At 50.8% G+C, this 140,975-nt stretch overlaps 3 protein-coding genes, 1 long non-coding RNA gene, 2 other non-coding genes and 1 pseudogene across 8 annotated transcripts; 2 read left to right on the forward strand and 5 right to left on the reverse strand.

The window, feature by feature from the left end:
• Nucleotides 1-4,977: 4,977 nt before the first annotated feature.
• On the reverse strand, nucleotides 4,978-16,347 carry LOC132248461 (uncharacterized). The gene is made up of 2 exons (XR_009459656.1): nucleotides 16,119-16,347; nucleotides 4,978-10,565 (listed from the first exon to the last, which is right to left on the reverse strand). It is a non-coding gene; the product is annotated as an uncharacterized LOC132248461 (long non-coding RNA).
• Nucleotides 16,348-38,590: 22,243 nt separating this feature from the next.
• Nucleotides 38,591-38,776, reverse strand: LOC132247970 (U2 spliceosomal RNA). Its single transcript, XR_009459345.1, has one exon. It is a non-coding gene; the product is annotated as a U2 spliceosomal RNA (small nuclear RNA).
• A 20,089-nt stretch (nucleotides 38,777-58,865) lies between these two features.
• On the reverse strand, nucleotides 58,866-83,400 carry LOC132249435 (uncharacterized). Its single transcript, XM_059724546.1, has 8 exons — nucleotides 83,377-83,400; nucleotides 75,493-75,608; nucleotides 73,412-73,492; nucleotides 69,662-69,843; nucleotides 67,485-68,185; nucleotides 64,839-64,907; nucleotides 63,201-63,315; nucleotides 58,866-60,204 (listed from the first exon to the last, which is right to left on the reverse strand). Exons 1-8 carry the CDS (start codon nucleotides 83,398-83,400, stop codon nucleotides 60,029-60,031), a joined length of 1,464 nt encoding a protein of 487 aa, XP_059580529.1. The 3' UTR covers nucleotides 58,866-60,028.
• Nucleotides 78,402-87,365, reverse strand: LOC132248463 (uncharacterized). Of its 2 annotated transcripts, none has more exons than XM_059721417.1 (3): nucleotides 83,604-87,365; nucleotides 82,935-83,000; nucleotides 78,402-78,565 (listed from the first exon to the last, which is right to left on the reverse strand). In XM_059721417.1, exon 1 carries the CDS (start codon nucleotides 86,847-86,849, stop codon nucleotides 85,662-85,664), a length of 1,188 nt encoding a protein of 395 aa, XP_059577400.1. In that variant the 5' UTR covers nucleotides 86,850-87,365; the 3' UTR covers nucleotides 78,402-78,565; nucleotides 82,935-83,000; nucleotides 83,604-85,661. The 2 variants fall into 2 exon arrangements, with proteins under 2 accessions (XP_059577400.1, XP_059577402.1); XM_059721419.1 differs by lacking the exon at nucleotides 78,402-78,565 and adding an exon at nucleotides 82,335-82,547.
• A 5,369-nt stretch (nucleotides 87,366-92,734) lies between these two features.
• Nucleotides 92,735-102,828, reverse strand: LOC132249644 (zinc finger protein 436-like). Of its 2 annotated transcripts, XM_059725241.1 has the most exons (6): nucleotides 102,033-102,828; nucleotides 101,730-101,940; nucleotides 100,369-100,541; nucleotides 99,065-99,191; nucleotides 98,342-98,458; nucleotides 92,735-95,755 (listed from the first exon to the last, which is right to left on the reverse strand). In XM_059725241.1, the coding sequence occupies exons 1-6, from the start codon at nucleotides 102,132-102,134 to the stop codon at nucleotides 94,467-94,469; spliced, it is 2,019 nt and encodes a 672-aa protein (XP_059581224.1). In that variant the 5' UTR covers nucleotides 102,135-102,828; the 3' UTR covers nucleotides 92,735-94,466. The 2 variants fall into 2 exon arrangements, with proteins under 2 accessions (XP_059581224.1, XP_059581226.1); XM_059725243.1 differs by lacking the exon at nucleotides 98,342-98,458 and having other exon boundaries at nucleotides 102,033-102,827.
• A 14,438-nt stretch (nucleotides 102,829-117,266) lies between these two features.
• On the forward strand, nucleotides 117,267-117,456 carry LOC132247883 (U2 spliceosomal RNA). Its single transcript, XR_009459289.1, has one exon. It is a non-coding gene; the product is annotated as a U2 spliceosomal RNA (small nuclear RNA).
• A 13,760-nt stretch (nucleotides 117,457-131,216) lies between these two features.
• Nucleotides 131,217-131,396, forward strand: LOC132247878 (U2 spliceosomal RNA; annotated as a pseudogene).
• Nucleotides 131,397-140,975: the final 9,579 nt, after the last annotated feature.

Raw genomic sequence — 140,975 nt, forward strand, 5'->3', positions numbered from 1 at the left:
TGGGCAGCTAATCTTGAAGGCTCATATCAGGGCAGCCGGGGTGAAACCCAGCTGTTTCCTGGCTTGCCCAAGAGGGACCCAGGAGGATGGCAGAACAGGAGAAGACAGCAGAGCAAGATCCGGGCCAGACATGAGGGTGATCAATGGAGCAGAGACCCACAGGACTGCAGTGCTTTGAAAAGGTCAGGTACCTGAGGGGAGCAGGCCATGGGAGCAAGAGGTGGTGGGAACCCCAGGGTAGGTCAAGACCAGCAAGCTCATCATGGGAACTCCCAGCAAAGATGGAGTCCAAACCCTGGTATTCAATAGTTATAGGATTTGGATGGGGTCATGGAAGGCATAGGTAATTTTTCATGCACAGGTGAGACATGGATGGGATTTATCACCTTCCTTCAGTAATTTCTTTTGGGTCACCCCAGGGTTATTTTGGACAGCCCAAACTACGTAGTAAGCGAGGGGGCACTTGATGTTTTTTTGTTCTAGGACTGTTTGCTTTGGGTGTGGGGAAAAAGGCTAATACTTGTCTAACAAAAATAACATGCATCATGTGCAAGGAGGAAGGATATATCCCTTGGGATTGCCAGACCTCATACACAAATACAGCAAAAATGGGGAAAGCAGGGAAGGGGAGGGAGGAGGTGGAATCTGAGAATGAGTGTGAAAGTGATATGAAAGAATCAATGGGAGACGCGCACATCTATGGAGCTGGGTAAGGGGGAAGGAAGGATAATTGAATTGGGGTCAGGGGTGGTTATTTGTGGAATGAAGCCAGTGGCTCAGTGCATTAGAAGGGATAGGGGAAGAAGGGGGTGGAAGAAGAAGTGAAGATTTGTTGTATATGGATGATGTCACTATAGTAGTTTGGGGTAGAAGGTCAGTGGAGAGAGTCTTGGGACATGTAGGGAGTGACAGGGAGGCATTGAGAGACATGGGTTACAGGTGCTGGGGAATCATTTAAAAAAGGGTTGGGGGTACATTTTGAGATGAAGGGGAAAAGGAAGAGAGTGTGGGAGGAGTTGGGGGCACGGATACAGAAGGTGGTGGGATTGTGGGGTACAAGGCGATTATTTTGGGGGTGGGGGAAGGTGGAATTGGGCAAGCAGGTGCTGCTGCCTATTATTTTGTTTACAGGGAGGATTCACCCTCCTTCATGGTTGCAAGTGCAATACATTTTAAAGAGAAGTTGGCATTTTTTTGTGTGGGGGGGAGGGGAGAGGATGGCAAGGGGGAGATTTGTAAAAAACTGGTGAATTGGGGGGCTGGGGTTACTCAAAATAGAGCTTTTTCTGTAAGTGCATGTGGTGGCTGTGACTAAGGGAAGTGAAAAGGGAGAAGGGTTATTGGGGAAATTGTTGAGACTGGGGAGAGCAGTTGTTTAGGGGTTACGGTTGTTGGCAATGAGATGGATGGATTTACAGGCTGAAAAAGAAAGACAAAGAAATGATACATTATGCTAGGATGGTTTTTTTTTTTTTTTTTTTTTTTAAATAAAGGGCAGAGGGACTAAAGAAGCTAGGCCCAGAAGGGTGGGACAATGCAAAACCAGTATTTAAAGTAATAAGCAGGGAGAAGTGACAAGGTGATGGATGTAGGGGATCGATCAAGGGCATAGGTGAGAGGTTTGGAAGGGGATAGTAGGTAAAAGGTGGCATTTATTAGCAAGTAAGGGGCTGTTTTTATGGTTAAGGAATGTTTGCAGCTGGGGTATTATTAGGCATGGGGATATATGGGAAAGGAAGGGCAACTGAAGCAGTGAGTATGGCAAAATGTGAATTGGGAAGAATAGTTTGCCCCTACAGGGGATTGGATAAGAAGATTGGGGGGGGGGGGGGGGCAGCAAGTGTGGTGTCGAGGGATGACAATTATGATAAGGGATGTGTAAGAGGTGAAGCAGTGGGGATGAAGATAAGCCAGTTGTAAATACACACACACACACACACTTTTGTTAATTGTGTTACAGATAACAGAAATCTTTAACATGTTGGGTATATGATTTACCAATGTGTAAGGTGACATGGAACCAGGTTGTGCAAGGTATCTGTGGCTGAATGATAAAGGGTTGTAGATGCTTCTAAATCTGGAGATGGTTCTGCTGGGTTTTGTGTTGCAAGGTGGAAAGTTTGGTTGAGGTTGGGCATTTTAAATTTGTTACCTTATTAATAAAAGAAAACCTGTAAGCATCTTGGTGGGACATGAAAATTATTGCATCTGGGACAGAATGTTTTAGGGAAAGGAAGGCATATAGTGTCTTTTGGGAGAGGCATGCAGGGGAATTAGCATGGAAGAGACAATTAACAGAACTGCGCTTTCAAGCCAGAGCAGACTCCCATGAAAGAGGGCTGTTTTAAGAACCTTCAATGATGTAATTGAACTGGAGGACATCCAACATTGTCTGGAGGCTAAAGGAAAAAGAGAGTCCTTTGGGTGGACAGAGCTTTCAATAAGAACAAAATATGGACCGGTTCACGGAGAGCTGGAGTGGCGAGAGATCATTGAGGAATCAAACATCTTCCTTCCAGCTTCTGTTTGGGTCCCCATAGGGAATATATCTATTATTTTGGTCAACCAAAGAGACGTAGTAAATATAATGGACCAGGGCCCATTGAAACATATTGTCAATGGACAACAAGTTGCTGATGCAGTGGGATGGGGTGTAGGGCAAGGGTATGCAAGGCTGAAGTAATGTGCAAAAACATGTTGGGAGGAGGGGCACAATTTTGAAGAGTGCCCCCACTCATAAGAAGGAAATGTCAGAACAGGAGGGAGAGAAGATGGAAGGGGACAGCGAGTCCCTGGTATCCCTTCAGAGGATGGAAACATTTAGTATGGGAAGGAAGATGGGTGGGAGAGTATTGGAGCTCAGGACAAAGATGAATTTATTTGAGGAAGTAGAGAAGCTGGCCACGTCAACTGTAGAAATTGTTGTAGAGCAATGGACAGCCACAGTAGAGGAGAGGGAGGCAGGAGAAAAAAAGTGACAGGAAGTGCAAGGGGCATGGGGTTAATTGGTGTAAGTAACTATTTGGAAATTCTGTTGGGCAGGGAAAGCCTTTGCTGGAAACATCATGCAACCAACCAAAGAGTGAAAGTGGGGATACCAAAGCAAAAACGGGAAGAACAAGAGAAGAGGAGTGAGAAGGGAAAAGATATAGGGGAAGAAGCAAGACTGACAAATGGTGTAAGTGAAATCAGGAGGAGAGTTGGGGTGGGGGCAGCTTTTCTAATAGCCTGTCAGCTATTGTAAGCTAGGCTTAAGCAACAGGGATGTGGAGGGTGGGGGTTGAGAAGAAATGGAGGTATGAGGGGGAAGGACACTTGGGGAAGTAAGACAGGGGAATGCATTTCATATTGTGGAACATGAGAAGTTTGCCGAGATGGAGGTAAATGGGAGGAGATTAAGAGCATAGTAAAAAGGTAAAGGACATGCTATTCTTCCAGAAGCATAGGATAGGATGAGGAAAAAAGGTGCTGGGAATATGGGGAGGGAGAGGTTTGTCTAAGACAGGGAAGGTAAAGCTAATCAAGTCTGTGATCTTACCGATCCTGCTGTTCATAGGGTGGGTATACCCTCCATCGTGGAGGCAAGCGAGGAGGATACAAAGGGAATTGTGTGTGTTTCTGGGGAAGTAAGGGAGAGAGGGTAGCACGTAGGGAGCTTTATAAAGCGGGGGAGCTAGGGGGATGGGGTTTTCCAGAGGTGGAAACGTTCATATATGGGCACAGGGTGGAAGCATTAAGACAGGGAGGCACAGAGAGGGGAAGGAATAGTGGGGAAATGGGTAAAGTACTGGGGAGGTAGAGTTTTGAGGGCGTGGGGGATATTTGGAGAAAGGTGGACAGGCATGTGGGCAGGGAAACCATCACAGCACACGGATAGGCTGGCGGCATTTGTCAGAGCAAAGGGTTTGGTAAAAACGGGATGGAAGGATTACAAAAGGCGAGGGTAATTTTCAATGCAATTAGGGAGGAAGATGGGTTAACGGATGTGGGGAATTTGGCATGGGAACAGGTGAGAGAGGTGTGGAGGGGAATAGAAGACACAAGGTGGAAAGGGTTTCACAGGGAAATAGCGTGATGTGTAGTTAGGCGGGTGCTATCAGTCCGAGAAGTACTACACCGATAGAGGCTGGTGAGATCGGCAGAAAGCCCGGGGGAGTTCTGTACAAAGGAAGAAAATGGTTTTTGGGAGTGCACGTCTGCAAGAAGGGTATGGGGAAGAGTAGGGAAGTTTCTAAAGGTGATAGGGTGGGCACAGGGGGTGTCCTATGAGACCGCAGTGTATGGACCAGTGAAACAAGGCAATGGGAAGTACGGGTGATTTTGATGGGGATGAGGGTGGCATTATGGAAAGTGAGGTGCTTGTTGGTAGGGAAGGGGGTATGCTTTACACAAAGGGAATGCGTACAGCTGGGATATTATGATATTAAAGACTAAATGAAGGGAAAGGGAGAAAAGGGCAAAGGGAGTAGGGCACGGCAAGGCGTTCGGTGGCAGGAATTATTCCAGCCCGCCGGGATAGGGTAATGGTAGGGGAAGAAAAGAAGGGAGAGAGAGGAGGGAAAGAAAAAGCATCGGGAAGTAGGGAAAGGAAATGCGTCGGGAATCAGGGAAGGTGAAAACCAAGTGAGGAAAACAGTAATACTGAAACAAAAACGAGTTGTGTATGCTATAAATAAAGACGTGTGGAAAATGTGGTAAAGGCAAATAAAAAGAAGGGAAATACGAGACCACAGGGAAAGACTGTGTAAAATATCAGGATGCATTATAAATGTTGAAAGTGTCCCAAGAACCTGTATGAGAGCGCAAAATTTATTGTCATGGATTGCATTGCTGATTATGTCAGAGGAGAATCTGGTGATCCAATTGTGAAGAAATTGTGATGGAGAAAGGAGACAGGAAGTTCCCATGGTTGTGTCATGCATTATTGATTCATGTATGATATGGTTTATTGTGAGATATTGACAAAAGGAGGTGGTGTGGAGAGATAAAGAAATATTTAATATTTCCTTAATAAAAAAATAGAAGGCAGAAAGCGTGCTGTACAGCCTACATGAAGATCAAAACATCCTCTAGCAAGAAACAAGTCACGGGGCATGTCATTAGAAAGAGCATTAAGGCAAAGAGCAGCGAATAGCGAGGCAGCAGGAATAACCTGAAGGCACAGTAGGGATCACCATTAAGATGGCTGCATTACCATGCCCACATCCCTCCTCTCAACATCCCATGGTGAAATCTTTGCATGGCTTCCAATGATCATCCCCTTCTCCACAGGGGCATTCTGATCAGGGTACCACTTCTTCCTCAAAAGACGGAAAGACAGAGCTGGCAGGGACCACAAGAGGTCCTCTAGTCCAGCCCCTGCCCAAGGCAGAGTCATCTCTACCCACAGTACCATATTACTACTAGAACTAAACCAATCGCATTGTCACACACCCACAAATCATACGACCCCAAGATGTCCTTTTGCTTCGCCTGTGGCAATAGTAACCCATGTCCTCCTTCTGCAAGGGTTGTTAAAAGATGCTGAATGGCACACAAGGAAGAGGTCCATGCCTCTGCTACAAGAAGGCACTCATCCCCACAATCTGTACCCATCTGACCAAGGGGTAAAACTTCTTCCTGACCTCAAACTGGGTGACCAGCTTGACCCTGAGCAAAGGGGCAAGTCCCTCTAGCCAGGAACCTACAGGTTTTACTTGAGGAAGGAGTATTGGCAGTCTCCAGCCTTGGTGACAGTCGCTCAGCGCTCCTGAGGAAGGAATATGCCTACCACAACACACAGCAAAGGACAAAGAAAAGAGTCTTTCCCAGCTTCATGCTTCTGGGCTTCACTGGTTGCCTCATGAGACACAAGCAGAGTAAAGCATAGGCACAGTTACTCCTAGATCATTCCTGATCAATGTTTACCCGACCTCTTTTTCAACACCCCCAGTGATGAAGGCTCCACAACTTCCCTCAGCAGTCTAGTGTACTGCTGCGCCCTTTTAACAGCCAAGTCCTTACGCCTATCCAACAGTAGCAAGACCAGCCCTCTGTTCACGGGACATGAATAAAACAAACCAAGCCTTTCCTGTGGCCCTCTTGATGACATCCAGGTCAGTCCCGAATGCCCTGCCCCACTCCACAGGCATTAAGAGGCACTGGAGCACAACTTCACCTCAAGCTCTCCCTCCTTGACCTCATCCTCTACCACCCGCTCTCATGACAAACTGCTCAGTTCCTTTCCTTCAGCACTATGCACATACTGCTGAGACATCAGCACTGTGCGCCACCATTCCCACATATTCTTAACACAGATTTACAGTGCCCGCCACCCCTTACAAGAGCTCTCTACAGCCCCTACACTCCTCCAACCACGTATTTGTATTTCTAGAAGACCCATCATTACACAACATTTCTCCATACCCACCACCCCTTTTAGCATGAAGTGGTCAGTAAAGCCCAAGGGTAAAACATCTTGGGCACCATCTAAAATATAAATAAAAGCATGACCACTCCTGTGCCACTTTCCACCCTTGTCTTCACTCCCTCCCTTTCAAATCAACCCTTTAAAAATGCACCTCTCTTTGCAGAAACACTTGTCCATTAAGTTGTCCATAGCACCCAAGCCCACAAGGACTGCCAGCTGTACTGCTAACCACATGGCATGGGCAAGGTCCTTGTGCTCCACAAGACTAGCAGAGGCCCAAAGCTCACAGCTGGTTCTTCTAGGTCTCCCACAGATACAGTTCCCTGGATTTCTAGAGCAGTAGATCTTCCTGGGGCACCAGGAGACCTGGGATTGTGGTGTGGGGTCCCCTCTCATGGCCATCTTTTCCACACACTCCTCTGGAAGGCAGTGGTAGATCCACAAAGAGCTCAGTCAAGGGCCCCAAGCAAGCAGGGGACTCAACAGGAACAAGTTCATCCTTCAGCTCCTCACTAAGCCTCTGGCAGAATTGCCACAACTTCAATCACCTCATTCCACTTGAGGCCAGGGGCCTACCACTGACCTGAGCAACTGTGGGCTTTAGCTGGCTGCCATGCTGAAGATTTTAGGGGGCTATTTTGGCAGAGATGAACTGCAAGGGGTGAGCAGGTGCCTATGGGACTTCTTCCTTGTAAGGCTTGGATGGACATTTGAAAGACTGAAGCCCTCAAGGAGCAAGGAAGCCCAGGTCAGGACTTCTCCCTTCAAGCAGGCCAACCATTAGTCCCATCTTGGCCTGGTCTGTGGAACAGATGATGGGGCACAGTGGAAAGAGCAGGCAACACTGATCCAGGAATCCCAAAACACTTCTTTGGATCTGGCTCAAGTGCACTGGGAGTGGGACTTGTGCTAGCAGCAGCAGTCTTCTGACAGCAGGGCCCCAGCCGAGGCTCAATTGTTGCTTCATCTCTTGGGGATGGTTTTGCTCAGCATTTGCCAGGCTCCAGCTTTAGCCTGTGCCCCTTCCAGGCAGTCCAACAGCTCTGGTTTTTCCCCTCTAGCTGTTCAAACAGTGCCTGGAGCTGCTGAACTGCCTGCTGGAGATGGGCCATCATTTCTTGGGATTCAGGGGGTTGGAGGGCTTGCAGGGATTCTCGGGCAGAACGGAGTTTGTATTTCTACTTTGGGTCCTGCCCCACAGCTCCAAAAAGACTGGTCCAGGTGAAAAGTTGGGACCGAGGCATTGGTGGTCTGGCCTAATGATTGGATACTTGAAGCATGGAGGGCAGTCCAAACTGGTTTCCTAGGGACTGGGGGTATCAGGGGGTCAGCACTGGAACTGGAAGCTGCTGTTGAGATGGAACAGGGCCAAAAGCTGCAGCCAGAGACAAGGTACTCCCTGCATCTTCTTCCAGGGTACCTACAGATTAGTCCAATTGGTAGGCATCCTAATTGGTCCCCAGCATGATTTTCTCCCACATCCATTTGCACAGTGATCCATGTCTGAGCCAAGGCTGAGGTAAGCCTCACTACCCTTCATGTATCTCATGGGCTCACCCGGGATCCTGTTACCGGGGGCCATAAGTTTCTCTTTCCAGAGGTGATGATGTATATGGGCACCTTGGACTGGAGGGGAACAAAAGCTCTGTTCTGAAGGTGCTGGACAACAGCTGTGAGGCAGCTGACTGGAGTTCATCAAGTCACCCTCAGAAGCCAGGAGGTTTAGCTTTTGGTCCTGAGCCCTTGGTAAGCCTCCAATGGTGGGACTTGGGAGGCAGCCTCATTTCAAGTTCGGAACAGCATTTCACCATTATGATCAGGAAGTGACAGTGTAGCTGTTGTAGGCCTTGGGGACCATGTGTGGACATCTGGCCTGATATCCCAGCTCCTGGAAGACGCATGGCTAAGGCACTGAGCCAGAGGCCTGCACTGATCTCCACGTGGACACCTTGCTGTCTGGGTGCTGTCGTGGGTCATCAGCAGCCAAGGTGCATTCAACAGCCCTCGCTGGACATGAAAGCTTTCTGGTTCAGGCTACAATCCACCCATTCACTGCCCAGTCCATGATCTGAGCTGTGTTGTGGCCCAGCATATTGTTTACATTTAAATATGGTGGAGCAAAGGGTGATGGGCCCTTCAGGGATGCACATGGTCAGGCTCACTGTTTTTGTGGATGAGCCAGGTCATTACCTTCTTCCAGGACTTGGCCATGCAGCCAGAACTTCCATCAGGTGGCCAGAGACATCAGCACAAGGCCGTCTGGGTCCCACTTCGTTAGCTGGACTCAGTGCGGTCTTGGTCTGGAGCTGTAGTCCATGTCCTGCTCTAACCTCCACCTCTTCCAGCAATAAGCTTAGCTTGGCAGACAGCTTGAGGGTAACTGGCAGCAAGGGTCCCTGAGGCAGGTCTGTAGATCACATTGACAGGCAGCAGCCTTCACCATTGAGGACACCACCATAGTAGGCAGTCTCTCCTGCAGGGACTGTGCAGGATAACCTGGGACCCACCAGATCTCATGGCCTTAGGGAAGACTGAACAGTCTAGTTTCTGGATCCCAGAGCTGGTTGCTGATGTGCAGGCCAGAGCTGTGGTCAGTAACTGGAGCCACACAATGACAGGTGCAGACAGTGGACCTTGCACAAGTTGGTATTGGGGATACTATGTGCTTATGCTAATCTAGAGCAGCATAATCTACACACTACCAAGCCATAGCCTGGAAAAAAAAGAAGGAAGTCTCTTGGTTGAGGCCAACAGTAACGCGCTAGACGAGGAACAAGGAGTTGTCTCTCGGAACGTGTTAATAGTAGCTGAAGGCAACAGCTGTAGTACCCCACCACCTATTTTATATAAATAGCCAGTTAGTCTCCAAGTGATAAGGTGTTCTTGCTAACTCCATATGGTAATCCTCCCTTCGGGCCCATCATGGCCATTTGCAATTCTTATGCCATACTACAATAGCATGGCTCAAGCAGGAGGCGTCCAAACTGTTTGTGAGACCAAGTGAGCCTTACAGATATTAGCGTTGTTTCATCAGTCAAGGAAAGGAATAAGTCAACTCATCCAACTAAGCCAAAGCAAATAGAGCAAATGGCCTAAATGATGGCATACTTAAGTAGACCATCCCAATACACAGCATCATGCCTTTGGCTTGAAAGCCTTAGTAACAGCAACTGATCTAACCAGATGCATCTGTTAGAGGAAAATGTATCTACCCACGTGTCCAGTTCCTTGCAACAAAGCTTTTTTCTTTTCCATAATTCTAGCAGCTTTGTCAGCATAGACCATAAGTCAGAGGCGAGAAGAACACACAATAGGTGCAGGCAACAGCAGCAGCAGCGTTCCACGATGGTGTGGGGAAAGATACAGTTCTGGAAGGGAGGGTTCTGCATCTTGCACAGAAAGGTGAAAACCCCACCTAACTGACACCTTCACAATCCATACAAAAACTGCTTTGCTTCAGTTCCAAGAGGTTCCAGGGAAACCAAGCAATGTCAATAAAAACAGGTCACAGCCTTTGCGATGGTACTGGAACAAGCTGTCTCTAAACACAGGGCACAGACTACAAGGGAAAGTTCGAGAACTTCCCAGATTCTAAGTCAGCTGCTGCCAGTGCGTGCTACCTCCCTCCTAAGTTTCCCCAGTTGGTGCAAGTGAGAATTTGTTGTGCTCTTGTGGTTTGCTGGACATGCACTGCAACAAGCATGAGTTCTCTTGCTTTGGCATGTAACAATAAGGCATCAGACTGAACAGGTCACCTGCTCCTTTTCTCAACTGAGGGGTGGCAATTATGGGAACCATGACTGTACCTTAAGTCTTTGTCCAAGCCTGCAAAAGAAGTCCTGATCCCTGAAGGGCTGCAGGCTCATCTCTTCACAGCCTGACAAGTCCCAAGGTTTGGGGAACAGGTGGCTGGCCCACTGCTGGAGAGAAGAGCAGTTGCATGCGACTCTGGTCTCTTGTTACAAAGGCACCTGGGATGGCTGTCCATCTTCCACTGCCTTAGTTAAGCAACAGCTGACAATTCTTTGGTCAGTCTGTTCCATGAAGTTTCCAGCCTCCAGCAGACTGCAGACTTCCCAGGTCTCTTCACCCAGCTTCAAAAGCCTATTCTGCAACTCCCACTTTAGCCTCGCAGCTTGAAGTCAGGCCTGAACTGCTGGAGATGGAAAGAGAGAAAAAGAGACAAGTGTGTCAGTAGTGTTAAGGTGGTTGTTACAGCCTTATGAATGCATGAAGCAAAGGAACCTTATGCCTATGAAGCCAAATATACTACAGGTTTTAGTGGCCACAAAGGACTCACTTCACTGGCCATGGCCAGAAGCAGTCAAGTCTGTTTTGTATCCAAGATCTGAATCGTCCCAACCAGCAGAGCAATGCCCAGGCTTTCAATACATGAACAATACAGATGCAAAGTTCAGATGCAGATGGACGTTGCCCAGACACAGGATTTCTGTTTTGGGCTCACTGTAGCACCACTATGGGCATGTGTGTACAGGTGTTTTACAATCAATACGTTATAGTACATATATTATTAATATGTTACAGAAAATTGTATCTTTCTTCAAGGAGTACGTGTATAGTCCTCCCCCGCCATAGAGAAAAAGCATTACATGTTTTCACAAGATTTTGCACATGTACCAAACTACCTACTCCTGGACAATAAATGCAGTGCTCTAGGGTGCTTGTACACATGCCAAAACTAGCCTTCAAAAGTGGCTTAATTGCCCTTTTGCACCACTTTAGTGGTGTTGCCGTTTACACACTTGGCAGCACGTCGCACTTTCATTTCATGACAATGTACATTTTAAAGCAAAATATGCTGTGAACAGTATAGAAGGAGAGGAATTCAAGGCAGGTATTTCATAAGGTGCCCTGAAATACACCTCTCCTTTGAAAAGAGCTGCTAGGTACTTGGTTTCACTGGGCCCCAGGGGCAGTTGTAAGATCTGGAAAGGTGGCAGGGGAGGGGGAGGAGGGGCTGCCACGTCGCTCCATAACACAATGACTGTTTCTACAAATGATAAAGAAACTAAAAGCCTTGCTAATATGCTATGGGTCCAACCCAGCCTGGCCACAGACGGAGCAGCTCTCTACACTCCCACATACGCATCCCCGAGACCCTCTGCAGGGCCCCAAAATGCCTCCCTCTGCCCTTTCTGCACTGCCCTGCCACCTGCAGTGCCCCTTGCCTCTTCCACCCACCATCCCCTCTCACTCCTCCAAGTCCTGCCCTGCCTTCTCTCCATCCCATAAATCCACTATATCCTGCACATATGCATCCCACCATATCCCAGCTCTCCCGACTCCTCACTGCCCACCCCCAGCTCACTGAGCCCTCCCAAGCATTCAAACCTCATTGTAGCTCCTCATATCCCCTGGCTGCCCCCCTGCCCACAACCCCTTTTCATCCACCCAAACACTTCTCCTGCCTCCCAACCTCACCCCCCAGCACCTGCACACCTCTCTATACCTGCAGTGCCCCAATCCTTCCTCCCTATGGGGCCTCCTGCCCCCCAAAGTCCCCTCGTGCTAGTGACCAACCCTCATCCTGCAGATGCTCATGGCCTTGCAAGTCCCTTCTCTAGGAAAAAAAACAAACAACTCTCCCAAACCCTTTCCTTCAGAGACCCTGACCATGAGGCATGTGGGGACAGGACTTCCCCCTCCCCCCACACATCCCCCCCCCTCCTCCTTACACTAGGCCAACTGGCTTCTGTGCTCCACAGACAGAGACTAAGCTATCCCTGGTATCCCAAAGGTATCCGACAAGCAGCATCCCTACTTGGAGAATCAAATCCACCCATCCACCTCTGCCAGGCAGCGTTTGCATTATAGCTCAAAATACCACCTTTCCCTTCTATACGGCATGTGGGGGCAAGCAGGTGTGTGGGGAGCTTGGTTGGGAAGTGGGCATGTGTGGTGGGGTGCAGGAAGTTGTATGGGGTGTGGGCATGGTGGGTGGGGAAAGACTATGGATGTGTGAGACCATACAGGGCGAGTCCCCAGACAACCCCAGACCCTAGATCTGCATTTAGGGGCAGACTGTGTGGACACATTGGCAAGATAGCATGCAGCTCCAGACATGGGCATGATAATTAGGGGCTCCTCCAAGGGAGGAGGCAATGGGCCCAGTTTGAGTTTCTTGGAAAAATACATTTCTCCCTCTCCACATATATAGCAACATAGCATCTATCCTAAGCTTCCCTTTACATACCTTACAAACAATTTGAACTCCTACATAGCCATTACTACCAATGCACCCATCTCCCTCATACCCACCCACAGACTTTATCCTAGTTCAAAAGCAGGAAGAGCTAAGAGACTATTTGGGTTTCACATTGGCCCACGACCTTTTTGCTTTCTGGTACTGTTGCTGCTGTGGTGCAAGACCTGGTTCTCAGTCACTCATTGGCAGGTTATGTGGAGCAATATAAAAGTGAGTAAGGAGGAAGTTGATTTTCATATTTTCTGGTCCACAATATGCAGATGGGTACAGAAATAAATCTTCTTCATGTTTACACTGCTCACAATACTTTGCAGAGAGTGAATGACAGCCATGTCAAAATTGAAGGGGGAGGATCTTTGTTGCATGCTGATGTTATAGGAGACTGCTCCCTAGCTTATTCCTGCAGGCAAACAAATGTGGATTTTGGGTTTCTTCTCTTAGTTTCAGAATTGCAAGGGAGGGCTTAAGAAAACCTGGATTCCTCATCTGCTGTAACCTTGTGAGCTAGTAACAGAGATTGGCATTGCAGATAGCAAGTGTTAACCAATACCAAGCTTTCCATTTTTAAGAGGCATTTAGAGATTCAAAAGTTTTTAGGGGAATATCAGCAGCCTTAACCCAAGTGTGGTAAAAGTGTCTCATGATCTCTTGTGCAGCTTGCATAAGGCCTTCCGGCCTTGTGTGGGGGCTGCTTTTTCTCCTCCTGCAGTAGATAAGCAGTGTCATAATAAGAACCAGTCCAGGCAACGCTCGCTTTGTGATAAGGTTCAAAGCTTCTTGTTAGAACACCTAAATTTTGTAATCATCATACTTGCTCATTATCCTAGAGTTACACCAAAACACAAGGTTACTAAGGGGCACGTAGGTTGGGACTGCGCATGCGGCAGGTCTTTTTGCCGCAGTTCCGTTTTAGGACTACGCACGTAGTCAACTTTGCAGAAAAATATAACCAATCACGTTGGAATCTTTTGTTCAGGTTAGCTATAAAAATGAAACCTCGGGCACAGCTCGGGGTCGACTTTGCTTTGAGCATTGAGCTCCACTGTCGATCTGTTTGCGCAAACAATAAAATGGAGTTGGACCCAGCCTGAGTGTATGACTCTCTCTTTGAGGTAAATTGGATTAGCCTCCAGGGGCACAAAACTAGCAACTTGTGCAACATGAGGGAACAGGAAGAGCCCAAAACAAATGAAACCAAAGCCACAGAGCAGAACACCAGCAAGCAGCACCTCCCCTCCCACCTCAAACATGCAGCTCTAGGTCATCTCAGCCTTTCAAGCAAGCTGCATACTTTCATGCTTCAGTTCTTCCACCCTTCCTTCACAAGTTTTGAAGCCCTGTAGCAGGGACTTCTGTGGTAGTACTGTCCTGCAGAGAAGCCCCAGGCCCTCTAGCCCTGACTTCCAAAAGAGTCTTAGTCCCCACTTGGCTTGCCCTAGACAGTAGGTTTCCAACCTGTGAAGTAGCAGCCATGCTTCACATCTGCATACCCTGCTTCGTATTTCCTAATGTGGTGCTTTCAAGGTCAGCAGGGGGGGGGCTGAAAAGTCACATTCCTGCAGCTTTTCAGGTTACATTGCTGTGCTTTGTTCCATTCTAGCTCACAGGTGACACTTCATAACCAGTCTCCCAATCATAATGATTAGGCATTTAATTGCTTTACTTTAGGAATCCGCTCAAGACTGTTCAGCATGACAGGGAGCAAGCTAGCTACAGCCCTTGCAGGGTTTTTAACTGCAGGGCAGTCATAAGGAGAGGATTCAGACTTGGTGCTGCTGGGACTGGAAGCTTTCAATTTACCCACTCCCTCAACTGCAGCCACTAGTGCCTGGTGGATACCTAGTGCAGGATCAAATCAACAATAAGAATTGGTATAGCTGGCCATGGGAACAGCAAATACCTAGACAAGTGTTTCCCAGCCAATGTGCTATCAGAAATAAACAGGCAGGTGTACTGCAGAATTTTGCCATGGCAATTGCTACAATCAGTACGAGGATGGGGAATGCCTCAACAGATGTGCCACGGAAAATGTTTATTAATTTAAGTGTGCCTTGGGTAGGAAAAGGCTGGGAAACACCAAGGTAAATCACAAGCATCCAGGTGCACACACCAGTCAGCTAATGGGCTGAACTTCCTGGAACAGTTCAGCAGTACAAGATAATGCAGTATCAGTTTGAGCCCCTTTAGCATTTGGGCTGACACCAAGCTTTCCTGATTGGTCCTCTAAACATCCCAGACTGTACAGCTCTTCAGCCCGTTTGCAGTTCTTCAGCTCTGAATAGCATCTAGCTGCTCAGGAGGTCATTGCTCAGGTGCATCTAATCCACCTTCCAGCCATGCGTCTCAACTCCCCTTCAGAAGCTCAGAGCCATCGCTATCCCAGGATTTTGCACCTGCACCTCCAGAAACATTATACATCTCATCCACTGCACCAAACGCCCTGATGGAAAATAGGTGGGAGACCAAACAACAACCGCACAGCAGAACGAATGCACACTGAAGATCTCAGACAAGAACACTCCGTTCCCTGTGGGAGCACGTGTCACACAATAAAACCTCTCTCCCCCCAGCCTCTCAGCTCTGATCTGCAGAAGGAATTGACAAAGCCCTTTTCACAGACAGGCCTATAAAGCTTCACTTCATCAACTTACTGAATCAAAAAGGCCTGGACTAATGTGTCAGATGTCTTGTGCCTGTATTTATAACTTCCCTAACATCCGACTCCCCAGGTACCTGCCCAGTACTTATCAGTTATATTCATTCCCTTTTCCCCACATACTACCTCTCTCATCCACTGCCTCCTCATTTTACATGGTCATTAACTGGCTTTCTTGCATGCATAGGAGCCTCTCTCCCCTGCCCCCCCCCCCCCCCAACTACTTAATAGGTCAAGTAAAAGATAGCACATCTATCCAAAGAACCTTGTCTTTAAAAGCTCAGGAATGAAGTTTTTTCAGGGCATATGGTTATGTATTAACATGAAGAGCAAGTGGAGGCACAGAAAATTCAAGTCTGACTAGATCAAACAGACACAGGGTATCTGCACAGAGCAAAGGATTTAGTTCAGCTTCCAGGGCTTTGAACATCATGTTACACAAGTGCTCTAACCAATTCTGACACCATCTCCATCACCAGATCAAGTTTCAAAACTTCCTTGATACTGTACAAACTATTTCAGATACCGACAGTTGTCCTGACCTATTTTAAGGAGACAGGTTTCAACACAAGTTCAAAACATATCATACCAGGATAAAGCAGACCATAATTATAGAACAGGTCTCCTTCTTTCAAGGAGGAGATAAGTAAGTAGTCACAGCATACTCAGGGGGGAGGGGGGGAAAAAAAAACTAGCAAGAGGGAATAGAAGAGCATCTAGATAGCATCACATTAACAGCTACTTAGGTAGTAAGAAACAAGGGGCTCTACTCATCCACAATTCACACAAGCAAAGTAAATGAGACAAATATTGGAAGAGCTACATACCAGTAAGCAGAGACACTGTCCACCTGGCTCTGAAGATCTGCAAACTAGTAAGGCCCTTGCAACCAGGCCTGGCCTGAAGCATAGTCAAAGGACTTTCCAGCTCCTTAACACATCACCCATTCCAAGCCTTCCTCAAACAAAGACAAAACAAACAAAAAACCAAAGCCCAATCCTTCAGCTTTAACAAGCAAAACCAGGGCTCTTCCAGTCATAACACAAGCCCAGCCCTTTCTCCTTCCTAGCTATTAAAGCCACCCCAACCACCACCCTTATGCTCTCTCAGCTAGCCCCTTCACTGTTTCCACCTGCAGGGCCACCCAGGGGCCTGATCCTCTCCACCTGCACCTCATCACCAATTCAGGCTGTCTGCACCTCTTAACTCACGTAGTCCCTTTGGAGAATTGCAGTAATACTTCTTGCTCATTGTTGAAAGTCCAATACTATGTGCTCAGTGTATTTTCACTGGGAAATTTGAGTCACACTCATTCATTAGGGGTTATTTGGCCTCTAATTTACTTCTGGCTAATGTCACACACATTACAGATTGACTAATGACCTGCTGTAGTCTCATGGCACACCTTAAATGAGCTGGTAATTCAAACACATTTCCTGACCACCTACTCCACAGCACAAGGGGCTAGGACTCTCCATCCAAAATGGCAGAAGGAGTAGGTATATTCCCAAGATTCCTCCTGTACAAATTAGAAATTGCAAAGGCACAGCTCATCTGGTCCTCTTCTGCTACTGCTGGAGTGTCTCCCTTAGGCTAGTGTCCCACTCACACCCAAGAACATTTGTTAGCAGTTCCTACAGCTGGCCAATACAAGGCTGTGGTTATCTACCACAACTGAACACAATTAAAGTCAGGGCAGTCACTGTAAACCTTCTGGATCAAAGCAATTAGCTCCCAACTCTTTTCAACAAGAGGCTTCCACTCAGTGGGGATCTTTCAGTTATGGCAACAAAGGCAAAGCAAAGGACCTTTTTATGTGCCAGATGTTTGTGCTGTACGAAAGGAAGTGTTTTTAGATTTTCCAGCAAGAGCATGGAGATGACAAATTGCTATTTCCATACAGAAAAAGGAAAAAGGCCTTCAGTTTTCTGAGACAATAGATGTGTAGTGCACATGCACTGCCACCAAGTCTTCTGGTGCACATGCACTGCCATAAAGAACTATCTTTTTAACAACTTTAATCTCGTGACATGGTGTAGCTGAGGTCATCCTTGAACAACAGCAGTCACTGAAGCACAGTTTAACCAGGTACAGCACAGCACAAATTCTGCAGCCTGGACCGTTTGCTTGCTCATTATGATGGTTTTCTATAGCTGGTTTATGAACACTTCATTTATCAGCATGTCACAGGCAGAAGCAGCATCTTATCTATGAATTTATAAGCACATTAGATAAAATTGTTTTTAAATCGTTACCAGTACAGTAACCCATTAGCCTTTTTGGAGCTCATGTCATTTCTAATAGATTCTTTATTAAAAGTTCTCCCAATAATGTACTAATCCTCTGTAACATGTTAATAGTTGAAACTGTAATACAAGTGGTATGGCCCAAAGTGAAAAAAAATGAGTACATCTAGCGTATCCATTGAAGAATCCTTTTTTTGTTCTCTGAAAATAGGGGGCAGAAGTGAACAGCAAGAGACTTCCCTCAGGTTATTCTTACAACACACTTTCAGTATTGTCCACAGAAACTAATTATACAAATGACCTCTTCTGGAGGGGTTGGAGATCCGCAATAAGCAGCTGATTTATGTGAGCTTTTTGGATCATCATGTCTTGTGGATGAAGGTGGGCATTGGGGAGGTGGTCAAACAAGGGAGAGGGGTATGGAAATTGAATGTTTCTTTACTAGACAATGTCCAACAGTGCAATGCCTTCCAAAGGGCATACCAGCAGTGGCAAACTTTGCAGCCATTTTTTCCAACACGGTAGGACCGGTGGGTGGAAATTAAGGGGCACATGAGGGAGTGGTTTGGTGGAGTGGGGAGGAGGCGGGCATGGGGATAAAAGAACGAGCTAGTGCATTTGCAAGGGGAAATCCAAGAACTGTGGGAAAGGTTGAAAAAGGGGGAAGTGGTGTAGAGAGAATGGGAAAGGGCAAAAGAGGGGGTGAAAAATTGTTTCCGGAGCAGGATGAAAGAGTGGATGTTCCTGGCAAAGGCAGAGTGGGTGGATGAGGGGTTAGGAATGTGGGAGGTATTTTGCTTTTCAGATGAAAAGGAAGAAGCAGGTGATTGTGGGGCAGGGGTTGTACAGCGGATGGATGGAAGATGCATAAGGGGTTTTGCAGGAGGTGACCAAGTATTACAATGAGTTGCTCTGCAGGAAAGAGGAGCGGTTGTTCTGCTCGGCAGGAACAACTGGAGAGTTTGGTGGGGGTGTGGAAGGGAGAGAGGGGTTCAGTGGCAATGTGCAGGGGGTGCATGTGCACTCCCTGACTAGCAATGCTCTCCACTTGGGCAGGGGGAGCAGGTGGGAATGCCGGTGCCCGCCCTGGAAGAGCTGGCCGATTGCTGCAGCTGCTCCCAGAAGCTGTTGCAGGATCAGCTGTGGGGGGCCCCTCGGGCAGCAAGGTCTGCCATCGGGGGGATCCCCCCCAGTCGGTGGGAACTGGTCACAGAGGGGGCATGTGCCTCCCCCTGACTAAAGCAGCACCAGTTGCCCACGGAAGGCTTGATAAGGGAATTGATGGAAAGTGAGATGCTGGGGGTGCTGAGAATGACGCCGTTAAAGAAGACACCAGGAGTCGACGGGATCCTGGTGGAATTTTACTTGAAATTCTGGGATTTACTAAAGGGGGGTCTGTTGGTACTGTTTATGGAAATTATGGACCAGGGCTCGGTAGGGGAGGAGTTTACACAGGCTGTTGTGGGTCTGAGCTATAAGAATGTGGAGTGGGACCACATTAAGTACTGGAGGCCATTTACTTTATTAAATTTGGATTATAAGTTGTTTTCAAATATCTTAGCGACAAGGTTGGGGGATGTGCTACCACAGGTGCTGGGTGGGGAACAAGTGTATCTGGTGGCAGGGTGGCGGATGACACAAGCGCTTTGGGTACTTCAGGATACGTTGTCATACATTGCTGACTGGAAGTGGAACACCATAATTGTGAGCCTCAATTTGCAAAAGGCATATGACAGCATTGGGCATGGGTTTTTGTTTCGGGTTTTGGCAGGGATGGGGATGCCAGGGAAATTTGTGGGCTGAGTCCAGGCACTTTATAGGAGGGCGATGAGGGGTTTCTTGGGGGAGGCATTTGGAGTGGACTCCGGGTAAGACAAGGGTGTCCGCTGTTGCCAGGTTGTCTTTGTTTGTGCCATTGAGCCTCTGGCGCAGCAGATCAGGGGAGACATTTTGTTATACATGGATGACACAATGTCCAGGGTGAGGGATGAGGTGTCCCTGGAGAGGGTGATGAAGCAAATGGATGAGTTTGGGGAGGTATCGGGGGTGAGGGTGAATGCGAGGAAGAGTAGTGTCTTGGCTGTAGGGAATTGGGGGGATTTGGGGAAATTCAGATTGCAGGTGGAGAGGGAGGAAATGACCGTACCGGGTGTATGGATGGGTACCCAGGGGAAAGGGAAGTGGACATGGGAGGTACTGGAGGGTAGGGTGAAACACGGTGGAGATGTGGGGAACACGAGGCTTATCATCTAGAGGGAAGGTGAAGGTTATCAAACAGTGCCTGTTGCCAATGATTTTGTACACGGGTATGGTGTACCCCCGATCCCGACTACAAGCCCGGCAGGTCCAGTGGGCTTTGTGCCTCGTCTTTGCAGGGGCGGGGAGGAGACAGAGAAAGTGGCTAGGACACAATTGTGTAAGGAGGAAGGGCTGGGAGGATGGGGTTTCCCTAACATGGAAGTTTTTGTTTATGTTCATTTCCTGAAAACGGTGGTGAGGGAAGCAAGGGGGCACCGGGGATGGTTTCAAATTTCTGTAGGTTCTCGGAGGGAAGATTATTACAAAGGTTGGGGTTGTTTGGGAGTGGGTGGAGAGGGGTGTAGGCCTGGCAGATGTCGCTTCCTGATGCGCGACTGGGAAATTTTATTACAGGGCAGAGCTTGGACGGGCTGGGGCTTGAAGGGCTGGGGGGTGCAAAAAGGCTATTCAAATTCGTGAAGGGGAAGGAGAGGATGACAGATGTGGGAGAGCTGGAATGGGAGCAGGTAAATATGGTGTGGAAAGGGGTGGTGAAGAGGGAACGGAAAGGGGAGCATGAGGAGCTGGCATGGAGGGCAGTGTGGAACATCTTGCTGGTGTCACGGTCTCCCAAGTGCCCACGGTCACCCAAGTGCCCAAGCGAGATTTCGGATCAGCCCAAGTTGGTGTTACACATGTGGGACTGTTTTTATGCTCAACAGATGTGGGGACGGGCAGTGATGTATTTGAAGAATATGGGAAGGGGAATGGGGTCACATTTGAAAATGTCTTGTATGGGTTATCAGAGGGGATGGATGGGACGTGGGGGCTGAGGGTGTCGATCACATGTATGAAAGTAGCACTGTGGAAGGTGCTCTGCATGTTAGCACTGAAGGGGCTGTGTTTTTCCACATTGACGTGCTTGCACTTAGGGATCCGCGAGTTGGAGTTTTATAGCGGTAGGGATGGGGACAAGAGGGAAGAAAGGGGTGCGAGGTTGTGGCAAGGGCTGGACTGCAAGAGGTTGTTCCAGCCCTGGATAGGTATTGGTTAAGTTGCGGGAAGGCACGCTGTGCTGGAGTGGGTGGGTGAGGGCTTTATGTGTGGGATACAGAGGGGAGGGTTTTTGCGCCTCGCATTTTGTTTTTGGCATAAGTGCCATATGACTGAAGAGGTACGTAAAGAAACATGGTTTTTGTTGTTGTGGGGACATTACCACTGCATCTCGCTGGCTGATCCTGGCTCCTGTGCATGTTTTAAGTGGTATGAGACTTCACTTATCATGTCTGTGCTATGTAATCCTTGACAGTTGTCTGTTGTAACCTCCTCTGTGAGGCCTCTGTTGCGGTCATTTTTAAAATGTCTGGCTTTGTTTGCTTTTCAATAAAATTATGTTAACAAAAACAAAAAAACAAAAAAAAGCCTGGCAAGAGAAACACAATGTATCTGTATCTATGAGGGCAGGTTTCTTTAAATGCCTTGGGGATAACTGCTCTCCTAGCATGGTTTAGTACCCACTGAGGTGGTAGGGCTTTAAGCCCACTTTATGGAAATGGGATGCTCCTCCCTAGCTTGTTCCTGCAGCCATAGGGCTGAGGACAAGCAAACCTTGGGGGCATCCAAACCCCAAGCCTTTGGACTTGGGCCTGCACTTAGGATGCCTGCCAAAAGACATTGGAAACATCTGAAGCCCCTGGTGGAGCTAGAGGATGTTTGCTGGTTGTAGGGCCACTTATGGTCCTGGACAGACTCATGGATTTGGACTTGATTTAGCTTGGAACATGAACAATTTCTTTAAAAAAAAACAAAAACGACAGATCTAAAGGTGAAGTCTGTACAGACCTTAGTAGCAGGCCGTATGCAAAAAGCAGTGGGGGAAGCTGGAGGAGAAAGTCTGCTGCTGTTTCACTTCTATGCACCAGCAGAAAAGGCAGCAAGGCTAGCTTTCTTCAAGAAGCTCGCTGTCTGTGGGGGAGGGGGAGGCCAGCAGGTGCTAATAGGTGACTTCAGTTGTATCACTGAACCCAGGGACAGAAAAGCTGTGGGAGGAGAGGGGGAGTAGGAGATGGCAAATTGGACAGTACTGGGCGGTTTTTGGGGACATGGATCCGAGAAGAGAGCATTAGGGAGGTATGGGAGGGAGAGAACATTTTCAGAAGAATACAAGTAGGAGGAAGAAAAACTTCACGGATTGAGTTTGTTTTTGTATCCCAAGGCGTAGTAGTGGAGCGGAAAGCAGTGGTGGACGTGGGTTTTTCAGACCACAGGATGGTAAGAGTAAACATAGGGATCAGGGGAAACGGACAAAAGGGAAAGGGGGTGTGGAAATTGAACACAACATTACTAACAGACGACAAAGCGTGTAAGGAGTTTGTGGCACTATACAAGGGTTGGACAACAATCAAAAGATTCTTCCGCACAAGATGGGAAGGGTGGGTGGTGATAAAACAAACAAGAATACAAGAATGGTTTCAAGCTCTGGGGAAAAAGAAAGCGAGGGAGAGAACGCAGGAACTCACAAAGAGACAAGGGGAAGTGCAAGTATTACTAAAACAAGCAGCACAGGGGAAGGCGGTGAATGAGGAACTAATGGAAGCAAAACGCAAAGTAGAGGTGTGGTTCCAGAAGCGTACACAAGAAAGAGTGATTTTGGCAAAGGCGCCATGAGTGGAGGAAAGGGAACAATGGAACCGATACCTGGCATCACGGTCAGGAAAGAGAAGGGAGAATTAGGAAAGGTACAAGTAGAGGGGGAGCAGTGGATAGAAGTTCAAAACGAAATATTAAAAGAGACTACAAGGTTCTGTGAGGAACTATACAAAGCAGGAGGACTGGACTCAGCAAGGAGAGAGAATTTCATGGAGGGATTAGAGAGCAGGATAAAGAAAAAGAGCAGAGTGGTTCAGAAAAAGACGTTGCGGCGCAGGAGGTGGAGGGCAACCTAAAGGCAATGGGAGCAAATAATCGACGGATTACCAAAAGGGTTCTACTATGAATTTTGGAAATGGGTAGGACTCAATCTAGTAGAAATTTTTATGGAGATAATGGAAAAAGGGGAGGTAGGCAAAGGTTTTGCCAAAGGGGTGGTAGCACTCTTACATATAAAGGGTGGGAAAGAAACCCTCCTAAACGTTGATTATAAGTTATTCACAAAGGTGCTGGCGAAAAGAGTGAAGTGGGTTTTAGAGCAAGTGATAGGGACAGAGCAAACATGCGCAGTCCAAGGGTCACACACACCCATTGGTTAATAAGAGACTTGTTGGCATGCTGTACAGACCATAAATGGGATGAGATGTTAGGGAATTTGGATCTGGAAAAAGCCTATAACAGGGCTAACCATGAGTTCCTGTTTAAGGTACAAGGCTGCTCAGGGTGGGGGGCAATAGGGGCAATTTGCCCCAGGCCCCTGCAAGGCAAGGGCCCCCCGCCTCAGCTCCTGTGTGTACCATTGGCCCCCGCCCCAAGACATTGCTCACCAGAATTGTTGGTATTTTGTTTTTATAAAAAAGAGGAAATTGGTGTATTAAAGTGTAAGATGACATTGCTTCAGTCTCAACATGAAATCGTGACATTATGGGACCCGTCCCCAACCATGAAGTAAATATTATAAATAGTTGCGTGTGAAACAAATGCTCATTTGAGGCTTAAGTGGTGGTCGCATTGATGTCCAAGGGGGAGTCTAAGCCAATCATGCTAAGGTAACATCTTTCTTTATCTACGGGTAGCAAAAGAGACAAGATTGATCAGGCAGGCTTATGATTGGCAAAGCCTAGGGCCTAGGCGAAGTAGCCCTGGCTACAGAGTCTGTTGTGAAGAGAGAAGGAACAGGGAAGGCTTTAAGGAGGGATCCGTGGCAGAGCGGGCCTGTTGTCACAGAAAGACCTCCAGGGGAACGCGTTCAAGGAGCGAGTGAATGTAAGCTCTGTGTGTTCTTAACGGCCAAAGTCAGAAATGAATTTGCAAGACTATAATAATGAAAATTATACATGTATTATCGTCTTTATATTTGCCATGGAAAATAACAACATTAGACAGAACACATATTCCGGTCCACGTATTTCCCCACTTCAAAAAGTACTTAAATGCAAATTGTCTATGTAACTCTTGGGGGGGAAATATTGAAGTCCAGCTTGATTGAAGAAGCCTGTGCTGCAAACTGCAAATCTTGCTTTCGAGTATTGCAGAGATGACTTGCTCTCTTCTGGTCCTTCAAACAACAGCAGTTGCTTACCAAGGCCCATAAGAATAAGAACAGTCTCACAATGCCCTTAATCAAGGGATTAAAGGCTAAATATACAAGTTTAGTCTCCAGCAACAGTACAAAGACAATCCTCCTTCCTCTGTCTACTCTCTCTGCAGTAAATTTTCTTTTTCCTTAAACAGGGGCAGTGTTACTTAAAATTGCCAATAGCTCAAATGAAGAGCAAGACCTTAAAAAGGGGGATAAGGCAAAATGCTGTGTTTATTGATTACATGAAGCAGATACATAAGCTTGGACACACCAGTAATACAAAGAGACATACAGACAAAACCCCTTCAGTAAGATGTTATAGTTAACAGAAGATGTTACTCAATATTAGCACTGGATGGCCAGGTCCAGGCTTATTGAGGGTGATAGGAGGGGGGGAAGAACAGACATGCATGCCCTTGCTCCATGAGGTTGCAGAGCGTGGCTTCCCCATCTTGGTTTGTCTGCATCTCACTTTTATAGGGATTTCAAATCTCTGTGCAGCCTCGGGGTTTTTCCATGCTCAGTCTTTAGGTCATTCTAGTGTATCTTCAATGAGGTAATTCCAGTCATTGTGTAGTTGGTATATTTGCCTGGAAGCATTATGTTCTTGAAGCATTGTGTAGTTCAAATGGCAGGCAAGATATGCAGAATTCCTTCTTCTGACTATCTTCTTTGAACTTGATTGCAGATGAGTTTTTCAGCCATCCATTAATGAGCTTAATTAGTTTACTGCCTGGTAACTTATACATTGGTGCCTTGTTGCTTGTACAATCAGTTAAATCTTCTTCTATTTTCATGCAAATAGTTACCATTCTTTCACCATTCACCTCTCTCACACAGACTCTCACGTACACAGGGCATATGAAGTTCATCTACTCATGTCAAGGACGGAACATGCACAAAATGGAGCTTTAGTTGTTCATACAATCATAGAGGTTGATCAATTCAATACTATTATCATTTTAACATAATAACTAACATGCAAAAATGCATACTACAGTAAGGCCTGCTTATCCTCTGCTACACCCACAAGCCTGAACCAAGTACAACCCAGCTTACGGGGGTTATGTGAGCACCAGCTAAGATTTCCAGGTAAGGTCCCATTGGAGAGTAATTTTCTGTGGCAGTTACCACAGGGACAAGGCCTAGGAGTGGTGTGAGGCCAGGCCTTAAGGGAGGAACACTTCCTTCCTGAGTAGTGGAGGAGGCCAGCCAGCAGGCCACAGCCAGAAACCCTGTGACGCTTCACCAGGAAATGTTCTCTAAAGACCCAGCCATCTGGGGGCATCTCGATATGTTGCAGAGGGATCTAATTGTGTCCAAGGGCCCACCACCCAAACCTGCAAGCTTCCCACGTGATTCCTCCAAACAGTCATTCCCTACATCTGTTTTCCGCAAGACTAATAACAAGAGCGTGAAAGTGGACGGGCTCATGTGAAGCCACAAGCCAGCTGGCCTATTCTGCTTTCCATGCTGTCTCTTCCAAGATCAGAACAAAAAAAATCAAGCCCTGTACCATTGCAGATTCTGCCATGGGGGTGTGAATGATAACTGGAGAAAACTGTATGACAAAATGAAGAGTCACAAGGCCAATTCTGGTCGTGGAAAGATCTTACAAATGCTCTTAGTGGAAAAGGAGCCATTGGTAATACTCTTGAAAAGGGTATACATTCAGAGAAGGAAAAGTGGTGTAAAGTGTTGTGAGGTCTGGTTGACATTATGCTGTTTCTAGCAGAGCGAAATTGGCTGTTCTGAAGATCACATTCTACCCTAGAGCATGTCAACTGAGGCTTGTTCCTTTCTACGGTACAGTTCATCAGTAAATACAATCAAGATCTGAACTGCCACCTCAAAACTATTACGGAGCATTGAATGACTGGGGAGAAAATGCAAGCACACTACATGTCCTGGTGTAGTCAGAACGAGTATTTGGAGGTGTGCGCCAAGAAAGTACTAAATATGATTCTTATGTACACGAAAAAGATGGAACATGGGATGTGCCGCAATGGTTTCTGAAAATGGTGGACTGTGATAAAGAAAGGAGTAGACATCGTGGAGCAGATCAAGAAAGTATTGGTGGAGTGAAAGGTAGAGTTGCAGGACTGTAGAGGCCAAGGGTATGACAATGCTTCAAATAGGTCTGGGAAATACCAGGGCGTGAAAACTAGGATACAGGATGAAAATCCTCAGGCACTGTTTACCCTGCAGTGCACACTCTCTAAACCTATGTGGTACCCAGGCCATGGAGAAGAGCCCTGCATTGAAAATGTATTTCAGAAATGTACAGAGTCTGTACGCTGTATTTTCATACAGTCCTGCAAGATGGAAAATTCTTCAGGAAACTGCAGAACTCTCTCTTCATTGTGTGTCAACAACTCAATGGGGCTCGAGAATCGATGCTGTTCACCCCCTTGTGAAAAATCCTAAAGGGTTGCTGGATTCTCTCTTCAAAATTGAGGAAGAATTGGACTTGACAACAGAAACCCAGGCTGATGTTTCAATGAGAAGTTTCAATGAGACTGGATGCAATGCAATGAGAAGGATGCATCGTTCGGACTACAGTGTGGTACAAGTCTATCAATAACCAAAGCAAGCTTGTCCAAGGATCCGAGCTCACCATGGAAAAAGGGCTGCAACATGTCAAGAGCCTCCTGAAAGAAATTCAGTGGTTGAATAATTCCTGACCAAGTCTTCTCACAGAAGTTAAGGTCATCGCTGAGGGGCTAGGTGTCACCACCAAATTCAAGAGAACACACAGAAGAATCCAAAGGATGAAGCCTGTCCACGATGAGCCAGCCAATACAGAACACACAATCTCTTCCCTTGAAGATAGATTCAGGGTTGAAGTGTTCATCACAGCCATGGATATGCTCCTCTCTGATCTCTGAAGCCTAGCTGAGACCATGAAGAAACTCTCAAGCTTGTTCTTACCCATACTTGACCCACCAGCTGTTGCAGAGGATGAAGAAATTACAAAGTTTGCAGCGTGCCTGTCCACCACATACCCAAGAGATGTGAACAAGGATGAGTTGCAAGAAGAACTTTGCCTGTTTTACAAAATCAGAAAAGACTCATATTTGTGCACCTCTGGAGGAGCCATGGGCACTGCACTTGAGTTTTGCCACTGGATTTATGGCAAAGATCTAGAATCTGTGTTCCCTCAAATATGCATTTGCTTGAAAATGCTCACTGCTATCTCTAGTGGGCTATGGAATAGAGAAAATCCCACACAACTTACTGATTAGTTTGATGCACTGGCTGGGGGAGTAGTTGGTTAATTGCACGATTTCACAATGATTACACACTTAATTCATACAACACAAATTTATTTCAAATTTCTTTGCTACACATATAACACTGCTTAGCTTTAAGAAATACCACAAACATTAAAAACACAATAACTACAGATATCAGAAACAATGCTCCAAATGCACTTCCTTCCCAAACAATGCTATAAGAATTAGTATTACAAAAACAACTACAATTACAACTAAAAGTTAAATTTGAATCAATACTATTATTTGCATAATATACTTACAATCCTAGAATTCCAAGAAGCCAAACACCTAAATATGGCTTCATTCCTCAGTAGTACAATTTAATGGGTTGGCCTCAGTAGTACGGTTCAATGGGCTCACCTCAGCATTACAATTCAACGGGCTGGCCTCAATACTGATAGGACTAAGCCCCCTTCCTTCAGTCCCTTTCGGGTGCTCCGCGGCTTCAGCGTGAACTAAGAGATTCGTGTTCACGGAGAGGGTGGTTCAGGTGATCGGTCTGATCCGGCCTACACTTGCGATTCTTCCTTCGTCGTTCTGCAAGTGAGGTCACCTCCAAATTGGGACAGTAGGTTACAGTTTGTATTGAGTGAGTTGCTGTCTTGGGCCCCTCCTACCCAAACCTGTCACTACTCCCAAATTTGGGCTCAGATCTTTCTTAACAGATTCTTTTGCTTGGTAATTAGTTTCTTTTGTTGACCATTTTAATTACTTTGAGGAATTTCCTTTCTTTCCAATTTTTTAAAAGGCTCCTAGGGTTTGATCTCTCAGAATGTGGGATGTTTGCTTAAGGGTCATTTTTATGTTCACTTTGTTAAAGGCCTCTAAAGATAAAATTCAAGAGTTAAGACTTTGAGCAAAGTCAGGACCTTCTGCACGTAGACCAAAACAATGGCCTAGATAAGAAGATAAATCTTGTCGTCTTCCTGAACTGGCTAATGGGCAACTATTACAAACATTCAAACTATTTCATTCAATATGACAACTGCCTTGCCAGTCTCTGTTGCATCTGGGGAACACACTTCTAGTAAGCTTAAGATTATTAAGAACTACCTGCACTCAGTGACTGGGGAGGATAGGCTGAACCATTTGATCATTATGACAGGGTGCCTGAACCACTCTGCCACCGGCAGGAGGAGAGACAAACAAGAGAGAAAGACTTACCTCGAGGAGCAGGAGTAGCCGTGGCAAACCCAGAGATGCAAAACACCACACTCAAAATGACCGGAGGAGTCAGCTGGGGCCGTGGCAGATCAAAGGCTGCCCTAGCAAACCCAGCCTCTGGGATTCAAGCCTGGGAAGAGCAAAATGATGTGGGAAAAGAAAAAGGAAAAAAAAGGAAACCACACCAGAGAGGAAAAGCAGGAACAGCTGGGTCAGATGGGTAGCGAATAGGAAGCTGCCACAGCAGACGCAACTGGAAAAAGGAAGATTTAAGGGATGCTGAGGGAGGGTCCAGGGGTTGGAGGAAACAAGGGAACAGAGAGGAGAAGAACAGGAGATCAGTGAGCAGATGAAGAGAAAAGACTGACCCAGAAGCTAAAGTGAGACCCCAACTCGCAACCTACCTGGCAAGAGCCAGTGAGAAATTTGATTCAACAAAGAGGCTCGATTAGCTGTTAAGTCCAGTACCAGGGGGTGGAGAGAACCACTCCGGTGACCTAAGGGGAAGAAGAAAACATAGGCAGAATTACTCTCCAAAGGTGGGGGACAAGAGAGTGGGCCCAGTTGCAGGAGGGTGACGGGGGAACCAGAAGAGAGAAAGATAGCTGACTTGGGCCCCGTGCGGGGAAGAAAGGGGCAAGCAGCCACTTAGAAATGGGCCCTAGCCAAAGGTGCTTCAAACGAGGGAAGGAATATTGACCTCAGGGGCAAATAACAATGCCCAGAACATCAGGTGTTGTGAGGACAGGGGATGGGGATGGCAGAGCCCTGCGAAGAGCTGCTGATACCCTGAGTCTATAACCAGTCTCACTTGTCTCCCAGGAGTGTCTAGACATATCTCTCATAACATCAAAGGCATGGCAGGTGGTCTACAACAACGAGACACTACTATTCCAGTCGAAAGGCAACGTGACTCTGGGCAACACAACATTGACCCCCTTACAGTGGTGCATTGGCCAGGAAACAGAAGAGACCCGACATAACTGTAAGTCTTGACTAACCCAGCCCTGAGAGATGGAGGACCCCTCCACCCAGCTACAGGATACCGGTCCCGCGAGACTGGCAACAAGCCCACGAAATGAGGGTTCGGATTATGCAGGCTCAACAGGTACAGCTGAAGGAGCTGATTTGGGTTTGGGCCCAAGAAGCGGATGCACGGATAGCTGCGCTTACCCGACAGCAGGACTTGAATGAAAAGATACAGGCCCAACAGGCTGCAGTGTTAGGAGCCTCTGAGAAGTTCAGGATCCCCAAGATGACCATCAAAGACAATGTGGAGGCCTACCTGGAAGCGTTTGAATGAACAGTGATCACAGCATGCTGGGCCATTGGGCCCCAGGGTGGATATTTAATTTGTTATGGGCCGCCGAAACGCTGCACCCGATGTGGGCTGGAAGGGCACCTGGCTGCATTTTGCAGTCTCACCATTTATTACAGGTGCAGTGGTAATGGGCACAGAGCAGCTGTGTGTAAGGAGAAATTACAATGTGACCTTTATGTGGTGGGAGTGGGCAGTAGGACATGTTTGTAGACAGTATCCAAAGTCACATGTGAATCGTGCTAGAGAACCTGCAGAAGAGGGAGAGAGGAGTGAAGAGGACGAAGAGACCAGGGGCAGTGGGTCGGAGCTGGGCATTTTTACTGTTGAAGAAACACCCAAGGCTGGAACCCAGCAGGACTCCATCACTGAGGCAGCGAAACTGCTAACTGAATCAGAAAAGGATGACCAGATGGAGGAAGTTTTGCAAAATGTTGACCATGCTGAGTTTGCTGGGGAGTAGAAATGGGGTCGTATGAAGGAAAGGGAGGAACAAAAGAGATGTTTGAAGGGTGAGGGAGAGGGATGTGGAGGGACAACATATGGAATTGGATACAGCTGCTGAGAAGGGAAAAGGAATTGGGTTGCAGAAACAAAAGAAAACATAGAGTGGGAACCTGAAGCAAAAGCCAGTCAACCGCCAGGCCAGGGCCAGGGCTGTTGGCTGTACTACTGACAAGGTGGGGGGAGCAACGTGCCTGGTGAGCAACAACAGAAAAGGGCTGCATTCTACAGCGGTCCCTGCCCCTGAGGTTAAAGGAGCAAATTATGGGCAGGAGTAGGTTATAAAACCATTACACAGCCTGGTTCCCCTTGCTCTGACCAGAAGCCTCTGTGCCATTATAGTGGGGACCCCTGTGCTTTGCACAGTGGATGGCTGCAGAAGGTCCTTGTGCTCCACAAGATAAGCAAAGGGCAGTTGCCCACCATGAGTTATTCTACCTCGGACAGATGGGGCTCTCCATCTCAGGATCTGTTGCTCTTTCTGCTCTTCCTGGGGCACCAGGGGACCTAGGATTATGGTGTGGGGTCCCTTCTGCCAGGCCATCTTTTCCAGACACCATTCTGAAAGGCAGTGGTTGATCCACACAGAGCTCACTCAAAGTCCCCAAGCAACCACGGGATGCAACCAGCACATGTTCAATCCTTTAGCTGAAGATTTTAGAGGACTATTTCTGCAGACCTGAACTTCAGGGGGTGGACAGGCACTCCTGCTACATATATGGGACTTGGCTTTCAAAATACCCATCCAAGCCTTTCAGAAAAGGACTGAAGGCCTCTAGGAGCAGGGAAGTCCAGGTCCATACTCCCCACTGCAAGCAGGCTAATGATTAAGCCCCATAGTGGCCTGGTCTGAGAGACCAGCGAGGGGACACAGTGAAAACAGCAGGCAACACTGATTCAGGAATGTCAAAAGGCTTCTTTGCATCCTGCTCAAGTACTGTGGGAGTGGGACTTTGGCCTCAGCTGGGGCCCTGCTGCCAAAAGCAAGTTCTGCTGCTGCCTGACAGCTCATCTTTGGGGAAGGCCTTGCCCAGCCTTGCCCTGTGCCTCTTCCAGGCAGGCAAATAGGTCCCGTTTTTCCTCTTCAGGTATTCAGTCAGGGCCCGGAGCTGCTGAACTGCCTGTTGGAGATGGGCAATTGTTTCCTAGTTTTCAGGGGCTCCAGGGAGCTTTTGGTAATTCTCACACAGAGTGGAGTTTGTAGTTGCACTTCAGGGCCTGCCCCACAGCTCCAAAAGGACTAAACTGTCAGGGACTAAAGCATTGGTGGTCTGACCTAGTGATTAAACACTTGGAGGATATGGGCAGTCCAAAGTGGTTTCTTAGGAACTGGGGGTACAGAGGGGTCTGGCACTGGAACCGGGAGCTGCAGTCAAGATGGAACGGGGCTAAACGCTGCAGCCAGAGACATGGTACTCCTTCTACCAGGATACATGCAGATTAGTCCAGTTAGTAGGAATCCTGCCTAATCCCCAGCATAATGTTTTCCTGCATCCATCTTGCACAGTGATCCATGTGTGTGAGCCAAGGCCGAGGTACGTCTCACTACCCTCCAGCTAGCTTCTGGGCTCACCCTAGATCATGATACTGGGGGCCACAGAAGCTTCCCTTTCCAGAGATGAGGTAGTGAGGTGCGCTGGACTGCATCGAAATAAGAGCTCTGTCCAGTCAGCTGCTTCATTGCTTTTGTCCCTCACCTTCAGGAGGTCATCAAGTCTTCCTCAGGGTCCAAGACATTTACATTCATCCAGGGCCCCTGGCTACCATTCTGATGGCAGGACTTAGGAGGCAGCCTTGTTTCAAGTTAGTACAGTCTGCCTTGTGCTCTTGTGGGGTGCTGGACACACGCTGGAGTAAGCATGTGTTGTTTTGCTTTTGGCATGCGACAATAAGGCATCAGGCTGAAGATGCGTCACCTGCTTCTTTTCTCAACTGGGCAAGGATAATTAAGGGAACTGTGACTGTACCTAAGTCTTCGTCCAAGCCTGCAAAAGAAGTCCTGATCCCTGAAGGGCTGCAGGCTCATCTCTTCACAGCCTGACAAGTCCCAAGGTTTGGGGAACAGGTGGTTGGCCCACTGCTGGAGAGAAGAGCAGTGCCATGGGACTCTGGTCTGTTGTTACAAAGGCACCTGGGCTGGCTGTCCATCTTCCACTGCCTTAGTCGAGCAACAGCTGACAGGTCTTTGGTAAATCTGTTCACAGAAGTTTCAAACTTCCAGAAGGCTGCTGACTTCCCAGGTCTCTTCACCCAGCTTGCCAAGCCTTTTCTGGGTCTCTCACTTCAGAACTGCAGCTTGAAGTCGGGCCTGAAGCTGTGGAGAGAGAGACAAGTGTGTCAGTAGAGTCAAGATTGTAGTTAAAGCCTTATGAATGCAAAAGATGAAGGAACTTTATGCCCATGAAGCTAAATAAGCTACAAGTTTTAGTGCCCACCGTAAGTGGGACTCACTTCACTGGCGATGGACAGAAGCTGTCAAGTCTGTTCTGTACCCAAGATCTGAATCATCCCAGCTTGCAGGGCGATGCCCAGGCTTTCAGTACAGGAACAATACACATGCAAGTGCCAGTTCAGATCTGAAGTTCCCTAAACATAGGATTTCTGTTTTGGTCATCATAGCACCAGTATAGGTGCATATTTTAGATTCAATACATTATAGTAGATATATTAACATATTACAGAAAACATCAAATCTTTCTTCAAAGAGTGCATGTATACCTCCCCCCACGCCCTCAATAAAGATAGAGAGAAACAAAGCATCAGGTGTTTGTACAGTTTTGCACATGAACCAAAACTAGCTGCTCCTGGACAACTAACTGAATGTTTTACTGTTTTTAGTCTGGGCCAAATCAACCAGCCCTTCTGCTCCAGGCCAGCAAGGCAGCACACCAGGAGAATGGAGGGCCCTGTACTGGTATCACAGGGCAGGGCTGTTCCAAACAGCACTATGAGGAAAGGCCATTTTGCTACAGCAAGTGCTTTGCTTGTTCTCAGTCTCTTGAACTGGTCTGGGGAGCTCAGTGCAGCGATTCTCCACCAGGGAGCTAGCATCCTGGGGTGCCTTGAGAGCCTTTCACAGGGGTCACAGGGGACCTCACCAGGTCACACTGTTAAAAGTGCAAACATGACTCATGAGATAAACCCAGAGATTTCAAACAGGAGCACACAATAGCAAAAACATCCTTACTTCTTGCAGTCTTTCATAGGGCTTTGCAACAGAAAGCCGGCTTTATTGTTTTTCCAAACTTGAAAAACAGTATTAAAAAAGGTGACATTTACTGAGACGTACCTCGTGTCTGAAGAGGTGGAGAATCACAGTTCTGGCATCTCAGGGGCAGCAGTTACAATTTTGGGGGCACCAAAATGAAGAATGGTGAAGTATGATCCACATAAGTTCAGGAGGCGCAGCGAATCCTGCTGCATCCCCATCGTGTCCTTTGTCTCATTCGCATTCAAATATTGGCCGCCTCCTACACAGGGAACACGCAGGTTCATTTGGCGGTAGGGCTGATTCTACTGACTTCGCTAGAAAACCGTCGCCCCATCCACTCGTCTGCCCCATTCCCCGAGATCGAAGACCAGGGCTGAGAACGTGTTGGGTGAAAATTTAGCAGGGTCCAGGATTCCAGAGCTGCCCCCGGCTGCCTGCAACCCCCGTATCTCGCATGCAGGGCCAGCCACCTTTACAGCGTGTGGAGACAGTATAAAATAGGAGGAATTCGAGCAGGTATTTCAGGGCACCTTATAAAGTACACTTCTGATTTAAAAAGAGCTGCTGGGTACATGGTTTCACTGGGCCCCAGGGGCAGTTGTAAGATTTGTAAAGGTGGCAGGGGAGGGGGAGGAGGGGCAGTTAAGCTGTGTGGTGCATCATTCAATAACACAGTGAATATTTTTCCACCAATGATAAAGGAACTAGATGCCTTACAAATTCAGTTTCTAATCCAAGCAGAGAAAGAAATCTAGACCTTGGGGGGTCACTGCCACGTCCAGGGGGGCAGGGGCACATAATGCTAGGGAGGTATAGCTGTTACCTTCCCACCCCAGCCTGGCTGCAGACAGAGCTGCTGCTCCCAGCACTCCCACATGGGCATCCCTCAGACCCTCTGCAGGGCCCCCAGTGCCTCTCTCTGCCCCGATACGCTGCCCCTGCCATCTCAAGTGCCCCTTTCTTCCACCCACCAGCCCCTCACATCCCTCCAAGTCCTGCCCTGCCTCCTCACTAGCCTATAAATCCACTGCTTCCTGCATAGATGCACCCCCTCATGCCCCAGCTCTCCTGACTCCTCACTGCCCACCCCCCTCCCCTGGGCCCATCCCAGCACCTCCAAGCGTTCAAACCTCACTGCGGCTCCTCACATGTCCAGCCTCCTTCCTTCCCCACAACCCCTTTTCTTCCCAACTTTTCATCCGCCCAGACTCCGGCTGCACCCCGGCCCCCAGCCACCCCCACACCTCCCTGCACCTGCAGTGCTCCAACAATGGGGTCCTCACCAAAAGCCCCGTGGAAATTGTGAAGGCCCCCACCCCCAGACCCTTTCCCTCTGGGACACTGACCATGGGGCACGTGGGAACAGGGCTCCAGCTGCTTCCCCCCAACCGCACCTCCTCCTCACGCCAGGCCAACTGGCCTCTGCCTTCCACAGACAGAGACTAAGATATGGAGCATCTCTATTTGGGGAATCAAATCCACGCACCCACCTCTGCTCAAAATACCACCTTTCCCTTCTATATTGCAGGTGGAGGGCAAGGCGGAGGGGGTGGGTCGGGAGCAGGTGTGCGTCTGGTGGGGTGTGCGGGAAGGTGCAGGGGGGGTTAGGGTTAGTGGTGTGCAGGGCCCTGGATCTTCACACCTGGCACAGCGCAGCCCACAATCTTGCCCACACGTGGCAGCAGCAATCTGCCCCCTGGACCCACAGCGCACAGTCCTGTGCCCCTGCAGCGAGCGGCACCAGCACCCCCGTGCTCCCGTCCCTTCCTCCAGCCGAAGCCCCTGCCCCAGCCGCGGGCCCTCACCTACATTCCCACTCGTGGGCAGGGAGAAGCTGCGTGGTGCCAGGAAGGAGCCCCATTGAGGAAGAGGCTTCTTGTTCCTGCAGCTGCCTGGCTCCAGGCTGGGGCTGGTCAACCCAGGCTGGGGGGCCGAGGCTGAATTACGGAAAGCACAGAATACAGCAGGTTTTGTTTGGTTTTCCAGGGCTGATAGACGGTTCTCCTTCTCCACATGTATTTTCGAGCCCTAATCTTGCTGACCTTAATCCAGCCTTGCAAAGCTATCAGGAACATTTTCCAGTGCAGGGTAAAAGATTTAGTCTCTCACCCTCATCTTCACATTGAATCCACACAACCCAAAGGTAGTAGGACAAAGAGGTAGGCAGGGTTTTGCAAGGATGCATGAGCATGAGTGAGCAAAACCCCAGGGGCTTGCTGCCCAGTCAAAGCAAAGCAAAGCAAGCAAAAAAGGTATGGGTGGCAGGGTGGAGGGGGAGTTCGTGAGGAAATGGCTGCCCACTTGTAGTGCGCAGGTTTGTTATTACCCTGAAATAGAATAGTTTTTTGATAGCATACTGTTAGGTTAACAATAATTTGGATTATTAAGAAGTATTAGCTTTACAGCTGAATACAAGGCATGACCTGTGGCCTAGCAGTGCAGCTGACCACAAGGCAGAATGATAGCTAAGCCTTTGCTTGTGTCAAGTAATCATTTTAACTGTATTAAGCATTTTCTGAGTTAAAAAGTGGATCTGTGTCTGTGTGCTGAAAAATCAGCTACAGCAAGAAGCAAGATAAGACAGGGAAGCCATTGTTCTGGGTGCAGTGGTTGTGTCCTTGAGAAGTATCTACTACTGTGTAAGGTTTTGCTAACATATTATAACGTTACTGTTACTTAACATTTAGCTTTTAAAAAGTGCTAGTTCAGCTTAATAGAAATATGCTGTTACAAAGATTTGTAAAGCACCGCCCAAGTAATGCTTTTGTTAACCCTGTAAGTCTTGCCTTATTGTAATAAGTACAAAAGATCGCCTCACCCTTGAGGGGGGGCCATTTTGCCTTTTGCTGGTTTTATGGTCTTTGCTCGAGCAAATAAACAGCTGTCTTTCTTTACCTGCGTTGTCTGTCTATCAAATTACAGCTAGACAACAAACCTTAGGGAGGTTTCTCCCACCACACACCCAACTCAGTTTTAAGCACTCAAGCTCAGTGGGCTTCTGAGTTTGGCTGCTTTCTAGCTAATCATGCAGCTGAACCTAACCACACAAAAGGAGGCTTGGTCTTCCTTCCAGTAGGATGGAACAAGCAAGGGGTGCACATCTGTCTGACACCCTTTAGGTTGCATTACCCAAGAAAGCTCTTTGCATTCAAGACCATGGCCTTCAGAAACTTGCAGCCCAGCTAAATAGCCTTCCTCTTCCAGCCTCCACTAGCATAGATCTCTGAAGTGAGATCTGCTCCCAACAGATTGTCCCCCACTCCTCCCCTGCCTGGCACAGAGGCAAGAGAAAGGTCCATGCTGGTAGTTCAGTGGTCATTAGTAACCTGCTGAGCTAGTACCAGAGATGAGCACTGCAGACAGCTTGACATTGGTTAACACTTGCCTTCTGTTTTTAAGTGGCATTTAGAGATTCAAAAGCTTTAGGGGATACAAGACAGCCCTAACTCCAGAGAAGGGGGAAAGCCCTAAACAAGTGAAACCAAAACCACAGAGCACACCAGCAAGCAGCACCTCCCCTCCCACCCCAAACACACAGCTCTAGGTCATCTCAGGCTTTCATGCAAGCTGCATGCTTTCGTGCTTAAGTTCTTCTGCCCTTGCTTGATTTAAACCAGTAGCAAAGCACTTCATCTAGACATACCACATGACAAGTTTTGGAGCCCTGTTGCAGGGACTTTTGTAATAATGCTGTCTTGCTGAGAAACCCCATGCCTTTTAACCCTGACTTTCAAAAGACTCTTAGTCCCTACTTGCCCAGCAGTAGACGAGTTGTTTCCAACCTGTGAAGTAGCCAGCCATGCTTCACAGGGGGTACCCAGCTTCACATTTCCTGAAGTCAATGCTTCTAAGGTACGGGGGAAAAAAATTGTACCACGGCAGCTTTTTGGGCCATGTTGCCCTGCTTTGTTCCATTCTAGTTCCCAGGTGTGATTGAGAGATTGGTTATGAAGTGATAAGTTAGTAACAAGTGTCATAATGATAGTTGCTTATTACTTTACCTTAGGAGTACACTCAGGACTGCCCAGCATGACAGGGAGCAAGTAAGCTAGAGCCCTTGCAGAGTTTTAAGACCAGAGTAGTCATAAGCAGAGGATTCAAACTTGAGGTGCTGCTTGGACTGGAAGCTTTCAATCTACCCACTCAACTGCAGCAGCACCTGGTGGAAAACTACTGCAGGATCACAATCAATAATAGGAATGGCTATAATTGGTCACCCACACCGCAAACAGGTAGACAGTTTCAAGCGCCATACGAACCACAAGCATTGAGGTGTACAAGCCAGTTGACAGTGGGCTAAACCTCCTGGAACAGTTCAGCAGTTCACCAAGATAAGGTGATATAATTTTGAACCCGTTCAGCGTTTGGGCTGACACTAAGCTTTCCGGATTGGTCCTCTGAGCATCCCACACTGTACAATACTTAAGCCCCCGTTTGCTGTCCTCTAGCTCTGAATAGTATCTAGCTACTCAGGAAAGGGTCAGTGCTCAGGTGTGTCTAGTACACCTTCCAGCCATGCATCTCAACTCACCTTCAAAAGCTCAGGAATTAAACCTCTCAGGCCAGCTGTGTTGGGTATGTATTAGCATAAAGAGCAAAGGGAGAGACAGAAAATTCAAAGTTGACTTAGCAAACACAGGACATCTGCACAGAGCAGAGGATTTAGTTCAGCTGCTGAGGCTTACAACACCAAGTTACGCTGGAAGAGTGCTTTAACCAATTCTGACACCTTCTCCATTAGACCAAGTTGAAAACCATCCACTGATACCATACTGCCCCACCAGCTGCTGGGACACAACAGGGACATAGCAGGCCCCTACCCAGCTCCATGGACTTGGCCACTAGACCTGCTTGCCTGCCACCTGCACAGCCTGCCTGCAGGTGGGCCTTCCTCCCCCAGGTGGGCCTGCCTGCCATGGGTGGCTGTGAGCCCTGGCCTCCAAACACATGAGCAAGCCTGCTGGCCCCACTGCCTGGTGGGCAGGCACACGCACATGTTGGCTGGGGCTGTCCCATCTTTTCATAGGGCCTGCTTATTGGGCAGCCAGGAGTCAGGGCTCAGGCTCCCCTAACTGGGCCCAACATGGTCCAACTCTTTCTGGGGTTGGCTGCTACTACTGCTTTTGGAGCTGGGTGCTATACTGGGCTGATGAGTGGAGTGGCAGGAACAAGCTCCAAGGCCCTGTCCCGGTGCCAAAAATATGTTTAATGCATTAGACCTCACATGGAGGACATATCAATGATTAAACTGAGAAGAACAGATTTATTTATTTATTTTTTAACAGCAAAATGTACTCATTACAAAACATAAAACCAACAACATGACATACCATCAATATTATACACAAACCCACATATAGCCAACTCAAATACCATTGTCTTGCTTCACACGTATCCGCAGTCCCACAGCTCCAACACAGATTTGCATCACATGATATCTACATACATACACAAACAACATTTTCAGTTGAATTAGCAACACATAGCATTATTACATAGCCATATATTTAAACCAAACCGACTCCAAATGGTATCACACACCATTAATATTTTGCCCTCACACATATAAAACCACTCCAAATGACATTACAAAATATCCATATGAACCCATCCAATCATAAAGGACCTCAACTAAATGTTTTTTAAATCCATATGCATCCTCTTTACCCATGTTCTTCGCTGTCATTTCCAAACCCCACCCTTCTGTCATATAACAACTTATTCCCACAATGAAGCCACTTTGATCCCACTTACATCATCCCAAAACATGCATTATAACTTCAAAACTGATGTTACAATCTATTGTGTGACAGCAGTCAACACAGTAGCATCAATTCCCTTTTCACTTAAAGAGATGCTGCCTCTTTCTTCCTCCATTCCACTTACTTCTCCCTTCCTCCCTCCTTCACGTAAAAATCACAATTCACACAGCACCAGCCGTAAGCAGTCCTGTATCCAATGCCATAGGAGGTGGTAAAGGGGGCGAGCAGCGTGACCACCCCGGGCTCCCAAGCAAAGGGGGCACCAACAGGTGCTACCCAGCTGGGTCAGGACAGGGGACGGAGCCACAAGCAACTCATTTGGGGAGCGTGGGGACAGGGGAAGAGAGGCTCTCACCACTGTGTGCACTCTGGCAAGCATGGTGGGGTGTATGCCCCCCAGATCTGTGCACAGGGCTAGGGTGGGCTGCCACTGCAGGCTTTGCCCCAGGTGCCAAACTTCTGTGCTTCGGCACTGCCTGTATCAGTCCCTTAAGAACCAGCAGGTTCCTTACTTTCCATATTGCTACCTTTATACAAGTTATCCAAACCCTCACCCTCCACTCTTCTGGTCCTTTTTTAACTAATCCATACATCACTATCTCATAAGTTACTATTCAGACTCATTTTCATGACTTGCAGAAACCTCTGCACACCCTGCACACCTCTCTTGTGAACGAACACTCCCACAGTGCACGCACCGCCGATTCTTCTCCATTGCTGCTTTCCCTCCGGCATTTTGCCAACTTCAACAGTCCCGTCTATGCTATACATCCTTACCTGGCAGGATCTGCCTTACAACCTTCCACATACTATCTGCGTGCTCTCTTTTAAAGTTCTCATCTGTTGTCTCCATCACACTTCCCTTGTCCGCTCATCTGTCAAACCCCTCACATCTCTTCCTCTATCCCTCCTTCTAATCACCTTTAACTTTTTTTTTCTGTTCTTCCAACCCTTCTAGCCCCAGCTCCTCTAGCTATTCTGCTCTTATGACATTCTCCAACCTCCCGTAGCGGAGCCATGGCTTCCATACCCACAGCTTCTTCTAGCTCCCGCCATACAGACCCAGTCTCTGTAACATCCTTCCCACCTAGAACCTGCAAAAGTCTGCCCTATTGCCTTCCCCCTTCATCACCTCCTTTGCAACCATTCTTGCATAATGAACACAAATAAATACCCCCAAATATGGCAGCTTGCACCATCCCAGATATTTTGCTTTATACACTGTTTTCTCACCACCTTTTCTGTTTTACTCTACCAAAAATAATGCAGATCTGCTGCTGCACCCTCCTAACCTGCTTCCAGGATGGCAGATACATTTTCGGAAGCCCTGCCTCCTTAATGGCCATCACCTTTCCCCAAAATAACATCCCCTAGTGGATCTTTGCTCCTACACCAGCTGCTGCAGGAGTTGTGCTTAGGCCAGGCCATACTTATGCTAAGCTACAGTTAATCTAAGACACCAAAAAGGAGCCTGGGAGTAGCAGGTATTACAGACTGCTGAATGGCCTGGTGCACAAGTTGCAACAGCATTGATTCAAAGGAGAGGGAAGCAAAAAACAGTAGCTGAACAAATTGAGAAGAAGATAAGGAATTTGGAAGAGAAGCATGTAGCAGGTGTCCCAACTTGGCACAGAAGTGAGTTGCAGGTGTGTTCATACCTGGCAAAGAGACAAGTGAAAAGGGGCAGGTAGAGAGAGATACAGAGAGAGAACAATGGCATGTGGCTGAGGCAGGGAAAGGATACTGCAAATGCAGCTGCTGCTGCAAGACTTGCCTCCCCTAGCAACCTAGGGCAGCATGGGCATGTACCTCATCCTTACCATTGTTTCTGGGCAGTTTCTCTATGCTGGCTTGATTGCTGCGAAGACCAGCTAGCCTCCTTTCTTAAGAGACAATAAGCATTTCCGAGCTTTTGCCATCAAACAAGAACTTGAGTCTGTCTTTCTCTGTAGCACCCTGGCTCTAGATGGCTGGTTGCAGGCACCAGTCTCTAAGAAGACACAGACCCAAGCACCCTGGACAATGAAAGCAAGAGCAGGCTGTGGCCAGCTGAAACAATCCCTCACCTCCCTTAGAAAGCAGGTGCTGCCCAAGGGCTCTACCAGCTGCACTTGCAAATGGTGGCAGTGCTGGGTAGGGCCACCACCCCACATGTGTGCTGGTCCTTGCTGCCAGGGGTTGCCACTCTGCCCTGAGCACTCAACCACCTACCCCAGCCCAAGTAGTAAGTGCTGGTTAGAGAACCTGCGCAGGAGTTGCTGCACCTCTGATACGGGGCAGCACTGCTCTAGACACTGGAGAGCACTATTGGGGAATGCTGCTCTGACCATCCCCACTGGGTCATCACCACCAGGACTTGGCCCTACTCCACTACTGGCCCTCCTCAGCCTGTCTGTGAAACCACAGTCCTTTTGGACCCTGACCACCTTCAACAGCAAGCACACAGAATTTCAGCTCATTTAGCTGTCACAACCCAAAGTTGTGATTTTTGTTTTGTGTGTGCTTTGGCACTGCTAAATTATTTTCCTGCTAAATTTGCAGCTTTCTTTGCAGTGTGCATTTTTTCTTTGCATCTGAGAAATGCTCGTTGAAAAGAATTCCTGCCATTTGTATTAGAATTCGAGCCACATTATTGGTTTGTGTTAAATTATGCACACGTGGCGGCTAGTGATTGGCTTGCTAGCCATATAAGAAGCTTGGGTGGTTTCTGTCGAGGTTGGAGAGAAAGAAAGAGAGAGAATTTGTTGTTTTGTGTGAAGATCTCTAAGTACTGTGGATCCTTTTGGACCCAATGCATTTCTTAAAAGGCAACAGGGGTCTGATCAGCCTCTGGCCTCTCCCTGTTGCTGATTGATTCCTAGATGTACCCCTCCCTGCGTGCAAAGGAGACGGATCCACAGAGCTTTGACACATCTGTAGGAGATACCGAGCTTGTTGTAGTCCTTGAACGAGCATTTAAGGGGAGCTGTGCCTGGAAAACTGTCCAGCCTACACTGTGACCATCTTTGGTGTAAGTAAACAATCTTAAATCAACCACTAAGTGTCTGTGACTAATTCTAGCTTGCTGCCTGTTTTCTCTGATCCCGTGTGCCCGGGCTGCTGGCCACAGCCTGCGTGCACAAAAGGGCCCTGGATTGCTCCTGGCCCGCACATTAGCAACAGGAAGTATCAGGTTTAGCCCTGGACCCACTACAGGGATTTTTATTGACTTAAAAAGACCACCCAGGAAGTGACTCTTGTCTGGGATCTCTCCTCTTTCTCCCACTTACATAGCAGCTTTCTATAAAAATGAAGGGTTACCCCATTGCAGACCTGGCACTGCTTAGAGGAGGGCTGACCGATCAGTGACCTTTGTCTAACTTTGTGTTACCAACTGGTGTGTGCCTACAGGTGTCACTGATTTGGCAGAGAAGGCCAGTGGACACAACTTGATCCACCTGCCCTTTACAATAGCCTGTTTTAGACCTCGAGCAGTAAACCCAAGGCCACAAACAGTGAGAAAAGGTGTGAGAAGCCCCCTCTTGAAGCATGCATACTAATGAGGGTGCAGATCAGGAATACTCTTAGTTACCCTTCTAGCACATAACCAGAGTTAAGCATGGAAAACATGAGTAGAGTGACCCTCACATAGTCAGGTAAAAAGAGGTCGTTTGTATAATCAGTTTCTGTGGACAATGCTGAATGCATGTTGTAAGTAAAACCTCAGGAAAGTCTCTTGCTGTTCACTCCTGCCCCCTATTTTCAGGGAACAAAAAAGGGACTCTTCAATGGATATGCCAGATATACTGATTTTTTTTTTTTCACTTTGGGCCTTACTGCTTGTATTACAGTTTCAACTTTTAACACATTACAGAGGATTAGTACATTATTGGGAGAACTTTTAATAAAGAATCTATTAGAAATGACATGAGCTCAAAAAAGCTAATGGGTTACTGTGCTAGTAACGATTTAAAAACAATTCCATCTAACGTGCTTATAAATTCTTAGATAAGATGCTGCTTCTGCCTGTGACATGCTGATAAACTAAGTGTCGTGGAAACACACACAGAGTACTTTTGGGTCAGGTCAGCAGAAGCTTTTATTCAAAAGAAACTACAGCTGTAGGGGGAGTTCCAAAGTGACATGGATTTCCCAAGCACTTGGAAGGGGTCCCCCCCCAAGAGCAAAATCAGGAGGCTTATATACTTTTTAACAGTCGCTTACAACTCACGTGATCATATAGTGAAATTAGCATGAAAAGCGGCTATAATATTACTTCATTATTTCTTTGCTGTTATCAGGATGGGAATTATGGGGGAGATAGGGTTAGTTCACAAACCTCCTTCTTGCACCTGGAAATCTACTTTGTACATACTTTTTTTTTTCTTTCTACCTTCAAGGCCGCGGTGAGCGAAGCATTTGCAGAAGAGTTACAAAGAACAAACACTTGCCCTTATCTGTTCTACTGTACCGAGCCAGCAATTCTACACAAAGCGGTTATGTCATCTTATAACTAAAATAATCAAAGTTTAAGGCATATATTTTTTCTGATTCCACAGCCCCCCCCCCTTTGAGACTATTTAGTCTCACTTTAGCCTTAAATTTCCATTCTCATGAGCCCCTCTATTTCATCATGCAGCCTTTCATGTTTTCTTTCAATCTGCTCACACTTTTGTAACACCATTATTCTAGACTCTGCTGTGGGTTTTCTTGCCTTGCTAAAGCTTCCCCTGCTGGCTTTCTCGCAGCAGAGGATCAGTTGCATTAAGACATAGAACATTATCAGAACTATCAAGACAAACAATATTCCATACAGGATTTTCTTGCCAAGGGCCCCGAAATCTGGGAGCCAGGAGGTTAGCCAAGACCACATTTCTTCTAGACCCCAGTCAGTATTTTCTGAGGCCACTTGATGTAGGACCCTTAACTGATTTCGGATTTTGCGAATGCCAGTTTCGATTCGCATGTCCTGATTGACATAGACACAACAGGTGGAGTTTACTAAGGCACATACTCCTCCCTGGGATACCAATAGGTAATCTAGGGCTATGCGGTGTTGTATAGTTACTTGTGAGATCTGGGAGATCTCTTTTTGCAGAGCCTGAATTGCATCCGCAGTGGCATTTCCCATAGCTTCCATTGTGGCTGAAATGTTAATTATGGCTAGTTCCAATTCTCTTACTCCAAGCCACGGTATGAAGGTTCTCACAAATCGATGGAACCCTGTGTTTCTGGTAGCTAAGAGGTTAACCGCCCTTTTCATGTGATGGTTGAAATTTTTTACTTGTTCCAGATATATTGCACTATGCATTTCGAAACCAGGGATAACACGTCCAAGAGTGCATGCCCCCACCCAATTCCAGGGCAAGATTTTATGAGCCCTGTTTCCGCAGAGCCAGTAAAGGCCTGGGGCAGAAAGGCTACTCAAATCTCGGCAGTTGTTGTGCCCTATCCGGCACTTTCGATTGATATGCATCGTATAGGACGGTCCACGTTCAGCTGTTATTCTGCTGGACCGAGATATATTACAAGAAGTAAAATTGGAGTGAATGTAAAATTCTGATCTGTTTGCAATGAGAGCAACATGAGGTTCCTTAGAAAAGTTGTAGACCATGAATCCTGTACAATTGAGAGAGGGTACGTTACCCAACAGGATTCCACTGGTGCTACTAGGGCTATAATCTAGAGTAGTTAGGCAATGAGGGTAGTGTCCTACAGGTGTGGCTTTATTATAAGCTCCGGTGTTGTTGGATCTGTAACAGAAAGGCGCCTCTACTCTTGGGGAGATTATCCAGTTAGCAGGGGCGGCCCTCCATTCTTTAGGAGCGGACCGATAGGCAGCTAACGAGTAGTGTCTAACGAAGCCGCCGTTTATTGTTCCCCATTGCTGGAGGGATATTGGTACTCCGATCATTGGGATTCCTTGGTGTAGGTGTGCTGGGCTGTGAGAGCACATCCAGCAGTCACTTTTATTTCCAGCTTGAGCCACTGCATGGGAGATCTGCAAATACAAATTTTTCTCCCACCCCCTTGGGTGATACTGAGATACCCAAGTGTGATATATAAGGATATCAGTGCCATTTTTAGATACAGGAGGGACAAAGAATCTTAACAACAAACATAACCAGCACCAGTAAGAAAAAGAACACTACCAGCCAAACCCAGGATGGCAGCCAAAGTCTTTCTTCGTCCTCTGGGCTCAAGTTACCTAAAGGACTGATAATGTCGGCTCTTGGTCTTGATCGAGGTGGTGATCTTCCGAATGGGAGCATTCACTTTCTTCGAGGCCGAAGATGATATCTTCGTTCTTCAACTGATGAATCCGGCTGGGCTGAGGTGTTGGGTGCAGGGGAGAGGTTACTAGCACTTGCACCCTGATGCTCCTCACTTGCCTGAGTGAGGTCCTGAGGGTCTTTGTCCTTGGCCTCAGGGAAAGATCCCAACCTTGGTTGGAATACAGCTGCTTCGGGGTCCAATGGAGGTGATACCTTCTTGCAGTGCGAGGCGTGAGTCCACGTTTGGTGACCTTGGCAACGAACAGCAGAATTAGTGGTCAGAAGTACCTGGAAAGGTCCTTTCCATCTGGGTTGAAGTGCGTTTTTCCGTTGATAGACCTTTACGTAGATCCAATCCCCTGGTTCGAGGTTGTGACAGGGAACATCCGGTGGTTGAGGTAAGGCTTCTTGGACCTGTGAATGAACAGACCTGGCATACTTCATTAATGCCTTGCAATAATTTAGTACAGTTTCATCAGTTAATTGTAGGTCTGTTTGGTGAGGGGCAACAGGTGGTGTAGCTGGCATCCTCATGGGTCGTGCCATGAGTATTTCATAAGGGGTTAGGCCATGTTTTCTGTTAACAGTGTTTCTAATGTGCATAAGAGCAATGGGCAGTGCATCAGGCCATTTGAGGCCTGTTTCAGCACAAATCTTCGAAATGCGCGTTTTTAAATCAGAGTTTTTACGTTCTACAGCACCACTTGACTGTGGATGATAACTACAGTGTAGGTGTTGCTGTATGTTGAGTGCTTGGCAGATGTTTTTTACTATCTGTCCTGTGAAATGGGTGCCACGGTCACTATCTATTGTGAGAGGCAATCCAAATCTAGGGATGAATTCTTTGAGCAATTTCTTTGCTACAGTGATGGAATCAGCACGTACGCATGGGTAGGCTTCCACCCATCCAGAGAACACATCAATAATAACAAGAATGTACTCATAAGAACAGCACTTAGGTAGCTGCACAAAACCAATTTGCAGATTTACAAACGGTCCCCATGGAGCGGGATGGGCTACGGGTGTCGTTTTTACCCGTTGCCCAATGTTGTGAGCTAAGCAGATGGGACAGGAGCTACAGTACTGTTGTGCCATGGAAGGAAAATTTGGGGCAAACCAATTTCTTTGTACTGTAGCAATCATTCCTCCCTTGCTCGTATGGGCCACAGAGTGGGTTAAACGAGCAAGATGTGGCAAAAGCTCTCTAGGCGCCACCAGGCGGCCGTCCGGGGAGCGCCAGAGAGAGTCGGGGTGCAGTGAACATCCTGCACGCAGCCAGTCATTTCTTTCCTTTTTTGGGGCCTGATTTTGAAGAAGGGCCAGACTTGAAAGGCTAGCCAAAGGAGACTGGTCTGCTGAAAAACAAACAAAAACAGAGTTAGGAGCCTGTGGGCCAGAAAGGGCCGCATTTCTGGCAGAACGGTCTGCCAGATCATTTCCTCGTGTGACATCATCAAACGGTTTCTCATGAGCTTTACATTTAACAATAGCAATAGCAAGAGGCAATTGAACAGCTTCTAAGAGCGCTTTTACATAACAACCATGACTGATTTGGGTCCCTGATGAAGTGAGGAACCCTCTTTGTTTCCAGATTTGTCCAAAATCATGAACAACACCAAAAGCATACTTAGAGTCAGTATAAATGGTTGTGGTTTGATTTTTTGCAAGAATGCAAGCACGTGTTAAAGCAATGAGTTCAGCAACTTGAGCAGAACGAGCTTGGGGTAAAGAATAGGCTTCCAAAACAGCATACTGAGTGCATACTGCATATCCCGCAACTAATTTGCCTGCATCATTTCTAAGACAGGAACCATCAACAAACAAAACAAGGTCAGAGTTTGGGATAGGAATGTCCTTGAGGTCAGTTCGAGGGGTTAACAATTGAGTTGTGATAGACAGGCAATCATGAGGCTCACCATCAGAGGCAATAGGCAGAAGTGACGCAGGATTCAGAATTGAACAGCGATTTAAGGTTACATTTGCAGCTGACAGTAGAAGTTTCTCATATTTAGTAAGACGGGAATTGGAAATGTGCTGAGTTTTGCCCTTGAGCAGAAGGGCCATCACAGCATGTGGAACTGCAACGGTTAAAGAATGTCCCAAAACTAGAGAATCTGCCTTTTCAACCAACAAGGCAGCAGCTGCAACTGAACGGAGGCAAGGAGGAAGTCCCGCAGCTACGGGATCAAGGGCAGAGCTGTAATATGCAATTGAGCGATGCTTTTCACCATGCAGCTGAGTGAGTACTCCTAAAGCGATTCCTTCCCGTTCATGACAAAACAAGGTAAAGGGTTTCTTATAATTAGGAAGTCCAAGAGCAGGAGCAAGAGTGAGGGCTTGCTTAAGGGCCACAAATGCTTGTTCGGCTTCAGGAGTCCAAGGGAGGGGTTCCGGGGTGGTATCATGAGTGAATGCTTGCAAGGGTTTTGCGAAAGCAGCATAACCCAGGATCCACTGTCTACAATAACCCGTTGCACCTAAGAATCCCCTCATCTGTTTTCTAGTCATAGGTTTGGGAATGTTGAGGATAGCTTCAACTCTACTAGGGGAAAGGTGTCGTTCTCCTGCTGAGATATCATGCCCTAAATAATGTACCTTAGACTTGCAGAGCTGCAATTTAGATTTTGAGGCCTTGTGGCCTTTCTGAGCTAAAGCTGTGAGGAGTGTCAAAGTATCTTGCTCACAGGCCTCTAAAGTGGGTGAAGCTAACAATAGATCATCAACGTACTGAACAAGGGTGGACCCCCCTTTGAACGTGATAGGATCCAAATCTTTTTTTAGGATCTGGGAAAACAGGGTTGGGGACTCTGTATATCCCTGAGGGAGTCTTGTCCAGGTATATTGAAATCCCTGATAAGTAAATGCAAACAGATACTGGCTGTCCTTATGAACGGGGATAGAGAAAAAAGCAGAACAAAGATCCACTACTGTGAAATATGTAGCATCTGAAGGGATACAGGAAAGAATAGTGGCAGGGTTAGGGACCACGGGGAAAGTGGGTAACACAGCGGCATTTACAGCTCGAAGATCTTGCACAAAGCGATACGTATCTTTACCGGGTTTTTTGACAGGTAGGATAGGTGTGTTGCAAGGGGAGCGTATTGGGACAATAATCCCTTGCTCAAGGAGTGAGGAAACGACAGGCTTGATCCCTTCCTCAGCTTCCTTTGAGATGGGGTACTGTGGGACACGAGGAAGTGGCTTGGCAGGGTTCAGGATGATACGCACTGGTTCAGCACTCAGCATGTGCCCCACTTCATTCGCATGGGTGGACCACAGCTGTGGAGGTACTCGTGCCAACAGTTCCTCTTGCAAGTAGGAAGTGTCAGGATCAGAGTACTCCTGGGTTAGCAAAGCCACAAGCTCGGTTTCCCTATGTTCCGGTACCTCAAGGTAAACACCATCTGGGCTACAATAAATCACGCATCCCAGTTTACACAGCAAGTCCTTACCAAGAAGGTTGACAGGTGCACAGGGGCTAAGAAGAAAGGCATGATTCTCAGACAAAGGGCCAATAGAGATGGAGACAGGTTCAGAGACGGGATGTGGGATAGGTTGTCCGCCTATACCGACAGCATTTACAGTTTCAGGAGAATAAGGTAGAAAAGGAAACTCAGCAGCCTTTAGCGTGGAGCGGGACGCTCCGGTGTCGACAAGACAGGAGACAGGTTTACCAGAAATAAGGCATTCAACAAACGGACCAGATTGGTCAGTAGCAAGCAAAGGAGCAATGATGTCACTGTCCCTCAGGCTGTCCTATTCAACACTGGGGAAAATTGACAGGAAGTGGAGGTGGGGGCTGGGGTCTGGGTCCTTGGCCGGGGCGGTTGGGGCATTCTGATTTCCAATGTCCTTCTTGCTTGCAATAATGACATTGGTTCCCATAGCCTGGGTTTTGTGGGCTCAAGGATCTATCTCTTCCCCTGAATCTACCCGGGCCTCCCCTTCCCCATCCTCGTCCCCTTCCTCTACCTGGACCCTGCAACTGAGAAATCTGTAAGGCCATTAACTTAAACTCGGCACTGTCTTTAGACCGTTCCAATTTGTTATGAAAATGGTTAGCCGCAGCAAGGACTTGGGTCAAATCTTTAGTTTCCCAGCCAATAATTACTGTTTGAATTTTCTCAGCAATTTTAGGGTTAAGTCCCTGGACGAATGCTGCCACTATTGCTTGTTTAGCATTTCCGACTGGGTTATCCATTCCTGAGTATCGTTCAAATGCCTGTTTGAGGTGTTCTAAATAGTCACTGGGGTGTTCATTTTTGTTTTGTTTCCAGGTATTTATTTTGGTCCAGTCTGCCTTTTTTGGGCAAATTGTGAGAACTGCCTGAACCAAAGCATTTCTCTTGTCAATAAAGTCTTGGCCAATCCCTGGGTTTTGATCTGGCCAAGTACAGGCAGCGTACAGACATAGCATAGTCTCCTTGGGCAAAATGGATCGCATGAGCTGATTAATGTCAGCCCATGTTGGATTATAACAATTTATAACAGTCTGCAATTCTTCCTGAAATTTTTCTGGGTCTTCCCTGATTTTTGGGAACTTTTGAGTTAAATTGTAGAGATCACCTGGAGTCCAGGGTGCATGCACAGTTACTATATTTTGTCCATCGGTGCCAATGCCTGGCATTTGTCTTAGGGGGTAAACTTGTGCAGTTCGGGATCTCAGATTGATGGGAGATCTTTCCATGCCTATTCCCATTCTTCTAAATACACCTGTGGTGGGTTGTGACCCAGGAGTAAATTGCCACACTGGTGATGATTGAGTGGCAGATATGGTGGATGAGTCCGGACTATTAAGCTTCGTGGATGGATTTACTGAAGGAGCTTCAGCTAATGGGTCACTAGCCTGGGCTGCAGCCTGATGTTGAACCGGTTGTTGCTGATGTGGGAGTCCCAGGAAAGCAGGGTTCGAACAAAGGTCAAGGATATCCTCTGCTGGCTCCGGTGGTGGGGGCGCCCTGGGCAATGCTGGATACATCGGAGCAGTGGCCAGCGTGTAATTTGGGGGAGCAGCCAATTTCTCCCGAACAGCTTTTAACTGCTGTTTTAATTTTTCTTGAGAGTCTTTTAGGCTCCTAGTTTGAGATTCTGTCCGCCTTTTGGACATTTCATCCAATAAAAGAACGCGTCCCACTGGTTTTGTGGTGTTTTGGATCCACGGGACTCTAACGCCCCTCTCAAGTGCACTATTGTATCCTGATCAAATGTTCCTTCCTGTGGAAAATGTTTCACAGGATCATCCCTAGTATACCAGTTCCTCTTATCCAGGTACTTGCAAGTCTCAGGAGAATAGTGTGTGTACATAAAGTACGGCAGAGTCCCCTTAGGGGGAACAGGAACCTGTTTAGACTGACTTGTTCCCATTTTCAGTCACACAGGGAGACGTAGGAGAGGCTTATTTAGGATGTCCGGGCCGCTCAGTGCCTTGCCCCGCAGTTTTTCACTGCCCAGACAAAAGGCTTCTGACCCGACACCGGCTCATAAAAGGGAAATGGGGAGGGAAACACTAGAGGGATCCTTTCACTCCTGCTTTCGGCAGAAGCTACTGGGACAAGGGGTTTGGAAAAGACAAAATCACTCAGACGCCCTGTCCACTGGGTCACGAGGTTCCAGTTGGGTCCCCTTGCTTTCAAAACTGCCCTGTCAGGCAGAATTGGGGCGGCTGAACCCAACCGTAGTCTCAGTCCTGGTCAGTGGCTCATATTTCTAAATACACACACACATGCACATTTATTCAGTCAGCCAGACCTCCTACCCCACACCGCCTTAGTTAATTAACTACAAGCCCGATGTGCTGTTGGATGAAGGTGCCTCAAACAGTTTCTCCCTAAAACGTACGTTACCAGACACAAAATGGGATCCTTTACCAGACAGAAAATTTTAGCCGGCAGTAAGGTTCAGACTGACCTGTTTTAACAAGTTTCAGATCCAGTTACCACGGCCAAGTTGGGAGCCTACAGGCAGTCCTCCTCCGAAACCCCAATAGAGATTTTGAATTAGGTCTCTTACCTCTCAAGTTTGGCGCCTCAGGGTTCGGGGGGGGGGGGGGTAGCCTGCGGTCCTCCTTCCTCAGCCTGTGTTCTGGATCCGAGTCACGGCACCAGGAATTGTCGTGGAAACACACACAGAGTACTTTTGGGTCAGGTCAGCAGAAGCTTTTATTTAAAAGAAACTACAGCTGTAGGGGGAGTTCCAAAGTGACATGGATTTCCCAAGCACTTGGAAGGGGTCCCCCCCCCCCCCAAGAGCAAAATCAGGAGGCTTATATACTTTTTAACAGTTGCTTACAACTCCTGTGATCATATAGTGAAATTAGCATGAAAAGCAGCTATAATATTACTTCATTATTTCTTTGCTGTAATCAGGATGGGAATTATGGGGGAGGTAGGGTTAGTTCACAAACCTCCTTCTTGCACCTGGAAATCTACTTTGTACATACTTTTTTTTGCTACCTTCAAGGCCGCGGTGAACGAAGCAGTTGCAGAAGAGTTACAAAGAACAAACATTTGCCCTTATCTGTTCTAGTGTACAGAGCCAGCAATTCTACACAAAGCGGTTATGTCATCTTATAACTAAAATAATCAAAGTTTAAGGCATATATTTTTTTCTGATTCCACAATGCCTTGCCCTGCCCTCCTCTCCCACATTTGCTACAAACCTTCAGCTGCCCAAAGTAATGTAAATAACCCCTTTGCGGACCTATTTGGATTGCAGAGGGCTGGGGGGCAGGGGCTGCGGGTGGGAATGGAGAGGTGCCGGGCGGGAGGCCCCACTGGTGTCTGGGCTGTTGGGACACGCTCAGGACAACACCGCCTGGCCGTGGGTGGGGGCTGTGGGGCCTGGGGCCAAGCGCAGGGCAGTGTGGTGGGGCTGGGGCGCAGTGGGGGAGCCATGTCCCCTGTGGGTGCTGTGGGGGAGGGGAGTTGGTGCTGTGGGGACAGTAGAGGCACCTAAGGGCAGGGACCTGGGCCGCCATCTGCCTGCCACGAACCCGTGCTGGTTTCCCCTCAGCATAATTTGTCCTGCCGGGCTCTCGCATATGTGAGCATTGATAATTTTTTCAAAGACTTTGCCAAGGATGGAGGTGAGACTGACTGGCCTATAGTTGCCCGGGTCCTCCTTCCTCCCCTTCTTGAAAATGGGGACCGCATTGGCCCTTTTCCAGTCCTCCGGGACTTGGCCCGTGTGCCACGAGCGTTCAAATATTCCCGCCAGTGGCTCTGCAATGATGTCGGCCAGTGCCTTCAGCACCCTTGGATGGATCTCATCCGGGCCTGCCGACTTAAAGGCATCCAGTTGTTCCAAGTGACTCTGCACCATCTCAGGGTCTACGCATGGCAGTCTGGCGCCTTGCTGCTGCCTCTCTACAACCCCAGTGAGGGACTTGTCGTGTCCCTCGCTTGGGAACACTGAGGCAAAGAACTCGTTGAGGAGTTCAGCCTTGTCCCCCCCTATCTGTCACCAATTGCTTCTGCCCATTTAGCAGGGGTCCTATTCCTCCCTGGGCCTTCCTTTTACTCCCTATATATCTAAAGAAGAATGTCTTGTCCTTTACTTGGGATGCCATCCTCAGCTCCATGGTAGCTTTGGCCCATCTAACTGCCTCCCTACAAGCACGAGCAGAGGAGGTATATTCGTCTTTGGTGATCTCTCCCTGTTTCCACTTTTTATGTGCTCTCCTTTTGGCCCTTAGGCTGCCCTGGATTTCTGCGGTCAGCCAAGGAAGCCTCCTGGCCCCTTTCCCTCTTTTACCCCGCATGGGGATCATCTCGCTTTGTGCCCGAAGGATCGTTTCCTCAAGGCACAGCCACCCTTCTTAGGCTCCCATCATTTCAAAACTACTCTGCAGTGCGTCCTTGACTAATCGCCTGAGTTCACTTAAATCAGCTTTCCTAAAGTCTAGTACTTTCACCCTACTAGTTACCTTACCCACTCGACGTCTTATGGTGAATTCTGTTATTAGGTGATCACTGTCCCCCAGATGGCTACCGATCTGTAGGTCCCCTACCATGTCATCCCCCATTGCCAATACCAGATCCAGTATGGCATTCCCCCTAGTGGGACCATGTACCTCCTGTGTCAGGTGGAGGTCCTGTACACAGGTTAGAAACCTGCGTGAGTGGTGGGACTCCAGACACTTCATAGATGAGAAAGGGACATGATGTGGTGGGGACAGAAGAAAGGGAAGGTGACGATTTTACTCATTCCAAAACTAGGTCTTACTTTGTAAAGCTGTATTCCTGCTGGGAGTCCCTTCCCTACTCAACCTTGAGTATATCTATACCTGTAGCTGTAGCTATATCTATATCCTCCATAATGGTCCAAAGAATTTTGGAGAAAACTCAAACGAATTGGAAATCGCTAGGTATTCATTTCTCTGAAGAGTCTCACAAGTAGGCTGCTCGTTCTCCATGCCCGCTTTCTGCTGGACTTGTTTCCCCAGTACCAAGTGTTATCTGTGACAAATCTGATTAGGAACAAATTGTAAAAACGGTTCTCTATTTTCTTCATTTCCTACTGCAGTTTTCTGAGCAGCGGGTTGGGGTCCTGATGCCGGAGTCATTCAAGAGCTAACTGTCTGCTTTCCTAGCAATTATTTTCACTTTCCTGAGGGACGTCTGAATACCTGACGGCTGCTTGAGCATCCCAGGGCCAGGCACGTAGAAAAACACCAGCTAATTCCTAATGTTATCATAATTTCAGTAAAATATTAATAAATGTTGAATCGAAGAAGCATTCTGCCTTTTGAAAAGACATCTTGTTCAGGAGAGTACAACTGTTTAAAAAGATGACCTTTACCAGGACTTTTTAACTAATAAATATTTAATTGTCTTAAATAATAGGAACATAAACTTTTTAACTATATACATTTTGTCATCTCAGGAATGGAGGTTGTACAGCCATTCTGCAGACACTGTCCGGGTGCACGTCCGTGCTGTTGCCATGTTTAGACGAAAACTGGAACTGACACAGGCTGGGGGCTAAAAACCTGATCCTGCCAAACCTTCCCAGACTCCAGAAATCCCCTGCAGATCCTGCATCCCCATAAACCCTCCCATGGATTGTGCTTAGCCCGCATCCTCCCACAAATTGTGCCAACCCATTCCCCACCCAACCCCCCATGGATTGCACCTGCCCCCCCACCGCCACCCCCCTGCAGACACCCTCTGCCCCCCGCCCCTCTGCCGATGCCCCCCTATCTAGGGTTACCGGGGGGGAGCAGGGAGCTGTGGGTTGGGAATGAGGAGCACCAGCGGGGCTGGAGGGTGGGAAAGGGGCTGTGGGTTGGAAGTGGGGGGCACGGGCAGGGCTGGGGGAGTTCAGAAGTGAGGGATGCTGGGAGGGCTGGGAGGGAGCAGGGAGCTGGACACCTGAGATGGAGCAGCCATTTTTCAGTTAAAAATGCTCTATGCACCCAGCCAGGGGTGTACACCGGACTTCAACAAGCCATTTATATGGCAGACGGATACCTCCAACGTGGCGTTAGGTGCAGTGCTGTCCCAGACACAGGAGGTGGGGGAACATCCAGTGGCCTACATTAGTCAAATTTGTTCTTGGGTCTACTTCCTGTGGGAGACACGTGGGTTCATGCCCATAGTGTTCCTGGGAGCCAAAGATCCGGACCTCCCAGTGAAGAGCCAGGAGGTAGGAGCTGGCCTGAGAGAGAGGGTGAGTGAGCACAGGGGAGCTTGTAGGGGGCTGAGGAAGTGTGAGCATGTGTGCGAGATTGTGTGTGCATGTGTGCGTGTGGGGCCGTGCCGGGCAGGACATGTCGGCTGAGTGGAGCCCGGGAGGGAAACCCCCCCGCCCAGGTCCCTCCTTAGCTGAGCCCCCCGGGAGCCCTGCGAACAGAGTGCACAAGCAGGCGCAGCCCAACTAGGGAGCAGCGGTTTGCACGGGAGTTCGTGCAGAGGAGCGCGCAGAAGGCGCCCAGAGGGCTGGTCCGAGCAAGCGGCCTGAGCCCAGAGGCCTGAAGAGCAGCTGCTGAGACCAGGTAAGTATGAGAAGTAGCTCACAGCCGTGGCAGTGACTCGCCGTGCCCGTCAGCTTCAGCTTCCCCGCACGGAGACCCCAACCAGACAGAGCGTGCAGCCCTGGCCCTGGACTGCGGGGGCTGCCTGGGGTGGCAGCGGCTGCTGACCCCGAGCACAGGCGCTCCCCCACGTGTGGGATGTGCTCCTTGGTGGAGCCCCTGGAGCGCCGAGTGCGGGAGCCTGAGCAGGAGCTACGCACATCAGGGCCCATGAAGGCTACACTGACATCTACTGCTCGGCCCTACTCCAGGGAAACGGCGCAGAGAGGAAGGATGTGCAGGAGAAGGGGGAGGAGGTGGCCACAGAGAAGACTGGCAACAAAGACCCCCTGCAGACACCTGGAAAACAGTTGTCTCCAGGTCCAGAGCATGCAGAGCTGGGGCCACTCCTCCCCGGCATGGCACATCAGGTAGCTCCCCGCACTATGCAGGAGGAGACTCCCACAGAGACGCCAGAGGAGGAGATAAGTGTTCAGGAAGTAAGTATTCCCACCCCGAGGAGGACACACCAGGTGGGGATGGGGACTCTCTCCTGAGGGGCAAGGAAGGACTTATCTGCCATCTGGACCACTTATCCCGAGAGGTCAGCTGTCTCCCTGCTGCCCGCATCCAAGATGTTGTGGAGAGGATCCCCAGGCTTGTCCATCCCTCTGACTATTGTCAGACTATGTTCTCTTCTGTGCTCCCTGTTGCAGCCTCCTCTCATCCAGGGCACAGATCTGGGAGGGCTACTGGGCTGTGCTGGACTCCTAAGAGATCATGTTCGTATTTGAGCCCGGCCTTTTCAGCTTCATGCTGGCGCTGGGCCTCCTTGTCCACCATCTGCATTTGCCTCTGCTCCAGGTCATGCTTGAGGTTGTGCTCCTCAGCTTCCAGCTGCAGCTGGTATTTGCACAAGTCCCACTCAGAGGATGGCCCCTCAGGGTCTGGATGGACTCAAGGAGGTAATCTTGCAGCCTGGTCATCATCGCACAGGATCTTAATCAGGTCTTCTTTCTTCTGCTCCTCCTTCTCTCTTTCATCACCTCTTTCAAGTTGACCACAGGCATGTGGTCATACTCGTCAGTCACCCCATCTATCTACACTGTCCGCTTGACCAAGTGCCAAATTAGAGATTGTTTGCTCAAGGGTTTCCAGTGACTCTGTTCCCTTCCCCAAATGATGCCTTCAAGACAGCAGGTTGTCAGAACCCACCACTACCATCACACGTGGTGGGCCAGTAGAGGGTGCTCCTGCATTGAGCCATGTGTCTCACTGCGCCCAACCACCTTCCAGGCTCCAAGTGCTTCTCTGGGGGTAATGAAGCCACCAACCATGATCTGGTCTGATCTTGGCACTATGCCCCATGGGCAACACAGGCCTAGTAGTCCTTGATGGTATTTGATCCACTGCAAGAACTTGGGGTGCTTCTCTGTCTGAAGCAGAAATAGTGGTTTCCCTTACTCAGCCGAACCAAGGGGATCCCAAGGCGTAATCTACACCCTCTCCCAATGAGTCTCCCTTGCTAGGTACACAGGAGAAATGTATTGGTTACAAGAAGTAGGTTTGGAATATGGCACAGGATAGAGCAATATCAGAGAAGTCCCTTAGTGCAAACGGTGGCATGGTAGCCTTTGATCACGCATATGAGTAAATGCTGGCTATCTATTTAGTTAGGCTGTGCAAAATTTTGCCAGCTGTATCATTTCAAAGCTGTTTAAAAATGTTTCAAGCTCAAAACAGTGAAATTGAAACACAACTAAAGGAGTCAAAATGAACTAAGGGCACTTGTAACATTTCAAAAGCTTGAACCGGTTTTGAATTTTGAAACAGGGCTTACTTGGCCTCAGCGCTGGTCTCTGACAGCAGCAGCAGCCTCATCTTATCCAGCTCACAGATCTAGGGGCTTGCATACCTGGGAGGAGTCTGGCACAACCCAGCAGCCCTGCCAGGGGTGTGAGTGCCCAGATCAGTGTATCAGATGAGGGGAGGCTGCAGCTGCTGCCTGGAACAGGAGGCAGCAGCAGTTCTCTCCGGGGCCGGGTACACTCCATGCCCAGCAGAAATCCAGGGGCTTGCACCCTGGGAGGACGGCTGGGCTGTGCCACACTACTCTTGGGGGACCAGGCTCCCGTATCTGTGCTGGATGAGGGGAGGCTGCAGCTGCTGCCTGGGACAGGCAGCACCAGCATTTATCTCCAGTGCTGGGTGCAGCCTGTACCCCGGGGAAGGCTGCCAGGCTGTGCTGGACTCCTTCCAGGGATGCGAGCCCCAGACCTGTGAGCTGGATGAAAGGAGGCTGCCCTGTCACCTGTGACTGGTGCTGAACCCGAATAAGCCCAGCTTCGAAACTTAAAATATTTTGACACTTTCGAAATGTTCTGAGTGCCCTTGTTTCATTTCGAAGCTGTTTCAAATCCTTTTGTTTTGTTTCAATTTCACTGTTTTGAGTGCGAAATGCATTGAAACAGCTTTGAAATGAAAAAACCAGCAAAATTTTGCACAGCCCCACTAACTAAATAGATAGCCTGCATTAACTCAGATGCGTGATCAAAGGCTACCATGCCACCATTTGCTGGAAGGGATTTCTCTGATATTGCTCAATCCTGTGCCATATTGCAAACCTACTCCTTGTAACTAATACATTTCTCCTAGCATGGGAGACTTGTTGGGAGAGGGTGTAGTTTATGCCTTGGGATCCCCTTGGTTTGGCTGAGTAAGGGGGACCTCTATTTCTGCTACAGACAGGGAAGCACCCCAAGTTCTTGCAGTGGATCAAATACCCTCAAAAGCTACTAGGCCTTTGTTTCCCATTGGGCATAGGGCCAAGATCAGTCCAGATCGAGAACGGTGCCTTCATTTCCCCCAGCCTTGCAGGTGTGGTCCAGGAGTGGGGGTGCCTGGACGTGAGGTGCCCCCAGGGAGGCACTTAGAGCCTGGAAGGTGGTCGGGCTCAGTGAGGTGGGTGGCTCAACGCAGGAGCAGTAGCCACTGGCCCACCACGTGTGATGGTAGCTGTGGGATCCGACAACCTGCTGTCTTGAAGGCATCATTTGGGGAAGGGAACAGAGTCACTGGAAACCCTTGAGCAAACAATCTCTCGTTTGGCATTGGGTCAAGTGGGCAGTGTAGATAGCTGGGGTGACTGACGAGTATGACCACATGACTGTGGGCAACTTGAAAGAGGTGATGAAAGAGAGAGGAAGGAGCAGAAGAGAGAAGACCTGATTAAGATCCTGTGTGATGATGACCGCCTGCAAGATCACCTCTGCAAGTGCAGGCAGAACCCGAGGGGCCATCCTCTGAGTGGGACTTGTGCAAATACCAGCTGCAGCTGGAAGCTGAGGAGTGCAAGCTCAAGCATGAGCTAGAGCTGAAGCGAATGGAGATAGTGGAGAAGGAGGCCCAGCGCCAGCATGAGCATGGTGGCCAAGAGGCCAGGTTCAAGTGCAAACACCATCTCGCAGTACTCAGGATGCAGTCAAACCCTGGAGTTGCAGGCGCTTAGCGAGCCCCAGCTGCTCCCTCAGGCTGAACACACCAATCTCCCCTCACAACAAACATGGAGATGATCCAGAAGCCTTCCCAAAACAGTTTGAAAACCATGCATGCCAATGAAAGCTGGGAAAGGTCTTGAGCATATAACTAACCTCGTCTCCCGAGAGTGTTTGTGCATCACAAACTGTTGGGGACCAGGCTGTGACCAGGGAGCCAGCAACAGGGACTGCCAACAGGGGAGCAGTTTGACTGCAGTTCACAGGCCAGGCATGGGCAGGAGCACATGGGGGCTTATGCCAGAGACTTCAGGGAAGTGAAGGAGGAGGGGTGCTACTATGGGGTGGTGACACGGAGCGCAGCCAAGGCCCCTGCCCTGCTGCTGCCTCCGGCCCGCAGCTCCTGTGAGGCCTCCACCCAGACAGGCCCCTTGGATGGGTGGGCAGTGCCCTGAGCCCTGTCTGCGGGGGCTGCCTGGCGGGACCTCTGAGGCCTGGGGGTAGCGTGGGGGCCGGGAGTCTCTTGCCTGTCCCACCTGTGCCCGGACTGAGGCCCTGGAGGGGCAGGTGAGGGGGCTCCAGGCAGAGGTGAGCAGGCTGAGGGGGATCAGGGCAATTGAAGAAGGGATTGATGGCTACTTTCATTCTCTGCAGGATAAGGGAGGAGCACCAGGAGGTATGGGGGTGGGTGGGAAAGGGGCTGTGGGTTGGGAGTGAGGGGCACCGGCAGGGCTGGGGGGGCAAGGGGAAGGGTATATACCCCTTCCCCCACCCAGGGGTCTGCTTTCTTGCAATTGCAAAACCCTACCCTTATCCCCGCCTTGTAACAAACCTCCCTCCCATTTTCCCCCTCTCCCTCCCACTCCTTGTGCCCAACATCCCTCCTGAACATAAATTATATTCCCTTCTGCTCCCCATTCCCACCTGACCCCATCCCTCCCATGCCTGCACCCCAACCCCCCACAGGTTCCCAGTCTCCCCCAGCCTGAGAATGGTATTCGTGTCAGCTCCTTGTCAGGATGCTCTCATTCGGGTCTGACCCTGCTGCCTCTAAAGAGGCGAGGTAGGCGCCTCCTCTTTTTCTTGTCTGCAGCAGACAATGGGGAGGCACGGAAAGCTGGCTTTCTTCTTTGGCTGATGTCTGCGTTCCCCTGGCTGTTCATATAAGAAAGCACATTTGCTTCCTGTGGGAAGACTAGCTCTGCAGAAAGAGAAAAGCAAAGAAGCGTCGAGTGATTGACTCTGGATAGTAGCACTGCAAGCAAGCATAGAAAACTGGTGAGCATTCAGAGGTGCATGCTGGCTGGACACGTGCCACTTAGAAGTCTAAATAAGGTTCTTTAATTTGGTTTTTACTAATTATAACATCTCCTTTCCCACCAGCAAAAGTATGAGAAGATGTTGTACCATCCAAAATTATGCTTCTGGAAGTCGCATAACACCAAACTTACCTGTGCACTACATGAAACAGTTTTCTGGCTCTGAGATCATTGACTACAGACAGTAGCATGACGTATACACACAGGGCTGTACATTTAGGTTGAAAGGCAATCATTTGACTTGCTTCCTTAATGCATCATTTCCATGTGTGGTTTTCTACAGCTTGCATGTGTTGGGTCCTTTATTCAACAAAAAGGTCAAGGCAAATTCTTTTCCATTCAGCTGAAATAACCCCTTTACCTCATCATTAACCAAGAGCAGGGGTTGAACTTTGCCTTTTGGTATCAGAGGAGATTGCTGCTCCCTGAGCTCGCAGGTACCTGTCTGCTAGCAATGGGAGACAGCTGTTTTCCAAAAAGGTGCCTGTGTGGGGAGGGGGGACACTGGGGTGTTGCGTTGCTGGGTCCCGGAGGCGAGCAGAAAGAAACCTGCTCAACCTGGCTTTCTCCCCTCCCTTTGCATCCTCCCTCTCTTCACTGGCTGTGAAAGAGGGCTGTAAATCCAGTGCAGGGCCTGATACTGCTGCTGATTTGATGGTGATGATAGTTTGACCTCGCAATGGTCAGGGATTGATAGTAGACTCTCCTCCTGCCACTCAAGATACTCAGCAGGCTTAGGGCTTGCCAAACACTGCAAGTACAATGCCTACAATCCAGTAGCCCTCTGTGAAGGTGAAGCTATTCTGTGGGTGATGCTCTGGATTTATACAGTGCTTTCCCCAGTAGGGTCTTTGACCATAAGTCTGGCTTTTGGCAAGACAATAGTTCAAATAAATAGTAAAGATTAGCGTGGGCGTGCAAAACCTCAAACAACTGGTGGCCAGGATCCCATGGACAGTAAGTTTAAAGGAAAAAGGAATCGGGGAATTTGGCTGTACCTTCGAGAGAATATTAAGGGCACTAGGATATGCCATCCCTGTGTAAGGAAGGTTAAGAATCACATCAACGGACTGGCTTGTCTAAACAGCAAATGCTTTTGTGACTTGAAACTTAACAAGGAATCTCTCCAAATGTAGAAACATAGCTACAATACTACAGATGACAAGAAAGGAAAACTCCAGGCAGACCAAGGCACTGCAATACAGCTAGTCCGAGACACACAAGCATCCTGTGAAGTTAGATATCAAGGACCAAAGGAAGTGCAGGTCCATTACTGACTGGGGAAAGGGAATTAAAATTGCTCAATACGGAAAAGGCAATGTGTTTAATGACCTCTTATCTCAGTCCGCATAAAATGTGTCCTAAAGGTCTCAAGGAACTGAGCATACACTTATGAAATCTGCAGATGATGCCAAGCGAGGTAGGACAGCAGATGATCTGGAAGATAGGTTGAGGATTCTCAATGACCTTGACCAATTGGAAAAAACGGTCTTAAATTAATGAAAGGATAGTATAATAGTTACAGGAGTAGAGCACAAGCTAAATATGAGTCATCACTGCAATATTCTTACAAAAACTGATAAAGAGCAAGAGCATATGGGGCTGTATTAACATGCATGTTGTGTGCAAAGTAGGGGAAACCATTTTTCAATGATATTCAGCATTGGGGAAGCCTTAGCTGGAAAACTGTGGCCAGTTCAAGGCATCGTGCTTTACGACAAACAGATGAAGTGGAAAGAGTCTGGAGAAGAGCAACAACAATGAGGAAGGGTCTAATATTGTCCTAGACAGGAAAGTTGGAAGACCTGGATTATGTAATCCTGAGAAAATGGAGGGGGTGTTAGAAATCTTCAGAAAGGGTTGTTACTTGTAAAGAGGATCTCTAGTTGTCTGTGATGATAGCAGGTATAGTAACGGGCTTCCATTGCAACAGGGGGCATTTAAGCTGGAAATGAGGAAATACTTCCTAACTCTAGAAGGTGGGGCTAGGCCCTGGGTGTCCTGCTCCCTGGATGAGTAGCCTTCCCATTAGCTTAAACATTAAAGTATGGGAGGGCCCTCATTCTCCTCCCACCTCTCCAATGAGCTTTTGGCCAGCCAAAATGTCATGACTTATAGTACGGCCTAGTGAGCGCCTCTGACCTGTTCATGGCTCCAAACATGCTGAGCTGCAGCACAACCCTATCCAAAACGGCAGCTATGTGGCTGTGGCCACGCTGGTTAGGCACACAAGGTGGAGTGGGATATAGCCCTGTGACTCAGTTTACATGCACGAGGAAGAAAGGAGCTGTGCCCATTTGAAACATCTAGTAAACTTCAGTCTTCTCCAGGAAGTTATTGAAGTCAAGGATGTAATCACTCACAAGGAGACGGGACATATCAGGACAAAAAACGGCTTCAGCCCATACTTAACTAACTGGAGGAGAGGGAGGCTGTACTGTGCTGCACCAGAATTAATACCGTGATGCGAAGATTACACAAGTCATCACAAATTCCTGGTGCAGAGGTCGTAGATTTTTTCAAGCAGGATGGATTTCAGGGAGTGGATCTGGACTGTGTCGTCCCTGTGGCTTTCTGGGCACCAGTCAGGGTACAGGTGACGCTCCCAGACCTTTCTTCTGTTTCATTTGGCCCTGACTTCAGACAGCGGGACACATGTCAGCTCTGGATCTCTAATTGTCAGTCTTCCCCAGCTGCATGCATGACATCCCAAAGGGGAGTAGAGGTGTGCTGACTCCTACCAGGTAATCAAGAGGGAGGTCTACTCCACCTGGCTATGAGATGAAGCACTGCACTATTTCTAAAATGGATTCATAGGCATGTTCTTCTGCAAATATGAGGAGGATATTTGAACCAGCAAAAAGTTTTGCTCTCTTACCTTTGTGTTCCGAAATGACCTGCACAAGTTGGTAGTTTCCTGCTTCCTCCATGTCCAGATCATATTTTCTCATAATTTTTGAGATCACATCTCTAGTTGTGTCTTGGCTCGTTAACTGGAAAAAGCATTTTGCAGTGAAATATTTTACTTCCTTGTTTCTTGACATTTGTTTTCACTTTATCTATCTGGCATGTTGGTTTGGTGTGTCATCGCTGAGGTACAGACAGTGCACAAATGGAAATTACAGAGAGATGGAAATAGTGTTGTGCACAGAACATCCTAGCAAAGGGTGACAGTTTCTGTGTGTATTTTACTCTACCAAGCTGCGTCTCTAGATTTGGTTTGTCCCTAGTGTAAAAAAGACCACTATGAATGTTGTTTTATTTTGCCTCTGTCTCTCGGAAATCTTTCATTGCAGCGTGGTCACCTACATGTAGCAGAGTCTCAGAAGCCACTAGGCTGGTCCTATGCCATCAAGGCTTTACTTGCCTAAATCTACCTTGGGCCAGTGAGATGGCACAAGCAGCATCTCCCTCACCATGCATCTGGCCCAGGGTTTCCCTCTAAACGGTTTCCCTTTCACTGGAAAGTCCCATACAACCTTCTCACAAACAACTGGGAGAAACATGGGGAAAAGCAAATGACTCCAAAGCAGATAGACAACTGGCTCAGCAGCCACAAGCAAAGGTCATTCTGCATGGATCCAGGTGGGAACGGCAGGAGGCTTTGAGTGGACTCCTACAGGGATCTGCCCTGGCTCCGCTGCTGTTCAGATGATTTGGATGCAGGAATAAAGAGCTTCCTGAGCAAATTTGCAGAGAACTCAAGACTGGGAAGGACAGCAAACGCACTGGGAACACTGTCTCTTGGCTGGGGATTTGGACTCGGGTGTGCTGATTGCTCTTGTCAGAACTAAAAAAACCTACAAGTTCCTGGGTTTTGCTTCTCTGCTCGGGGTCCTACCAAGCACCACATTTGGGATTGGACCTCCGCCTCCTTGCTTTAACTGTAGCGGGTTATGGTTCTTCTTGGTGTTTTGGGCATTGAGAATAGTAGTTGTGTGGGAGGTTGGTTTCTACAGTATTAAGAATAGGTCAGACATAACTTGAGTGGAAAGGTTTAGTTAGGAATCATCCTGCCTTCAGCAGGGGGTTAGATTAGATGGCCTCCAGACGTCTCTTCCAGCTCTACTTTTCTATAAGAGAAAATGAGGGGTAATACACTATGATATTTAGAAGTATATGCCCTTTGGGATCCTAATTTTCTAGTGCTATACAGCATCTTTCGGTGACTTGCCACCAAGCTGCTCTTCAGTGTATCTGTCTGCCTACCTGTGCACACACGCCCATTCATACAAATGGCATGCATGGTTTCTTGGTACCTTAGTCAATGATTGAGGACAAGTGGTGGATATTATCCAGCTGAAAGCCCAGAGAAAAGTTTGGGAGGTGGAATGTACTTTGACTACTAAAATAACAATGTCAATTCACCTAAGAATCAAGGGCATGAGGTGGCCCCTAATATTTCAAAGCTTTGTCTTGGTGTGAATCAGAGCAGCAGAGAATTTACATGTAACTTGTCATCCCGAGTGAAAACACATCCTGTAATAAATCTACACAGCTCTTCCACATCACTTACCAGAATGCCTTTGTACACAGCACCTTGACTGTTCGGCACTGTGCAGTGAATGACGTAGGCGTCTTCGTTCTTCTGGGAGTAAGGTGCAGACAGAGCAGATCAGAGGTGGAGGAAGGAGGAGGTGATGAACACGCGGCCATGGAAGGTACGCATGAAGGAGATGATGAGCATTCAGAGAGGTAAATAATGAAAAATAAATGAAGGGAAAAAGTCAGAAACATGATGGAAGCAGTAGGGATGAAAGAGCAGAACCAGAAGCAGGTATTTTGGGTCTATGCCTGGTTCTTGAATGTTGTTAGTGGTGGTGTCCTACCTCCAGGAGTAACTTGGTTTGGTATTTGTAATGAAGTATTCATATTTAGTATTCCATCTACAACTAACACCCCTGAAACACAGAAGATATCGATTTTTGCCGTTTGAAATGGGTGTTTAGTTGGTCTAATAAAAGACAGCACTTTTAGCCAAAGAACCTTGTCTGCTGAAAGAAACGGTAGCATTCCTGACTGCACAATGAGCTTTGCTCAGGAAGGAGCTCCTGCAGGGCCGATGCGCCTACTGACCTTTCTCTGCCTTTACCTATTGGGCAAGGTTGTGATATGGAAAGTAATATTCCAAAACCCTGGAAGCTTTGCTTCCATCTTCTGCACTCCTTTGTGTTTACAGACTCCTCTGACTTCTGCCCAGCTGGGGAGGGATGCATGGGACGGGCAGGAGGGCAGGGGAACCTGGGATGCGGGCACAACAGTGCGGGGAGTGGGGGATATGCCTCGCTGCCTCTTACCCAGCCAGGACGGATGGCAGGGAGGGGCACAATGCAAATACAGCTTGCTCCAGGCGGAAGGGGGCAAGCAGTAGCAGGGCATAGACCCCACTCCCCGCACTGCTGTGCCCACATCCTGTGCCTCTCTGCCCCGGCTGGGTAAGTGGCAGTAGGGCATCGCCCGCCAGTTGCCCATCTGGGGTGAGGGGGCACAGGATGCAAGTGCGGCAGTGCCAGGAGTGGGGGCTATGTCCTGCTGCTGTTTGCCCCCTTCCACCCAGAGCAAGCCGCGCCATCCCCAACCCCCTCCCCAAGTCCCACATCCCCCTGCCCCGGCTGGGCAGCTTGTCCTAGCCCCAGCCCCAGCCCCAATCCCTTCCTCACTGTGGGGGCAGGGCAACTCAGCCAAGGCCTGGCCTGGTTTAGTATAGCACCATGCGCTTTTGGGTAGCTCTGGGCCACTCATGCTGTCACTTGCGGGTGCCCCGTGCCCCTCACGGGGACTGGGTATTGAGGCGGGATGGCTCCTGCACGCATGAAACAGGCCCCACCCGATGGCATGTGGTGCCCATGCACACAGGACCTGGGCCAGCATGACAGGTGGTCTCCGGGAGTGGGCCCAGGTGATGTGGCAGAGCAGCGGCCAGTGCCGAGCCGCACTGCTGTGCCACATGGGGGGATGTGCCAGGAGGCCCCAAGTGCCCCAGTGCTCACTGCTGCTCCCAGTGAGCTGCGGGCTGTGCACGGGGGGCTGAGGTATTGTGGGGGTAGGTAATGTCGGGGAGCTGTGGGCCCTGCAGGGGACATGTGGGCCTGGCAGGGGGGGAATGCTGTGGTCCTGGGGGCGGCAGTCCATGTGCTGTGTTGGGGAGCTATGCCCTGTTGGAGGGCAGAGGACCCACCCTACCTGTGCAGCATCCTCCCACAGTCCCCGCTCACCCACAGGCCCCCCACAATCCCCCCACACCTATCCCCACCCCCTGTCCCACCTCACTCCTGCAAGCAGCTGCTGGCCCCAGGCTCTATCTCCCCCTCGCTGCAGATCTGGGAGGAGCTGGGCGGGCTTATTTTGCCCCAGATGGCACAACTTGCCCCACACCAAAGGGTGTGGCCAGGCATTTGGTGAGGCAGAAATCCCCGGCTCAAATACGTGCCGCTCCTATTTGAGCTGCTGCAAGCACACATGCTGCATGTGTGGACGTGCCGTAAGGGTGCAGAGAGAAGTGGAGCTCCCAGCTCTAACTCAGAATGATTTTTGCAAAGCGTTCTGAGTTCCTACGTTGCCCGAGACCAAACAGAAGTTCACTGTTGGTCTGGAGGGGTGGGGATCTAGCTGCCCGCTGGGAGCCTGCAAGCAGGTTTCCACAACAAGGGCCAAGCTCTGTGCCAGTGTTGGCTGTTTCAGAATGGGAGGGGGGAAAGGCAGTGGAGGGAGCTCGTTCTTGGGGCTCTGCAGCTGGTGTTGAGGGGTGGAGTGGGTGAATTGGAGCCACCCCACTTTGGGGGGCCTGTAATACACTGACCCCACTCTGTAGCGGGGGCTGAAAAACCCTGAGACTCAACTCCTTCTGCTCCCTTGCCCCCCTCCCATTCTGAAAACACCCACAGGTTGGGAGCCCCAGCAGACACACGTTACACAAGACACTACGTTTTGAAACATCTTTAGCTGACACCACATGCAATGAGGGGCCAGATTTTCACCCAGTGGGCCATTTAAGCTGTTTGCAGCCGTGCACTTGTGTTTGGTCACAGCTATAAACAGCTTTCTGGGGGACAGGAGTAAACAATGCATGTGGAAATTCAATTTTCACTTATAAGACAAATATTGGCAATTCCTCATCCCCTTTTCATATTGAATACTTTGAACAAAAGGTTCTAGACCATACCTTTTCCTGAGGCAGGTTCCTGGGCTGGTCCCCGGGCAGGTCCCTGGGCTGGCCCTTGGGCTGGACTCTGGGCAGGTCCCCAGGTTGGCTCTTGGGCAGATCCCAAGGTCGGTCCCCCAAATGGTCCTCAGGCTGGTCCCTGGGCTGGCCCTGAGGCTGGTCCCCAGGTTGGTCCTCCGATTGGCCCTCGGGCTGGACCTCGTGCAGGTCCCTGGGCTGGACCTTGTGCAGGTCCCCTGGCTGGCCCTTGGGCTGGTCCCCAGGTTGTTCCTCCCGCTGCTCCCCGGGATGGCCCTCGGGCTGCACCCCGGGCTGGACCTCGGGCAGGTCCCCAGGCTGGCCCTCGGGCTGCTCTTCAGGCTGGCCCTTGGGTTGGACTTCGGGCAGGTCCCAAGGTCGGTCTGCCAGATGGGTCTCGGGCTGGTCCCTGGGCTGGCCCTCGGGCTGGTCCCCAGGTTGGTCCTCCGCCTGGCCCTCAGGCTGCTCCCCAGGCTGGACCTCGGGCAGGTCCCTGGGCTGGTCCTCGGGCAGGGCCCCTGGCTGGCCTTCGGGATGGTCCCCAGGTTGGTCCTCCAGCTGCTCCCCGGGCTGGCCTTTGGGCTGCTCCCCGGGGTGGACCTCAGGCAGTTCCCCGGGCTGGCCCTTGGGCTGGTCTCCTGGCTGGTCCGCAGGATGGTCCTCGGGATGGTCCCCAGGCTGGCCTAGATACACCAGTTTATTTTGAGCTAAATGAGGTGAGTGAAAATGGCTCTACCAGCCTTAGTTATGTATGGATAGTTTATGGAAAGAAGCCACAGAAATAGAATTTTTAACAATTGTTTACAAAAATCAGTTCTCTGTCCTCCATTTCTGATTCCTTCCCTCCCCAACTGGCATCTCCCCTCTCTCTCTCTTTATCTTAACTCAGTAAAATCAACTCTAAATCTTGTTCTACAAGATGTTAACCTCTTAATTTCCACTGGCATTTCCCCTATAGTCTAACTCATTGACACTTCTCAGTCAAGTGAGGTGTCTGTCACTCAAAGTTTAAGAACCTTTTTCAAATATTACTACAAGAAATAAATGCAAGAACAAAACCCCTGGAAACTTCTGCTTGCTTTGAACAACAGTTGGATCGAAACATAGACCTGAACATTTTCTTGGCCCACTGGAACCAAATCCAGGACAGAACCTCATTAGACACCTATTAGCAACCTTGGAGATATGAATGTTTTTGGGGCTGAAGAAAAAGTTGGCCGGGGAACTCCCTTTTTGAGGGATGCAATGCATCTTTTATCCACCTTTAAATGCCTGAGTTTATCTGGCGGTGAACCCAATTCTAAAATAACACCTTCTTTCTGGAACATCCACCAGGTCAAGTTTATGGGGTTAAAATACTGCTTTGCTTTTGTATCCTCTATTTCATATATCATTTCCTTTCACTTCTGTGCCAAAGCGAGACATTAGCACATTGCACCAGGTCCAAGAAGCATACCCAGCAAGTGATTTGCCACAGGAAAGTTTCTAACTGGGTTAAGGACCGTGTGTCAATTTGATGCTGGACATATAGCATTCTTGTATTGCCACAGCTCACCATTGTTTCAGCAGGTCTTTGACCTGGAATGTAAGTTATTTCTCTGTCCTTGGAGGTCAGAAGCCCAACACTCAAAGAGGAAAAAACACTCACACGCACTTCCTGTGCTATGGTGGTCACTAGCAAGACATGCTTCACGACAAAAAGGCTTTGCCTGAAGCTGCCTTTGGTCAGAGCACGGTAACACCTGATGAGATTTTTCTCTTTGCAAGGGGAAAAGTAGGTAGAGAGCAGCTTTGGCCATACTTCCAAGGTGCTGAAAATGCAAAGGCAATTTGCCTCTTGGCTGCTGCTCTGACTCTTGTGCGCTGGCAAATTCTCTGAAATGCCAAGTTGCCAGTTTCCAATCCGCACGACCAGGCCTGTGATTCCCCACTGCAGATTTGTGTTTCTACCCACTCTTTACCCACTCTCCCAGGAGAGATTCACCAGGGACAGAGCCAGAAAAACCCAAAGGTCTACAGGGCCTGATCCTGTCGTGTAAGTGATATCAGGATTAGGCCCTGGCAATATAATTGTTGCTAACATTTACCTCCCAAAATGCAATTCTTTAGTGCAGTTTCGGAGATGATGAAGTGATAGCTTGAAAAAAAATATAACTTACTCTCATTTTCTGCTTCGTTTTGAAACTGGTGGAGGAGGTGTTTGGCCTCCATTTCAATGTCACAGCCAGGGACGTTCTTGTTCAGGTGTGCTATTACTTTCTGCAGTGTGTGGTACTTCGGTGGCTCTTTGAAATCTTCAGGGCTAAAGTGCAGCCAAGTTTTCAAGAAGAAGATGATTGGACTGAAAAGAAATACATTGACAAAATCCAGTCATAATCAGTCTTTGTAACAGTGATATTTGTCATTCAAACTTGTATAAAAAGATGAATCTATTCCTTCTGCTATGAGCAAGCAAGGAATTCTGATCTGGGCACCTTTTTCCGTAATCCTGGTCTAAACTCACTGACACACATTTTACCACTCTTAATTACTCATCAAACTAGTGAATGAACACTGAATTGTATCCTCAAGATGCAAAATATAGGACAATTATAACTATTTTTAGCTATATCACCATCCTCCAATTTGATCTAGTATTACAGCAAACAAAGTAAAAGAGACACAGGAAAACACGAACATCCTGCCCCAAACACAACCTTTACACAACACACAAATTGCCTGGCTTTCTCGCTTTCTACTTTTCTTGCTTTCTTTTTTTCTTGCTACATTTGGGCCACTTTCTGCAGTGCTTCTCTCCTAGTGTCACACAAAGAAGAAATGCCTACTTGAGTGGGTAAACTTCAGCTAAGCCACTACCACAGCTTTTGAGGTCTGCCAGTCTCTCCCCTTGCTCTCCCACAGACAGGCAGGAATAATGCCCATTCTCCTGTACAGACATGATACATAGGACCGTAAGAATCACAATCTGGCTCAGAGCAGAGGCCCGGCTATCTCGCAACACTGTCTCCACAAGTGGTAAGGAGCAGATGTTTTGGAGGACAAGTAGGAGAAAGTGAATAGAGAGATGCATCCTCCGTCTCGATGTTTGCTAAGTCACCACGCACGTGGACATCCCTAAGCCCTATGACTGACAGCCCCAGATTGACAACTTTCGAAAGGGTAGTTGCAGTCTTTTCCTGAACCTGATTATAGTACTGGCCTCCACAACATCTGGGGGTGATGTGTTTCACAAATTAGTGAGGTGTGAAAAAGTGCTTCCTTTTGGTTGTTTCAAACCTGGTGCCTCATCATTTAATGAGGTGGCCCTAAATTCTTGTATCAGGAGACAGTAAATACAGGTTTCCTTCGATTTCTTCTCTACACGCATTCCTGGAGCATGGCACATCAGTCACATTTGCATAATGCAAACCCACTTTACAATTCATAGATTCATAGATGTAGGGTGGGAAGGGACCTTGTAGATCTGCTAGTCCGACCCCTGCCCTGGCAGGAGAGAAAACTGGGCTCAAATGACCCCAGCCAGGTAAACGTCGAGACTCCTCTTAAAGACCCCCAGGGTAGGAGCCAGCACCACTTCGCTTGGGAGTTGGTGCCAGATCCCAGCCGCTCTGACTGTGAAGCAGTGCCTTCGGATGTCTAGTCTAAACCTACTCTCTAGCAACTTACGGCCGTTATTCCTTGTTACTCAGGGAGACCCTCAGGGGAAAAAGGTCTCTCCCAAACCCCGCTGGTCTCCTGTAGTAAGTTTACAGATGGCCACCAGGTCCCCCCTCAGCCTTCTCTTGCAAAGGTTGAACAGGTTCAGGTCCCATAGCCTCTCCTCATAGGGTCTGCCCTGCTGTCCCCGGATCATGCGGGTGGCCCTGCTCTGGACCCTCTCCATGCTGTCCACGTCCCGCCTGAAATGCAGCGCCCAGAACTGGACACAGTACTCCAACTGCAGCCTGACCAGTGTCGCATAGAGGGGGAGGATCCAGCTGTTCCCCCATCCCCCACATCCGGGCCACTCTTCCCTTCCCCTCCCCCACACATCTGGATTGGGGTTGCCCTGACCCAAACTGCCCCTCCCCATGCATTCAGATCAGGACTGGGACCAAGACTGGCTGCTGCACCCCGCTGCAGTTTCCAGAGGCTCTGATAAAGCCTTAAGCAAAGTATATAGGGGATTAAAACACATCTGTTCCAGAGTGGGCAGTAGCCTCAGGAAGTCCTGGTTTGCAAGGCCATTATTTTAGCCACTAATTTATATTTCTTCCCAAGTAAACCCAAAGAGAAGCAGGTTATTCAGCACTTTATTAACATCAGACTTAGAGATAAGATCGAGCTTCGACCATCTCAGGTCCAGACTCAACAGCTGCTGCTTCCCAGAACATGCCATACTCGCACTTCACAGCCCCACAGCCCCCCAGTTAAGAGGATTTCCCGATGGTAGGACTGGTAGGTCAGATATTTTATAACGTGTAATGGTAAGTATTAATAATCATTTTGTAGTGTGGTTTGAAAACCTGTGGCTTTCTCTGTAACACCCCCCTGCCAGAATGTCTTAGGAATGAGCAATGTTAAACTTCGGAAAACTAAAAACCCTATTCATGAAACTTTGTAGAAAGGTTGTTTCTGGGAGGGAAGATGCTGTGTAAGGGCTTGGAAGTTAGACTCTCGTCTTGGATTTACTAGTCCTGGGGTACTGACGAGATGGCACATGACAGAAAAGGATGTGGAACTTGTTTTTTCCCAAAAGAAATGAAAGAATTGAAGCTACTTGAACCCTTGCTTAAATCCAATCATTGACAAGCAAGATCATGGGAGTTAAGACAATTTACTTAATGTGGGAAACTGTGTTAATTTACTTGCCGGAAGCTGTGCTAGCACTCTTATAGAGAAACTCAGAGCCATACACTCACTGCCGAGAGCTGAAGGGAGTCAGCGGGATCAACAAGGGGGGATCAAATATAATCCTTCAAGTCCTTTATACTGCCAGTGCATACCAAACCTCAGAGCATGCAGATGACAATGTATAGACGTGCTGAGGGAAGGTTCATTAGACTCCTGCCTCTTAAAAACTAAGTAATGGTCCGTATGGAACTAGAGGCAGAAGAAGACATCTTCTTTTTTCATTTAAGAAAGGTTCAGTTTCACCGTTTTCAGCATCCAAATGTAAACACAATTTAAAAATCCACAAGGATGAATGATTAATCAAATGACCAATTAACCAATGCTTAAGAAATTCCAGCATGTAGGATTTGGGGGACAGGCACCTGCATGCACACAAACACATGCACGCAGACATACACACATACATGCATCACATGCAAGCACACAGAGATACAGTCATGCAGATACATGCATGCAGATACATGCACACTTGTGCATGCACAGACACATGCAAGCACATACTTGTGCATGCCAAAGATGAGTGCACACACATGCATGTACACATGCACGTGTGCACACAGGCACATGCATGCACAAACACATGCTCACAGACATACACACATGCATCACATGCAAGCACAATCAGGGCTACATCCCCCCTAGAGTATGTTGGCATTTCCAGAATAGAAAATGAAATCCACAACAGACAATAACATGCATATTTGCATAACATGTGGTGAAAAGAAGCAAGGGCAACAAGCATGCTTTGTTTGTCCCCCAGAAATTACTGACCCCAAAATAAAGGACAGTTTCTGTTCGGTTTTCGGACAGCATCCCAGTCTGTGTCAATTAATGTAGGCATGATACAGTGAATTCTTTGCTGATAACAATAAGGATGGCTCTGTGTGCATGTGTGTGTGTGTGTGTGTATATATATATATATATATATATATATATATATATATATATATAAAAGATGATTAGTTTTACCACATCCCTTGAATCCTGACTGAGGTTTTGTTGTACAGCGCACTTACTTCCCGAGGACTGCCCTGGAGTCCGCTGAGAAATCTGGACTTTCATCTCCTCTGCAGCTCAAGGTCTCCAGCTTTCCATGCCTAAACATCAAAATGGATATTTTAGAGAGTTATTTAAAAAACAAGCTCAACATACTTGGAAGGGCAACACCACTAGACTCTTCAGCACCACTAGACCGCACAGCCCATCAGGGTAACAGGACCAGCAGGTGTGATCAGAGATCACGACGGACAAGAACGTAACTACGCCTTAGTAAAATGTCCTTGTCATATCCATTTACGTTCTTATCACTATTCTGATTAGTCTGCAAAAGGACAAAAGAGCAGCAGGAAAACCACTCCCCAAGTCAGAGAGGAAACCAAATCTGGCCAGTTTGGGGGGACAAGGATCACGTTGTGACCCTGAGCAGAGTAAAAGATGTGAGAGGTTTCTTCAGAAATCCCTGCCTTTCCCATAATTACTGGACTATCATGGCTACATCACGCTTTCACTGAGACTCAAATAAGATGTTTTTTTTTTTCTAATAGTGAGGCTGGACAGCAAAGGGGGGATCTGGTTAAATGGAAGAGCTAGATTAGCAGACCTCATCGTTGGAAAGGTGGGAGGGCTTGGAAGAAAGGAGAAGACTGCATATAGATCGGTGATAACTAGACCTGCTCCCACCCCAGGGCTGCTGGCTTAGTCCAGCACCAATGAGAGTGTGTTGCACATCGGGTGCATCTACACGTGACATTAAGGCGAGCCATAAACTCTGGTGCACTTGGCGCCAGAGTCAACTGCTCCCAGGCACAGCATCTGCACGTGCACCCAGGACCACAGCACTTTGTGCCAGGGCAGAAGAGTCCCAGGCTGAAAGGGAGCATCAGTCCCAGTTCGGGGGCAGCACTGGGCAATGGAGGGACTGGCCGGGCACGAAGGTGCTACAGAGTGGAGCGAGGAGGCAGGCAGCCCCTGTAGTTAGCACCCTTGTGCCCCAAGGAGTCCCTTTCTACAGGACTTTGGTTTAACATAATTTCTTCTCCAGCTGTCAGCCCACCCTCATCCAGCTGAGGACCAGATTGAGACTGCCCTTTGGGGAAGGGCTGCTGTTATAAGATTTCCCCTCCGCCCCTCATGTTCTCCATACGCGGAGAGAGGCTGTTGCATTTTCTGAAGTCGTAAGCGTATTGAGACTGCTCTCGCTGTTCACTCTCAGATGGATATCACCTTTCAGTGGCATATCACCACAAAGAGGACGGGAAGGAGGTCAAGTCTTAGCCCTGTCCCCCTCCCTCTTCTGCTTCCTTCTACACCAGGGCATTTCCAGCAACTAAATGGTACAATATGGCCCACCCTTTTGTGTTACATTACATTAGAAGAATTAGTTGCAAAATAAAGATGTTAATTATTTGCTGCTAGGAAAAATAGAAGTCTTCTTTACCGACTGTTGTAGGAAAAAACTTGGCCATTGCAAATCTATACATATTAAAGGCTGCCCACATTTTCCTTTGAAATATGCTTGTGGGAGAATTTAATGCTGAGACATGGTGCCTAATGGTATGCTTTATACCTGTTCTGGAGACCACTGCTAGGGGCAGGCAGGAGGCAGGGCAGGGTGGCACTGAGACAATAACTTCTTCAGAGAGCTACAGACTTTTGTTGGCCTTCCTCAGACACTATGAACGGACTTGCAGAGAGCAGGGGGATGAGATAGAAAGGTCCTGATCCAGCACAGGCCGATTCATGCGGCAAAGAGTTACGCAGAGGGACAGCGACAGCCTGGATTTGTTAACTCTGGATTTTCCCAGCAGTGTGTTGAGCTGTTTGGAGGACTGCTTGCCTCCAGCTGTCCTCTCTTTCCACTAAGGAACCAAGCAGTCCAATTTACTTATTGGTCTCCTTGTTTGAGAAAGTACTCAGCTCTGAGGAGGCATTTTCAACCCTGTTTCAACTGAAACACTGACTTTTTCAAGCTCGTTAGAAATACATGCATAGCATTAACTTCTTAAGTATGCCATCTTCAAAACTATTTGAGATCATTTCTTGCAACGTCCCACCTCTAAAGGCCATCACAGCTTCCTCCACAGCTCTTGGCTCTTACCTGCTGAGGAGCATTTCTAGGACCTCACCAGGAGAGGCAAAGGTCCTGTATGTTGCGAAAAATGTATGTATGTTCCCAAAACCCTCCAGAAGAGCATCTACATTTTTCTGCATGACCTGTGAAACAAAAGATGAAAATCATGACATCAGTCATGAAACAAGCAGTCTCCCCGCTCTGAAACTCTAGTTCAATTTTGCCTTTTGAGAACACAGAAGATCCTATAGCACAAATTACTGAAATGTCATTATTTGATTGCCGGTCTAAAGATGGCTGCAATGATGAACTCGTTAGAACAGCTGATCTTTCTTCACAGTATTACCTTGACATCCTCCCTCCACCGTGTCAGTAGCTAACTGCAGCCCAGAGACAAGCAGGTCTTTCCTCTCCCAACCACAGCAGCGCTGGGACGCGCTAGCGGGGAGAAACATGTCCGGGACAGAGGAAACAGCACGAGTCCACAGTGGCCCTCCTCTGAACCAGTGCCAAACCCCACGTCCACCCAGTGCTGGAGGGGGGAGGTCTGTTACCAGAAGCACATGTCGGTAGAGGAGACAGAAACGAAGTCTTGACCATGTGGAATCAGACACGTTTTGTGAAGGAAGAGTGTTAATCCCACGAGTCCAGGCATATCCCAGAGGTAGCAATGTATTTTGTCTCCCTTTGTCCCTCTTCAAGTTTTACATCTGGATGCAATATTTCTTGTCACTTTTAGACTTGCCCTTGCACTGGCTGGAGCCTGATCCAAGCCCAGGCAAGTTAAACGGAACAAGCCATCATTGTTATTCGAGAGGCAAATATATGTTATTAGTGGGAAATGGTCCCTGGGAGTGATTCAGGTACTTGTGTGGAAAGACAGCGGGGATGGAAAGTTCTGGACAGATAAAAGATGCAAATAGGTATGTTGACAAGGACAACTGGATGTTTCCCATGTTGTCTTTTTCAATAGTCCAGTTATAAACAGGAATATACATAGTTTCATAGTTGGTCGGGTGGGAAGGGACCTGTGCAGATCATCAAGTCCGAACCCCTGCCATGACTACTGGGGTCAAACAACCCCGGCAAGGTGTTCATCCAGCCTCCTCTTAAAGACCCCCAGGGTAGGAGCCAGCACCACTTGTCTAGGAAGTTGGCTCCAGATCCTAGCCGCCCTGACAGTGAAGTAGCTAGCGCCTCCTGATGTCTAGTCTGAATCTCCCCTCTGCCAGCTTGTGACTGTTATTTCTAGTCACTCCTGGGAGTGCTCGGGGGAACGGGGACTCCCCCAATGCCTGCTGGTCCCCTGTGTCCAGTTTGCAAATGGCCACTAGCTCCCCGCACACCCTTCCCTTGTGGAGGCTGAACAGGTTCAGGTCCCTTAGCCTCTCCTCGCAGGGCCTGCACTGCTGCCCCCCGATCATGCACGTGGCCCTCCTCTGGACCCTCTCCATGCCGGCCACATCCCTCCTGAAGTGCGGTGCCCAGAACTGGATGCAGTACTCCAACTGCGGCCTGACCAGTGCCGCATAGAGGGGGAGGATCACTTCCTTGGACCTGCTCGAGATGCATCTGTGGATGCATGACAAGGTGTGGTTGCACTGATGAGAAGGGAGTTCCCCCAACCTGTAGGTATGCTGCTGGTTCTTCCTCCCCAGGTGCAGCACCTTGCACTTGTCAGTGTTGAAACCCAACCTGTTCTCATCCGCCCACCCCTGTAACCTGTCCAGGTCCGATCACACCCTAGTCCTCCTTCTAGCGTGCCCACTTCTCCCCACATCATAGTGTTGTCTGTGAATTTGAACAGGGTGCTTTTTACTCCCTCGTCCAAGTTGCTGATGAAGATGTTGAACAGTGCAGGCCCGAGGACCGAGCCCTGGGGGACCCCACTGCCCACGTGCCTCCAGGTCGAAACGACCCGTCCACCACCACTCTCTGAGTGCGGCCCTCCAGCCAGTAGTGACCAATCTGACTGTGTAGGTGTCGATGCCACAGTCCTCTAGTTTTTTAATGAGACTGGGGTGAGAGACAGTGTCAAAGGCTTTCCTGAAGTCCAGAAAGACTACGGCCACTGCTACACTTGCGTCTAATGATTTTGTGACCTGGTCACAGAAGGCTACCAGGTTGGTCTGACAGGACTTGCCTCTAATGAACCTGCGTTGGTTGCCCCTAAGCATAATCTCCCCTGCCGGCCCCTCGCGGACATGCGCCAGGAGAGTTATCTCAAAAAGCTTACCCAGGACCGAGGTAAGAGCTTACCTCAGTCCCTTTCTCTACACGTTGTCATCCCAGTGACCTCCCGCCAGCGTTAACAGACTTTTATGAACAAAAACACTTGTTTCCCTGGAGATACCTAGATAGTTCACATGAGTCAATGCAAATCTATAGCCCTCCAGATAATGCCTGCTCACAGTCCCCAACAGGCCTCCTTGTTTGTAACGTCTGGACATCCACAATTCCTGGTACGTGTGTATCTCGGGCCCCCTCGACACATGCAGGTAAAGGTGTGATTAGCACTGTCGTGTGTGCAAATGCCTGTACGTGATTCACAAGACCCAAGTGCAGCACAGCCCAACTGGGAAGAGCCCGGCCCAGGGGTGAGTGGGGCCGCAATCTGCACTGCTCCATGGGTGGGGAGACAGGGAGTGGGGCTGGGGCTGGGGCAGGCGCTGCACAGCTGGGGGTGCAAGTCGGGGGGTGCTGCTCCTGCTGCTATGGGCTGTGGACGGGGGCCATGCTGGGCTGTTCCTGGCGGGGCGTTGAGTCGCGCTGTGCTCGGGGAGGGTGGCAGTGGTGCTGGGTGGGGGGTCAGGGGGGCTATGGTGAATTTTGGAGTGGCTGCTTTCTCCCATCCCCAGAGCCCTACTGGGGCCTCCATCTGCCCTCCACCCACGGCCCTGTCCCCCTCCTCCACAGACTTACCTGCAGCTGCAGCTGCTGCCTCCATAAAGCCTGCAAGGTCCTCCAGTCTCCGCTGTCAAATAGCTGCTCCTGCCCTTCCTGGCTGCCTGCTCGGGGCCTCGGCTCTCGGGTGCGGAGGCGCTGGAGGAAAGAAGGCAGAGGGATGCAGCTGCACCCATAGCCCTCCTCCTGCTCTGCCCTGTTGAGGAGTTCAAAAACTGATTAATTGGAAGTTATTACTTCCAGTAGTGTAAGGAGCCAAGATGGTTAGGTGTTAAGATTCATAGACTGTCGAGTTGGAAGGGGCCACGAAGGATCATCGTGTCCGACCTCCTGCCCCGGCAGGAAAGAGGGCCGAGGTCAGAGGACCCCAGCCAGGTGCCTATCTAGCCTCCTCTTGAAGACCTCCAAGTTGGGTGAAAGCACCACCTCTCTTGGAAGCCAGTTCCAGATTCTGGCCACCCTTACTGTAAAAAATGCCTTCCTAATGTCAAACCTGAATCTACTCTCCGCTAGTTTGCACCCATTATTCTGAGTTACTCTCTGGGGTGCTCTGGTAAACAGCGCATCACCAATTCCCTGGATCCTCTCTGATGAAGTTATAGGCGGCTTCGAGGCTGCCCCTCAGCCGTCTCTTGTAAAGACCGAAGAAATCCAGATCTCTCAACATCCCCTCACAGGGTCTTTCACAGAGACCACTAATTATGCGACTGGCCCTCCTCTGGACCCTCTCCAGATTCTCTGTGTCCCTCCTGAAGTACGGCACCCAAAACTGGACACGGTACTCCAGCTGCAGCCTGACCAGTGCTGCATCGAGCGGGAGCATCACCTCCCTCGATCTGTTGCTCGTGCATCTGCTAATACACGACAAGGTGCAATTGGCTTTGTTGATGGCCTCGTTACACTGCTAGCTCGTGTTCATCTTGGAGTCAACTGTGACTCCAAGATCCCTCTCAGCCTCTGAGCCACTGAGGAGGTCATGCCCCAACCTGGCGGTGTGCTGGGGATTCCCCCTGCCTCGGTGCAGTACCCTGCATTTATCTTTGTTGAACTCAATCCTATTTTGTTCCGCCCATTGATCCAACCTGTCCAGGTCAGCCTGTATCTGCTACCTGCCCTCCAGTGTATTAATTTTTCCCCATAACTTAGTATCATCTGTGAACTTGCAGAGGGTGCTTTCCATACCCTCCTCCAAATCGCTGATGAAAATATTACATGACACCAGTTGAAGGACCAAACCCCACAAGACCCCACTGCCCACCTCCATCCGGACCAAGAACGACCCGGCTACCACCACTCTCTGGGTGCTAAGCATATCTATACCTTTCAAAAGAAAACAAAAATAAATCAGAGGGACAAAAACAGAAAAATAAATCAACATGCATTGTACCATTTCTTTGCACACATCAATCGTGTCCCGATGAGTGTGCACATGCAGTTTGTGGTACTTCAAACCCGTTTCAGACCCCATAGACCACATGTGGCACACATGCACTCCTTTGCCATGCTGCAGATTTATAGTGTGGTGCCCAAATTTGACACTGGGAGCTCCTGGTGTCAAAAAACAAAAGAAATCAAAGGTGGCACAGTGCACATGGCACCTACGTGTGCTGCCAGAAACAGAGCCTGGCTGGACAGAGCTATGCTCTGGCACCTGGGCAGGCTCCAAGCAGCAGGATTGCTGCCACTGCTGCCCTGGGAGGCCCCAAGTCAAGTTGCTGGGGCCAGCACAGCTGCTGGCTCCAGCCTCCCACCCCCACCCAAGGCAGCTTGCCCTGCACCAATCCCATGTGCAAGGGCTTGCACCGCAGTATGAAGGAAATTTATGTCACCTCTATTTTTGCTGTGGCAACCGCATGCCCCTGCATATGGAGACACACTCATAATGATTGTGCCCTGCTTTTATATCCATGCATCGTCATTCATCCTGAAAGATTGCAGTGCTTCCCAAAATACAGACTGGACATACCACTGACCTTCGGCCACCCCCGGCAGATACACAGACACGTAGCACACCTGATAGCTAGGGCCTGGGGGAGAAGAATGAGGGGGAACGATGGAAAGACGTTATCCAGGGGACAGGTCTGAAATGACGGGACGGTCTCTCCAGGAGTGAAGGACTAGTGCTGAATTATGTGCACAACAAGGGACAGGGGAACCACAAGCATTGCAGCCAAGGTGGCAGAAGATCCATGTCAACGGGAGAGGGAGAAGTTAAAAAGAAAATGCGAGGATTATTAACTTAACTTCATTTCATCTACTTTACTCTGTGTCCTCTGAGCTGAGATATGTTGAATTAAGTTTCAGGAAGACTAAACAGTGGTGAAGATTTCCGTGTTTTGCATTTCCATTGTAGGCAGGACAAAACACTTCTTGCATTGCAGGGAAATGAAGTTCTAGTAACCGCTGTCCTGATCATCTTTTCTCATGTGAGCAATGGTCTGAATTACCATAAGGGGGTAACATGGACGGGAGGGAAACAGCCTGTGCCACAGCAACCTGGAGGGGAGGAGTCCATGAAAAAACCTCTCATCCAAACTGCTGGAAGATGTGAGATTCCCCCAGGATTTATGAAGTAGAGCTTTGCGCCTAGGCAACACTGAGAGGATGACGCATTAGAAATGCCTGCCTAGGACACAGTATGTTTCTGTCTTCGATTGAAAATCTCCTGCAGCATCTCATGAATGAATACTGTTTTCCTCTTAATGGCATATAGTCTAATTTTGATAACTGATAGATGAAATGTATCATTCTTAAGACAAAAACCCTTAAAATGAAAGCTGAAGAAATGGATACAGAAGGAGAGCACAATACTGCTGAAAGCATGCATTACTAAAAGCAAAATGCAAAAACTTTTCTATTATTTCAGTGAGTCACTATGAGCTCCTATACGCAGGCAGGGAGCCTGCTCTGACACGCTGGAAATGCAGCACGTTGGAGCAAACTATATGAACCAAGTCTGCCAGAGCCTGGACATCATTGCGCTCCAGCAGGCAGTAGAAAGAAGGACACCCAGAGTTAGTCCAATGGTATTAATACCACAGGATTCATAAAGAAGAATATTTCAACTTAGTGCCGTGGTCTTGTGTTTTAGAAAGAGGAATTGTGTAAAGAAAAATGGGGAAGATCCTAAAGTTAAAATTAAATAAATGTATATCCTTACTTTAATTTCAAAAGCATGCCATAATGGAGACACGGACCATGAGCACACTGCCACAGAGCCAGACCTCTTAACAAAAAAAGGAAGCAGGAAGGCATGAAAGAAAAGTGTTATGATATTAAATAGCAAGTTTTAGGAGACTGTTTGCATCAACTCGTTTAGAAAATGGAAATTGAAATCCAAAAGAAGCCCACAGAGCCTGAAGTCCAGCGTGAGAAGGGGAGAGCAGGATGTTACGTGGGGAGCAAACTGTTCGTCGATTCATGCACTGTCAGGCCTGGAAGGACCTTGTCGATCCTCGGGTCCACCCCTGCACCAGGCAGGACAAGACACAGGGGGTCAAGTGACCGCGGCGCGGTGACATTCCCGTCTCCTCCTGAAGATTTCCAAGGGAGGTGACTGCACCCCTCAGGGTCACAGTCAGGGCAGCCAGGATCTGGAACCAGCTGCCAAGGGAAGTGGTGCTGGCTCCTACCTTGGGGGTCTTTCCAAGGAGCCTGGATAACTACCCAGCTGGGTCACATGAGCTTCAACGTACCAGGACTCATATGAGCCCAGTATTCATTCCTGCCCAGGGCAGGGGGTCCGACTCGATGATCTGCTCGGGTCGCTTCCCACCCTACATCTATGAAGCTATGAACCACCACTGCGGGGAGTTTCTTCCAGGCTGGACACCCAATTAAACACATAGAAATACATTTTTAAAATAGATTAAAGCAGGAAACTTGGAAAAGAAACAGTGCATCGATGGGACTACTAAGGCATTAAAGGAGAAGAAGACCCCAAAGAAGACCCTTCAAGGCTATCATCCAACACAAAACACTTTAATAATCAGGTTTTGCTTATGTAAATCCCCCAGAGTCAATGGACGGCAACCAATGAAACTGGAAGCAGAATTTAGGGGTCAGTTCAATTACCAAAAAAGCCAACAGAAAAACTGTTCTTGTTGGGTTGAGCCCTCAGCCCTTTTCCTCAGTGTTCAACCAGGGCAAAGTTAGCCTGAATAGCATCTTCTCCTTCCCTAGAATAAAGAGGGGAAATGAAAATGAAGTAAGGCTTCATTGTCGTCTGCGGGCCTCGGGGGATCTTTTCTGGTCCTGCTCCAGAGCTCACTCCACCGCTATGCACACACACATGGCTGGGCCATCTTCTTTCCAGTGCAGCTCCCTGCCCTTCCCCTCGCCATGAAAACAGAGTCGTTACACGGAGATGGCATTATCACATTTAACATCACGTGCTGCTGTCGACAGCGACAGGAGTGTTTGATCACACGCACTACTCATTTCCTTACCACGCATTGTGAAGATCTGCTGAGCACTGCATTCTTCAAGTAACACCTGAATCTCTCAAATTAGGCGAGGCAAAAAGAGCGTATAACAGTGAGAATTGACATCTCTATTTGATTTACCTTCCTGTGTCTCCAAAGGATCCCATGGTTGTATCCTGGGATAAGAAGCTATCCAGTTTTCTGTAGCTGTATGAAAGAAAGAAGGAAGAGCAAGTTGAAACCACAACCAGTAATTCCCAGTTACTTGATGTCTGGAGTGAGGGGCAGCATCATGGCCCGGGGGGCAGGGTACTGCAGTTTGGGGGTGAGGGGCACTGGCAGGGCTGGGGTCAGTGGGTTGGGAGTGAGGGGCAGCAGCAGGGCTGGCGGGGGCTGTGGCTTGGCACTGAGGGGCAACAGCATGGGCAGTGACAGAGCACTGGCATGTCCCTGCCCCCACGCTGTCATATCCCCCCGTCCCCCCTCCGCCATGTGACAGGTGTCCTGCATTTTGGACCTGGAAATATGGAAACCCTAAAGCAACCATCCGCATCCTCACTGCCCCGTCCGCTGCACCCCTCACCATGCCTGCCCCGCCAAACATCATCGCTCCAAGCACTCCCCCCGCCTCCCCCCATGGCAGGCAAGCACACCTAGTCTTCAGTCCTTGGCTTGCTACTGGAGCGGACTGAAGTCATGTTTAGGAAAGAAACGAAAGCATAAAAGTGACAATACCCCCAGCCACAAGTCACCCACCCTAGGACTCCCCAAGTGTGGGTGCAAACACCCCCCTCATTTGCCCACACTTACCCTTGCGGTCAGGGTGATTGCAAGGACACGGGTGTGACCTGACAACAACCAGTGTCGGGTCGGGAGCAGTTGACCTGCTGTGTGCGTCTCCAAGAGCCGCACGGCGACGAGCCGGTTCTAGAAGGGGCCATTGTGATGCGTGTCACGTTCTCCGGGTCTGCCCACCTGCACGTCTCGGCCGTGTCCGGCCGCACCGCTGCATCAGCCACCAGGTGTGAGACAGGGTTTGGCTTGCACACGACCTGATGGTACTCACAAGGAGGGACTCCAACCAGGCCTGGACCCTGCAAGGGTTTCCCTCCAGGGCACTGTGACAGCGGATGAGGAAAGGGACTCCAACAACAGCTCCTAACGAACACCATTTATTGTGCGTGCACAAGAACATACGGCCCAGGTCTATCTCACACGTGTTCCCTGCGGTGACGTAACCTCTATTTCTGTAGGCCGGGGGGCTCCCGCTGGCTCCCAGCTCTGAGCTGGGGGAAATACACTGTATTACTTGCTGCCTACTGTCGGCCCTTTGACGCTGTGGATCCTCCCAGTCTCTCAGCATTGCACCGCTTTCATGGGCAACTTCCCTCAGTTTCCCTTCAAGCCCTTTCCCTTTCTGGAGGGCGAAATGTTTAACCAGATCCGTGCCCTGGATCTCCCTCTTCTGCCTTTGGTCAAACAGCCCTTTCACCAGAGCTGCGGCTGAAGAGGCTCTTTCATGGATATCATGTGCTTACTGCGCCTTGAGGTAATGCTCCTTCTCTGCCATCCTCATTTTACCTTTCCTGCCTGCTTCCTTAACGATAATGGCGCTATCTCTTTCGCTTGAGATGAACGGACTGCAAGATGGACGTATCTTGGTTGAACGACTGTGTTGTGAGATTAGTCCTCGAGAGCTCGATGTCTTCAAATCCCTGAGAGGTGGCAATGGACAGGATGGAGACGTGTCCTGTTTTCTTCAGCCACAGCAACAGACTCAGAGTAAATCAAGAATTGCAGCAGGGGATATTTTGGTTCGATATAAGACCTTTCGCTCTATATGAGGGTGATTTTTTTTAGGTTTTTTGGAACACGGAAATGGGCTACCCGGAGAGTTGTACAATCTCCATGCTTGCCAATGCATAAGAGCAGAGTTGATCCTTGGCTGGACGGGTTTGTAGGGCGTGCTCCTGCCTTGAGCAGGGGGTGACTAGACGGCCCCGACGTCTCTTCCAGTCCCATAGTTGGTGATTCGATGCTCTCTTGGTGTGCTACTCCAGGGACAGAAGCAGTGGCATAAGAAGATTAGATAAATCCCTTTTGTCACTAAGAGTGAAACACAAGATACATTTGTTATAGTGGCTCCGTGGCCTTGTTTGGGAAAGGGAGGTGAACTAGAAGACTAAAAAGTCATTTTGTGAGCTTGGGGAGATCAGTTCATGCAAACATTAAAAAAAATAACTATAAAGCAGTGCCCACGTGCTAACCACCTTGGATGTTGGTAGCGTGCTCTCATGACAAAATGTGAAGTCTCCTAGGTCTGAAGGCTGACAAAATGGTATACTTTAAGCACGGATTCACAGATTCACAGATGCTAGGGTGGGAAGGGACCTCAACAGATCATCGAGTCCGACCCCCTGCTTGGGCAGGAAGGAGCGCTGGGCCAGATGCCCCCAGCCAGGTGCCTATCCAGCCCTCTCTTAAAGACCCCCGAGGTGGGAGAGAGCACTGCCTCCCTTGGGAGCCCACTCCAAATTTTGGGCACCCTTACTCTGAAGGAGTTTTCCCTGATACCTAGCCTAAATCTGCTCTCTGTCAGTTTGTGACCATTGTTCCTTGTGTGACTCTACTTACCACAGGGGCAATGTGTAGGGATGCACGCATGTACACATGCCCCCCCTGAGCGTGGCACTGCACCCCCTACAAAAACGCACCGCCGACATTGCTGGCAAGGTCTCTGGGTGCTTGCTGCCCCCTGGTCAGTGCTCGCCACCACCCCCCACCCTCCGACCGCTGACAGCGCCAGTGCCGCCTGCGGGAGCTCCCGCTTCGCACCACCACTCTCCCGCTGCCACCGTCGTGCTCCCGTCACCGCCGTGGGCACGTGTCCTTCATGACGCACCATCTCTCTGCACATGGGCACGCAGACACACACATATTCTCCCTGCCATGAATACAGACACATACACATGCACGCACGCAGAGACAGGTGTGCTCTCTACTCACTCTGCATGAGGACACATTAACACGCTCTCCATGCCATGAACACAGATGCATGCACTCACGCACACATGCAGACAGGAGCGCACTGTAGGCACTCACTCTCTGCACATGGACACAGACACAAATATACTCTTCTGCCATGAACACAGACACACATGCAGACAGGCACACGCACATGCAGAGGAGCGCATGCACACACACATGCATGTATGCATGCAGACATGCACGCATGCACAAACAGCATACATGCACACGCAGGCAGGCACATGCAGCCATGCATGCGCACACATGCACACACACAGACTCATGCACACAGGCACATGCATGTATGAATGCACACAGACATGCACACACAAATGCACATGCATGCACACGCACACACATCAACACACATGCACATATGCACAGACATGCACGCACATGCACGCAGACACACGCACATGCATGCACGCACAGACACATGTACACTGACATGCACATACAGAATGGAGAGACGCACACCCTCGTGCCCGCGTGCGGGAATATGCATGCACACACGCGCACACACGCAGGCCGGGGTCCTTGTCCGGCGCGGGCGGCCCCCGCCACCCCCCGGGGCAGCCTGGGCAGCGCGGCCGGCGGAGGCCCGGAGCCCCCGGGGTGCCGGGAAGAGCCCGGCAGGTCGCGGGCGGCGCAGGGCCGGGGGCGGCGGGGCGGCTGCGGCCGGGCTCCCCCTCTGCTCCGGCCGCCTCCTGCCCGGCCCCGGCCCCGGCCCCGGCCCCGGCGCTGCCCCGCTCCGAGCCCCGCAGCCGGCGGGCAGCAGAGGGGAGGGAGCCCGGCCCCGCGGGGGGAGCGCACGGGCCGGGCCGGGCCGGGCCAAGCGGGGCTGCGACCGCCGCCTCCCGCAGTGCCCGGCCCGGCCCGGCCCGGCCCGGCCGGCTGCAAACGCCCTTCCCCGCAGTGCCGGGGGTGGGGGGTGCGGGCTCGGGCCGGGCTCCGGGTGTGGGCGCGCGCTGCCCCGTGTGCACCCCAACTCTTCTTGGGGTGGGGATCCCAGCCCCCAACGCTGCACATTAGTAGTGCAGGGCATCTGCGCGTGCGGGGTGTCCTGCCACAGACTTTGCGGGGGGAGGGGCTCCCCTACGCCGCTCCCAGGCCCCTTGTTCGGTTTGTCCAGGGCTGTTTGATGCTGATGAGAGAGAAGGCAGTGTAAATGCTCCACCGCTTTAGTTAAGGATCCTTCAGCTTTGTCTCATGGGCAGTGCATGCAATTTAAAGAAGGGTTTTATGTTCAAAGCGAGTGGGGTGGGGAGTGCTGGCTGCGGGAGCAGGTGCGAGGTTGCAGCCCCCGGACCGGGCACGCCGGTGGGAGCCGGGGGGCGTTGCAAACTTGCCCCCGCCCCTGGCTGCACCCCCAGCTCCCCGCTTGCTGCAAACGCCTCCTTGCCCTGTCCTGCAGCTCCAGGACATGGGGACAGACAGGCACAGACCCCGTGTTGTTATATTGGAGTAGACATAGGTGCCTCTGTATACAAGGTACCGAGATCTGTATCTATATCTCTCCCCCTCCACCCATGTCCCATCCGGGTCCCAGTCCGAGTGCCCCCGGGCCGGGCCGGGCAGGACGAGGTGGGCGCGGGCAGGCGGCCGTGGCGGAGCTGCGCTGCCCGCACCAGGCAGGTCCCCGCGTGTCCTGCGCATCCCCGGGGCTGGGCCGGGGCAGTGCGGGCAGCACCTCTGGTCCCGCTGCACCCTCGGGCTGTGGCATCCCACCCACACGTGCTTGGCTTCCCCGCTGGTCTGGTGCGTTCAGGGCTTTGCTTGTCTTTCTACCTCCTGTTTTACTGTGTTGGTGTCAACTGAAATAGCAGGTCAGGTCCTGCCCGTGGGCACGATCCGTTCTGCCCCGCGGTGGATTTTGTTGGCGGGGGTAGTTAGGAGCAGCTCAGGTTTAAATCTCAGGGGGGTTTGGTGGGTTTTTGGGAGCTGCTGGGAGGAGCAGGACTGACTAGTACCACTGAGATGAGTTTTCTTTGACCCAGAGCTGTCATATTGAATGAAATAGTTTGAATGTTTGTAATAGTTGCCCATTAGCCAGTTTAGGAAGAAGACAAGATTTATCTTCTTATCTAGGCCATTGTTTTGGTCCGTGTGGAAGGTCCTAGCTTTGCTCAAAGTCTTAACTCTTGAATTTTATCTTTAGAGGCCTTTATAACAAAGTTAACATAAAAACGACCCTTAAGCAAACATCCCACATTCCGAGAGATCAAACCCTAGGAGACTTTTAAAAGATTGGAAATAAAAGTCAACTCAATGACATGGAAATTCCCCAAAGTAATTAAAATGGTCAAGAAAAGAAATTGATTACCAAGCAAAAGAATCTGTTAAGTAAGATCCAAGCCCAAATTTGGGAGTAATGACAGGTTTGGGTAGGAGGAGCCCAGGACGGCAACTCGCTCAATAAAAATTGTAACCTACTGTCCCAATTTGGAGGTAACCTCACTTGCAGAACATCGAAGGAAGAATCGCAAGTGTGGGCCGGATCAGACTGATCACCTGAACAACCCTCTCTGTGAACACGAAGCTGCAGAGCACCCGAAAGAGACTGAAAGAAGGGGACTTGTTCCTATCACTGCTAAGACCAACCCTAAAACCAGAACTAAAGAATGAAGGTATACCTGGGGATTTGGTTTCTCGGAATTCTAGGATTGTAAGTATATTATGAAAAATAATAGTATTGATTCAAATTTAACTTTGAGTTGTAATTGTAGTTGTTTTTGTAATACTAATTCTTATAGCATTCTTTGGGAAGGAAGTGCATTTGGAGCATTGTTTCTGATATATGTAGTTATTGTGTTCTTAATGTTTGTGGTATGTCTTAAAGCTAAGCAGTGTTATATGTGTAGCAAAGAAATTTAAAATAAAATTGTGTTGTATGAATTAAGAGTGTAATCATTGTGAAATCGTGCAAGTAGCTAAAAATTTCCCCAGCCAGTGCATCAAACGAATCAGTAAGTTGTGTGGGATTTTCTCTATCCCATAACCCACTAGAGACAAGCAGCACCGGGACCCAAAGCTGCTGGTGCTAAGGGGCGCGGGGGCTGGGGCTGGGCTGGGGCTGGCTGCAGCGCTGGGCTTCCCCTCTTGCAGGGAGCAGGACTGAACCCAGGACTGTGCTGGGGAGCTGCCACATGGTACCCAGGCCCAGGAGGCCCTTGCCCAGCTGCTGGGCGCTGCCTCCCAGGGCAGCAGGGGAGAGGCCCCCCTGCCATGGGGGTGGGCATGAGGCAGGGGCTGCCCGGCCTGGGGCTGCCCCAGGCCAGCTGTCCACAGACCATGAGGGCAGGGGATATCCAGGCCCAGCCCAGCAGAGGAGGGTCTGGGGGCTCCTGTGGGAGCAGGGGAGCTGCATGCCTCACACCGACCTGCCAGAGCCCAGGGGCAGGGCACGGACCCCTCCCACCACAGGGCCCCCTGCTTGTGCCTCCGATGTGTCTGCTCCACATCCACGTGCCAGCTTCCCCTCACCAGAGCACACACCTTCTCTCCCCCAGGCCTGGACTCCCCTGCCCCTTGCACACCCAGAGCACACAACTTCTCTTCCCCAGGCCCAAACCCCTTGCCCCTTGCACGTGCAGAGCACACACCTTGTCTCCCCCAGTCCTGGACTCCTCTACCCCTTGCACATGCAGAGCACACACCTTCTCTTCTCCACACCTGGACTCCCCTGCCCCTTGCACACCCCTCCACATGAGCACGGAGCCCTCCTCCCCCTCTCCAGCCTCAGTTTTCCCAGCAGCAGGGGGTGGTGCCCGCCCAGTGGGGCTTGCACTGGGGGCAGCAGGAGCAGGCGAAGGTGGCAGCCTGGTGCCCAACCCCTGCCCCCTCCCTCAGCTCCCCTTCCCCTCCCTCAGCCCCACTGTCCAGTTGCACCCACCCAGGGACAAGTTGTGGGAGAGGGGGTGAGTGTGCACCTGCCCAACCTGCATGTGGGTGTGCATGTGGGTGTGCTTGCCCTCCTGCATGGGGGGTGTGTGCCCATCCTGCTGCACAGGTGTGTGCACGTGTGTGCCTTCCTGCATGGGGTGTATGCATGCACACATGCATCCCTTTCTGCACAGGGTGTGCGTGTGTTTATATGCCCACCCTCCTGCATAGGGGGTGGGGTGCACACTGTATGGCATCATGAGGTGAGCGTGTGCACACCCTTCCCGGAGTGCTGGACGTGGTGAGCAGGGGCAGAGAGGGGGAGCAGGGCCAGTTGTCCCCTGTAGTGGGGCATGGTTTCTACCTGGCAGCTCCTGAGTTCATTCCCACCCCCCTGCAGCTCCAGCAGGGCACTACCAGCCCATTCCTCCTCCTCTTTAGCCTCAGTTTCCCCTGCTGCAGCAGGAGACCACTGCTCCTAGTCCCGTCCCTGACATTCACGGAGAAATGCCCGTCTCCATCTGCGCTGTTGTTGCCCCAAGACTGGGGTCAAACCCCACTCAGTCTTCTCTTCTCCAGACTCAATCACCTGAGCTCTTCCAGCCTCTCCCCCTGCCTCCCAGGCCCCTCATCCTTTGGGTCCCTCTTTGCTGGCCTCTGTCCAACCTGCCCACCTCCTCCTGGAAGTGTGGGGTCCCGAACCAGACACAGGAAGGAGACCTGGAAGTGATTGTGGAGAGTTCAATAAGAGCATCAGCTCCATGCCTAGCAACCATGAAGAAAACAATGGAAAATGTGAGGGCTGATGAGGAAGAGAATTGTGAACAAGATTGAAAGCATCATGATAACCCTTTATGAATCCATGGTGCACCCACACCTCGAATCCTGTGCCCAGGTCTGGTCCCTGCATGTCTGGCAGGATCTAGGGGGACTTGAGCAGGTCCAGAGAACAACGGTACAGAGGGCCTTCCCTATGAACAGAGACTAACAGAGCCCCAGGTCTGCTCAGGTTGGTGTCCCCCAAGGTGCCGTTCTCGGACCTGTACTGTTTAATGTCTTCTTAGACGATCTGGACACTGGTGTCAAAAGACTGGCCGAGTTCGCTGACAACACCAAACTTTGGGGAAGAGTGTCTGCACTTGAGGACAGGCTGGTGATCCAGGCTGATCTTGACAGTCTTGCAAGGTGGGCAGAGGAAAACCTGCTGGCATTCAAAATGGGCAAATGCAAGGTGTTCCACCTCCGGAATAAAAACTTGCATCACGCTTACAGGCTCAGCAATGCTACACGCACTAGCACCATGACCAAAAGAGACTTGGGGATTATGACTGACCGCAAGATGAATATAAGCCGCCAATGCGATACCACAGCCGGCAAAGCAAATAAAACTCTGGCTTCCATCTACTGATGCATCTCAAGCAAGACCCAAGAAGTCATCCTCCTGCTGTACTTGGCCTTGGTGAGGCTGCAGCTGGAGTAGTGCATCCAATTCTGGGGTCCACAATTTAGGAAGGACATGGAGAAATTTGGAAAGAAGAGAGCCACATGCATGATCTGAGGGCAGAGAACAGGCCTTATGAAGAGAGGGTCCGAGCTATGGGACTGAGATCGGCGGTACACCCTCTGTGAAAAGCACTGCTGATGCTGCTGGCAGTGCGTGCAGGCTGTTGCTGCTTGCCACCCCCTCCATCGCCACCATCACCTCTGGCAGCATCTGCAGGCAGTCCCTGATCACCACTGGCCACCACCACTGCTGACCACCAATGTTCATTCCCTCTCGCCCCACACTGCCAACACCACTGTGGTTGCCTGCGGGAGCTCCCCGCTCACTGCCACCACCCCAGGGGATGACAAGGTCCAACAGTCACAAACTCCTGCAAGACTGTTTTAGGGTGGCATAAGGAAAAACTTCTTCACTGTCCGAGCCCCCAAGGCCTGGAATAGGCTCCCCCAGACGTGGTGCAATCACCTACTCTGGACACTTTCAAGAAACATTTCTCTTGCTGGGATCCTTTGACCCTAGCTGACTTCTTGCCCCGGGGCAGGGGGCTGAACCCAGTGTCTTACGAGGTCCCTTCCAGCCCTAATGTCTATGCAATTACTTCTATGAAAGGTTCTGCTTTCGGTCCGCAGTTTGCCAGTCCGCAGTCTAAAATGGTTGGGAGCCACAGCTCTAGGAGACGTTCTCATCATGGAAATCCTAGAACAGAGGGGCTGAGGGGGCCTGCAGAGGTCACCTCCACTCCAGTCGCTGCCTGAGTCAGCATTAGCCCTGTCCAAACCAGCCCAGACAAACCCATCATTGAACTTCTAAGCCAAACTGCCACAAGCCTGACACAGTAGCAGACATCGCACCTGATCCTGCCCCAGGAAAAGCAGGGGGCCATGGTGCTCATCCTCTGGATGCTGTGACAGGTTGTTAATCTACACTCCAGGGATCCCAGGCAGAGGCCGGGATCACACTATAAAGGCAGGCAAAGCTCCCCAGTTTGTACTGGTCTGACCAGGGGGCTCAGACACATCCTGGTGCTCAGGAGGCATCCCTGGGATGGAGCCAGGCCAGCCTGGAGATCCCCCAGGGCTGCAGGGAGGGTGGTCACCGGTTGGGCTTGGGCTTTTTTGGGCACAGGATGGGGAGTTTAAGTAGAAGGAGAGAGAGGAAGAAATGGAGGTCCACCCATCCCCCTACCCCATGACAGCCCACCCCATACCTGCCCCAGGTGAGCAGACACCCCCATAGCACCCTGGAAAATGCTGGAAAATGGCGGTATAGCACCCTCTGTCCCATTACAGCCCCTATCACACCTGCCCCAGGTAAGTGTGGACCCCCCAGTCTCCCCAGTAGGTGTGCCTCATACATACCACAGGTGGAGTTGTGCCCCCCCCCAATGATGATGCCCCCTGCAGGGCAATGAGGTATCACCCCTACCTACCCCGGCTCCCTTCACACCTGCCCCAGGTGAACACAGATCTCACCCTTGCAGCACTCACTGCAGAAGCTTGAGGGCATTACCACCCCCCCCCGCCCCGCCCCTACACATCAAGTGCAATATAACCTCCTCGACCTGGCTCTGGATGTGCACTCACCTCTGCAGTGCTCCCTGCAGCGGGCGTGAGGGTGTAACACCCCCTGCCAGCTACCACAGCCCCTGGGTCTGGGACAGACACCAGCATCTGCGTCAGGTCAGTGCAGTCCCTCCCCCACCCCCCTGCATCCGGTGCCCCTTGCCCTGCAGGGCATGGCAGTAATGACCCCAGCTCCAGCCCTGCGCCTGACTCTGCAGGGGCAGGTGGTGCAACCCACCAACCCCCACAGGGGACAAACTCAGCCTGATTCCCCCATGCTTGGCTGGACAGCTGTGCCCAATGCCCCACCCCAGGCCCAGCACACACCACCGGTCCTGACTCTAATACCTGCCCCAGCATTACATGTTGCAGGCATGCTGGCAGGGGTGCTGTCACTGTTGTGGAAAACCTGCTCTCCCAAGGGTGGGGAGACACCCCACTGGAGCTGGCACCATGCACAGACTACCCCCCACTCCTCCCGTCACCTCCATGGTGCAGATGGGTGGTTGTGGTGGGTGAGGGCAAGAACAGGTCAGACGGTGCTGGCTTGGGGCACCTGTTGAGCCACTGGCCAGTTGCTCGCCCAGACTTGCTCACGCTGTGGTGCTGGCTCACCCAGCTCTGCGTCCTGCTGTGGGAAGAGGGCAAAAGGGGTGGGAGCAGCCAGTCAGGAAGCAGCAGGGTGGGTAGATCAGACCACCTCTTGCTCCCAAGGGTTAGCAACAATCTCTGGATTGTGGTGAATCATTTAGAAAGGGAAGGGGCTGGGAAGTCACAGAGAGATCTGCCCTGGAAAGGATTGCGCGCCTGGGTCTGTTCCCATTGCACAGCTCCAGAGAGGACACAGAGATCAACCACAGGGGTGGTATGCTCAGTTCTGGGGCTTTAGTAGCAGGGAATGCATGAGAGAGAATACAATGAAGGGGAGGAGGGCAGGGGAGCAGCACACACCCTGTGGTGCACAGCTCTGCAGAGGCTGAAAAGCAAAACAGGCCAAAAAGGCTCCAGGAGTGGCAGAAGCAACTCCTTGCAGAGCCCACTGGGCATGGGCAGGTCTGGGAGAGGGGAGATGTGGTGGTGAGGAAAGGTGAGGTCAGGGAGGAGGGTAGGGAATGCTTCCCCAGCCATAAATGCACTCCTCCCTGCAACTCAGGGGCTCATATACCAGAACCCCTGGACTGGGAGGAAGGAGAAAGCTGGGAGGCAGCCAAGAAAAGTCCCCGGGTGTCACTTGAAGTCAGCTGTCTGGGGGAGGGCAGCCTAGCATGAAGGCACTTCTTCCCCTGGGAGTACTTTTAGAGAATGATGGGGAATGCACAGGCTCCAAGGTTGATGCAAAGATCATCTCCTCCTCACCCCACATCGGGGCTGACCTCTGTCTGAGGTGTTTCCTCTTAACACCCCCCCGCTGACAATCGTACCTTGGGGGCCAGCCTCTGGGCTCTGGACTCCCACTGTACCCTACAAGGGACAAAGCCTGGGGGAACTCTTTCTGCAGTCCACCAGCATGAGGGTGCTTGTCTGAATGCGGCCACTGGTGGGTGCTGAGCAGGCAGACATCTCCAAGCCCTTCCTGCACTGCTGGCAGAATTAGGGATGCTTCTGAGTGTGGATGTGCTGATTCCAGGATGGGTGGGAGAGATGGGTGAAGCCTTTCCAATACTCAGAGCACCCATGTAGCTTCTCCCCTGTGTAGACTCACTGGTGTTCAAAACAGGCTGGAGGAGTAGGTGAAGCTCTTCCTACACTAAAAGCAACGATGTGGCTTCTCCCTTTGTGGATGCGCTGGTGATGGGCCAGGTAGGAGGACCGAGTGAAGCTCTTCCCACAGTCAGAGCACAGATATGGCTTCTCCCCGGTGTGGATGCGCTGGTGCCGGGCCAGGGTGGAGGACTGGGTGAAGCTCTTCCCACACACAGAGCACTGATGTGGCTTCTCTCCTGTGTGGATGCGCTGGTGCCGGGCCAGGCAGAAGGGGATGCTGAAACTCTTCCCACACTCAGAGCACTGATATGGCGTCTCCCCTGTGTAGACATGTTGGTGCTTGGCCAGGTGGGAGTGGTAGGTGAAGCTCTTCCCACACTCAGAGCACTGATATGGCTTCTCCCTTGTGTGCATGCACCTCTGCTTGGTCAGGCTGGAGAGCTGCCTGAAGCTCTTCCCACGCTTCGTGCAGCAGTGTGGCTGCTGCCCCCTCTGCACACACTGGTGGTACAACAGGCCTTGCCAGCTGATGAAGTTCTTCCTGCACTTGGTGCAGCGGTGTGCCTTCCTTCCCAAGTGCATCCGACGGTGCTGAACCAGGGAGAAGAAATGGGTGAAGGTCTTACCACATGTGACACAGCGGTACTGACACTTCTTCCTGTGCACATCCTGGGTTTTGAACAGCTCCAAGCTGCGCACAAAGCTCTTCCCCCTTTTGGTGAAGCGGTGGGGGAGCTGTCCAGAATGGATCTGGCGGTGAGCAGCCAGGGTCGAGAGGCAGGTGAAACTCTTCCCACACTTGGCACATACATGGGGCTTCTCCCCAGAGTGCCTTATCTTGTGCAGAGTCAGGAGTGAGGGGCAGCTAAAACTTTCCCTGCACTGAGGGCAGGGGTGGGCTCTCCCCCTGGGCTTAGTAGTGAGTTCTTGCTTCCCTTTGAGGCCCCCCATACTGACTTGGTTTGCATCTAGTCTCTCTCTGCAGTGGACCTTTGCTTTCTGCCTCTTCAGGTGTCTCAGCACGACATATTCTTCCCTGCACCTTGGGCTTTTTCTGGCTTCTTTCCCTTCTTCACTCCAATGCCCAACTAGAGATGGGACTGCATTCATTGCTACAGTCTCCTGCTTCTGGGGCATCCCCTGATCCTTGTGCCATTGGTCCTTCGCTGGGCTCAGGGAATCCACCTCACCCATACTCCCCAGGGAAGCCCAGGCTGGCTCCAGCTTTCCAGGCCCTTCCTCAGGAGCCTGCTCCTCACTTCTGCTCAGCAACCAGGCATGTCCTGCATGGGAGGAAGAAACACCAAATTACTTCCTGCCCTGCTGCCAGACTCTCAAAGTTTCTGGGCCAGCTCCCAGCCCCATCACCTCGTGCCCTGCTCCAAGAAACGTGTGGGACATGTACGCTAAGGACAGTACCTGAATAGGATCGTGTTTTAACAGGCTGAGGATGAGACCAGGAGGATCTGCTATGAATAAAACTGAGGCTCTCAAAGGGCTGCTGTACCCCACAGCACCGGTGGGTCCAGGGGGAGATGACACTGAGCCCTCCACCTGACTGGGCTGACACACTCCAGAAGCCCCAGTGCTTTGGCAAGACCCATCTGCAATGCTTGCCCTTGATCTCTGGCAGTCAAGAAGGCAGCATCTGGGTACAAAGGTGAACAGCCTCGGGGTGCATTTCTGGGACTTGTCACCAGCCAGGAGTGTGTGGTGAGCACTGCCTTACACTGCTTGGTAGCAAAAGCCATCATGTTTCATGCATTATCCCTCCAAGAAATGTTTTGGAAGTGGAGGATTGAGAGCTGTGGTCTCCCTTCTGGAAGGAGCAGTGATCTGCTTCCTGCCTGTTTCTGGGGCAATGTCTAATGCAGGGAATGATCTCACGGAGCTTCCCTCTGCTAATGAACCCCAGGCAGCCTCCACATCACAGGAATCTGCACTGGGACAAAGGCCTTGGCACGAACCCGCACACGGACTCTGGGCTGAGCCTCAGGCTTTGTGACACTCAGGGCTCCAGAGAGGAAACGGCACAGGGAAGAGTCTGGTACAAACAGTGGGGTATTCCCTTCCCGTCACAACATGAAATCTTCTGAATCCCACCCACTCCACTGACCCACTTCATGCAGCCTGAGACCAGGATTACACACATCCTGTGCTCCAGGTCACTCCTACCAGGAGACACCAGGGACAGCCCCAGACTCTCTCTTGTCCAACAAGAATGGCTGGGGGGCGCAAAAAACCCAGAAGTGAGAGGCTGTGCCCATGAGGGATGAAGATAACCAGGGCAGAAGAGCCTAAAGATTAGTCCTGGTTAAGTCCTGAAAACGACACCCTCCTGGGACCGGTTAGTGTGGTGGGGCTACTTGTGGCAGGGCAGTCTCTACAAAATGCCACATGTTGACACCCGAGAAAGGCAAGTTCAGAGCGCCTGAAAACCTTGGTTCCCACTGCTTTGTGGGTTACTCTTTGCTGGGAAAAGGACAGGGGGAGCCTACCCAAACAGAAAAACCCCTGGTGAAAGCCAAGAAGGGAAGTTGTGTGGCAGGGTAGACCTTGCAGCAGCCGTCACTTGAAGCAGAAAAGATTGCTAAAAAAGCAGCCTCAAGCTGCAAAGAGGGGAATCTGTGAAGGAGCTCCAGCAGGGCCAGGGCCAGCCACAGTGTCAAAAGTGACCCCATGACATGAACGTTAGGGGTTAAGCCCTTCCCTTTTTTGTCTGCATTTTCCAGGATGTGGACCAGCAGTGAATCATCAAGAAGTTCACTTGGTACAAAGAAGATTCGAGCTTCATTGTGTTATGCATAGTAATTGTCTTGCTTGCTCGGCAGTGTTTGTGTACCGTTACTGCTGTAAGTGGTTGTGGTGTTAACTATGCTAGACAATGAAATGTAAGCAGAACGTCTGGATGAGTTCTGGAATATCTGCAAAGTGGCTACAGAAAATGGTACATCCCTGGAGTATGGCCTCCAGGGCCTCAAAAATATCAGTCATGCCAAAGATCGAAAAGGGCGGACTGACTGTGTTTTTATTCTCATCCTTTTGTTGGTTTTCTTTTGACCCTTAGCATTTCTCCAGCATCTTGCAGGGCAGAGGGGCACTGGTAGTGCTCCAATGGCACAAGCAATCCATTTGAAACAACAAGGAAAGCGTTGCCCATTATATAGAAGGGACAGAATTCCCGAGAACATGTCTGGACCCCAAAAGCTCTGATCACGGGATGTTTCTCTGATCTAAAAAGCCATCTTAAATATCAAAGAAAACCATCATGTGAGTACTGGAAGAGATTAAAAAACTTACCCATAATTATCGCTGGTGAAAACCTGTTTGGTTGGTAAGGAAGGGGAGATTAGGCAATTTGGCACGAGAAAGTTATTCAAGTAATGGACAAAGGAACGGGGTGTTGTGTGCATGCTGTTAGCCTGGGGAGTTGGGGGGCAGTCGTGCAATTTTTACTTGAACAGCGGGAAAGCCAGAAACAAACATCTCCCACACTCAGCGGAGGACACGAGGCCAGCACCACCAAAGGTTGCTGCTGTAATGTCTAAGGGAGCCACTTTTTGGGTCGTAGTACAGGAAGGACACTTGTAATAATTACTATTAAAGTTTACTTAATGTTAAATCAGCAAGGGGCCATGTCAACCCTTGGGGGTCTTTGACAAAAAGAATCCTGTTGGTAACAGTTTCCACAGTTTGAATTTTAAGGAGTGGAACAACACCTGTCTGCACACATGACAACATAAGCGATTTGAGGTCAGCACCCTGAAATGTCAGCACAGAGCAGGTCTGAAGTTTCCAGGCTCCCTTTCACCCTGGCCATGCAGCATCTGTGAGAGGGGAGTTGGGTGGAGGAAACAGCCACAATTCACCTGGCAGCAGGTCCTCCGACCTCGAGATTTCCCCACAGTCCTCATCGTCACACACCCAGAGCTGCACCTGTCCTGACTGGATGCGGCAGAGTAAGTCAGGTGTGGGACCTTGATATCCTGTTTGGCCAGTGTTGAAAGAGAGTTTATCCACTGGTACTGGATGCAGAATAAGCAACTGAAATTTGGGGAATGGAGCCAATGAACTCAAGGATTATACTAAGGACTTGAAGGACAAGGGAGGATGGACATTTAGGATGAAAGGGAAGGCACAGCATGGAGAAGAGGATGGTCTTTTTCATCCAGGCAGTGGACATATGGTCACAAGAAAGGAAACACCAGTGTAATTCCAGGCAAATGAGTGGAAATGAGTTTGGACAAGACACATTAGGCAAGAGAGGGAGGAAATCAGAATAACTGCCCAAGGAACAGCTGTTAGTGCATTTTTAGGCCCAATGAATGGCAAATGATATGAGCATGGTGAGAAGGCAAAGGGAAATCATGTTATCAAGGGGGAAGACTCCAAGGAAGGTGGCTGGATCAAATGAAGGAGGAATATATACAAGTGTGAAATGTGAGAGGTCTGATCATGGACAGAGCAGTGGGGAGCAAAGGGATTTAAGCCACCGGCCAAAAGTTCATGAGGATGAGACTGTTAAAACCAGAGAGAAGACAACACTTCAGAGCTCACATGGCTCCAAGGCAAAGCAAGAACCAGAGCTTTACCTAGGAAAACAAGGGCTTGGTAGTTCTTCAGCATCTGGTCCCGGTAAAGCTCCTTGTCTTCCTCTTCCAGCAGCTCCCACTCCTCCCATGTGAAATACACTGCCACGTCCTCAAACACCTCCCGGAGCTGCAGTCACAAGTGTTACAGCATCAGTATCTCCTGCCCCAGCTGCCCCCACGGCCCTGTCTGCACTCACTCTGCACTACAGTGCTTTGCAAGCTTAGCCATGACAGGAGCGGGGGTATGCTATTCAGCTGGCACATGATATGCAAGGATCCTGGTTTTGTCTGTTTAAAAACTGCAAATTCTCTCATAAGAGAAAAAATTGCTCCCAACCCATAGCCAACCCCCGCCCCATGCTGGTGCCCCACAGGCCCCTGGTCCTGCTGGTGACATCTGGTCCAGGAAGAGACAAAGGCTTGTGGCAAGACACTTTCACCTCACTGGACTTCCCAGTGCTGACCTCAGAGCAGCTGTTCTTGGACCAAACACTTCAAAACAAACCTGAACATGGAGTTGTACAACCAGAAATCATCTGGTGGCTGGGCTGTGTTAGGCACGGCCCAAACAGGGACCTTATCCAATTACGATAATTGGGACCTTATCTAATTAGGATAAATGCAAACAGGGATTCTTATCCAATTAACTAGATTAGCTGCTGTGTCCCCTTTGTGCGGGGGGGTCTTTACTTACATTCCCCTCTCCCAGCACTGTCCACCTTCCCACCACGCTGCCCCCCTAGACTTGGTATTCAAAAGACTCTCTCTATTTAATAGTCTGGTCTGTGCATATCCTTTAATTTCAATTTATGAAATGAGCATGGAATTGAAAAAACCTTTGCTGTGCCTCTGATTCAGTTAGTTTGTAAGCTGCAAATCTATCCTGGCTTCTGCCTCACCTCACACTAACACAGATAATCAGCAGCCAGGTGTGCTGCTCACTCATACCAAACTGATGGGCTGGGGAGACCCTGCTGGCATCAGTGGCAGAGACCCTCTGTGCTCCCCAGTCCTAGCCAGGCGGAAGAGGACTTGCTGGGCTCAGCTGTAGAGACCATTACCCCAGGCTTCCTGGTGCTGGCTGGCTGGACTCTGACCAGACCTTCCCATGCCAGCACCTCTGGCTCTGCCCCCGGGAGCACGCTGCTATTAATGCCGCCTGGGGTGTTTGCAATCTCCATCACTAGAGACTCCTCACTCTTCAGGTCTCTCTGCTACCCAAACTCTTGACAGCACCCCCGGCTCCTCCTGGGCTCTGCCCAAGCTGCATTCCCACCCCCATCTGGAGCTGGTGCCCTGCTCACCTCCATGCTCTCCCCCTGCTTTGCAGGCCTGCCCTGCCCCTTCTGCAGCTGGCCTGGCCCAGGTGTCAGGGAGCTGCTCTGTCCCCGTTTCCCTGCAGAGGGTCTCTGCAGCTCCAGGTTGACAGGCCCTTCCTTGGGAGGCTGCTGATCTGCTCTGCTCAGGGTCCCAGCACCTGCGGGTGGGAAGAGTGCACAGGTTAGCCCTGAGGTGGTGGCATGGCGAAAGCCCTACTAGTGTCCTGGACTGGCCTGGGATGAAAGCAGCTGGAGGCTTCAGTGTGTGGAAGAGAGGGAACATGGGAGACTCATCATCCTATGGCAAGAGGCTGGAGATGAGCCCCTAGAACTGTCCCAGCGCTGGTGGTGATCACAGCACCGTGACATCGTATCGCTCCCTGGGAAAGGATCTGGAGGGATGCTGGTGCTGTGTCACGTCCACATGTCTGGTCGGGGTTGGGGGGGAAATGCAGGGCCAGCCTACTCCAGGACGCGTGAAATGCTTCCAGGGGCACCGGGAGAACAAGAGCCGCCAACCTGCTGGAGCACGGACCCATCAAACGGTTCTGGCAGAGAGATTTCTACACTGGGGGACAAGGCTTCCTGCCACTGGAAAGGGGAGACCCACCACTCCTCCTCACCTCGCCTGGGGAAGGGCCTGGTCTGGCGCACCCGCCTGGGGACCCTCCACATGCCGACAGCTCCCAGGGATCTGCAGCAGGACAGAGGCCTGGGTTAACTGCACCTGGACCAGCCAGAGGCCACTGGGGACTCATTTCCTCATCACCTGCACCAGCCTCTTATTGATTGATATTATTACAACACTGATCTTAGAACAGCAATTAGATCACTGATTGTGACCGTGGCAGCACGGCAAGAGCCAGTCATGTAAAGCATCTTTCTGTGAGGAGCGATGCAGGCAGTGAGAAAGTTCTTGGGCCTTGGACCACCCATAGAGACCAGAGCCCTGTCCCACCCCAGCCACACAGTTACCAACTTTGCAGCCCTGTCCCAGGCAGGGGCAGGCATTGGAGTCTCTCACCCCAACAGCAGGACAGTCGCTCAGGCTCCTAACTGCAAGCCAGGACTTCATCCCGCATCTCACCTGCCCCTGGCTCCTTGGAGTCATTCAAGAGCCACCAGCTACTGTCCGCTCTGCTCCGCTCGCTGTCCCCGCTTGCAGCACTTGTTTGGAGCCTGCATCCTCACTCCCGTCCCTGTTTTCTATTTAGTTGTCCCCCAAAATCAACTGGCCTAAACCCAGTAGCCAACACTAATAATAGCGGGGGGTGGAGGGAGGTAACTGTTGCTCTTTAGGTGTTGAGCCCACGTTAATCTTGCACATCAAAAAGGCTGGTAAGGACCTGGCTCCAGGTTAAGTGGAGGCTCCTCTTTGGCGACATGAGGCAGCTTGTCCTCGGGCCCTGGGGTTTCTCTCTCTCCTGCCTCCACCAGAGGCCTGTCCTCACAACGAGCCTTTGGCTGCTGCACCCAGGAATCACCAGGCTCCAGCAGAGCCCCAGTGGGCTGCATCTTGTCTGAGGACACCTCCTCGACCTTCACATGCACTGTGACCTGGGGACGAGATAAATGTGTCACTGGGGAGCTGGGAAGCAACATTCCCCAGACACGTGGAAATACAAATGGCACCAACCAAACGCTCTCACCTGGAGCTTCTCGTCCTCCACCTGTACCAGCTGAAACCCCTCGGCCAGGGCCACAGCCTGAGTGCAGGTCGCCACGCGGGACCTGCGCACCCAGCTCTGCATGTCCTGGGGCAGGATGGCCAGCAACTGTTCCAGCACCACCAGCTCCAGGATCTGCTCCTTGCTGCAGCTCTGGGGCTCCAGCCAGCGCCGGCAGAGCTCCCACAGGCGGCTGCAAATCTTCCTTGGGCCTTCGGCTTCCCGGTAGTGAAGGCCGTGGAAGAGCTGGCGTGCCAGGGCTCTGGGGTGGGGAGCTCATCCTGCAGTGCCAGCTGTGGGGTTGTGGAGAGCAGCTTGGCCTCACAAGGGGGCTGCATGGCCTGCATTGTGTCCTGCCCCCAAATCTCTCTGTGCTGGACCAGCTCTGGTCTGGACGACACGAGGGACTTCTGCACCCTCAGCCCCTGGCTGCAGACCTCCTGGGCCCTGCTCCTCCAGCTCCTGCTGCGAAGGGAAGGCGCGCAGCTGCCACGGGCTGCAGCGCAGCAGCCACGTCTCCCCAGGAGGGATCTCACCCAGCCGGGGCCTTGGCTCTCGCTCTCTGTACACTCGTGCACGGCGCCTGTGGGAAAGGAGACAGTAGAAATCTGACCATGGATCCGAGACCCGGGACCGTAACCCTGGCCCAGCTTGAGGTTTACCCAGCCCTGATGCTCCCGACCACCCCACTCGGAGCAGTCTTGGAGCCCTCCCCACTTCCCCTCCAGCCCCAGCGCAGGATGCGGGCACCGGGCTGGCTGGAGAAATGGCACCGCCGCAGCTCTCCACCCCTTCCCCAGCCCAACAGCTGCTCCCTCCCCCCAGCCCTGCACTTAGGGTGACCCCCGCTCCCTGGCTGGATGGGACAGTGCCCAAATAGGAACCTCAAATCCTGGTCCTGGGCTGCATAACCCGGGACAGCATTTGTCCAAATTCAGTGTCTAGAGGGGTTGGGAAACCGTGGGTTTCCCTTTGCAGGCGGGCAGCATTCAGGCGTGCAAGAGGGACACAGGGGGCACCAGGCACTTGGACACACGGACACACGCGCGCACACGGACACACACACACACACACACACACACGCGCGCGCGCGCGCGCGCACGGCCGTGAATCCGGTGGGGAAGGCTGGAGAGCAGCTCCCTGCAGGTACATTTGTGGGAGGGGGAAGAGGTCTTGGGGGGCGGAGTGGGGTGGCCGGAGGCCCCGGGGGGAGGGGAGGAGTGGGGAGGGGGCGATGGAGCGCCGGGCAGGTCCGCTGGGGGGAGGGACGCGCCAGCCCAGCTCTCTGTGCAGCCTGTGCGCGCGTGCGTGAGTGCGCGGGAGGCTCCGCCTGCCAGCACTGCCGCCCCCCCCACCCGGCTCTGGGGTCAAGACAGCCCAGGCGGACCGTGTGCGACCCCCTCCCCGCGGGACCCAGCATCGACCCGCTCCGCCCGCCGGCTGCCGACACCTGGCACCTGCACCTGGGACCGCACCGCCAGCCACCCCGCCCCTCGGGCAGGCAGCAGCCAATCCAGGGTGGCAGAAAGCCCTGCAGAGGTGGATGGGCAGGGCTGTCTCCTGGGGTCGGGATGCTGCCAGCAGCTGAAGCAAGTTCTCCCCTGACAGTGTCTTAGTCTTGGTCTGTGGAGGGTGGAGGCCAGATGGCATGGTGCAAGAGGGGGGTGGGGGGTGGTGGGGCAAGGTGAAGCAGTTGGTGCCTTGTATCCACATGCCTCATGGTCGGCGTCTGTGAAGGGTGGTGGGGGAAATGGTTTTGGAGGGTTTTGAGGAGAAGAAACCTGCGAGGCATTAAGCGTTTGAGCAGTGGGGCAGTTGTAAGCAAGGGGCCTTAGGGGGCAGTGGGCCTTGTGGGGAATGCATGGCGAGTAGGGTTTGGAGCCTAGCCGGTGCGGGGAGGTGTGGGGGCAGCTGGGTTTTGGGGGGGAAGCTGGATTCTGAGAAGATGGAAAAGGGATTGTGGGCGAGGGGGGAGCAGGGTATGCAAGGAGTAGCAGTGAAGTTTGACTACATGGAGGTGCTTGAAAGGGCCCAGTGAGCTGGGTAGTGAGGAGTCGGGCAGGCTGGACATGAAGGGTTGCATCTGTGCAGGATACTGTGGATTGAGAGGGTAGGGAGGAGGCTGGGTAGGACTTGGAGGGGTGTGAGGAGACTGATGGGTGGGAGAGGGAAGCCAAGGGGCTCTTGAGGTGGCAGGGGCGGCATAGGAAGGGCAGGGAGATGCATTTCGGGGCCCTGCAGAGGGTTGGGGTGGGCGGTGGATGAGTGTGAATGCTGGGAGCAGATCAGTCTGTACCCAGGCTGTGGGCTCGGGCAGGTATATCTGTGCCTGACGGGCATCATGTGCTCCACACCACTGGAAGAAGCAGTGAGCAGTCAGGGTCTGGATGTCTTTTCCTGTTTTGTTTTGTTTTGTTTTCTAGGATGACAAACTGAATAACATATTTCAAGACCCCTAGCATAGTAGTAAGGCTTCTATTTCCTTTATGACTGTTGAAAAATATTCACTGTGTTGATAGAGCAATGCACCAGACAAGATAACTGCCCATGGAGTCCAGTGATACCAAGTACCCAGCTGCTCTCTTCAAATCACAAGTGTATGACATAAGCTGCCCTGAAATACCTGCCTTGAATTCCTTTTCTTTTCACTGTCTCCACACCCTATGAAGGTGGCTGGCCCTGCATGCTTATTTTATAGGGTTTGTATGCAGCCTAAAACTTCAACCAACACGTTCTCATCCCTGGTCCCCAATCTCGGAGAATGGGGCAGACACGTGGATGGAGCAACTCTTCTGTAGCCCGGCCAATAGAATCAGCCCTACCTCCAAGTGAACCTGCTGGCTCCCTGTGTAGGAAGCGGCCAATATTTGAATACAGTGGAGTCAAAGGATTTGATGGTGATCCAACAGGCTTCACCACTCCTCCTGAGCTTGTGTGGATCACATTGAGACCTTGGGGCCCTCATAATTGTAGCAGCTCTAGCATCTCGGGGGCAGCAGTGCCTCTTGGCCATGTCAGACACGAGGCATCCCTCAGTAAATGTCAGCTCAGTAAATGTCTCGCCTCTCTCTTTCTTCTCCTTTTGATTTTATACTCTTGGCAAGAGAGCCCGCTTCATTGTTTTTCCCTACTTGAAAAGAAGTAGGGAAGATGGTAAGAGGTCAGGATGTTTTTGATGCTGTCCTATTTGCAATCCGTAGCTTTATCTCCTGAGACGCATGTTTGCGTGCTTAATGGTGCAACCTTGTGAGGTCCCCTGTGGCAGCTGTGAGAGGATCTCAAGGCACTCTGTCATGCTATAACATCCTGGTGGTGAATCACTGCACTAAGGGCTCCCCAAATTAGTTCAGGAGCTTGAAACCAGCATCACACTTGCCACAGCTTGGTGCTGTTTGGTATTGCAGGTTAGGACTGTCCTGGAACAGCCCCCACCCCAGTCCACTCGCGTATTGCCTTCCTTATAAACACAGTATGCTTAGTTTCTCTTTTTGCTTTGGTGGGGGCAGGGGCATGACTGTATGTGTGTACGCTCATTGACGGAAGAGAATATAGTGGTATTTACGGTAGTGTGCATGCACAGCTATAGTGGTGCTTAGATGAGCCCAAGTCAGAAACCCTGTGTTTGGGGGGACTTCAGATCAACATGGCAACTTTGCATCTGTCTTGTTCTGGTATGCAAAGTTTGCTCATGGTTCTCCTGGTTGGGATGCTTTGGGTTTTGGGTACAGAACAGACTTGACAGCTTCTATCCATCACCAGTGAAGGGAATCGCAGTAATTGTGGGCAATAAAACTTGTGGCTCGTTCAGCTTTATAGGCATATAGGTCCTTCATCTTTTGCATTTGTAAGCATTTAACTACTGTCTTGATGCCACTTACACCCTTGTGTCTCTCTCTCCAGAGCTTCAGGTCTGACACCAAGCAGAAGTTCTGAAGTGTGAGACCCAAAAGAGGCTTTCCAAGCTGGTGACCTGGATAAAGAGATGTGCGAAGTCTGAAACCTGCTGGAAGTTTGAAGCCTCTTTGAGCAGATATACCAAAGACCTGTCAGCTGTTGCTTGACTAAGGCAGTGGAAGATGGACAGCCAGCCCAGGTGCCTTTAACAGCGGACCAGAGTCCTATGGCACTGCTCTTCTCCCCAGCAGTGGGCCAGCCACCTCTTTTCCCCAAACCTTGGGACTTGCCTCATCTCTTCACAGCCTGACAACAGCCCTTCTGCTATCAGGGCTTCTTTTGCAGGCTTGGACAAAGACTCAAGGTACAGTCACAGTTCCCATAACTATCACTGCCCAGTTGAGAAAAGCAGCAGGTGATGCATCTTCAGCCTGATGCCCTATTGTCACATACCAGAAGCAAGAGAACACGTGCTTGCTCCAGCGCATGTCCAATAACCCACAAGAGTGCAATAGAGACCCTCGCTTAAACCAGTGGGGGGAACTTGGGAGGGAGGTAGCATGCACTGGCAGCAGCTGACTTTGAAGGGAAACTTGGAGAACTTCCCAGATTCTGTCTGTGCCCTGTGTTTTTTGAGGTGGCTTGTTCCAGTACCATCACAAAGGCTGTGACCCCTTCTTATTCACACTGCTTGGTTTCTCTGGAACTTTTTGCAACTGAACCAAAGCAGTTCTTGTTTGGATTGCAAAGGTGTCAGTTAGGTGGGGTTTTCCCCTTCCTGTGCAAGATGCAAAATCCTCCCTTCCAGAACTGTCTCTTCTATACCAACATGGAACGCTGCTGCTGCCTGTCGCTGTCGTGTTTCCTGTTGACCTTAGCTTATGGTATGTGCTGACATAGCTGCTAGTGGTGTGTTTTGGGTTTTAGCCCCTTTTAAAAAAATAAAAAAAGGGGCAGGAGAAACTGTTACAAGGATCCTGATGCATATGTAGACATACATTGGCTATAATAGAAGCATCTGGTTAGTAGCAGGAACTGATGTAACTTTTTTCCATGCCAAAGGGATGCTGCTGTGCATTGGGATGATCTGTTTGATCATGTTGTCTTGTAGGTCCTTTGCTCCATTTACTCTGGCTTTGTTGGCCAGCGAAGGACAGGAAAAAATGAGTACATCAACTGATGGTCACACCTGTAATACTTGCTTGGTGGTCTGATAGAGACAGTCTATTAGACATCTCGTGCTTCAGCCACATGTCTGTAGTGTGGCATAGGATTTGGAAATAGCCAAGTCTGGCAAAAGTAAGGCTTACGATAATCTCTTCTCCTCAAAAGATGAAATAAGAAGGTACTGCTACTAATGCTTTCCAAGAAACAACTATCTTTTTTTCCTCTTTTTCCACCTCACCAGCTTATGGTACCCTTGACCAAGAGCCTTCCGTCTGTTGCCCCAGGCTGTGGCTGCTTGGTGCATAGAGCATGCTGATCTAGACTAGCATGAGCACATACTATCCCTAATACCAGCTATTGCAGAGTCCACAGTCTGCACCTGTAACTGTGTGGCTCCAGTTGCTGAGCACGGCTTTGGCTTGTAGACCAGCAACAGCAGTCCAGCTTCTGGATCCTGGAGCCTCACTCTGCCCCGATGCAGTGAGATCTGACTGGGCTCAGGGTGTATCATCCTTTGCTCTACTATATGTGTAAACAGCACAATGGGCTACAACATGGCTCAGATCACAGGCTGGGCGGTGAATGGAATTTGATTTGGGAAGCGGTGGGGGGAAGGGAATTGAAGCAGGAGTTGGGGGAGGCGAAGTGGGCGGTGGAAGAATGGTTTCGGGGGAAGGAGAGGGAGAGGATGGTTTTGGCACGGGCACCGTGGGTGGGGGAAGGGGGAGGAATGGGGAAAATATTTTGCTGAGAAGGTAAAGAAAAAGGGAGGAGGGAGGTGGGGGTGGGGGTTATGGGGGAGGGAGTGCAGATAGAGGAGCAAGGGGCAGTGTTGAAGGAGGTAACGTGTTTCTATTGGAGGTTGTATTAGAAGCGGGAGGTGGACAGGGAGGCGAGGGAGAGGTTCTTGGGGGAGTTGGAAAGGAGGTTAGGGGAGGGGGAGGGAGTGGATTTGGAGAGGGATATGATGGAGGTGAGGAAGGTTTTGGCGGGGATGAAAAGGGAGAAGACACCGGGTTTGGATGGTTTGCAGACGGAGTTTTGGGAGGTGGTGGGGGTGGGGGGATGTGGTGGAGGTGTTTCAGGAAATTATGGAGACGGGGGGGTAGTGGGGGAGGGGTTTGCGGTGGGGGTGGGGGTGCTATTGCATAAAAAGGGAAGCAGGGAGGCTCTCCCGAATTGGAGGCCAATTACACTTTTAAATGTGGATTATAAGTTATTTTCAAAGGTGTTGGAAACGAGGATGGGGAAGGTGTTGGGGGAGGTGGTGGGGGAAGACCAGACATGTGGGGTTAAGGGTAGGAGGATGGTGGGGACACAGTCGGTGTGGAGGGATATGTTGGAGTATGTGGGAGAGAGGGGGTGGAGGGTGGGGGTGGGTAGTGTAGATTTAGAGAAAGCTTATGGTAGTTTGGAGCACGGGTTTTTGTTTGAGGTGTTGTGGCGGATGGGGTTCCCGGGGAAGTTCGTGGCGTGGGTGAGAGCACTGCAGAGAGGGGCGAGGACCAGAATTTTGGTGAAGGGATTTTTGGAAGGGGAATTTAGGGTGGAGAGAGGGGTGCGCCAGGGGTGCCCCCTCTCTCCGGGGCTGTTTGTGTGCGGCATAGAGCCGTTGGCGCAAAGGGTGAGAAGGGATGGGAGGGTGAGGGGAATTTTGGTGCCGGGGAGTTGAGGGTCACGTTATACATGGATAATGTGACGTTTATGGTTTGGGATGAGGGGTCTTTGAGGAGGGTGGTGGAGGGAATTAGGGAGTATGAGGTGGCGGCGGGGCCATGGGTGAATAAGGGGAAGAGTAGTTTGTTGGCGGTGGGGGAGTGGAGGGGGTTGGAGGAGGTGGAGAGGGAGGGTTTGAAGGTACTGGGAGTGTATATGGATGTGAGGGGAAAGGGGGAACAGGCATGGGAGGAGGTTCGAGGGAGGGTGAGGAAAGTGGTAGGGATATGGGGGACTAGGAAGCTGTCATTTAGAAGGAAGGTGGGGACTATTAAGCACTTTTTGTTGCTAACGACTTTGTTCATGCTGATGGTGTACCCGCCCACCTGGTTGCAGGTGAGGCGGGTGCAAAGGGAACTGTGTCTATTTTTTTGGGGTTGGGAAGACGGTGAGGGTGGCGAGGACGGAGGTATGTAAGAGGGAAGACTTGGGAGGGTGGGGAGTGCCAGAATTAGAGGTTTTTTTGTACGTGTACTTTTGGAAAGGGGTGGTGAGAGCTGCGGGGTTGGAGGGGAGGAGAGTGGGGGCAATGTGTAGGTATTGGACAGGGAGATACTTGAGAAGGTTGGGGTTATATGGGGGGAGGTGGACGGGGTTGTGGGCCGAGAGACCGGCCAGGTGGTATATGCGGGGGTGGGGTTTCTTGAGGGCAAAGGGGCTGGAGGGGTTGGGGTGTGAGGGATTGAGGGAAGCAAAGCGGGTGTTGAGGGAAATTAGAGGGAGGGATGGGATGGCGGATATAGGGGAATTGTTGTGGGGACAGGTGGGGAGGGTCTTGAAGGGGATAGTGGGAAAGAGGTAGAAGGGGGAGCAGGAGGATTTTGTGTGGCGGGTGGTGAGAAGGGTGATAACAGTGAGGGCGGTGGAAATGGGGGTTGCTAAGGTCGGGGGAGTGTCCAAGGGAACTATGCACGGGGGAGGAAACGGTGTTTCACGAATTGTGGGAATGTTCATTTGCACAGAGGGTTTGGCAGAGTGGTGGGGTTTTGTAAAGCGATACGGTGGGGGGATTGTGTGAGTTATGAGGGGGCGGTGTGTGGATTGGTGAGGCATAAAGTGAGGGAATGGGAAATTCGGGAGTTACTACTGTGTACACGGGTGGCGATGTGGAAGACGAGGTGTTTATTGGTTCAGAAGGGGCTTTGTTTTACTTCACGGGAGTGTGTTTATTTGGTGCATGCAGAGTTGGGGTACTACAGGAGTAAAGGGGAGTGGGAAGGTATTGATTGGAGGAAATTGTTTGAATAGGAGGAAGGGAGGGGAAGGGTTGAGAGAAACTATGTTATGTTGTGTGTTATGTGTTGATAAATGAGACGGAGTCGAAATGTTTGAGTGGTTTAGGTAAGGGGGGGAGAAGTGTTTCTTTGCTGTTCGAGAAAGATTCTTATGGGGTGAATGGTTCTCTTTTGAGATTTGATGTGAGAAAGCTGGTGGTTTTTCTTGATTGTGTTGAAAGATTTATGGTTTTGATACTTTGTTATTTAAAAAAAGAAAAATAAAATAAAATCTGTTCTTATCAGTTTAATCGCTGCTATATCCTCGATGTGAGGACCGCTCCCCTTCCGGGCGAGCGCCTTCCTCCTCCTCCTCCTCCTCTCTGGGTTCCAAAAGCAGCAGCAGCAGCACCAGGGGCGGGACCGCGACCCCAGGGGGCAGACCCTATGCAAAGGGCTGCCGCTGGTCGGGCAACACACTGGCAGGGGAGTGAGCATGCGAGCGGGCGAGCGAGCCCCCACGCGCGTGCCCTCCTGCTCAGCAGCACTGCCCCCCCACTCCCGCTGGGGGGGCCAGGGCCCTGCCCGGGGCCGCAGGGGCCCGCCGCAGCCCCGGAAGCGGTGCCCGGAGGGTAGGTGGGGGAGGCCGGGGCTTTCCCTGCTAGCTACTGGCAGGCCTTGCAGCCCCTTTCTGTGGCTCTCGCCCTCCGGCTCAGCCTGCAAGGCCACTTATGACCAGACGCTGCCTTCATCTGGTCGTAAAGCCAGAGTGGCGGGGGGGGGGGAGGGTGTGGGCAAGTCCAAATCAAGGCAAATGAAAGCAGTAGACGGAGACCGGGGCAAATGGAAGGAAGCCCGAGTCGAGTGGAGTGTGACGAAGGCAGTAGACGGAGGCCCGCCAAGGGTGAACTGAAGAAAGCCCGAGTCGAGGCGGGCGGGTGCAAGTCACTCGAAGTCAAGTCGCATCCAAAGAAGCTGCAGTAGACCGAGCCCCGGGCAACCTGAAGCGAGGAGTCGAGTCCGCAGCGAGCCTGCAGTGCGACGCTGCAGCTAGTCAAGCGACCAAAACGCTGGCATGCATCCATAGATGCTTCTCAAGCAAATCCTGGGACATCATTCTCCCCTTGTACTCGGCCTCAGCTGGAGTACTGCGTCCAGTTTTGGGCTCCGCAATTCAAAAAGGATGTGGAGAAGCTGGAGAGAGTCTGTCCAGAGAAGAGCCACGCCCGCGCTATCAGAGGTCAGGGAAGCAGACCCTACGATGACAGGCTGAGAGCCCTGGGGCTATTTAGCCTGGATAAAGCCCAGGCTCGCTCAGAGTCGATCTGATGGCCACCTCTAAGGTGGTCACCCCTGATCAACAGTATCTGGGGAACATTTGTTCACCAGAGCGCCCCAAGGGATGGATGACGACTAGGTCAAATGGTCATCAACTACTACAAGACCGTTTCAGGCTGGACATAAGGAAGAATTTCTTTCCTGTCCAAGCCCCCAAGGCAAGGTCTGTCTGGAACAGCCTGCCAGCGGAGGTGGTTCAAGCGCCTACCTTGAACACCTTCAAGAGCAAACTGGATGCTTATCTTGTTGGGCTCCTATGACCCCAGCTGACTTCCTGCCCTTTGGGCAGGGGGCTGGATGGACTCTATGATCTTCTGAGGTCCCTTCCAGCCCTAATGTCTATGAAATCTATGAGTTGAGTCAGGAGCGGCACACACCTGCCAGCCCCTGCCCACCCACACGGTGGCTTTCCCACAGCAGAACCAGCCAGTCGCTCAGTTGCCAGGCCCCAGGACTGACTGCCACTGCCCTGCCGGGGCCACCCCCGGCCCTGCTTGCTGGGCCGCTGGCCTGGGGGGCCCACTCCCCCTCTGGGGCTGGGCGGGTTATTGTTTCTCGGCCTCTTGAAGGCTCAGATCAGGTTGGCGGACAGGCCTAGGTCCAGCCGCTGCCTGGTCGGGCCTCGAGAGGCCGGGCGCTGGGGAGGACGGAGGCAGCGGCGGCGGAGATGAAGGCAGTGGCGTTGGCGATTTTGACAGAGGCGACAATGGCAGAGGAAGGAGCTGAAAGGAGAGAAGGACGGGAAGATCGAGATCCGTGGGAGAGCGGAAGCGGTGACCAGAAGATCGGAGGAGCGTTTGGAGGTCGAGGTGAGCGTTCAGCGAAGGAGGGAGGGTGGAGGGTGGTACAGGAGAGAGGGAAGGCCCAGGCGAGAGCAGGGGGGAGGAAGATCCCCGAAGAGGGAAGACCAGCGGTGGTGGAGGGAGGACGGCAGGAGCGTTCTGAGGAGGGGAAGGAAGCAGCAGGAGCTGCGGCAGCGTCGGGAGCGGAGAAAGAAGATGGAGGAGCAGGAAGGGGGACAAAATGGAGGCTGAAGGTGGTTTTGGGCCAGGAGGGCCACAAAGGACTGAAAACGTTGAATCGGGTGGACTTTATGGCCGCGGTTCTATTTTCAACATTGAAAGTGAACCCCAGGGATGTGAGCTGCGTGGTAGCTTTTGATAACTATAGACAATGGAATGTGACCTTTGTGGATGATAAGAACTACGCTGCTTTCTGGAAAGCTCATGGAGAGGCGGTGCAACAGGGAGTTGGAGGGGTTGCACTTTGAGGTGGGGCAGAAGGCATGTGCGAGAGTGTTGTTTATTAAAATGTATAATGATATGTTGGAGAAGGATGAGGTGGGGTTCTGGCTGGAAGGGAGGGTCCAAAGAGTGGTTTATGTTGAAAAAGTGCGAGACCGGTGGGTAATTTGGATGGGGTTGTGGAGGGCAAAGGTGGTCTTACATGAGGAGGCGGGGGGAGTCCAGGGGCAGTGAGGCATTTGAAGTCTATGGTGCATATTGGGCCCTATAAAGGGTATTTAACGTATCATGACCAGCCGAAGTTATGTAGCAGGTGTGGGCAGGGGGGCCACCTGGCAGCCTTTTGCCAATTGACCATATGCTTTCGCTGCAGGGCAATGGGGCACAGGGCCCAGTTTTGTAAAGAGAAGCTGGTATGCAGGGGCTGTGGGCGGGAGGGGCACATACAGCAGCAGTGCCCGTTTTCTAATGCGAATAAAGTGCGGCAGGGGGGAACCAGGAGGAGAACAGAAGAGAGGAGGGGAACGTGGAGGAGGAGGGGCAGCAGGAGGGGGGCGAGGGAATGGTGGTGGAGGAAACACCTGTGGAGGAGTGTGACAAGGGGGGAATAGAGGAAGGGGTAAGGGGTTTGCTGGAGGAGGAAAGAGAGATGGGGGGGAGAGAAGGGAGGGAAAGGGGGAAGAAGGGATATGGTATTAAAACAACTGCGGGGTATGGTGGAGCAATTGGGGATGGGACAAATGAAGAGGAAGGACTGGGCGGAGGAGATGGAAACGATGGAACAGGGGGGTTTGAAGAAAAAGAAAAAAGAGATGGAAGGGAAGGGGTGGAAGAAGAAACTGGGGGTGGAGGAGGGAGGGAGCAAGAAGACAAGGGAAATGAAAGGGAGAGAGGGGGAAAGGAAAGGGAAGGAGGGGAGTGGTGTTTTGAGTCCGGGAGCTGTGAAAAGTCTCGTTGAGACAACTGGGATATGGAGGGAGGGCGTTGAATCATCCGGGGAGTCCTCGGAGAGCGGGAGTGGGGAGGAAGGGTGAAGGGGTAGGGTGGTTTTGTTGGTTTTTTGTAAAGGAATTGAAATGGAAGGGAGTTTCCGAATTGCCTCCGTAAATGTGCAGAGTTTATTTTCAAGAAAGAGGTGGGGAACGGTGGGGGAGTTCCTAAAAACATTGAAAGTGGACATTATATGCTTGCAAGAATGTGGGATTGGTTGGGAGGGGAATTATGGTTTCTTGGGGAAAAGGTGGGAGAAGGGTCGGTTGTGGTGGGTGGGGGAAATAAGGCAGCAGGGGTGGGGATTTTGGTGAATGAGGCATGGGTGAGGGTGATTGGGGTGGACACTTTAATTGAAGGTCGTTTGCAGCACATGAGGGTGGAAAGGGGGGGGGGGGATTTTCAACTTGTATGCACCTGTGGTGAAGGCTGAGAGAAGGGATTTCTTTAAGAAGATGGGGATATGTGGGGTAGGGGGGGGAAAGGATTTTTGTTGGGGATTTCAATTGTATTTATAGAAAAGTGATAGGGAAGGGGGTGTGTGGAGGGGTATTGGATAGTACAGGGAGATGGTTGGGGAATTGGATTCGGGAGGAGGGGTTGGTGGACGTTTGGAAGGGGGAGCAGGTAGGAACAAGGATCGATCCGGGGGGAGGGAGGGTATCTACAATCGATTTTGTTTTGATCTCGGAAGGAGTGAGGGTGGAGGGTAAGGAGGTTTTAGAAGTGGGTTTTACTGATCACAAGGTGGTGAAGGTGGACTTGCGGGTAGGGGAGGGGGGGAGAGGGAAGGGAGTGTGGAAATTGAATACAAGGGTGTTGGGGGACGAGGGGGTGTATGGGAGGTTTGGGAAGGAGTATGGTGAGTGGCAGACAACAAAGGTTTTGTTTAAGTCAAGGTGGGAGTGGTGGAGGGTTACAAAGGAAAGAATTAAGAAGTGGTTTATGCAGGTGGGGAAGCAGAAGGTGTGGGAGAAAAGAAGGGAATTGAGGAGGCTGCAGGGGAGGGTGCAGAAGTTGATTTGGGAGGCGGCAGGGGGGCGGGATGTGAAGCGGGAGTTGGGGGAGGCAAAGCAGGCGGTGGAAGAGTGGTTTCGGGGGAGGGAGCGGGGAAAAAATGTTTTTGCCATGGGTACCGTGGGTGGGGGAGGGGGAGGAATGGGGGAAGTATTTTTCTGAGAGGGTAAGGAAGGGGAAAAAGGAAGTGGGGCTGGTGATCATGGGAGAGGGGGTGCGGGTGGAAAATCAGGAAGAGGTGTTGAGGGAGGTGACGGGTTTTTATGTGGGGTTGTATAAGAGGCAGGAGGTGGATGGGGGGACAAGGGGAAGGTGGTTGGGGGAATTGGAGGAGAGGGTAGGGGAAGAGGAGGGAGGGGATCTGGAGAGGGACATGACGGGAGGGGAGGTGAGGGAGGCGTTGGGGGGGGGGGGGGAAATGAAAAGGGGAAAGACACCAGGTTTGGATGGGCTACCAGTGGAATTTTACGAAAGGTTTTGGGAAGTGGTGGGGTGGATGTGGTGGAGGTGTTTCACGAGCTAATGGAGATGGGGGTAGTGGGGGAGGGGTTTGCGGTGGGGGTGGTGGTGTTGCTACACAAGAAGGAAATGAGGGAGGCGCTCCAAAATTGGAGGCCTGTCACTTTGTTAAATGTAGACTAAGTTATTCTCAAAGGTGTTGGCGATGCGGATGGGGAGGGTGTTGGGAAAGGTGGGGGTGGGGGGGGGACCAGACATGTGCGGTGAAGGGTAGAAGGATTGTAGATACTCAATGGGTGATGAGAGAGATGCTGCAGTATGTGGGGAAGAGGGGATGGAAGGTGGTGGTGGGTAGTGTTGATTTTGAAAAGGTGTATGACAGTTTGGAGCACTGGTTTTTGTTTGGGGTTTTGGAGCTGATGGGGTTCCCGGGGAAATTTGTGGGGTGGGTGAGGGCATTGTATGAAGGGGCACGAAGCAGGATTTTGGTGAGGGGGGTTCTGGGGGGGGAGTTTCGAGTGGAGAGAGGGGTGCGGCAGGGGTGCCCCCTTTCTCCGGGTTTATTTATATGCAGGATAGAGCCTTTGGCGCAGCGGGTGCAGAGGGATGGGAGGGTGAGGGGGGTTCTGGTGCCGGGGGGGGGGGGGGGAAGAGGGAGTTAAGGTGATGGTATATATGGATGACATTGCTTTTGTGGTCAGGGACGAGGGGTCTTTGGGGAGGGTGGTAGAGGGAATTAGGGACTATGGGGAGGTGGCGGGGGTACGGGTAAATAAGGGGAAGAGCATTTTGTTGGCAATAGGGGAATGGAGGGGTTTGGAGGAGCAAGGTTGGCAGGTGGAGAGGGAGGGGGCGAAGGTGTTGGGGGTCTATATGGATGTGGGGGGGAAAGGGGAACAGGCATGGGAGGTGGTTTGAGGGAGGGTGAAAAAGGTGGTAGGGATATGGGGTACAAGAAGGTTGTTGTTTAGGGGGAAGGTTAGTGTCATAAAGCAGTTTTCGTTACTGATGGTTTTATTTGTGGCGATGGTGTACCTGCCCACTTGGCTGCAGGTGAGGCAGGTACAGAGGGAAGTTTGTTTATTTTTCAGGGGGGGGAGGAGATGGAGAGGGTGGCAAGGGGGGAGGTGTATAAGAGGGAGGAGCTGGGAGGGTGGGGGGTACCGGAATTGGAAGTTTTTGTCTATGCACATTTTTGGAAGGGGGTGGTGAGGGCGGCGGGGTTGGAAGGGAGGAAAGTAGGGGAGTTTTGCAGATACTGGGCGGGGAGGTTTTTGAGAAGGCTGGGTTTGTATGGGGGGCGGTGGACCGGGGTGTGGGCTGAAAAGCCAGCAAAGTGGTACACGAGAGGGTGGAATTTTTTGAGGGCAAAGGGTTTGGAAGGGGTAGGGTATGAGGGATGCAAAGCGGGTGGGATGCAATGTCAGATATAGGGGAATTATCGGGGATGCAGGTGGGGAGTGTACAGAAAGGGATAGTTGGGAAAAGGTGGAAGGGGGAGCATGAGGATTTCACATGGCGGGTGGTTTGTAGGGTGATCCCTGTGAGGGCAGAACAGCGATAGTGGGGTCTCACAAGGTCGGCGGAGTGTCCGTGGGAGGAGACTATTGTTCATGTGCTATGGGAATGTGCTTTTGCTCAACGGGTCCGGCGGAGGGTGGGGAGGTTTTGTGAGGCAATGGGGTGGGGGGATTGTGTGAGTTTTGAAGGGGCGCTGTATGGGTTAGTGGGTTGTAGGAAGAGGGAGTGGGAGGTTAGGGTGTTATTACTTTGTGCACAGGTGGCGATTTGGAAAGCGAGGTGTTTGTGGGTGCAAAAAGGGCTTTATTTTTCATCACGGGAGTGTATTTACTTATTGTATGCAGAGTTGGGATCTTATCGTAGTAGAGGGAAAGGGGAGTGGGAGGGGATGGAGTGGAGGAGGCTTTTTGAGTGAAGGGAGGGATAGCCATTAGGATTTTGGTGTAGAGTAAAAAAAGGGGAATGGGGAAGGGTTAGTTTGAAGGGTTAAAAGGGGTTTTTTGGATATCTGTTCCAAGTTGGGTTTCTGTTTGGAGAAAAGAAATGTAATTGTCCTTTGGTTGTTTTGAAAGTAATGTAGTATGATGGGAATTTATGTAAACGTTTGCGTTTGGAGCGGGATAATCAAAGTCTTTGTTGTTTGAGTTGAGATTTCAATATTTTGGTACTATGTCAATTAAAAAAAAAAAAAATCTGTTCTTATCAGTTTAATTGCTGATATGTTCTCGATGCGAGGATTGACGCATTAAACGCATTTTTGGTGCTGGGAGCGGGCCTCAGAGCTTGCTCTAGCCCCTCCACGCATCAGCCCAGTATTGTAGTGCCTCTGGGCCCGGTGCCTGCTCCCCTTCTGGGGGAGCACTGCCTTCCTCCTCTCTGGGTTCCAAAAGCAGCGTGTGGTGGGAGAAACCTCCCTAAGGTTGGTTGTCTAGCTGTAATTTGATAGACAGACAACGCGGGTAAAGACAGACAGCTGTTTATTTGCTAGAGCAAAGACCATAAAGCCAGCAAAAGGCAAAATGCCCCCCCCCAAGGGTGAGGCGATCTTTTATACTTCTTACAGCAAGGCAAGACTACATGGTTAACAACAAAGCAATACTTGGGTGGTGCTTTGCAAATCTTTGTAACGGCATATTTCTATTAAGCTGAACTAGCACTTTCTAAAAGCTAAAAGTTAAGTAACAGTAACATTATATGTTAGCAAAACCTTATACAGTAGTAGATACTTCTCAAGGACACAACCAGTGCACCCAGAACAATGGTTTCCCTGTCTTATCTTGCTTCTTGCTGTAGCTGATTTTTCAGCACACAGACACAGATCTACTTTTTAACTTGGAAAATGCTTAATAGAGTTAATGATTATATGACAGCTAAGCCTTTGCTTGTACCATTCTGCCATGTGGTCAGCTGTATTGCTAGGCCACAGGTCATGCCTTGTATTCAGCTGTAAAGCTAATACTTCTTAATAATCCAAATTATTGTAAGCCTAACAGTATGCTATCAAAAAACTATTCTATTTCAGGGTAATAACAAACCTGTGCACTACAATTCCTCCCTTTGTTTTAATTTTCCAGAGGAAATTTTGGAACACACTTTTAGGTATTTAACTTTTTGTGGGGTTAGGTTTTGATGATTGATGCTGGATATTTGTATAAACTGACCATATATTTTTACTTGTCTTTGCATAAACTGTTGTCCTAGACAGCACAGACACTGAAAACAGCACAACAGGCAGATTATAGTTATAACAATTCCGATTAAGCTTAATATAAAAGGTCTAAGCCATCCTGTAAGGGAAGGCAACCAATTAGTGAGCCAACTAAGAGATGTATCTTTGGGGATTTTAGCTATATCTTTAGCTTTTTGGATATGGACAGCTGTATCATTGAGGTGGGTTTGTACTATTGTAAAAGAACTGTTAACCCAAACGCAACATTCTGGTCCGATATCCGCACAAGCTCCCCCTTGAGCAGCAAGGAGAAAATCAAGGGCTATACGGTTTTCAATTATCATATGTCAGAGTTCTTCTTGGTGTCAGCCAAGGTAGCAATGGCCTTTGAGAGTTCCTTGTGATCTTTACTAAATTTATGAGCCATGATTTTTATCACAGCTTGCAGGCATGGTGTAAATCTTCCAAGACAAGCAGTGTCTATTCCCGGGAGTATATCTGCTAAAGAACACCCGACTAATACTCCTTTGGTAAGCGGAGTTTTTTGATATTTGTCTACTATATCACGGCTTTCTTGCAAATCCCTCTTGTTTCGCCACCTGCCCCGTGGAAGGTGCGTGGCGAAGGACATAGAGGGTTTTAGCATTGCCGGATAGCAGATACCTTTTCCTTTGGCAGGGATTTTATGGTAGGCGTGGGAGCCACACACCCAGTATTTTCCTTTTAAAGCAGCGAGGTTTGAATACTTAGGAGGTATTCAGCCCCCGTTTCCTAATCCTAGCACCCCGCATTCACCCTTTGATTTAAAGGAAGGATTTGCAGTTCCATTGAAGAAGCGTTGTCCCCGGGAGGTATCAGTGTACAAACAATACCACAAGGTATTATTTAAAGAGGAGATGGGGGTGCAGATAGGATTAGTGCCCTTGGTTAAATTGTTGTTGTTGTAGAAATCATTGTAAGAGCTGCAATAGGTAGGAGTTGCTGTGTTGTTATTACGCCAGTCTCCTCCACTTGAACTAGTAAAATAGTGGTGACATATATGTTTGTGTCTAAATTAATGCAGTCTGATACTGAGCAGTTTATATAGAAACACCAATTTTTAACAACAGGCTTTATTAAAAGGAACTCTTGTTGACTTTGGTCCCAAGCTTGGTTATTAGAGGGGTTTAAAAGTGACTCGATGGGGCCCAAGGGGATGGGAGTCATGGGAATTTCTCCTTGGGTGTGGAGAGGAAAATGACTGTACACCCAACAATCACTTTGGTTTTCTGCTTTAGCGGCTCTGTCAACGTATTGGAGATACATATTATTATCAGAGATATGGGCAACAGTAGGCTTAAGAGTAGCCTTAGCCTGAGGAGATTTTGTAAGTTGTCTGAAAACTGGGTGGGGCTAGGCTTTATACAATATTCTGTTCCATAAGTAAATACCTGAACTTCTGCTGAACTATAGCAATGTGAGGGAGGATATCAACGGGCAATGTTGACCTTCCCGGCTATATCAGAGAGTTCGATTGAATCACTTATTCAGACAGGAAAACCTCGGGCACCAGGATTAGCACACTTATAGCAACTGGCAGCTATAGCCGACCCCTGTGAGAGACTTATTTCTCCAGCAAAGAGAAAGATTAGAAATAACATAGTTATAAAAACCATATTATAATAAAAATCAGCACAAACAGTATGTATAACCCTGCAGCTCTTAATAACTGATCTTCTGGGACATGTTACAGTCTCAAAGTGCTCGGTTTCAGCTGATCCAAAAGTGTCTAGAGGATGCAGTACTTGGAGTTCGGTGCTCTCTGGGCTGGGCAGGACCCCAAAAGGGTGACAGTTCATTAGTGGACCTTGGTTAGTTTGAGTTTTATATTATCTAATGGGCTGCAGGTCCAGGAGGTGTTTGTCTTAATTTTTTTGTCCGTTTCTGGCTCACCCTTGTCGCGGTCAGGTGGGCGTGCGGTCCTCCCGCAAAGTCTGCGGTCGTCTTCTTCTGGCTTCCCCTTTTCCAGGTCAGGGAAGCTCGCGTTGGAGCCAATCCTGAGCTCTGATGAAACTTCTGTCTTCTTTGTATGAGTATAATGAATCCAGTTGTCTTTTTCTGATACTCTTATGGCGGTGTGGGAGGTGAGGAGGACTTCATACGGTCCTTGTCACTTAGGTTTAAGGGGAGACCGTTTCCAAGTTTTTATATACACCCAGCCTCCAGGCTGGATGCGATGTGCTGGGACATCGGCAGGGAGGGGTTGGCTTAAAGCAGCATACCTATGGAGAGATTTTAACTGAGACTGTAGAGATAAAATATAAGAGGTGAGTCCTTTATCGCCTAAAAGAGAAGACATGTGAGCCGGAAGTAAGGGGAAATGTTGGGGAACAGGGTGTCCAAACAGCAGCTCGTAAGGGCTCAGCTTTAGTTTTTTCCTGGGGGTGGTTCTGATGGACATAAGGGCCAGTGGGAGAATCTTAGTTCATTTTAACCCGCTCTCAGCACATAGCTTTTTAATTTTTTGTTTCAGGGTTTGATTCATTCTCTCTACTTGTCCTGAGCTTTCTGGGTGCCAAGGGGTATGGAATTTATATTCTATTCCTAGGCAGTTGGCCAGTGTTTTATTTAAGTCAGCAGTAAAATGTAATCCTTGAGTGCTTTTAATGATACGTGGAAGACCAAACCTGGGTATAATTTTATTAAGGAGTATTTTTACTACTTGTTGTGCTGTAGCTCTTCTGGTGGGGAAGGCTTCTACCCACCCTGTGAGTTGGTCAATAATTATTAGGAGGTTTTTGTACTCATTGTCTTCAGGCATCTCAGTAAAATCTATTTGTAGTCTTGCAAAGGGAGTATAAGCCCAGGGGCAGGCTCCAGGGGGTCCTGATTTTTTTTTCTTTGATATTAAACTTTTTTGTATGTACTGTAGTGTTCTAAAAGCCTTTTTGCTTTCTGGTAGACTCCGGGTGTGTAGAACAGCCTGTTAGTGATAGTGGCAAGTTTTTTATAACCTAAATGCTCTCTTTGATGGAGTTGTTGCAGATAGGGTCTAAGGGATGCTTTAGGTAGCACTATCCTTTCATCTGGCAATCGCCATATTCCATCTTTTTCACAGGTGGCTCCTGCCACTTTCTATCTCTGTTGTTCTAAAGGTGGTACAGACTTGTACATTTTTGGCTCTAGCAGTATTTCCAAATATGCCTTTGACTGAGAAATTTGAGCTTGGAAGGCTAGGGTGGATAGTGGCTGTAAGGCTGCTGTTTGAGCTGCAGCATCGGCCAGGGCATTGCCTTTTGAGACTTGATCTCCCTTTTTGGTATGGGCTGGGCAATGCATTACAGCTATGGCTTTTGGCAACATTATAGCTCGTAGGAGATCATTGACTTGTTTAGCATTTGATATTTTAGTTCCAGAGGCTGTCATAAATTCCCTCTGTTTCCACAATTGTCCAGTGGCATGACAGATTCCAAAGGCATACTTAGAATCAGTCCAAATATTTACAGAGTGGCCCAATGTTAATTGACAAGCTCGTGTAAGGGCAGTAAGTTCAGCCGCCTGTGAGCTCAACTGCCCAGGCAGTGGTTCAGCTTTAAGTACTTTAAATGGAGTTACTATTGCATAACCCATTCTTTTAACTCCATTGACTAACTTTGAAGAGCCATCTACAAAAAAAATCAAGTCAGGGTTGTCTAAGGGTAAGTCACTAAGATCTATCCTGGGTTTGTCTGAAAATGCTGCAACTTGAAGGCAATCATGGGAGTCTGGTTCCCCATTGCTGGGTAGAGGTAATAGAGTAGCCAGATTCAGGGTATTGCATCTCTCTATGACCAGGTCTGTAGCCATTAAAAGTGTGGCTTTCTATTTGTTCATTCTCTGATGAGAAAAATGTTGAGTATTTTTCTGGAGGAGGAGGGCTACTGCGTGTGGAGCCTTTAGGATAAGGGGGTATCCGAGGACTAATTCCTGGGCTTTTTCGACTATTGTTGCAGCTGCTACCACTGTGCAAAGGCAGCCTACTCCCCCCTTTGCCACTGGATCTAATTGTGCAGACAAGTAAGCTGCGGGCAGCTTTATGATCTCAAAAGACTGGTTCTTCTGTATCTTTTGGGGGTTTTTTTTTTTTGGCGGGGGGGGGCTTAATAAAAGTTTTAGTAGCAATGGCTAAGATTTTTGTCATGGATTTATTCTCAACACCCTCAGTGTCATGTGGGAGCTTCTTTTTAATCTCTTTGCTAGCCTGACTTATGAATACAAGTTTTAACACAGGCAAAGTGGCAGGTGTCTCGGGGTCCATGTGTCCATACTGATGTATAGCTTTATAGAGTCTTTCAAAGTAGTCTGAAGGGTGTTTTTCAGGGCCCTGAACAGTAGCTGTCACTTTGGACCAGTTTGTAGTTTTATCTCCTGCTTTCTTTAATCCTTTTAAAATGCTGTCTTTCAGCATTCGTATTGAATTTTGCCCCCTTTCCTGACTGTAATTCTAACTGGGATTTTGCCTAGGCACGCCATTAGGCATGGGGTGGTTTTCATGGGGCTGATCGGCTAGAAATTGGTCAGCATGGCGTAGTACTCGAGTCTTCTCATCCGTAGCTAAGAGGCTTTTGAGAAGCTGCATGACATCTGACCAGGAGGGGTTATGAGTTATGAAAATGGTTTTGAAGCGCCTTAGAACTACTTCGGGATCATCTCTGAGCCTGGGGGTGTTTTCTTGCCAGTTTAAGAGGTCGGTGGTGGAGAACGGAGCATGTGTCCAGTGACTGATAACTTCTCCACCCTCACCAGGCACAGGGTATTCTCTTAGAGGTAACTGAAGTGCAGGCTTAGACAATTTTTGACGAGTGCGATTTGAAATCGGAGTGGAACTGGAATCTGGAGAGGGATCTCTGGATCCCTCTCCAGATCCGGGACTCGGGGATTCCGAGAGAGACAATCGAGGTGATGCCTCCCGAAGACTTCTCAGTCCCTCGGCCAGCCCGGGGGCAATGTTTTGGGGTTCAAACATTGGGGGTGGTATCAATGGTAGGTTAGGGGGCGTAGGCATGGGTCTGTAATCAGCTTCTGAATATGACGGTGGTGTAGCAGGTTTTGGACACAGAAGGGGAGCTAACAGATTCTGGAAAGATGCAGGGGTCAGGGAAGCTAAAGGTTTACTAGCAACATTGTCTCATAAATACCAATAATTTATTAGGTCGAGGCAGGGGTCCTCCAAGATCTTTCATAAGGCAGCCAGACAATTTGGGTCAAACGATCCATTTTCTGGCCATTGTCTTCCCAAATCTAACTGGGACGTATAAGACGTCCAATTAGTTAAACAGAGTTCTGCCATACGAGACTTGGACAGTTCTGCCCGTCTCTCCAAATGTTTCCAATTCTTAATCATAAAATCAAGGGGTGAATCGGGAATAGCTTTTCCTAGACTGGAACCCATGATTATATCCAAGCACAAGCAGTCTTATTTCCCTAAGTTCTACCTGCCTAGGAGCTGTTTTGTCCACATACAACAACCGGTGTTCTCGGACCCCACTGGCTTTCTCTGTGAGGAGGGGCGTCTTGAGTCCAAGCCCTAGTCACTGGCCGTTATAACAGCATTTCTACCTTATATCTGTGTCTTTCGCCTTTCGGCCAGGCTGCCGCTCTAACAGCTTTTAAATCAGCAGACAGATACCCTCAAAGACTGCTTCCAGAGACCTCTAGAGGTTAAAACCAGATAGAAACCAAAAACATACCTGACCTGAGGTACTCGCCGGTACGGTTCCTTTACCCGACTTGAGGATCCCGCCTTATTGGTCCCAAGGGGACTGTCCACCTCCCAAGACTGACCCAAATAGGTGAACTCACCTGGTGCGTGCTGGGGTGTCGGGGGATGGAGGTCTCCAAAGGCTCCAAGCTATATGGGTCCCATCTGGGGTGCCAAATTGTGGTGGGAGAAGCCTCCCTAAGGTTCGTTGTCTAGCTCTAATTTGATAGACAGACAATGCGGGTAAAGAAAGACAACTGTTTCTTTGCTTGAGCAAAGAACATAAAGCCAGCAAAAGGCAAAATGGCCCCCCCTCAAGGGTGAGGCGATCTTTTATACTTCTTACAACAAGGCAAGATTACATGGTTAACAACAAAGCAATACTTGGGTGGTGCTTTGCAAATCTTTGTAACAGCATATTTCTATTAAGCTGAACTAGCACTTATTAAAAGCTAAAAGTTAAGTAACAGTAACATTATAATATGTTAGCAAAACCTTATACAGTAGTAGATACTTCTCACGGACACAACCAGTGCACCCAGAACAACGGTTTCCCTGTCTTATTTTACTGCTTGCTGTAGCTGATTTTTTCAGCGCACAGATACAGATCCACTTTTTAACTCCGTTAAGCATTTTCTGAGTTAAAATGATTACTTGACACAAGCAAAGGCCTAGCTATCATTCTGCCTTGTGGTCAGCTGTATTGCTAGGCCACAGGTCATGCCTTGTATTCAGCTGTAAAGCTAATATTTCTTAATAATCCAAATTATTGTAAGCTTAACAGTATGCTATCAGAAAACTATTCTATTTCAGGGTAATAACAAACCTGTGCGTGGCAGTGGCAGCAGGGGTGGGGCTGTAGCTCCTGGGTGCCCCCAGGGGGCAGACTCTATGCAAAGGTCTGCCGCTGGGCAGGCAGCACACTGACAGGGGAGGGAGGGAGGGAGCGAGCAAGTGAGCAGCGCCCTCTGGCGTGGCAGGCAGCACAAGGCTCCTGCCTCCTGCCCAGGAGAAGCCAGGGCCCTGCCCGGGGCCACAGGGCCTGGGCAGGCGGGGGGGTGCGGGCCGGGAGCCCGCCGGGGCCCGCTGCAGGCCCGGAAGCAGCGCCTGGAGGGTGGGTCGGGGAGGCCAGGGCTTTCCCAGCTATTGGCAGGCAGGCCTTGCAGCCTTTTTCTGTGTCTCTTGCCAGGTCTCTGGCTTGGCCTGTGAGGCCACTTAAGACCAGATGCTGCCTTCGTCCAGGGTGGTCGTTGTCTTTGACGCTGCTGCCGCCGCCGAACAAAGCCAGAGTGGCGGGGCGTGCACAAGTGCAAGTCAAATGAAAGCAGTAGACGGAGACCAGGGCAAACGGAAAGAAGCCCGAGGCAAGGCGAGGTGAGCCTGCAGTGCGATGCTGCAGCTAGTCAAGCGACCAAAAGGCTGGCTTGCATCCAGAGACGCTTCTCGAGCAAATCCTAGGACATCGTCCTTCTCCCCTTGTAATAGGCCTCAGCGAGGCTGCAGCTGGAGTACTGCGTCCAGTGTTGGGCTGGCTCCACAATTCAAAATGGATGTGATGTGGAGAAGCTGGAGAGAGCCTGTCCAGAGAAGAGCCGCGCGCGCACAATCACAGGTCAGGGAAGCAGACCCTGTGATGACAGGCTGAGAGCCCTGGGGCTCTTGAGCCTGGATAAAGCCCAGGCTCGCTCACTCGCTCGGGGGCGATCTGATGGCCGCCTCTAAGTTGACCACCAACCAGTAGCTGGGGGAACGCGTTTGTTCACCCGAGCGAGCGAGCGCCCCAAGGAAGGGATGATGGCCAGGTCAAACGGTCATCAGCTAACTACTACAAGGCCGTTTCAGGCTGGACAGGAGGAAGAATTTCTTTCTTGTCTGAGCCCCAAGGCAAGGTCTGTCGGGAACAGCCTGCCACCGGAGGTGGTTCGGTTTGAGAACTGATACGTCCTCGACATGAGGCCTCTAGAAGGCCATGAGCAGAGCACCAGGGAAGACGGAGGGGACAGCGGAGCAGAGAGAGATGGCAGCTACGAAGGCGAGGCCCAATATGCAGATCGGGATGCAGATTGGTATGCAAATGACGGCAGAGACGAGGGCTGAGGAGGATAGAGTTCAGGGGCAGCGGCGGCGATGGGCGAACCAGATCAGCGGAAGGGACGACGGAGTTGGTGAGCGAATGGCGGAGGAGGAGGAAGGGTGGACCCGTGTGCAGCGGAAAGGGAAGGCCCAAGTGGGAGCAGGGGGGGGCACAAGACCCCCGAAGAGAGAGGAGCATCGCTGGCAGCAGGGAGTCGTCGGGAGACCCAGGGGCAAGAGAAGCGGACCCTGAAGAGGAAGAAAATGGAGCCCAGGGGACAAAATGGAGGGTGAAGGTAACCTTTGCCCTTGAGGGGTATAAGGGAAACAAGACTGAGGCGCGGAGACTTTATGGCTGAGGTCCTCTTGAAGACTCTCAAAGTGAATCCGAGGGACTTGCACTGTGTGGTGCCCTTCGACAACAGGAAGGTCTGGAATGTGACTTTTGAAAATGAGAAAAGTTATGCTGCCTTTTGGAAGGCGAGTGAGGCGGCATTGGAACGAGGGGAGCTGGAGGGGTTGGTGTTTGATATGGGGCGGAAGGCACGGGAGAGAGTGCTGTATATTAAGATGTTTACGGACATGTTGCATAAGGACAATGTGAGAAGATGGTTGGAACAGAGGGTGGAGAGAGTGACATTTGTAGAAAAAGAATGTGATTGGTGGGGGGTTTGGATGGGGGCATGGAGGGCAAAGGTGGTGTTCCATGAGGTGGTGGGGAGCCCCGGGGCGGTTAAGCACTTGGCTTCGGCAGTGCAAGTTGGGCCGTGTAGGGGATATGTGGTGTATCGCGACCAGCCCAAGCTGTGCAATAGGTGCGGGCAAGAGGGGCACCTGGCGGCGTTCTGCCGACTTAGGGTGTGTTATTGCTGCAGGGGGCTGGGGCACACAGCTCAATTCTGCAAGGAGAGCTTTGTATGTAAGGGTTGCAGGCAGGAGGGGCACATACAGCAGACGTGCCCCTCGTCCTACGCAAATCGAGTGCGGATGGCGGGGAGTCGTGAGGAGTGGGGGGGGGAGGAGAGAGAAATGGAGGAGGAGGAACAGATGGGTGTGCTAGAAGAGGGAGGAGAGATGTTTGTGGAGGAAAGGTCTGGGGGGGAGGAGGAGGGTAAAGAGGGGATCAGAGGCAGTCAAGGAGCTGGTGGAGGAGGAGAAGTTGGAGATGAAGGAACAGAAGGGGGAAGAGGGGGGTGATGCGGCATTGCAACATTTGAGGGGTATGCTGGCGGAGTTGGAAATGGAACAAAAATGGGACAAACAACGGGTCAAACACAAGAGAAGGGGTAGGCAGAGCAACTGGAGGAGGTGGAGGCAATTGAACAAGGGTGGGAGGGGAGTCTCAAGAAAAAGAAGAAACAAGGAGGGGAGGAAAAGGGGAAGAAGCTGGGGGTGCAAGCAGAAGGTGGAAAGGAAGAAGGGAAGGGGAAGAAGAAAGAGCAGAGGGAGGGAGAAGGGGAAAGGAAGGAAAGTTTGGGATTTCTGAGCCCAAGAACAGTGGAGGGGCTGTTTGAACCACCTGGGAAATGGAGGAAAGGGGTAGAGGCCTCGCTGGAGGCATCAGAGTGGGAGTGGGGACGAGGTGTGAGGGGGGGATTTTTCATTTCTGTTGATTGCCATGGAAGGGGAATTTTGTGTTGTCTCCTTGAATGTGAGGAGTCTGTTATCTAAGAAAAGGTGGGAAAGGGTGGGAGGGTATTTGAGGGGGTTAAGGGCTGATATTATTTGTTTACAAGAGTGTGGGATTGGGTGGGAGGGGGATTATGGGGTGCTGCAGAGAAGATGGGGATAAGGGAAGGTTGTGGTGGGCAGGGGTGGGTGGAAATAAGGTGGCAGGGGTGGGGATTTTAGTGAATGAAACATGGGTGAGTGCTTGGGGTGGAGGTGTTAATTGAGGGGCAATTGCAACACATGAGGGTAGAGGTGGGGGGGGAGGAGGTGGGGGTGTTCAATGTCTATGCACCAGCTGTGAAGGAGGAGTGGAGGGAATTCTTTCGGAGATTGGCAATATGTGGGGGAGGGAAGAAGGTGTTTGTAGGGGACTTTAACTGCATTATTGAGGGAGGGGATAGAGAAGGGGGGATTGGCGGGGGAAGTTTGGACAGCATGGGGAGGTGTTTGGGGAACTGGGTTCGGGAAGAGGGGCTGGTGGATGTCTGGAGGGGAGAGCGGTTGGGAACGAGGACCGAACTGGGGGGGGGGGGGGGGGGGGAGAAGGTTTTGCGAATCGATTTTGTTTGTTTGGTTTCAGAAAGGGTGGGGGTGGAAGGGAAGGAGGTGGTGGAAGTTGGGTTTAGCGATCACAGGATGTTGAGGGTAGAGTTACAGGTTGGGAGAGGGAGGGGGGTGTGGAAGCTGAACACCGGAGTACTGGAAGACGAACTGGTGTGTAGGGCGTTTGGGAGGGAATATGAGAAGTGGAAAACAACAAGGGTGCTGTTTAAGTCTCATTGGGAGTGGTGGAGGGTTATGAAGGAGAAGATCAGGGGGTGGTTTATTCGAGTTGGGAAGCAGCAGGCGTGGGAGAAGAGGAAGGAGCTGGGGAGACTGCAGGGGAAGGTTCAGGGGTTGATTCGGGAAGTGATGGGGGGAAAGGAAGTGAAGCGCGAGAGTTGGGGGAGGCGAAGTGGATGGTGGAGGAATGGTTTTGGGGGAAGGAGCAGGAGAGGATGTTTTTAGCACTGGCACTGTGGATGGGGGAGGGGAAAGAATGGGGGAAGTATTTTGCAGAGAAGGTGAAGAAAGGGAGCAGGGAAGTGGGGGCAGTGGTGACAGGGGAGGGGGTGCGAGTAGAGAAGCAAAGGGAGGTGTTGAAGGAGGTGACAGGATTCTATGCGGAGCTGTATAAAAAGCAGGAGGTGGATGGGATGGCGGGGGAGAGGTTTTTGGGGGAGTTGGAAAAGAGGGTAGAAGAGAGGGAGAGGGTGGAGTTGGAGAGGGACATCACAGAGGAAGAGGTGAAGGAGGTGCTGGGGCAGATGAAGGGGAAGACGCCGGGTTTGGATGGGTTGCCAGCTGAATTCTACGTGCGGTTTTGGGGGGTGGTGGGGGGGGGGGGGACGTGTTCTGGGAGGTGATGGGGTCAGGGGAGGCGGGGGAGGGTTTTGTGGTGGGGGTGGTGGTGTTACTGCACAAGAAAGGGGACAAGGAGGTGTTGAAGAATTGGAGACCTATTACATTATTGAATGTAGACTATAAGTTGCTCTCAAAGGTGCTGGCAGCAAGAATGGGGAAGGTGATGGGGGAGGTGGTGGGGGAAGACCAGATGTGTGCAGTGAAGGGTAGGAGGTTGGGGGATACGCAGTGGGTATGGAGGGATATGTTGGAGTACGTGGGGTGGAAGGTGGTGGTGGGCAGTGTAGACCTAGAGAAGGCCTATGACAGTTTGGAGCACGGGTTCCTGTTTGAGATGTTGGGACGGATGGGTTTTCCTGGGAAATCTGTGGGGTGGGTGAGAGCCCTGTATAGAGGGGCGAGGAGCAGAATCTTGGTGAAGGGCTGTTTGGGAGAGGAATTCAGGGTGGAGAGAGGGGTGCGCCAGGGGTGCCCCCTCTCTCCGGGGCTGTTTGTGTGCGGCATAGAGCCATTGGCACAGAAGGTGAGGAGGGATGGGAGGGTGACACTGTACATGGATGACGTGATGTTTATGGTGAGGGATAAGGGGTTGCTGGAGAGGGTGGTGGAAGGAATTAAGGAATATTGGGAAGCAGCGGGGCCACGGGTGAACAAAGGGAAAAGTAGTTTGTTGGCGGTGGGGGAGTGGGCCGGACTGGAGGAGGTGGGGTGGTGGGTGCAGAAGGAGGGTTTGAAGGTGCTGGGAGTCTCTATGGATATGAAGGGGAAGGGGGAACAGGCGTGGGAGGAGGTTCGAGGGAGGGTGAGGAAAGTAGGGCTATGGAGAAAGAGGAAGCTGTTGTTCCGGGGGAAGGTGGGGATTATGAAACAGTCTTTGCTGCTGACAATTTTCTTTGTGGCAATAGTGTACCCACCCACCTGGTTGCAGGTGAGGCGGGTACAAAGGGAAATGTCTCTCTCTTTTTGGGGTGGGCAGATGGAGAAGGTGGGGAGGAGAGAGGTATATAAGGGGGAGGACTTGGGAGGCTGGGGCGTGCTGGAACTAGAGGTTTTTCTGTATGTGCACTTCTGGTAAGGGGTGGTGCGACTTGCGGGCCTGGAGGGGAGGAAAGTGGGGGCAATGTGTAGATATTGGGCGGGAAGGTATTTAAGGAGGTTGGGGTTATATGGAGGGAGGTGGACACGTTTGTAGGCTGAGAGACTGGCCAAGTGGTATGCACGGGGGTGGGGTTTTTTGAGGGCGAAGGGGGTTGGAGGGGTTAGGGTGTGAGGGACTGAAGGAAGCAAAGCGGGTGCTGAGGGAAATCAGAGGAAGGGATGAGATGGCAGATATAGGGGAGTTGTCAGAAGGGCAGGTGGGAAGGGTCTGGAAGGGGATAGTGGGGAAAAGATGGAAGGGGGAGCACGAGGATTTTGCGTGGCGGGTGGTTAGGAGGGTGCTACTGGCGAGGGCTGAGCAGAGGAAATGGGGGTTGATAAGGTCAGGGGAGTGCCCGAGGGAAACGGGCAGGGAGGAAACGGTGTCCCACGTGTTGTGGGAATGTTCGTACGCGCAGAAGGTCTGGCAGAGGGTGGTGAGGTTTTGTAAAGAGACAGGGTGGGGGGATTGTGTGAGTTACAAGGGAGCGGTGTACGGTTTGGCAAGGCATAAAGTGTGGGAATGGGAGATTCGGGCATTACTGTTGTGTACACGGATGGCAGTGTGGAAAATGAGGTGTTTACTGGTCCAGAAGGGGCTTTGTTTTACGTCACGGGAATGTGTTTATTTGGCATATGTGGAGTTGGGGTACTATAGGAGGGAAGGGGAGTGGGAAGGTATTGATTGGAGGAAATTGTTTGAGTAAGAGGGAAGGAAGGGGAAAGTTGAAGAGAACCAATGTTATGATGTATGTTATGTTACGTGTTCATAATCAAGACGGAGCTGGAACCCTTTGTGAGTTGAGCCTGTAAAAAGGGGAGAAGCGTTTCTTTGTTTGTATGGGAAAGTTTTGTTATGTTATGAGGTGAATGTTGTTATTTAGAGTTCTGAACTGAGAAAGTGGAAATTTTGTTGGTGGTGGTAAACGTGGTATGGCTTAAAAAAAAAATAAAAAAAATCTGTTCTTATCAGTTTAATTGCTGATATGTCCTCGATGTGAGGACCGAGGCATTAAATGCATTTTTGGTGCCAGGAGTGGGCCTTGGAGCTTGCTCCAGACCCTCCATGCATCAGCCCAGTATTGCAGTGCCTCTGGGCCCGGTGCCTGCTCCCCTTCCAGGGGAGTGCCACCTTCCTCCTCTCTGGGTTCCAAAAGCAGCTGCAGCAGGGGCGGGGCCGTGGCCCCTGGGCAGCCCCAGGGGGCAGACCCTATGCAAAGGGATGCTGCTGGCCGGGCGGGCAGCATACTGACATGGAGGGGAGGGAGGGAGTGAGTGCGCGTCTGTCCTCCTGCTTGGCAGGCAGCACAGCCCCGACACCGCCTCCTGCCGGGGTGGAGGCCAGGGCTGCGGGGCCCGGGCAGCAGGGGTGCAGGCCAGGAGCCCACCCAGCCTGTGGGGCCCGCCGCAGGCCTGGAAGCAGTGCCTGGAGGGTGGGTTGGGGAGGCCGGGGCCTTCCCAGCTATTGGCAGGCAGGCCTTGCAGCCTCTTTCCAAGTCGGCCTGCAAGGCCGCTCAAGACCAGACGCTGCCTTTGTCGAGCGTTGTCACCACTGCTGACGACCAAAGCCAGAGTGAGTGGCGGGGCATATGCAAGCACAAGTCAAATGAAAGCAGTAGACGGAGACCAGGGCAAACAGAAGGAAGGAAGCCCGAGTCGAGTCTGCAGTGCGATGCTGCCAGCTAGTCAAGTGACCCAAACGCTGGCTTGCATCCAGAGATGCTTCTCGAGCAAATCCCGGGCGGGCGGGACGTCTTTCTCCCCTTGTACTCCGCCTCAGCTGGAGTACTGCGTCCAGTTTTTGGCTGGCTCCACAATTCAAAAAGGACCTGACGTGGAGAAGCTGGAGAGAGTCCATCCAGAGAAGAGCCACGCCCGCAGCGCACGATCAGAGGTCAGGGAAGCAGACCTTACGATAACAGGCTGAGAGCCCTGCCTGGGGCTCTTGAGCCTGGATAAAGCCCAGGCTCGCTCGCTCGCTCGGGGGTAATCTGATGGCCACCTCTAAGTTGACCGCCAACCAGTAGCTGGGGGAACGCGTTTGTTCACCAGAGCGAGCGTCCCAAGGAAGGGAGGACGACCCGGTCGAACGGTCATCAACTAACTACTACAAGGCCGTTTCAGGCTGGACAGGAGGAAGAATTTCTTTCCTGTCCGAGCCCCCAAGGCAAGGTCTGTCGGGAACAGCCTGCCACCGGAGGTGGTTCGGTTCGGTTTGAGCGCCTGTCTCCCTTGAACCCCTTCAAGAGCAAACGGGATACTTCTCTTGCTGGGATCCACTGACCCCAGCAGACTTCCTTCCAGCCCTTTGGGCAGGGGGCTGGACGGACTTGATCTTCTGAGGTCCCTTCCAGCCCAAACATCTATGAAATCATTGAGTCGAGTGGAGGAAGGAGCAGCACGCACCTGCCAGCCCCCGCTTTCCCGCCCGCAGGAGAGCCAGCCAGTAGCTCAGTCGCCAGGCCCCGGGACCAACCCCCACTGCCGGGGCTGCCCCTGGCCCTGCTCACCGGGCCCCCTGGGCTGTCGGCCTGGGGCACCTGCTCCCCCTCCGGGGTTGGGCGGGTTATCGCTTCTCGGCCTCTTTGAAGGCTCAGATCGGGGATGGCTGGGCAGAAGCCTGGCTGTCTCCCGGTTGGGCCAATGGGAGACGGAGAGCGAGGAGGAGATGGCGGCAGCGGACGGAGCGCTTTCGATGAAAGAAGGATCAATTGCGAGGAGGAGCATGCTGGTGGACGAGGAGCGGCAGAAGGAGGCGACAGCAGAGAATGGTCAGCCGATAGAGGAGGGCGTGTGGATGGTGGCAGGTAGAAAGCGGAAGCAGGAAGAATGGCTGAGGGAAGAGAAGGAAGTGGAGGAGGTGGCAAGAGGCGAGAAAGCAGGGAAGAAAGAAGAGAAGGAGCAGCAGGTGCAGTGGGACCAGCGGAGCGAGAGTGCGAGGGGGAAAGAATGGGGCGAGGAAGAATGCGGTGAAGAAGGAGGAGATAACACAGGACCCATGTGGGGAGAGAACGGCCCACGGCGGTGGGTAAAGCTAAGGATAAAAGCGACTTTGTTGAAAGAGGGATTTTTGGGAGAATTGAGACTACAAAGGGCAGAGTTTATGGAAAGAATACTATTCAGAGACTGCGGAGTGGATGCGAAGGACTTGAGCGCGGTTATCGCGCATGAAAACAACCGGGCGTGGACTATTTCCTTCTGGAAGAGAAGGGCTTATGATGACTTCTGGGTGTGGCATGAAAAATTGAGGAGGGAGGGGCACTGAAGGGGATACCTTTGAGGCGGGGGGAAAAAGAACGGGGGAGAGTGTTGGCGATACGTTTGTTTAACGATATGGTGGAGCAGGAGGACATGGCAAGATGGTTAGAGGGCAAGGTGCAGAGGGTCATGTGGGTAGAATGGATTCTCGATAAGTATAAGATCTGGAATGGGGCATGGAGGGCACGGGTGTTGCTGTTTGAGGGGGGGAGCGGGGGGGTCAAGCATTTGTCTTCTACGTGTTTTTTGGGGCCAAACAAGGGGTATGTTTATTATTTTGGGCAACCAAGCTGTGTTCAACTTGTGGGAAGGAGGGGCACCTGGCGGTGTTTTGCGAGTTTACAGTTTGCTTTCGGTGTGGGGGATAGGGGCATAGGGCATGGGTGTGCACGACGGTTGGGAAATGTATTATTTGTGGGAAAGAGGGGCATTTTTTGCGGGAGTGCCCCATATCTTATGCCGGTTGGGCTCGGGGGAAGGAACTGGAGAGGGAGGAGGAGGATGTAGAATCCTTGGGGGAGGTGGGGGGGGAGGGGGAGGAAGATGAAGAGGGAGAGGAGGACAGTGTGTCCTCAGTACCCTCCATGGAGGGAATAACCGGGGCTGAAGAAGGGGTGGGTATGGGGGGGTGTGGGGAGGATAAGGGGGAGGGGGGGAAGGAAGAGAGTCTGAAGAAATTTGAGAAGGAAGAGGGGGCAAGGGAAGTAGATGGGAGGGAAAGTGGAGAGGCACTGGCAAGACAGAGGGAAAGTGCTGAAAGTAGTGGGGGAAAGGAGGTGAAGAAAGCGAAGGGGAGGAAAGGGGGAGACAAGAAGCGGGAAGGGGAAGAAGAGATGGGGAAGGGAAAAAAGTTGTTGGGGGAGGGGGAGAAAGAAGGGAAGAGTCTGGGAAGTGGCAGGGAGAGTGGGGAGAAGGGTTTCTTAAGCCCGATGGCCATTGTGGCTTTAGTGAGAGCTATGGGAATGTGGGCAGAGGGGATGGGGAGGGGAGGAAAAGAAGGTTTGAGAGGGAAAGGGGGGGGAGGTGAAGCGGTGGGCTGAAAGAGAATGTTGCGGATAGTGTCCCTAAATGTGAGGAGTTTATTAGGGAGAAAGAAATGGGAAAGGATAAGAGAATGCCTGGAGCAGAAGGAGGCGGATATATTTTGTTTGCAAGGATGTGGAATTGGGTGGAGCAGGGATTACAGGCACCTGCGGAGAAGATGGGGTTGGGGACAATCATGGTGGGCGGGGGCAGAGGATAATAGGCAGTGGGAGTGTTAATTGGGGGGGGGGGGTGGGATTGGCAGGTGAAAGGTGTTAAGATGTTGGTGGATGGGAGGCTGCAAAGGGTGAACTTGAGGGTGGGGGGGGAGGAAGTGATTTTATGGAATGTGTATGCACCAGCAGGGAAGGTAGAAAGGATGGGGTTTTTCAAGAGGTTGGCTGTTTGTTGTGGGGGGGAGGGCATAAAAATAGTAGTAGGGGACTTTAATTGTATTATTCAGAGAGGGGATCGGGTGGGGGAGGGTGGGGGGGAATGGATAGTAGGGGGAGATACTTGAGGGATTGGGTTAAGGAAGAAGGGTTAAAAGACATGTGGGAAGGGGAAGGGGTGGTGACAAGGGTGGATCCGAGGGGGGGGGGGGAGGCAGTCATGCATAGATTTTATGTTTGTTTCATGGGGAGTGAGGGGGGTGAGGAAAGTGGTTGGGGATGTGGGTTTTTCTTACCATCAAATGTTGAGGGTGGAGGTAGGGGAAGTGGGGGAGAAGGGTATGGAAGTTGAATCTGAAATTAGTGGAAGATGAGGGAAGGTGCAAAGAGTTGAGGGAACTATACAGAGGGTGGAGGACACTTTGGGGGTTGTTTGCAACAAGATGGGAGTGGTGGGTGATGGTTAAAAGGAGGGTGAAGGAATGGTTTATTAAAGAGGGGAGAAGGAGAGAGGGAGTAGGGGAGGGAATTGGAAAGGAGACAGGGTTGTGCAGGAGTTAAGGAGGGCAGGGGAAGGGAGGGAGGTTTGGGAGGAGTTAAGGGAGGCAAGACAGAAGGTGGAGGAATGGTTTGGGGAGCAGGAGAAGGAGAGGGTTTTTCTGGTGAGGGCACCATGGGTGGAGGAGGGGGAAAGGTGGAATAAATATCTGGCATCAAGGGTGAGGAAAGGGAGGGCAGAACTGGGGAAAATTAAAATAGGGGAGGGGAAATGGGTGGATGGGACAAAGGAGATTTTGGAGGAAGTGACAGTTTTATGAAGACTTGTATAGAGGGGGAAGGGGGAACAGGGGAGGGAGGAGTCAGTGGGTGAAGGGGCTAAAGAGACAGGTGACAGAAGAGGATAGGGAGGGGTTGGAGAGGGAAATAATGGTGGGGGAGGTGGAAGGGTGTTTGAAAGGGTTGGCAGGAGGGAAAGTGCTGGGACTAGATGGGTTAGGGAAGGAATTTTATTGCAAATTGTGGGACTTGGTGGGGGAGGATATAGTTATGTTGTTTAGAGAGATCATGGAATTGGGTATGGTGGGGGAAGGGTTTGCGGATGGGGTGGTAATCTTGCTACATAAAAAGGAGGAGAGGGGGGATCTGAAAAACTGGAGGCCAATTACTTGGTTAAATGGAGACTATAAGTTGTTCATGAAGGTGTTGGCTGGGAGCTTGAAGAGGGTGTTGGGACAGGTGGTGGGAGAAGGACAAACGTGTGTGGTGGAGGGAAGGAAGATCTATCAGAGGCACTGGGTTTTGAGGGATATTGTAGAGTATGCACAGGTGAGGAAGTGGGAATTGGGGATAGGAAGCTTAGATTTGGAGAAAGCTTACAATCGGGTGGAACACGGGTTTCTGTTTGAGGTATTGGAGGGGATGGGGGTGCCAAGGAGGTTTGTGGGGTGGGTGAAAGGGGTATACGAAGGGGCACAGAGCAGGATGTTAGTTAAAGGGTGTTTGGGAAGGGAGTTTAGGGTGGGAGTGGGGGTTTGCCAGGGATGTCCACTGTCACCGGGGTTGTTTGTGTGTAGTATGGAGGTGTTAGCACAAAAGATTAGGGGGGGATAGGGGTATCAGAGGGGTGCAAGCTCCTGGGGGGGGGTAAAGGTTTTGTTGTATATGGATGATATTACAGTGGTGGTGAGAGATAAATATTCGTTAGGGAGCGTGTTGACATGTATGGGAGTATGGGGAAATTTCTGGGGCAAGGTTGAACAAGGGTAAGAGTAGTGTGTGGGTACAAGGGGAGTGGGAGGGGGATAGAGGGATTTGGGGTGGAGGTAATTAGGGATAACTTGAGGGTTTGGGGGGTTACGTTTGATAGAGATGGGAAGGGGAAGCGGGCATGGGAGGAATTGCAAGGGAGGGTAAAGAAAGTGGTGGGGTGGTGGGGCACCAGGGGACTGTCTTTGGGTGGGAAGGCGGAGGTCATCAAGAGGTTTTTGCTGCCAGTAGTGCTGTTCACGGGGAGGGTATATCCCCCGTCATGGGCACAAGCCAGGAAGGTACAGAGGGAGATTTCTTTTCTTTTGGAGGGGCAAAGTGGAGAGGGTGGCAAGGAACGAAATATATAAGGAAGGGGAGAGGGGTGGATGGGGAGTGCCAGAAGTGGAGCTGTTTGTGTATGGGCATGTGGTGGCAGGGATGGTGAGGGAAGCACTGAGGGGCAAGGGATATGCAGGGAAGTTTGGGAGGTATTCAGGGGGGAGGTTGTGGAGGACTCTTGGTTGTTTGGGGACAGATGGACGGGGGTGTGGGCAGGGGAACTGTCTGCATTATGGGAGGGTAGGGAGTTTCATCAGGGATAAGGAACTGGGTGGGTTGGGGAGAGAGGGGTTGCAAAATGCAAGGGCGATGCTGAAAATGATTAGGGGGAAGGATGGGCTAACAGATGTGAGGGAACCTTTGTGGGGACAGGTACAGCGGGTATGGAAGGGGGTGATAGATAAGAGATGGGAACCGGGACACAGGGAATTGGGGTGGAGGGTTGCTAGAAGGGTATTGATGGTAAGGGAAACACAATATAGATGGGGATTGGTAAGATCACTGGTATGTCCACGGGAGTTATGTCAGGGGGAAGAGTCAGTACACCATGTCTTTTGGGAATGTGATTATGCACGGAAGGTATGGGGGAGGGTGAGGAAACTTTTGAGGGAGCTAGGGTGGGTGGAAGGGATCTCGTATGAAGGGGCATTATATGGATTAGTGGAAGAGGAGGAAAGGACTTGGGAGGTGCGGGTTATTTTGATGGGGTGAGGATGGCACTGTGGAAAGTAAGGTGTTTACTGGTTGGGAAGGGGTTATTTTTCATAACTAGGGAATGTTTACAACTAGGGTGGTAGGAGGTAAAGGGATACATAGAGGGAGGGGGAGGGAGGCAGGCAGGCAGGATAGGGCTAAAGGGGGGGTATGGCACGGGGTAAGGTGGAGGCACTTATTTGAGCTGGCAGGGATAGGGTAGTGGGGGGGGACATGGGTGGACAGAGGAGATAGGAGGAAAAGTAGAGGAGAGAATGAGAAAGAAGGAGGGGAAGTGGAAAGGGAGAAGAGGGAGGGATGGAGAACCGCTTGCTTTTTGCACTGTGCCCGGCCTGGTATTGCACCATTTCCAGGACCGGTGCCAACCCAGTCCGGCAGACTGCCGGAACTATAGGAACAAAAAGTGAGCTGACTAGCAGCTTGCTTTCGCTTCTCCTGTTGCAGCAAGGGTTCTTGTCAGTCATGACAGGCTAGAGAAGGCGGTGCCGCCAATACGTCCGAAAGAGTATCCGGTTGCGCAAGCGACCGTGCTTCTCAGGTTAGTAGCCTAAGGGTCTTCCGGTTCGCCGGACCCCAATAAAGCGAAAACCCCAGCTCGGGCTAGTAGCTGAAGACCTTGGGTCCCCCTCGGTCGGAGTAGGCGAATGCCAGGGTTCGGAGGACAGAACATGGATCAACAGCCCCAGGTCTCAAGGACGTCCTGATCCACTGACGAGAACGTTTGAGGTGTGGAGACCCCAGCTAGGGCGGAATGTCGACTAGGGATGCCAGAGGACCCTCCCAGGAGGGTGGACCAGCGAACCCGAGCTGGCAAAGAACCCCGACGCACCCCCCCCCCCCCCCAAGATGTTGGGACCCCGACAGGCTGCGGCGGACCCCCGACCATTTATTGACCACCGGAGGCAGAGAGGCTCTCAAAGCCCAGAACCCCAGCTGACGAGAGCCGCCTCCTGGTGGAGGACCCCGGAGCCTGAGGACACCCCCCAGATGACGACAGAGCGCCCCAAGCAACAGCGGACCCCTCTGGACCCCCATGGCACCTCGGTGATGACAGCAGGCCCCGAACAACAACCCCCGGACCCCAGCAGTCCCAAGGATGCCTCCCCCCCGAGGGTCTCGCCACACTGGTGGAGGAGCCCCAACCCCCCCCGTCACCAGACCCCCCCCCAGACGACCCAGGGGAAGGAGCAGAGGTGACAGCGCTCATGTTCCTCGCTTTCCCCTCCTGGACAAGCTGTTCTGCCCAACCTGCCACCCGCCGAGACCATACAGATTGCACGGCGATATGAACAAGCACCTTTAGCACTTCCACCAGCTGCGCCTAGCTTTCTACTGCTCCCTCTGCGGCACCCAATACGAGGCCTTGAAGCTCCTCAAAAACCACCAGAAGGTATGCCAAGGCCACGGAGCAGAGAGGAGACCCGGCACGCTGGTGAGGTATGCCGCCCTGGCCCGGCACACCCAGGCCGCGGTGCGAAGACCCGCCAGACCGGCCACCCCACTGGACCAGACCTCCGGGGACCGCCCGATGGAGAGACCTGCCCCGACGATGCCACCGTGCAGGTCCCCGCCAACGGGCCCCCGTCCCGCCGAGGATTCCGGAGCTGCCGGGTGCCCTCCAGCCCCAGAGCATGCCGGGATCTCCTGGTGCGGAGCTCTCCCCACAGCAGAGGATGCCCTCTCCATGGCAGACCCTCTGGCTGGAAGAGCTCTCCTGGGCCAACGCCTTCGAGGCTTTCGAGGCCTCAGTGGCCCGGCTCACAGGGGAGCTCTCGGCAGCTGCCCAGCCCGGCCAACCCCGAGGAAACAGTAGACCGGCGATGCGACGGGATCACAGACCGCAGCCGCAGAGGCGACCCAGGCGCCAGTGCTATGGTAGCAGCCTCCCGGATCCAGAAGCTGTACCAGGCCAAGCGTCCCAAGGCGGTGAGAGAGATCCTGGAGGGACCCTCGGCCTTCTGCCAGGTCCTCCGGGAGGCTCTTTTCAGCTATTTCGGCAGGGTCTTCAACCCCACAGCAGAAGCCACCACCCCACACCCTGCGACCATTGAAGCGCTGACCCGTGCCCCCGGCGGAGGGGTTGGAGGATGCCTTCACACCGCAGGAGGTGGAAGCCCGCCTGAAGAGGAACAGGGACACGACCCCCGGCAAGGACGGGATCAGGTACAGTCTCCTTAAAACGCGACCCGGGCTGCCTCGTTCTTTCTGTTCTCTTCAACAGGTGTAGAGTTCCGGCGCACGCCCGCCGCCTGGAAGAGGGCCATGATGGTCCTCATCCACAAGAAGGGAGACCCGAACGACCCGGGCAACTGGAGACCCATCCCCCTGCGCTCCACTGTCTCTAAACTATACGCCAGCTGCCTGGCGGGCCGCATCACCGACTGGGCGGTGACCGGCGGAGCCGTAAGCCGAAGCCAGAAAGGCTTCATGTGCACGGAGGGCTGCTACGAGCACAATTTCACCCTCCAGATGGCCCTGGACAACACCCAGAGGACCAGGAGGTAGTGCGCAGTGGCGTGGCTGGACATTTCCAACGCCTTCGGGTCCATGTCGCACCGCCACATCTTTTGGTACCCTCCGCAAGCTGGGCCTGATGGACGGCATCACCAACCTGGTGCGCGAGCTCTACCGTGGTTGCACCATGACAGTCTGCGCCACTGACGGGGAGACAGTGGAGATCCCCATCCGGTCAGGAGCGAGACAGGGCTGGGCCCCTCAGCCCCATCACATTTAACCTGGCCATGGAACTGCTCCTTCGAGCTGTGGCAGGCGGCCCCAGAGGACTCGACCTCTACGGCCAGAAGTTGAGCCTCCTGGCCTACGCCTATGACCTCGTGCTCCTCACCCCCGACGCCACCCAGCTGCAACAGATGCCGGACATGAGGTCCGAGGCAGCCAGGTGGATGGGCCTGCGTTTTAACGTTGCCAAGTGCGCTTCCCTGCACATCGACAGGAAGCAGAACAGCCACGTCCTGGACTCCACCCTCATGATTCAGGGCCAGGCGATGCAGCACCTGCGCAACAGCGAGGCCTACTGCCACCTGGGGATGCCCACTGGCCACCGGGCCAGGCAGATGCCGGAGGAGACTATCAATGGCATCGTGCAGGACGCACGCAAACTGGACTCGTCCCTGCTGGCCCCCTGGCAGAAGATCGACGTGGTGAACACTTTCCTCATCCCCCGTGTCGCCTTTGTCCTGAGAGGCTCGGTGGTCCC

This window comes from Alligator mississippiensis, chromosome 1 (assembly GCF_030867095.1).
Source record: "Alligator mississippiensis isolate rAllMis1 chromosome 1, rAllMis1, whole genome shotgun sequence".
In the NCBI taxonomy this organism is placed as follows: Eukaryota; Metazoa; Chordata; order Crocodylia; family Alligatoridae; genus Alligator; species Alligator mississippiensis.

Bases quoted from the DNA above. Each gene is read 5' to 3' on its own strand.
- LOC132249644 (XM_059725241.1), bottom strand. From the start codon at position 102,134: ATGCAGAGCTGGGTGCGCAGGTCCCGCGTGGCGACCTGCACTCAGGCT. The intron at 101,941-102,032 runs GTGAGAGCGTTT...TCTCGTCCCCAG, and splicing joins TGGAGGACGAGAAGCTCCAG to GTCACAGTGCATGTGAAGGT. The intron at 98,459-99,064 runs GTAAAGCTCTGG...CTGGCCAAACAG, and splicing joins CCAAGCCCTTGTTTTCCTAG to GATATCAAGGTCCCACACCT.
- LOC132249435 (XM_059724546.1), bottom strand. From the start codon at position 83,400: ATGATGTTTGGCGGGGCAGGCATG. The intron at 69,844-73,411 runs GTAAGTGCGCTG...ATTTCTTTTCAG, and splicing joins TCCAGGGCAGTCCTCGGGAA to TCCAATCATCTTCTTCTTGA. The intron at 60,205-63,200 runs GTAAGAGAGCAA...CTCTTTCTGCAG, and splicing joins GGTCATTTCGGAACACAAAG to AGCTAGTCTTCCCACAGGAA.
- LOC132248463 (XM_059721417.1), bottom strand. From the start codon at position 86,849: ATGTGCAGCGTTGGGGGCTGGGATCCCCACCCCAAGAAGAGTTGGGGT.